The 111,818-nt window shown below is 43.1% G+C and overlaps 3 protein-coding genes across 14 annotated transcripts in view; 1 reads left to right on the top strand and 2 right to left on the bottom strand.

Annotated features, from left to right (window-relative positions):
* Window positions 1-17,501, bottom strand: part of LOC129859533 (B-cell CLL/lymphoma 9 protein-like) — a 100,961-nt gene extending 83,460 nt beyond the window's left edge. For 5 of the 6 annotated variants that reach the window (XM_055929403.1, XM_055929409.1, XM_055929405.1 and 2 more), the window contains exon 1: window positions 17,237-17,501. The gene's annotated coding sequence lies outside the window, so the exon portion shown is untranslated. Of the gene's footprint in view, window positions 1-15,133; window positions 15,533-17,236 lie in introns of all 6 variants that reach the window. The other variant, XM_055929407.1, reaches the window with a different exon arrangement.
* A 26,054-nt stretch (window positions 17,502-43,555) lies between these two features.
* Window positions 43,556-50,180, bottom strand: LOC129859532 (quinone oxidoreductase-like protein 1). 2 transcript variants are annotated; one of them, XM_055929401.1, is made up of 13 exons: window positions 49,810-50,180; window positions 49,612-49,689; window positions 49,297-49,369; window positions 49,125-49,169; window positions 48,854-48,922; window positions 48,555-48,688; window positions 48,277-48,388; window positions 47,866-47,886; window positions 47,642-47,740; window positions 47,284-47,396; window positions 45,206-45,311; window positions 44,987-45,032; window positions 43,556-44,380 (listed from the first exon to the last, which is right to left on the bottom strand). In XM_055929401.1, exons 1-13 carry the CDS (start codon window positions 49,873-49,875, stop codon window positions 44,281-44,283), a joined length of 1,062 nt encoding a protein of 353 aa, XP_055785376.1. In that variant the 5' UTR covers window positions 49,876-50,180; the 3' UTR covers window positions 43,556-44,280. The 2 variants fall into 2 exon arrangements, with proteins under 2 accessions (XP_055785376.1, XP_055785377.1); XM_055929402.1 differs by lacking the exon at window positions 47,866-47,886 and having other exon boundaries at window positions 49,810-50,179.
* Window positions 50,181-50,367: 187 nt separating this feature from the next.
* Window positions 50,368-111,004, top strand: LOC129859531 (intersectin-1-like). Of its 6 annotated transcripts, none has more exons than XM_055929399.1 (39): window positions 50,368-50,545; window positions 69,510-69,579; window positions 70,249-70,344; window positions 70,965-71,028; window positions 71,349-71,515; window positions 72,170-72,331; window positions 72,550-72,625; window positions 73,894-74,006; window positions 74,102-74,165; window positions 74,520-74,657; window positions 75,014-75,126; window positions 75,528-75,790; window positions 76,173-76,322; window positions 76,427-76,567; window positions 82,289-82,376; window positions 83,177-83,316; window positions 89,870-89,991; window positions 90,222-90,424; window positions 90,827-90,951; window positions 91,122-91,136; window positions 92,125-92,453; window positions 92,625-92,799; window positions 93,201-93,406; window positions 94,004-94,086; window positions 94,570-94,736; window positions 95,148-95,315; window positions 95,658-95,781; window positions 96,480-96,674; window positions 100,169-100,290; window positions 100,436-100,542; window positions 101,883-102,066; window positions 102,458-102,556; window positions 103,145-103,312; window positions 103,539-103,751; window positions 105,857-105,978; window positions 106,083-106,165; window positions 107,061-107,144; window positions 108,083-108,256; window positions 108,492-111,004. In XM_055929399.1, exons 2-39 carry the CDS (start codon window positions 69,552-69,554, stop codon window positions 108,638-108,640), a joined length of 5,220 nt encoding a protein of 1,739 aa, XP_055785374.1. In that variant the 5' UTR covers window positions 50,368-50,545; window positions 69,510-69,551; the 3' UTR covers window positions 108,641-111,004. The 6 variants fall into 6 exon arrangements, with proteins under 6 accessions (XP_055785374.1, XP_055785372.1, XP_055785375.1 ...); XM_055929397.1 differs by having other exon boundaries at window positions 95,658-95,856; window positions 96,483-96,674; XM_055929396.1 differs by having other exon boundaries at window positions 50,369-50,545; window positions 90,830-90,951; window positions 95,658-95,856.
* Window positions 111,005-111,818: the final 814 nt, after the last annotated feature.

Genomic DNA, 111,818 nt, shown 5'->3' with positions numbered 1-111,818 from the left:
AACATATTAGAGACACATATTTCCCTCAGATTACACAGACCCACAAATAATTTGGAAACAAATCCATTTTTGATCAACTCTATTGGGTGAAATACCAGTGCGCGATCACAGCAGCAAGATTTGTGACCTGTTGGTACAAGAAAAGGGCAACTAGTGAAGAACAAACACCGTTCTAAATACAACCTATATTTATAGTGATTTATTTTCCCTTTTGTACTTGAACTATTTGTACATCATTACAACACCGTACAGTATATAGACATAATATGACATTTGAAATGTCTTTATTCATTTGGAACTTTTGTGAGTGAAATGTTTACTGTTCATTTTTTATTGTTTATTTCACTTTTGTTTATTATCTATTCCACTTGCTTTGGCAATGTAAACATATGTTTCCCATGCCAAAAAAAGCTCCTTAAATTGAATTGAATCGAGAGAGAGAGAGTCCCATGCAGACTCCCAGCCAGTCACGTCACACTCTCTCACCTCTCCTCCCCTCCCCGTGGGCCACTTCACCAGAGCTGACCTATACCCTGAGGGGGTGGCAGGCTGACTCAGGTCCTGGGTTGAGTCCCCTATGCCTGCCTGCTGCCACCACACAGCGGCCACACAAACGGGCCCAGAGCTGTGGAGCAGCAGTGGCACGTCTGCTCGCTGCATGGGGATGAGTAGGGGGACGAGGAGGAGGGGGTTTTGTGTCTGTAACATGGACCCCATCTGGGATGGGGCCTGGCCGTCACCATGGCGACCCTCCGACACAGAGGGTCTCCGTCTGGGCGATAGACACCAGACCCTGTCTCTGTCCGCGTCCGTGTCCACACTGCCATTTATCTCTACGAAGATGAAAGCATTGCAAATGCCTCATCATCATATAGCGAACACCCTAGCAGTAGATCTGTGACTGTGCAAGTGTTATTTCCTGGGTGTTTCTGATGCAAGTTTTGACACATTTTACATAGCTGTAAAGAAAGGACAAAGAGTCTGGATATGAATTAGATGCAGAAAAAAAACACAAAGCTAACGTAGCTAACAGCTAACCCGCTAACAAAAGGGCCAAGGGTCCTCTTTACTCAATGTTCCAGTAAACCAATAAGGTTTTAGCCCATGGAAAGCCTCAGGCCAGAATGGGGCTGCATTTGAAAAACAACATTGGCGCTTTGGCTTGTAGGGAACACAGCCCAGTTAGCGTGATTAGCACATGCATGCACTCCTGTGTCAGTCAGAGTGTACAGACAAGTACTGTCTCCACTAATGATCTATTTCACAAACCTCATCGACTTATTGGGGCACAAAGAGAACAATGTTGAGGGGAGCTTGTGTCCATTCACACCAGGGCTGTGTTCATCAGGGCACGCAACAGATTTTTTTTGTTGTTGTATGTTTCTCAACAGAAAATGTAAATTAACGCTGATCACTATCACCATCAATACATATAATCATGAGCACATACATTTACATGGAACCACACTTTACAGTGCAAGGAACCCTTTTTTGTTGTTGAATACTTTGAGAAATTGTCGAGGTTGTCTACACAGACAGAAATAATTTACCCTGGCTGGTGTGGCTGCTTATTGTTTGAGCTAGAAAAAAAACAACAGAGCTGCTGGGAGGGAGGCAGAGGGAGACAAGGAGAGGGGGGCAGAGGGAGACAAGGAGAGGGGGGCAGAGGGAGACAAGGAGAGGGGGGCAGAGGGAGACATAGGGAGAGAGAGAAGAAGAGGCACATACCCAGCAGTCCTCTGTGACGCCCTGTGCTGACAGTCCAATCCTGCTGCAGCTCTGAGCGTAGTTTACCTAGAGTGGAAACACTATTGATCGTACTGCCATCCGGTGCTGAAAAGGTTTCAAAAAACGTTTTGTCTTACTTTATTTAGCTAGCTAGCTTGTGGCGTGTGTGTGTTTGTGAGTATGTGTCCTGCAGGGAGAGGAATGAAACCTTGATAGAAATTATGCAAATATTACGGACAATGGCAAGGGCTACAGGGAGGGTTTTTGGGAGGGGTAATCACACCAGGTCGAACACAATATTGGCTTCTGGCGAAATGAGCTCTCTGGGTTTTCAATGGGATTTCAGTTGTGTGTCACATCATCTCGAATTTTCAGCGTTAGGTTTCGGTAGAATTTTAACCAATTATAGATCTGGTTTAGCTTATTTAGCATAAACACAACTCTAAATTACTGATCGTCAGAACTACTAATACTCTCAACACACCTTGGCCTGCATTCTGTTTCTGTCATGCCCTGATCTGTTTCACCAGTTCCTGTGATTGTCTCCACCCCCTCCAGGTGTCGCTTATTTTCCCCAGTGTATTTATCCCTGTGTTCCCTGTCTCGCTGTACCAGTTCGTCTGTATGTTTAGTCAAGTAAACCAGCGTGTTTTCCCAGTACTCCTTTTGCTATTCTCCTTTTTCTAGTCCTCCCGGTTTTGACCTTTGCCTGTTTCTGGACTTTGTACCCGCCTGCCTGACCATTCTGCCTGCCTTGACCACGAGCTTGTCTGCCACTCTGTACCTCCTGGACTATGATCTGGTTTTGATCTTTTTGCCTGTCAACGGCCATTCTCTTGCCTACCCCTTTGGATTACTAAACATTGTAAGACTCCAAACATCTACCTCCTGTGTCTGCATCTGGGTCTCGCCTTGATGGCTTGATAGTTTCGCTGTAAAGACAGAAGTTTTACCCCAACTACTAGGCAATATGCATAAAATACCTCTTAAAAGCGTGATAAACACAGCATAACTGCCCCTATCTTCTTGAGAATAGAATAGCTCTTGTCCTTCCTTTGAAAAACCCTCAAGTGATACACTGCTATGCTACTAGCTCTGAAAACAAGAGCAGGCCACCCACACATCTAATTCGCTAATTCTCTTTCTAAAATAATCAGCCGAAATTGTTGCAACCCCTATTACTAGCCTATTCAACCTCTCTTTCGTATCGTCTGAGATCCCCAAAGATTGGAAAGCTGCCACGGTCATCCCCCTCTTCAAAGGGGAGACACTCTAGACCCAAACTGTTATAGACCTATATCCATCCTGCCCTGCCTTTCTAAAACCTTCAAAAGCCAAGTTAACAAACAGATCACCAACCATTTTGAATCCCACCGTACCTTCTCCACTATGCAATCTGGTTTCCAAGCTGTTCATGGGTGCACCTCAGCCACGCTCAAGGTCCTAAACGATATCATAACCGCCATCGATAAAAGACAGTACTGTGCAACCGTCTTCATCAACCTGGCCAAGGCTTTCTACCTCGCCTGGTTCACCAACTACTTCTCAGATAGAGTTCAATGTGTCAAATCGGAGGGCCTGTTGTCCAGCCCTCTGGCAGTCTCAATGGGGGTGCCACAGGGTTCAATTCTTGGGCCGACTCTTTTCTCTGTATACATCAATGATGTCGCACTTGCTGCTGGTGATTCTATGATCCACCTCTACGCAGACGACACCATTCTGTATACATCTGGCCCTTCTTTGGACACTGTGCTAACAAACCTCCAAACGAGCTTCAATGCCATACAACACTCCTTCCGTGGCCTCCAACTGCTTTTAAATGCTAGTAAAACTAAGTGCATGCTCTTCAACCGATTGCTGCCCGCACACTCCCTCCCAACTAGCATCACCACTCTGGATGGTTGTGACCTAGAATATGTGAACAACTATAAATACCTAGGTGTCTGGTTAGACTGTAAACTCTCTTTCCAGACTCACATTAAGCATCGCCAATCCAATGTTAAATCTAGAATCGGCTTCATATTTTGCAACAAAGCCTCTTTCACTCATGCTGTCACACATACCCTCATAAAACTGACTATCTTACTGATCCTTGACTTCAGCGATGTCATTTACACAATAGCCCCCAACACTCTACTCAGCAAACTGGATGCAGTCTATCACAGTGCCATCCGTTTTGTCACCCCATATACTACCCACCACTGCGACCTGTATGCTCTCGTTGGCTGGCCCTCACTACATATTCGTCGCCAAACCCACTGGCTCCAAGTCATCTATAAGTCTTTGCTAGGTAAAGCCCCGCCTTATCTCAGCTCACTGGTCACCATAGCAACATCCACCCGTAGCACGTGCTCCAGCAGGTATATTTCACTGGTCATCCCCAAAGCCAACACTTCCTTTGGCCACCTTTACTTCCAGTTCTCTGCTGCTAATGACTGGAACGAATTGCAAAAATCACTGAGCTGGATTCTTATATCTCCCTCACTAACTTTAAGCATCAGCTATTAGAGCAGCTTACCGATCACTGTACCTGTACACAGCCAATCTGTAAATAGCACACCCAACTACCTCATCCCCATATTATTACTTACCCTCTTGCTCCTTTGCACCTCAGTATCTCTACTTGCGCATCATCATCTGGACATCTATCACTCCAGTATTGATGCTAAATTGTAATTATTTCACCTCTATGGCCAATTTATTGCCTACCTCCCTACTCTTCTACATTTGCACACACTGTACATAGATTTTTCTGTTTTTTTTTTCTATTGTGTTATTGATTGTACATTTGTTTGTGTAACTCTGTGTTGTTGTTTTTGAGGCACTGCTTTGCCCTATCTTGGCCAGGTCACAGTTGTAAATGAGAACTTGTTCTCAACTAGCCTACCTGGTTAAATAAAGGTGAAATAAAAAATATAATAAATAAACATCTCACCACCATGAAGAGTCTGGGTCTGAACTACTAACACAGCCTTTTCTTTGGTCCAATCACCTTCTTATAGAGTAAATAAATCAGGTAAAATGGCCTCCTAACTCTGGACCGAGATTAAGACTAGTCCTGGATTGAAAATGATGTTCCATGTAGAATCTCTATTGAAATAGCTTTTTAGTCGAGAACTAGTTTTACATCATCTGTGTACGGGAAACTGGCCCTGTTCTTCAGGCTAGATTGAATTTATTTGAAGTTATTAGATTGAAGTTATTCTCCATTTGCTTTGTTCTGAATCTGAACTTTCTCATTTCATAGTCTACCTCCTCCTCAAAGTACAACAAAGTGGTGGAATACGGAGCTCATCCAAAGAGTGAATAGTTCAAGCTTATTTCACATATTAACTAAGGAGCAGCTCCAAAGGCCAGGGTCCCACAAGGCCATGGGCCAAGTAAACACAGGAAGTTGAGTCGAGAGCCCAAATCCCTTGTATGGAGGTGTGGTGAGAGCTGGCCTGTGCTAACCTATGGGACCAGTAGTATGTGGGTTTGATGGGTGAACATCTGACATATCACTCTCTGCTTTTTGATGAGGGCTACCATGGGGACACAGTCCAACAAGCCCTTGGTGGAACCACGATTGAGTTACCGAAAGTCAGGCGGAATTTACCAGAAAGAAGAGAGGTGGAGGAAGGGAGGAGGGGCAGAGGAAGGGAGGGAGAGAGAGAGACAGAAGAAAGATAGCAGACAGCGAGAGAGAGTGAGAGAGGGGAGGGAGAAAGAGAGTGACAGAGGGGAGGGAGAGAAATAGAGACACAGAGGATCGACGGGAGAGAAAAGGGGAGGAAGGGTGATAGCAAAGAGATAGAGAGAGAGAGAAGAAGAGAAAAAAAGAAAGAGAGGGATTGGAAGAGAAAGAGAGAGTTAGAAAGAGAAAGACAGCAGGAGAGAGAACGAGAGAAAGAGATGCACAGCTGTGCCCGTTCCCCGTGCTCTCGGAGGAGCCGTCACCGGCACAGCTGCGCAGATGCTAGTGTGATCTGCTACGCTGAGCAGAAGCATTACTGCTCTGCACCACAGCACGCATACACAAACAGACAGACACCCAGCACATGCACAACATACACACGCAAACACCACATTTCAACAAGACGTTCCCACTGCAAATACAAGAGATGATCATGCACACGATGCTCATGCACACGGGGACACTCGCTGACACAAGATCAGCTTGTCATCCACCCAAGCAGGTTGATATTTGTTGTCATGAATCTTGCCCCGGAGGCAAAACTGACAATACACCCCCTTATACAGTAAATCCATATTGGAGAGTTGTGTATGCCTGTATGGTTTGCATGAGTGTATAGGAGCCTTGAGATAGGAATAGGATGGAACATACCACATTGCTTATCGTTCACAGCAGCAGAGAAAAATGGCTGTGTAGAAAAAAAGGTAGGGCATTCAAGATCGGTATGATTTTAATTGCCCTGCCTTGATAGTAGTATACTCTGTACAGTATAAGGTTATATTGTATTGGTATTTGAGGTTGAGATAAGTGCTGAGAGCACGGTGAAGGGGCTGCAATGTGTGAGAGAGGTGTAAAAAACAATGCTAACTGTTCCGACAGGTACAAAGTAACAGGCAGAATGTGTGGCTCCAGTGGCTCCTCACAGAGACTACGAGGTGACCTTTGCTGTGCCTGAGCAGCACAAAAGAACTCTACCTGTGATGTTGACACACACACACTACCTGTGACACTGAGAAATGCACCTGTTGCCATGGGAGATGATGTGTTGTTTAGGAGTGTATATAACTTGCTCTATGTCTGAATGAAAAGCCCTTGTCCTTGAGGAAGGCGTGGCGATCCAGTGACTCAAAGGATTATTACATTATTATCCGTGACTGAGCTGTGTCCTAGCAGATCTGTGAGAAGAGATGGCCAATTGTCAGTGGTTTTAAAGGGCTCAGCTATAGGGTTCTGATAGCGTTTAGCTCAGCAGGCTCGCAGTTTTGAGGCACGTAGGAGACCCAGTCGAACCCAGTCGTTTACGCTTCCAAAATAATCAATAAAGTGGGCTCTGGACATGAACAGGGCCATTAATCAGCTGAATCTATCTGAATCGGCTCTAACATTGGTTATCATATGAGATTGGAAAGGGTCTCAGCAGTTTGATGATCCTGATCCTCTCCCTCTACGCTATACTCTTTTTACCGTTATGGCAAATGTCTCCATTTATTTTGGAGTTTCGTTGCACCTACAGAAGCACATGCTGTCCAGGAACACCCCCCCCCCCCCTCCTCTCTCTCCCTCTTTCTACATGTCACGGTAAGTATGTTGTTTTTTCCATATTCAGATTACCTTCCTGCCCTTTTCCACTTGTGCCTCTCTGTCTCTCTCTCTCTGTGTGTGTGTGTGTGTGTGTGTGTGTGTGTGTGTGTGTGTGTGTGTGTGTGTGTGTGTGTGTGTGTGTGTGTGTGTGTGTGTGTGTGTGTGTGTGTGTGTGTGTGTGTGTGTGTGTGTGTGTGTCTTTGACAGACAGCGAGAGATGTTGGGGAAAGTCGCTCATTGCCTCTATCTTTCTCTCTCTCTCTCTCTCAAACACACACACAGGATAAGAGTCATTAGCATACTTCCAGAAGCTTCCATGGACCAATAAACACCACAAGTCAAGCAAGACTGCTTTGAATTCATCACAGCCCCCTCCCTTCTCTCCCCCTCCTTCCCTCCCTCCCTTTCTCCAGTCCTTTTTGCTGCTTGTATATTGTGAGCGCTGGGCTCCCTGATGACTCACCCTCCTCCCTGATGCCTACTATCCCACACCACCACTACTGCCACCACCATGGACCGAAGACCAGCAGCCAATGATCTGGTTTAACCTCTGCCCAATCAGGAGGCTAGGGCACCACAAAAGCACTAAACCAGGAACCTGACCTACACACAGGAATTCAATATTATGATCCTTTGTCATTATTTTTGTAAATGAGAACTTGTTCTCAACTGGCCTACCTGGTTAAATAAAGGTGAAATAAATTCTAAAAATAAAAATAAAAACATTTCATTTTTCTTTTCAGACCCTCTTTTTTCCTATCTCCCCCCTCTCTCTTTCAATATCTCTCTCTCTCCGTCTCTCTCTGTCTCACTCTCTCTGTCTCAGATTTCCCAAATGCGAAGCGTATCAAATTCTCCTGTGGCTCTGTGCAAGTGCATTAAAGAGAGAGGAATGTAATAGAGCAGCATAAATCCTGGGGAAATGGGAACCAGATCCAACATACAGACACAGTAAATTATGAAAATAGAGTAATAATGATCCCAAAGCAAAGGGGCAGGTATTATTTCCATGTGACCGTGGCGAACCAGAGGGGTTCTAGGAACGAAGTGGCACTGACATAGAAGAAACAGCACCAACCTTTCACTGTGTAAGTCTTTGTATAGGCATGTGTGTACCCATGAGTGTGTGTGTGTGTGTGTGTGTGTGTGTGTGTGTGTGTGTGTGTGTGTGTGTGTGTGTGTGTGTGTGTGTGTGTGTGTGTGTGTGTGTGTGTGTGTGTGTGTGTGTGTGTGTGTGTGTGTGTGTGTGTGTGTGTGTGTGTGTGTACGTTTGTCTAATACGCTGGGGAAGCTGATTCCTCACCCATGCTGAGTCCATTAATTGAAGCTTAAGTGCAGGTCTTTTTTATTTAATTTTTTTATTTCACCTTTATTTAACCAGGTAGGCAAGTTGAGAACAAGTTTTCACTTACAATTGTGGTCTGTGCTGATATCATGGAGCGCTAACAGCAAACGCAAATATATCAGCATTACAGGCCAACCGCCAGAGTAGCGCCGTCATTTGTTCCAGCTATATCAGGTCAGCCTTGGAAAAGTTGTGAAACATTCCAGCCACTGAACAACAGCGCCATTTCTAGAAGTGCACAAATGTGTCTAAGAGAAGACGACCCTGTTACTGTCCTGCCTTGTCACTGCTCAAATTCAAGTTCAAATCATATCAAATGTTATTTGTCACACACACATGGTTAGCATAGTGTAGCGAAATGCTTGTGCTTCTAGTTCCAACCATGCAGTAACATCTAACAAGTAATTTACATTTACATTTAAGTCATTTAGCAGACACTCTTATCCAGAGCGACTTACAAATTGGTGCATTCACCTTATGACAAGTAATCTAACCTAACAATTTCACAACAACTACCTTATACACACAAGTGTAAAGGAATGAATAGCAGTTAGCAGCTAGCAGTTAGCTGCAGAGATCTAGCATGCTATCCTATTGTAGTGTTACATGGGAAAGCCAAGGTCAATCCATAGCCCGAGTTGTGATCTAATGTGCTGTACATACTCACAGAGGTGGTCAATGTCTCTTTCCTTGATCATCACCCATCTGGGTTGAGTTCATTAGGGCACGTAACAGAAAATGCTAATGATTGTTTCTTACTGGACCAAGTCCAGGTAGTCCCTCTTTGTTTTAGTTTCTTCTGTTCGGTGCCCAATGAACACGACCCTGATGTGTACGAAGCAGGAGGCTACAGCAAGGTTTTCTACAGCTGTGTTCCATCATGGAGAGAACTCTCTCCCAAATTAGATTTCCCTCATCTGCTGGCATCTTGGCATTGAGCAGAACCATGAGAGAACATTGACGACAACAAACAAGCTACAGGGAGAAGCAACACAAGATCAATGCCTCTCTAACGAGAACTGAGACTAGGTAATAACCATATTACCGCCACGAGTCATGAAGGCAGTCAAATTCCATGTGACCGTTGCCAGTAATTAGGCTTCTCCAAGCTCTGATGCTGCTGATGGTTGCTAGTAGCCTACCAAACTTACTAACTGCCTGGTACTCAGCACTCTGTTGTCCCTCTAATCACTCCGACATCAATGCAAATCTATTTGATAAAAGAATCAAACACTTCATAAGAGCCCATGAGCTCATTTTGTGCAACATTTCAATAGGCTATGCAATTGTGAGAGAAAACAGAGCAGTGGCCTCTACTAAAAATAGCAGGATCAGCTATCTATAGGCTAGGCCTAGTATATTTATTTCTCAACTTTCCTCATATTAGGCACATTGTTTATCTTAACAACAGGAGTATAGCCTACCTGGCTGGCATGAAAATAAACCACGGGGGAAAGCGCCCTCCATTCGCTATTTAAGTGTATAGTTGACATGTATTTTTTCCCGCTGACCCTGGTTGGAGACAGGTGCATGATAATGGTCCATTCTAAATCAAAACACATTTCACACATATATTATTAAGTATATGTAAAGGTAAGATTAAATGAAAAATAGTCTGATAGGTAACAATATTGGCCTATCACTTGTGAATTATATATTATCACTTGTGATTGATGCCCAGCATAAGAAACATCGCCATTTTTTTGTGACTTTTTCAAATCATAGTCGAACACCTCATGTAGCCTGGCCCATAGGCCTATATGTTTTAATAATGTTTGTATCATAACTGAAGTGGCCAAAGAACTTCTTAAAATTAAGCACATTAATACACTTTACAAGGGGTGTAGAGCCTAACTGGCATCAGTGGTGTAAAGTACTTTAATACTTTACTAAGTACTACTTAAGCAGTTTTTGGGGGTATCTGTACTCTACTATTTATATACTACATTCCTCAAGAAAATGATGTACTTTTTACTCCATACATTTTCCCTGACACCCAAAGGTATTCGTTACATTTTGAATGCTTAGCAGGACATGGAAATTGTCTAATTTACTCACATCTCAAGAGAGCATCCCTGGTCATCCCTACTGCATCTGATATGGCGGACTCACTAAACACATGCTTCGTTTGTAATGAATGTCTGAGTGTTGGATAAATAAAAAACTAGAAAATGTGTCCGTCTGACTTGCTTAATACTATAAGGATTTTGAAATGATTTATACTTTTACTTTTGATACTTAAGTATATTTTAGCATTTACATTTACGTTTGATACTTAAGTATATTCAAAACCAAATACTTTTAGACTTTTACTCAAGTAGTATTTTACTGGGTGACTTTCACTTTTATTTAAGTCCTTTTCTATTAAGGTATCTTTCATTTTACTCAAGTATGACATTTGGGTACTTTTTCCACCACTGACTGGCATACATAAGCAGCACGTGAGTTTCAAGTTTGGGGAAGATCATTTTCACCATAAAAATGAACCTTTCTAATAAAAGGATTACATGCATAATTGCATTTGCGGTCACTTTTGATAATGGTGTTTTCCCGCTAATGGAACATTCACGCTTATAGCCTACTACCATGTGTGCATTGCTGCGCTTATAATGTGAAGAAGTAGCCTAATAGTTTATCAACATTTTAAGCGAAACGTTCTGATCTGTTGCGTCAGCCACATTCCGTAAAAAAGTGTTTTTAATGCTAGTGGTTGTATTAATTTGGGATCTATCGCATCCCACAACTGTCCCAGACTATGTTTGGAATATTTATTTCTCGCACAGTATAGAATAGGTCGACCTTTGTACTATGGGGGATAGTAGATTGACATAGGCTAGTGCTTTTGAAGTTCTTTAGGCCTACTCATATTGTTGGCTGACGAAAAGTAAATGTGGACAGTTCTTCCAATATTTTCAATATGCTCCCCTGAATTGGATGAGGCGCAGTTGCGTCCTGGATGTGTCTGTCTTCACTTGTAGCCTGTGAGAAAGACCCGAAGGGCACTGCCCGCTAAAGGCATGGATTTTTTTAGGGTGCAAGGGGATGCCGCAGTGAAATTCCAGGCATTATCAAGTGCTTGTCAAATTGTGAATGAGGACTGATGTAGTGTGTACAGCCTGCGCAAAAAAACAAAGCAGAGCTCATGCCATTCAAGCGATTTTTCTGAAATCATCATTGGAGTCGCATCATGCAACCTTACAATGTATTAAAAATCAAAACATATAGCCCAACATTTGTAGAACAGCTAAAGTTACATTAATAACTCTAAATTAAGCATATAGGAATACCTACTTCTTTGTTAACCGCTCATCGCTGAATAGCCGCATGTGCTAAATTTTAAGCAAATCTTGTCTGCTTAATGAACTACTGTAGCCCACAACCACATGGCATAGCCAGATCAGGGCCTAACATAAGGACAACTCAGAGTATGCTCTTCTGTAAATGTGTTTATGTTAATTAACGGTCAATTACCGTGAGATCAACAGTTATTTGCTTGACAATTACTGGCTGACGAAATTTTGTGACCGCCACATCCCTAACTGAGACGACAGCACTGCTAATGCTATGCGCTAATGCTAATGCAATCGCTAACGTGTGTTCCCTCTGCATTATCTCCCATCTGCTCTGAGTACTTTTGTAGAGCCCACCCAGGTGTGAAGGGCCTCTTGAACATGCACATGCTTTGTGTGCTGTAACGTGCTTGATAGAGATGAAGTGAAGCCGGGGAGTTCAATCAAGTGTCGTGTGCTATTGTTTAGCTAGCATCGGTGATATCACGCTGAAGAGCTCTGAAAATAGGCCTACTCAACTTAATGTCGGTTTGACACTTGAGGAAGGTAGCGACTCTATAGAGTAGACACAGTCCTCAACACAGACCCAGATAGCTTATGAAGAAAACCGCCCTGGAGATTCACTCCGAATGTTAAACACTGTATCGGAGGTGCTAAATGTTGTCAAACGACACAGCAGCGCAAGCTGATTCTTTTGTGGATATCGCCATTGGATATTGATACAAAGCCTCAGCTGCCCTTAAAATCCAGCATAAACATTCTCAGTCAACATGCAGCGTGGTTTAGCCTTCATTTACAATTGGTTTAATTCTGGCTCAAGCGTCCTTAGGCATTTCTCAGTAGCAGTACTTGAGGGAAGTTTTTCCCCCAAGACAGGGGCTTAGGTAAATTTCAGGGACTTCTGGTCTTTGTAGAGAGGACTTGGGCTGTCTGGACAGCCCCTATACTCTGCACTCTGTGGAGCCATGCAGCTGAATGAGCTCAGCAGACTGACTGGCTGGAACACATGGGGAAGTCATCAAGCAGAGAGAGACTGGGAAACAATCTAACCATCGGCGTGAACTAAGCAAAATGGTCCAGACACTCATCTACCACCTATACTTCTAACCCTGTGCTGATATCTCTCTCTCTCTCTCACTCTCTCACTCTCTCACTCTCTCACTCTCTCACTCTCTCACTCTCTCACTCTCTCACTCTCTCACTCTCTCACTCTCTCACTCTCTCACTCTCTCACTCTCTCACTCTCTCACTCACTCACTCACTCACTCACTCAGAGTAGGGAGCTGAGGCCAGATTGCTGTCTGCCCAGCCAGCAGAGCTCCTCCCTCTCTCTCCTGAACGACGACCATTGATCCTTCAATTATTGGATCCTCTGCTCGTTTTTCCTTGAAATTGCTTAGCTATAGCACCGGTAAATTTGTCACCACTTTGGGCAGAAATCCATGTTGATTACAGAGCCTGTTGATGGGGGATGGGCCCCTGAGGCCAGGCTGTGCTGTGCTGCAGGACTTACACAGACTCTTTCTTACTACCCACCTCTCCAATAGCCAGCGCTAGCTTAATACACAAACCGGAATCAGGACACAAAAAGGTGGGGTGATTATGCCAAAGAGGGTGTGTAGTATGCTCAATTATAACTTTGATATGATTCACTCTGGTCTCCAGATTCAACTGTCTTTGGAGTGCTGTACCCCCCCCCCCCGCCCCCCCCCCCCCCCCCTGAATACACAGCCTGATGGACACCTCCAAATGAACCTCCTAGAATCACCATGTCCCACAAGGCAAGTCCCCAGTCCACATTCTCTTTCTAAAGTTATTTCTGGTGACCAAAAATTTGCTACGGAACCCCGGACATAATGAAACAATTACGAGCGTTCATTCTCACATCCTGGCATTAACTAAACTGTCATCTAACTAAATGCTTTTTTTATGTTTGCAGTGGATTATTAACTGTTGCTGTAATGTAGGCATAATTTATGCATTAGATATTTGACAACTGTGAAGAATAAACCCATTTATTCTGTTGCACGCTCCCCAGTGAACTATCCTTTTCAACGATAGAATTTCCTCGTTTTAAACCCTAGAACTCATTTAATCATCATGCCTTTTCTTCTTTTACCTAATTACTCAATATGATGTTTTACTGATTATACAGCAGTATAATTAAGTTTAATGCTATTTCCTGTTGTTTAGAGAAACAGACTTAAGTTGCATTCTCGAGGTCATATGCAAATTCATACGTTGCCAAGTCTGCCTTTTTCGCCTAACAAAAATGCTCACAACCTATTCACCTTTCCTAGTCTGAAAAACGTCCAGAGAAATACGCTTATGAAAGGTTTTTGTTTTGAACAGACAAAATGTGTCTGTGTCACAGCGGTACAAATATACTCTATCAGCAAATCCAAGTACCCTTTGATGCATTATTAGGTAAAGCTTACACAAATAAAACACTCATGATTGCCCACGCTCATTCATTCAGTGCTCATTTACTTACATTTAGGTGCGTTAGGTGCAGTATAAACGGCAGTTCACTCAGGAAGATAATTTCTTCTCGTTTTTTGATTCCTTTGCTTGAATCAACTGGAAGTGAACTCTGCCTTTTGTAACACTGACTCCACAGTGTGAATGTAAATCCCTGAACTACCATATCTTTGAAGCTGATGTCTGAGGACCCAGACAGGATTAATGTAGAACAGAATGAATGTCTCCTCTCCTCCCCTCTCAAGTTTTCTGTTTTAATATCAAGTACAGTGAAATGCCTTTCTTGCTAGCTCTAAACCCACTAATGTAGTAATCAATATACTAAAAATAACATAAGGTAGAAATAAATAAAAAAAGAAATAAGAAGAACACGAGAAGTAAGTAAGCAATATACAGGGTCAGTTCCAAAACTATATTTACAATGTGCAGGGATACTGGAGTGATAGAGGTAGATATTTATAGGGTAAGGTGACTAGGCATCAGGATATATGATAAACATAGTAGCAGCAGTGTACATGATGATTGTATGTGAGTGTATGTGCATGTGTGTGTAGAGTCAGTATAAATGTGTGTGCATGTTGTGCTTGTGAGAAAATAAAGTGTGTGTGTGTGTGTGTGTGTGTGTGTGTGTGTGTGTGTGTGTGTGTGTGTGTGTGTGTGTGTGTGTGTGTGTGTGTGTGTGTGTGTGTGTGTGTGTGTGTGTGTGTGTTGGAGTGTGTGTGTGCGTGTGTGTGTGCGTGCGCGCGTGCGTGCGTGCGTGCGTGCGTGTGTGTGTGTGTGTGTTGGAGTGTCAGTGTGTAGAATCCTGTGAGTGTGCATAGAGACAGTACAAAAATAAAATAAAGGGGTCAACTCAGATAGTCTGTGTAGCCATTTTGTTAGCTATTTTGCAGTCTTATGGCTTGGAGATAGAAGCTGTTCAGGTGCCTGTTGGTGTCAGAGTTGTTGCGCCGGTACCGCTTGCCATGCGGAAACGGAGAGAACAGTCTATGGCTTGGGTGGCTGGAGTCTTTACTGATTTTCAGGGCCTACCTTTCACACCACCTGATATAGAGGTCCTGGATGGCAGGGAGCTCGGTCCCAGTGATTTACTGGACTGTCCGCACCTTCCTCTGTTGCGGCATGCGATCGAGGGTGCTGCTGTTGCCATACTAAGCATACCAAGCAGTGATGCAGCAGGTCAAGATGTTCTCAATGGTGCAGCTTTTTGAGGATTTGAAGGCCCATGTCAAACCTTTTCAACCTCCTGAGGGGGAAGGGGTGCTGTCGCGCCTTCTTCGCGACTATGCACGTGTGTGTGGACCATTTTAAGTCCTTAGTGATATGGACACCGAGGAACTTGAAGCTCTCTACCCACTCCACTGCAGCCGCATCGATGTGTAGGGTTGACCAGCGATGAACTGTTTCTCCTAGTTTGTATGAGAAATATCACTGTGAAGAAAATGACAGATTGTCTGCATAATTAAATACATTCAGCTGAGACATCCATTCAAATCCCCAGGGGTCTCTCCCCAGTCCCCAATTCCAAAACAAATGAACAACAACGCACAGTTTTATACAGAGCCATGATCACATGGAACTCCCTTTCATCTCCAATCACTCACGCAAACAGCAAAATCACCTTAAAAAACACAGATAAAAACAACTCATGGAATGGCGGGACTGTGAGGGGATACAAACACACAGACATACAGACGTACTCTAACACACACATTCTTTTTGTTGTTGTATTGTTGGTCAAACGTTTCGTTGTCGTATTGTTTGTATATTGTTGAATTTTAAATGTGTGTGAATTTCCTTGTCTATCAGTGTATCGGTTTTGTTACTTTTCATGTTGTGTGTTCATTGTGGACCCCAGGAAGAGTAGATGCTGCTTCTGCAAAAACGAATGGGGATCCAAATAAAGAAACAAACACACTTCATTCTATCATGTCCACTTGACAGAGAGGACTTCCTTTAACTCAGGACCAAACTGAAGAAAAACTATCATATCAAAGACTGACAGCAATACCTCTCATATTAAATATACTGCTGAATTGGGAGAGCATGGAAATGATCAAGTAATACAAAAACAAATGCCGTGGCCCATATAATCACATTGGTGAACTAAAGTTATGGTGAACTAAAGTCACAGTGAACCATTCTTTGAAATTAATTAGAGTTGAATAGTCAAGGAATATAGCAACAAACAAACAAACAATATTTCCTCCACAAAGAAATTGTGTATACAATTCTAATGCTTATGTATCCGTTTTAATACCAGCTGAATCCCAAGTGTTGTGCACAGTTCACTCTTTGCATCGTGTGTTGAGTGTTAACCAAGTGAATATGACAGACAATCTCAGAATTATTAACTCCCCAAACTGCCATTCACTGCCAGGGCCTAACAAAGACTCTGTATATAAGATGGAGAGATCTAATTCTCAAGATACAATGCAGCTGTGGACAAGCATCATAACATGGAAAGGGAAGAGAGACAGAAAGGAGGGAATGGAGAACCAAAAATCACAGCAGGCTTTTTTTCTTCTCTAACCGCTGGTTGTGTGAAATCTGCCCGCTACCCACATGCTCACTTGGTTCGACAGACATAGCCCCCCACCCCCAAAACCCCTCAGGGGCAGATAGGTCCACCCTGCCCCCCACACACTCCCCCAACACTGTGTTCAGCCACAACCACAAGTGACAAAGCTGACACGGAGAGGGCGGTCTCATTGTCTCACCTCTGTCTCACACATGGGACTGGGGAGATCTCAGACACCCTCCTCACTCACCGCCGTTACTCTCTCTGTCTCACACACAGAGGGTCAGACTATCATAGGGGGGTTATCCCATTTACAGACTAATCAATCCCACATTCCAAACCACACTGGCAATCTCACACACACACTGCCTTTTAAGCAGGCTTTACCACACAGCTCAATGCATTGCATTTATCCTCATATAAACAATCTCCACATTAACACTGGTGTAAATAAAAATCCAGATTCACACTTTGATGGGAGGTACACCAACACCATGCAATTCACCCAGTGGCTTCCCAACTCCAGCCTCCACCCCCACTAACCCCAAAACACAACTAACCCCTGGAAATAGAAAACAACCAAAGCTGAAGAAACACACACAGAGACTACTCACCCAATCAACCTGTGCTACTGCAGCTCTCTTCTCCTCCTCACTCGCTCTCTCCTTCCCTCGCTTCCCCACTACCGCGGACACAAAACATCTAGAAGAGCGCTTTGGTTTTCATTTGTTTGGTGTTTTTTCTTCTCTTTGGGCTTCTTACTCCCCACTCTTTTGTCCTGGCTGGCGAAAAAAGTGCACACAAAGACTTCTTCTTCCTCGCAAGCCCTGGTCCCCTCTAGCATCTAGACACTAGGACAACATCAAAGCAACTCGGGGGGGGGGGGGGGGGGGGGGGACACTTCAGGGGCCTATTGTCTCTGCGTGGGTCTGTTTTTCTTGCAGTTCCCCCCTCATGACTCGCCGCCACTTGGTACAGTCCGGGCATTCACGCCAAGTAGCTTTCACACATGGTGGAGGGGAAGCTTGTCTCAAGCAATTGCTGACAAGCTGCAAACAAGACAGCCCCCACACACACACACACTCACAGACATCTACCCTTACAAACACCCCTTTCTCCCTCCGTCTCCGTCCTCTCTGCCACTCGCTCTTTATCCCCCACTATTCAGGTCGCCCCTCCTCTCCCTCTCTCTCGTTCGGCGTGTAAGCCTTCCAGTCTCTGACCTGCTCACACACACACACGCACACACACACAGCAGAGGACTGCACAGGCACCATACTGCTCCCGCTTTCACAGGTGAAAAATCACATCGAGAGGGGAGGGTAGGATAAAACATTGACGATTCAGACTGAGGGAGAATAGGAGAGGCACCTACATAGAAAGAGGGCAAGGGAGAGTGAGGGAAAGAGAGAAAGGTGGGTGGTTGGGTAGGACAGGATCTGTCCTCATGCCTGGCCTCAGAGGTAGGAGATCACAGTGTGAAAGAGGGGGGGGGGGGCCATAGTGGAGACTAGAGCAGGAGGAAGGTGTTGGTTTTGGAACAATGAACCATGAGCACCAAACGTAGGAGGTAAATAAAGTCAGCTTCAACCCACATAAACTGACCCATAAAGTGAGTGTGTGGATCTGTGGGATTTTGGTGTTTATGGTTGACAGACATAGATGGCAGCCAGACAGGTTAACAAATCAATCCTGAGGCACTTTGTGTTCATCACTAAAACCCCATTATTTTGTGGTTATATGTTTTGTGATTTGGACAACCTGCACAGTGGTATCTTTATCATACAGGTATGTAGTCAGTTTACCCTCAGCTTTCAAATCACCTCACTGGCCTTGACTATGTTGCACATGCAGCTTCATGCTGCTACCAACTTGTTTCAAGCAGACCAGCATTGTCTCTGTGCCCAAGAATTCCAAGGTAACCTGCCTAAATGACTATTGCCCCATAGCACTCACATTTTTATTTTTATTTTATTTCACCTTCATCTAACCAGGTAGGCCAGTTGAGAACAAGTTCTCATTTACAACTGCGACCTGGCCAAGATAAAGCAAAGCAGTGCGACAAAAACAACAACACAGAGTTACACATAAACAGACGTACAGTCAATAACAAATGAGAAAAATCTATGTACAGTGTGTGCAAATGTAGAAGAGTAGAGAGGTAAGGCAATAAATAGGCCATAGAAGCGAAAATAATTACAATTTAGCATTAACACTGGAGTGATAGACGTGCAGATGATGTGCAAGTACAGATACTGGTTTGCAAAAGAGCAAGAGGATAAATATCAATATATATATTTTTTTACCTCTACTTAACTAGGAAAATCAGTTAAGAACAAATTATTACTTTCAATGACAGCCTAGGAACAGTGGGTTAACTGCATTGTTCAGGGGCAGAACAACAGATTTGTACTTTGTCAGCTCGGGGAGTCAATCTTACAACCTTGCGGTTGCTAGTCCAATGCTCTAACCACTAGGCTACCTGCCGCCCCATGTGGGGATGAGGTAGTTGGGTGTGCTATTTACAGATTGGCTGTGTACAGGTACAGTGATCGGTAAGCTGCTCTGACAGCTGATGCTTAAAGTTAGAGAGGGAGATATAAGACTCCGGCTCAGTGATTTTTGCATTTGTTCCAGTCATTGGCAGCAGAGAACTAGAAGGAAAGGCGGCCAAAGGGAGTGTTGGCGTTGGGGATGACCGGTGAAATATACCTGCTGGAGCGCGTGCTACGGGTGGATGTTGCTATGGTGACCAGTGAGCTGAGATAAGGCGGGGATTTACCTAGCAAAGACTTATAGATGACCTGGAGCCAGTGGGTTTGCGACGAATATGTAGTGAGGGCCAGCCAACGAGAGCATAAAGGTCGCAATGGTGGGTAGTATATGGGGCTTTGGTGACAAAACGAATGGCACTGTGATAGACTGCATCCAGTTTGCTGAGTAGACTGTTGGAGGCTATTTTGTAAATGACATCGCCGAAGTCATGGATCGGTAGGATGGTCAGTTTTACGAAGGTATGTTTGGCAGCATGAGTGAAAGAGGCTTTGTTGCGAAATAGGAAGCCAATTCTAGATTTTATTTTGGATTGGAGATGCTATGCTTAATGTGAGTCCGGAAAGAGAGTTTACAGTCGAACCAGACACCTAGGTATTTGTAGTTGTCCACATATTCTCAGTCAGAACCATCCAGAGTGGTGATGCTAGTCGGGCGGGCGGGTGCGGGCAGTGATCGGTTGAAGAGCATGCACTCGGTTTTACTTGCATTTAAAAGAAGTTGGAGGCCATGGAAGGAGTGTTGTATGGTGTTGAAGCTCGTTTGGAGGTTTGTTAGCACAGTGTCCAAAGAAGGGCCAGATGTATACAGATTTGACACACTGAACTCTATCTGAGAAGTAGTTGGTGAACCAGGCGAAGCAGTCATTTGAGAAGCCAAGGCTATTGAGTCTGCCAATAAGAATGCGGTGATTGACAGAGTCGAAAGCCTTGGCCAGGTCGATGAAGACGGCTGCAAAGTACTGTCTTTTATCGATGGCGGTTATGATATTGTTTAGGACCTTGAGCGTGGCTGAGGTGTACCCATGACCAGCTCGGAAACCAGATTGCATAGTGGAGAAGGTACGGTGGGATTCAAAATGGTTGGTGATCTGTTTGTTAACTTGGCTTTCGAAGATTTTAGAAAGGCAAGGTAGGATAAATAAGGGTCTATAACAGTTTGGGTCTAGAGTGACTCCCCCTTTGAAGAGGGGGATGACCGCAGCAGCTTTCCAATCTTTGGGGATCTCAAACGATATGAAAGAGAGGTTGAAAAGGCTAGTAATAGGGGTTGCAACAATTTCGGTAGATCATTTTAGAAAGAGAGGGTCCAGATTGTCAAGCCCAGCTGATTTGTAGGGATCCAGATATTGCGGCTCTTTCAGAACATCAGCTGTCTGGATTTGGGTGAAGGAGAAGCGGGGGGGGGGGGGGGTGTTGGGCAAGTTGCTGCAGGGGGTGCTGAGCTGTTGGCCGGGGTAGGGGTAGCCAGGTAGAAAGCATGGCCAGCTATAGAAAAATGCTTATTGAAATTATTGATTATTGTGGATTTATCGGTGGTGACAGTGTTTCCTAGCCTCAGTGCAGTGGGCAGCTGGGAGGAGGTGCTCTTATTCTCCATGGACTTTCAGCATCCCAAACAGGATGCAAATTTCTGTTTGAATAAGCTGGCCTTAGCTTTCCTAACTGACTGAGTATATTGGTTCCTGACTTCCCTGAAAAGTTGCATATCGCGGGGGCTATTCAATGCTAATGCAGAATGCCACAGGATGTTTTTGTACTGGTCAGCCAAGTCTGGGGTGAACCAAGGGCTATATCTGTTCTTAGTTTTTTTTAAAAATTGTGAGGAAAGCACTTTTAAAGAGCAACCAGGCATCCTCTACTGACAGGTTGAGGTCAATATCCTTCCAAGATACCCTGGCCAGGTCGATTACAAAGGCCTGCACGCTGAAGTGTTTTAGGGAGCGTTTGACAGTGATGAGGGGTGGTCGTTTGACCGTGGACCCATTACGCACGTAAGCAATGAGGCAGTGATCGCTGAGATCCTGGTTGAAGACAGCAGAGGTGTATCAAATAGGGTGCCCATGGTTACGGATTTAGGGTTGTACCCGATAGGTTCCTTGATAATTTGTGTGAGATTGAGGGCATCTAGCTTAGATTGTAGGACGGCTTGTTAAGCATGTCCCAGTTTAGGTCACCTAACAGTACGAACTCTGAAGATAGATGGGGGGCAATCAATTCACATTTTTACCTTTATTTAACTAGGCAAGTCAGTTAAGAACACATTCTTATTTACAATGACGGCCTAGGAACAGTGGGTTAACTGCTGACAGAACTCTGCAGGCTATCTCTGCAGTTGATTGCAACTCCGCCCCCTTTGGCAGTTCTATCTTGTCGGGAAATGTTATAGTTAGGGATGGAAATTTCAGGCCTTCCTAAGCCAGGATTCAGACACGGCTAGGACATCCGGGTTGGCGGAGTGTGCTAAAGCAGTGAATTAAACAAACTTAGGGAGGAGGCTTCTAATGTTAACATGCATGAGACCAAGGCTTTTGCGGTTACAGAAGTCAACAAATGAGAGCGCCTGGGAAATGGGAGTGGTGGAGGGGGCTGCAGGGACTGTGTTAACCTCTACATCACCAGAGGAACAGAGGAGGAGTAGGATAAGGGTGCAGCTAATCTATAGCCATGAAATGCTTTGAAAGGCTGGTCATGGCTCACGTCAACACCATCGTCCCAGGCACCCTGGACCGCCCCAACAGATCCACCGCCCCAACAAACAGAGGGTGGTAAGGACCGCCCAGTACACCACTGGGGCCGAGCTCCCTGCCATCCAGGACCTCTACACCAGGCGGTGTCAAAGGAAGGCCCAAAAATTGTCAAAGACTCCAGCCACGCAAGCCATAGACTGTTCTACTGTTCTCTCTGCTAATGCTTCTTAATAGCTTCTTCCCCCAAGCCATAAGACTCCTGAACAGCTTATCAAATGGCTACCGGGACTATTTGCATTGTCCCCTGCACCCCCATGTTTACGCTGCTGCTACTCTCTGTTTATTATCCATGCATAGTCCCTTTTCCTCTACCTACATGTGCATATTACCTCAATTACCTCGACTAACAAGCAGTATCAGTGCACCAAGTCTGGAACCAATAGGACCCTGAACAGCTTCTACCCCCAAGCCATGACTGCTAAACAAGACTGTTAAATAGCAGATCAAATAGCTACCCGGACAACCTCTATTGATTAGCTTTTGCACTAACACTCTTGCATTGACTCTATGCACACACACTGGACCCTTCCCATACACTCACACATACTTACACTGACACCACAACACACACACACACACACACACACACACACACACACACACACACACACACACACACACACACACACACACACACACACACACACACACACATGCATACTGACGCCACACATACATTCACACACACACACTTTCACACTCACCACATATGCTGCTGCTACTGTCTATTATATATTTTTTTGCCTAGTCACTTTACCCCTACCTGTATGTCCATAGCTACCTCAATTACCTCGTACCCATGCACATCGACTCGGTACTCTTCATTGTTATTCGTTATTCACTGTGTATTAATTCCTCATGTCACTATTTCATCACTCCTTTCTGAAGGAGGGTTTTGACTAAAAACCTCAACATCAGAAGAGGAATGGGAAACTGTATGCCGTCACTAACATGCCTACATCTATGAACAAATAACAATAAATGGTATTGACAATGTCTGAGTGATGTATTCTGTACTAGATATCTCCAATACAGAATCGGAATGAGGAGCTGGGTAAGCAAAGGGTTAAATATACCAGCAACTGACCCAAAATGGGGAGGGAGGTGAGGGCGAGGCAAAGGGACAGTATTCCATTGAGAATTGGTGGTATTGCAAAGCCTGAGATTGGGCTGAACCAATGTGAGCTGTATAGTGGGGGTGCTCCTCCCTCAAGCCTCTGTGCTGCTTCTTCCTCTCCTCATTCCTGTAACTGAGAACTGCACAAAAACCTACAATTTTAATGTGTATGTTGAGGTATCGTTTTAACAAACCACTAACTCTTTTTATAACACCTGTGTGAATGCTGGGGAAATATTGTGTCCCTCTATGCAGGAAGGGGGAGGGATAGGCTCAATAAGGAAAATGGTAGAAGATCACTGTCACATTGAATGTTTGTTATTTTCAGTAAACATGTACTGTATGTGACTCAATGTTTTGCGTAGATTAAAATATGTAATGTTGTGCTACTGTTAACTAGAACATTACGCAGTGACCTGGTAATTGTATGCACGTGAGAAAATCTAATGTGTATTCATTGCACATTAGTTTGAGGTGGGAGGAGTTTTTCACCTAGGATTACACATTAATGGTCTGTACAGAGTAGTAGGACTACCCATTGGTTTCACTACTACTCCTGTGTTAATCATACCTGCTACTAGTAGGACTGTGATTTGTCTCATTGTATGTTTTTTCCTTTTGGTGAGGGCTGAAAACGGATGTAACATGAGATAGCTCCGTCCATGTCCAGTCAAACATATCCCTTAATCACAGTCATTGGCATCGTGCATATTTTTTTGAGGACACTGGAGACTAAATTTAATATATTTGAATGAATTATGTATAAAAAACTAAACAAAATATTGTTCTATTTTTGTCCTACAAATGATCAAAATTATAAGGCATGTGGTCTGAGATTAAACTGGAATGACGCAGTAGCGTAGTCAGAAATTCGTTGGTGGGTGGCCTGCAGATTGTTTTGAGGGGAGGAAGACAACGAACTTCCTGCAATTCTACACATTTTGCCATGGGGCAAAGAAAATCATGTGCAGTTTTATAGGTAATTTCATGCTATTCCACACGTTTTGCCATGAGCCGGAGAGAAAATGTTTCTGTTTTAAAGCTATTTCCCCGCAATTGTACACATTTTGCAATGGGGCAGAGAGGAAAATGTGTAGAGGAGATGGCAGAGATGGCTGCCATTTTACGGGCTCCTAACCAATTGTGCTATTGTGTGTGTTTTATCGCATTATTTGTAACTTATTTTGTACATAATATTTCTACCACCGTCTCTTATGACCGAAAAGACCTTCCGGATATCAAGACAGCGATTACTCACTTCATACTGGACAATTTATTTTCCTTAACGAGTCGGACGCGAAGGATTTACTTCAGACACCCGACAAAGCCCAAATCCCCGTCATTCGCATGAAGAAGGGACAAAGATATCGGTGACATAGGTCGGGTGCCTTGTAAGGATCCGACGGCGAGTGGGTAATCCGCCTATACCATCAGTCGTATTAGCCAACGTGCAATCATTGGATAATAAAATGGATGAGTTCCGATCAAGACTATGCTACCAACAGGACATTAAAAACATTAATATATTATGTTTCACAGAGTCGTGGCTGAACGACGACATGAATAACATACAGCTGGCTGGGTTTTCGGTGCATCGGCAAAATAGAACAGCTGCCTCCGGTAAGACAAGGGGTGGCGGTCTGTGTCTATTTGCAAATAACAGCTGGTGCACAAAATCTAATATTAAGGAAGTCTCAAGGTTTTGCTCGCCTGATCCGCAGCACGGGGGCCCTCAGGGATGCGTGCTCAGTCCCCTCCTGTACTCCCTGTTCACCCATGACTGCATGGCCAAGCACGAGTCCAACACCATCATTAAGTTTGCTGACGACACAACAGTGGTAGGTCTGATCACCAACAACATTGAGACAGCCTATAGGGAGGAGGTCAGAGACCTGGCAGTGTGGTGCCAGGATAACAACCTCTCCCTCAACCAGCTCAAGACAAAGGATATGATTGTGGACTACAGGAAAAGGAGGACCGAGCACGCCCCCATTCTCATCGACAGGGCTGTAGTGGAGCAGGTTGAGATCATGGTCCAAACACACCTAAACAGTTGTGAAGAGGGCATGACAATGCCTATTCCCCCTCAGGAGACTGAAAAGATTTGGCATGGGTCCTCAGATCCCCAAAAAGTTATACAGCTGCACCATCGAGAACATCCTGACTGGTTGCATCACCGCCTGGTATGGCGACTGCTCGGCCTCCGACCGCAAGGCACTACAGAGGGTTATGCGTACGACCCAGTACATTCCTGCCATCCAGGACCTCTATTTCAGGCAGTGAATAGGCCCTAAAAATTGCCAACGACTCCAGCCACCCTAGCTATAGACTGTACCCCTGTATATAGCCTCACTACTGTTATTTTATTGTTGCTCTTTAATTATTTATTTTATTTATTTGAGTAAATACTTTCTTAACACTTATTCTTCTTAAAACTACATTGTTGGTTAAGGGCTTGTAAGTAATCATTTCACTGTAAGATCACATTCGACGCATGTGACAGATAACATTTGATTTGATTTGAATACCTCTCATGATCTATCACGTGACCTTTATATCCATGGTATCTCGAAGGCACACTCTTATTATTGACCTGGGTCACATTCATTAGGCACAAAATGGTAAACGTTTTTTTAAACGGTTTGCACCGGAAAACTGCTAAAGTGTTTCTTATTGAATAAGTTCAGGTTGTCCTTAGCTGTATCAGTACGTTTTCTTCCGTTTTGTGCCCTGCTGGTACCAAAACACTCACATGTCATATAACTAGCATTGCATGTCATAAAATCCTTGACAGATAAAACTCAATGTGTATCTACTGATGGTGTTAAATTAGGTTTCCTGGAAATTACGAAAGGTGTCCCGCAGAGGTCGATTCTGGGTCCTGTACCTTTTACTATTTACATGATCAATATCGACATGTCTATAAAAAACTATAACCTGCACTTGTATGCCGATGATACTGTTGTGTATGCTATTGCCCCCACGGTTGACCAGGCTCTGGTTGTATTCATTGTACAGAACAACTTAATTGACCTGAAATTAGTATTGAATGCAGGTAAAACTAAGTATATGTTGTTCTCTAGAGTGCATAAAACTAACTGTGATGATTTAAGCACCATTGGAAAGTATTCAGACCCCTTGACTTTATCCCACATTTTGTTACGTTACAGTCTTATTCTAAAATGTATGAAATAAAACATTTTTCTCAGCAATCTACACACAATACCCCATAATGACAAAGTGAAAAAAGGTTTTTAGACATTTTTGCAAAGGTATTACAAATAAAAAACAAAAATACCTTATTTACATAAGTATTCAGACCCTTTGCTATGAGACTCGAAATTGAGCTCAGGTGCATCCTGTTTCCATTGATCATCCTTGAGATGCTTCTACAACTTCATTGGAGTCCACCTGTGGTAAATTCAATTGATTAGACATGATTTGGAAAGGCACACACCTGTCTATATAAGGTCCCACACTTGACAGTGCATGTTAGAGCAAAAACCAAGCCACGAGGTTGAAGGAATTGTCCTTTAGAGCTCTGAGACAGGATTGTGCCGAGGCACAGATCTGGGGAACTGTCATTCTTAAATGGAAGAAGTTTGGAACCACCAAGACTCTTCCTAGAGCTGGCCGCCCGGCCAAACTGAGCAATCAGGGGAGAAGGGCCTTGGACAGGGAGGTGACCAAGAACCCGACGTTCACTCTGACAGAGCTCTAGAGTTCCTCTGTGGAGATAGGAGAACCTCACAGAAGGACAACGTTCTCTTAGTACTCCACTAATCAGGCCTTTATGGTAGAGCCAATCCTCAGTGAAAGGCACATGACATCCCGGTTGGAGTTTGCCAAAAGGAACCTAAAGACTCTCAGATCATGAGAAACAAGATTCTCTGGTCTGATGAAACCAAGATTGAACTCTTTGGCTTGAATGGCAAGCATCACATCTGGAGGAAACCTGGCACCATCCCTACGGTGAAGCATGGTTGTAGCAGCTTCATGCCGTGGGGATGTTTTTCAGCGGCAGGGACTGAGAGACTAGTCAGGATTGAGGAAAAGATGAACGGAGCAAAGTACAGAGAGATCCTTGATGAAAACCTGCTCCCGAGCGCTCAGGACCTCAGACTGGGGCAAAGGTTTACCTTCCAACAGGACAACGACCCTAAGCACACAGACAAGACAACGCAGGAGTGGCTTCGGGAAAAGTCTCTGAATGTTCTCGAGTGGCCCAGCCAGAACCCGGACTTGAACCCGATCGATCTCTGGAGAGACCTAAAAATAGCTGTACAGCGACGCTACCCATCCAACCTGACAGAGCTTGAGAGGAATGAGAGAAACTCCCCCACAGGTGTGCCAAGCTTGTGGCGTCATATCCAAGAAGACTTGAGGCTGTAATCGCTGCCAAAGTACTGAGTAAAGTTATGTAAATGGGTTATGTCCATTATTTATTTATTTTAAATCTGAAAACCCATTTTTGCTTTGTCATTATGGTGTATTGTGTGTAAATTGATATGCAAAAACATTCTTAAATTAATTAAAATAATTTAACAAATATGGAAAAAGTCAAGGGGTCTGAATACTTTCCGAATGCACTGTATGTAGTTTGGATGTCCATATTGATCGTGTCCCTGCTTACAAATATCTGGATAGATGAAAAGCTGTCTTTTATAAAGCATATTGATGAGTTAGTAAAGAAGCTGAGAATAAAAATGGGCTTCTTCTATATAAATAGGTCATGCCTCTCGCTAAATAGTAGCAAGCAGATTATTCAGTCGACGTTCCTATCTGTCCTAGACTATGGCGACATCATCTATATGAATGCAGCTGCCACTTCATTAAAGCCGTTAGTTGAAGTTTATCATAGTTTATCATATCATAGTTTATCATGCGCTTTATTACAGGCGACAATTTTAGTACTCACCACTGTTTTCTCTACCAGAAAGTTGGGTGGCCCTCTTTGATGTCATGTTGGTTGATACATTGATATGTTTTCATTTATAAAGCCCTTTTACAAAAAGTCCCACTGTACCTAACATCTTACATCTTTACTAAACTTTAGACATACGAGTTACCACACCCGGTCTCAGGTTAACTCTGGAAATTCCTTCGGTCTCTACGGAGTTAGGTAAACCAGCTTTTAGTTTTCTTGCACCTTATTTGTGGGATTTAAAAAAAATTAGATGCTCTGGTGCCTTTAGGGCAATTCAAAAGGCTGATTGAGGACCTTATTACTGATGAATGTGTTTGTTTTTTATGACCATGTTTTTTTTCTACTTGCATTTTGTATTTATATTGATGAGTGTATTTTCAGTAAATTATGTCATTCAGGGCTCATCTGTAAAATAGACCTTGGTTTCAGTATGACTCCCTGATAAAAAAAAAAGGTTAACTAAATAAAAAAGCCTCCCGAGTGGCGCAGTGGTCTAAGGCACTGCAGTGCTAGCTGTGTAACTAGAGATCCTGGTTCGAGTCCAGGCTCTGTCGCGACCGGAAGACCCATGGGGCGGTGCACAATTGGCCAAGTGTCGTCCGGGTTAGGGGAGGGTTTGGCCGACAGGGATGTTCTTGTCCCATCGAGCTCTAGCGACTCCTGTGGTGGGCCGCGCGCAACGCATGATTGACAGGTGTACAGTGTTTTCTCCGACACATTGGTGCGGCTGGCTTCCGGGTTAAGCGGGCATTGTGTCAAGAAGCAGTGCGGCTTGGCTGGGTTGTGTTTCGGAGGATGCATGGCTCTCGACCTTTGCCTCTCCCGAGTCCGTATGGGAGTTGCAGCGATGGGACCAGACTGTAACTACCAATTGGGGAGGAAATATAAATATACAAAATATACAAATAAAGAAATCCTCCCTTGATGTTTCCAGTTTGATATCAGTATGCCTCTCAATTGGTCTCATAAGCATCTATTTAAAAAAAATCAAGTGTTGAATATTGTCTTCTACCTGCACTGGTAGTCTCATACTGTTACCCTCTCATGAACGCAGACCTGCACCACAATAAACATTTGAGGATCTGTCCTTAAAGATGGAATCTGAACATACACACCAATGCATAGGTATTCTGACTTCAATTGGACTTCCTGAATACATACATGTTAAATAAAAAGAATAGATACATTTAAAAAACACCACCATACAGTGCCAAATTTGATTTCATTGTAAAGAAAAAGAAAAAGAACTCCCACGCACACAATATTACCTATGCACATTGTTTGTTGTGTCAGCACAAGTATAATATCATGTGTGCGGGAGTTACATATCTGCCAGCCGGCTGTAGCAGAGACAGCCGGGGCGTCAATTGAAACCCTACGCACGCATTGGCGCTACGTTCAGAGGCGGGCGGTGACCCTGAGTGAATAAAAATCAGGTCAGATTGGCAGCAAATGCTGGTTATGTCATTCAACTGTCTCCAGAGCGATTTGATAATGTGCTGTCTGGAGGCAAGGGATGGAGCGTGCACGGGCAAGGTCAGTGATGTACTTGCGAGACTGAACAGGGGACATAAGAAATTATTGCGAATGAGCTTCAATCCACCATCATTGTACCTCTATGGACTGGTGAGGATTATAGAAATGCATACATACATATTCTTCTACCCTCAACCTCAGTTTCTCTTTTTTCCTGGATTCCTGTACCCCACAACATAGGGATGTCAGAATATGACATTTTCTTGGTAGCATGGTATCTATGCTCTACTGAATCTGTGAACACGCCTGCATATACTATTTCAGAAAAGCATCACCTCTGATGTGACCGGTTAATGCCTAATAGTCACTCTCAGCTCTAAAGAACAAACTCCATCTCCACCAACAGCAGGTCCTCTCATAGAATATCTATTTCGGTCTTTTTTTACGGATTCTCTCCCCAATCAGTGCAGTTGTTTGCTATGCAGTGGTCTAACATTTCAAGGTTTTCGAACTGACAGTGGATGTTATGCAATGCCTGCTCTCGGGGACTCTCTAACATAAGCAGAAGAGACAGGAATAGAGCAGAAACTGGCAGGGAGGCAGAGCAGCAGCCTGTTGTCTACCCATTACAGAGCAGGCACAGCCACTGTCCAGCCACTGGCTAGCTGATCAGCCGCCCAGCTGGCTTCTGCCCAACATGGCCCCCGACATGGCTGAGATGGACAGATAGGGGATGTCTGATTGCCGTTGAGTACATGGGAATAACCAAGGAAAACGATTTGATTTGTTAAGAGACCATGGAACTGATTGAGCACAGTTAAAGCGGATGGGAAGCTATGGGATTGACAAAGTCCAATTTGACTTAGCCTGGAAACAATGGGGAAATGGTTAGAACAGGCAAACACAAACATTTATATTTATTATTATTCACATACATTTACAATGGCAGGGGAGGTAACTGCCATAAATCATAGAACATACGTAGAAGATCAAGGGACTGGTGCCAATTTCAACATACGGCTGTCCTTATTACCCCAGCCTAGTATTTTCAGATCTAGAGAGAATATGGATCACAGATTTTCTTGTCTGAAACAGCTTGGGTTTAGGTCAGCATTTTACTATTAAACCATCATTCTGCCTCTAACAAAACATGTTCGTGTTTATACTCAGTCAGAAGACAAACCTCCGCTCCTTGCTGAAGTTACACTTTGCAAAGGAAGAAAGAAAATATCTGTTTGGAAAGTGTCAACTAAGAACAGGGATGGACTGTTTCCTCACACTGACATTTACTTGCAAGAGGCAATGTCATAAAGGCCTATTTACATTGATTTGACAAAACCTCTGCTTCACTTTTCTCCGTCGATAGAATACATCTACAGTATGTTTGTGCTTGACAGTGCACAAGCTCAATTCCTTTGACAGCAAGGTACAAATTAATCAATTGCTTTAGGCGAGGAAGCCATCATGTGGATATTTCATGTACTGATGATTTATCAACGAACACCTAAGCATCAGCATGACACAATTCCCCAAGTTGACAACTACTGCTATAGGCCTAGCTGCCCCCCCCCCCCCCCCCCCCCCCCTGAAGTGTCTATTAAAATTGTGGATCCATTGGATGAGGTGGTGTCAATGAGAATAACGAGAAGTGGGCTTATTTAGTTTCTTTGTGTTTCTATGGAACAGAAGGAGCGTGCTCTGCGCTTCAAGAAGATGTCGGATTGGAATGTGTTGTGTGTGGATCTTTGAAGCAGGGCGCCTATCAAGGGTGTTATCTCTGGGCCGCTATAAGTAAATGCAAAGGATATACACTACCGTTCAAATGTTTGGGGTCACTTAGAAATGTCCTTGTTTTTGAAAGTTTATCATTTTAAAAGGCTAATTGATCATTAGAAAACCCTTTTGCAATTATGTTAGCACAGCTGAAAACTGTTGTTCTGATTACAGAAGCAATACAATTGGTCTTCTTTAGACTAGTTGAGTATCTGGGGCATCAGCATTTGTGGGTTCGATTACAGGCTCAACATAACCAGAAACAAAGAACTTTCTTCTGAAACTCGTCAATCTATTCTTGTTCTGAGAAATTAAGGCTATTCCATTCAAGAAATTGCCAAGAAACTGAAAATCCCTCACAGAACAGCGCGCACTGGCTCTAACCAGAATAGAAAGAGGAGTGGGAGGCCCCGGTGTACAACTGAGCAAGAGGACAAGTATATTAGAGTGTCTAGTTTAAGAAACAGACGCCTCACAAGTCCTCAACTGGCAGCTTCATTAAATAGTACCCACAAAACACAAGTCTCAAAGTCAACAGTGAAGAGGCGACTACTGGATGCTGGCCTCCTAGGCAGAGTTACAAATAAAAAGCCATATCTCAGATTGGCCAATAAAAATAAAAGATTAAGATGGGCAAAATAACACAGACACTGGACAGAGGAAGATTGGAAAAAAGTGTTATGAACAGACAAATTTAAGTTTGAGGTGTTCGCGTCACAAAGAAGAACATTTGTGAGACACAGAAAAAAGGAAAAGATGCTGGAGGAGTGCTTGACGCCATCTGTCAAGCATGGTGGAGGCAATGTGATGATCTGGGGGTGCTTTGGTGGTGGTAAAGTGGGAGAAATGTACAGGGTAAAAGGGATCTCGAAAAAGGAAGGCTATCACTTCCTTTTTGCAACGCCATGCCATACCCTATGGACGGCACTTAACTGGAGCCAATTTCCTCTTACAACAGGACAATGACCCAAAGCACAGCTCCAAACTATGCAAGAACTATTTAGAGAAGAAGCAGTCAGCTGGTATTCTGTCTATAATGGAGTGGCCAGCACAGTCACCAGATCTCAACCCTATTGAGCTGTTGTGGGAGCACCTTGACCGTATGGTACATAAGGGTGGCAGGTAGCCTAGTGGTTAGCACGTTGGGCCAGTAATCAAAAGGTTGATGGATTGAATCCCTGAGCTGACAAGATAAAAAAAAATCTGTCATTCTGCCCCTGAACAAGGCAGTTAAGCCACTGTTCCCCGGTAGGCTGTCATTGTAAATAAGAATGTGTTCTTAACTGATTTGTGTAGTTAAATAAAGGTTACACAAGAAGTGCCCATCAAGCCAATCCATCTTGTTTGAGGTGCTTCAGGAAGCATGGGGTGAAATCTCTTCAGATTAATTCAACAAATTGACAACTAGAATGCCAAAGGTCTGCAAGGCTGTAATTGCTGCAAATGGAAGATTATTTGACAAAACCAAAGTTTGAAGGACACAATTATTATTTCAATTAAATCATTATTTATAACCTTGTCAATGTCTTGACTAAATTTCCTCTTCATTTTGCAAATCATTTCATGTATGTTTTCATGGAAAACAGGACATTTATAAGTGACCCCAAACTTTTGAACGGTAGTGTTTGTACACAGAAACTCACATGCACACACACACACACACACGTTTGTCAGTAGCTTAATCTGTTCAGTGAGCTGTGTTTGTGAGAGTCTTTGATACTTCTGTCTAATGTAGGACTCTGACAGTAGTCCATTTAGTGGGTTAGGTTTGAGTATCTCATGGTAGGCATGGCCTGCAGTGACACGTGGTGAGGTCAGTGGCTGGGTAAGCACTGGCTATTATCAAAGCACAAATTAACCTTCACCATACAACAGATATTGTAGCTTCAACAACCAGGGTGACATAGGCCAGGGTTTGTGAAACTCGGTCCTGGGGCCCCCCTCTGGGTGCACATGACATGCGCTATTAGTTTTTTCCAACTGCTTACGTTTTCAAAACTGTCTCCTTTTTTCCAAACTCTACACACAATTCCCAAAACTGCACACACAAAATGCAAAATGCCTCACATCTCCTTCAAAATGTAACACTGCATTCAAAATTCCATTAACATATGTCAGAATGAAGCATTTGTATCAAATGGCAAACACTGCTTTCATAATAGTACATTTTTGGATATACCATTTAAACACTGTTGTTCTAAGTCTAAAGCTCTTTGGCCTTTCATAGGCTTATATCTACATTTCAATACAATGTTCTACAGTGAAAGTAATCTGCTGAGAGGGGTAACAAGTACACTGTAAACACCAATGCAATGTAGAGACAGAAAATATTTATTATGCCAAATTTTACTCTTGTGTACAGTAGTGTAACGGATGTGAAATGGCTAGCTAGTTAGCGGGTACGCGCTAGTAGCATTTCAATCAGTTACGTCACTTGCTCTGAGACTTAAGTAGTGTTGCCCCTTGCTTTGCAAGGGCCGCGGCTTTTGTGGAGCGATGGGTAACGACGCTTCGTGGGTGTCAGTTGTTGATGTGTGCAGAGGGTCCCTGGTTCGCGCCCGTGTCGGGGCGAGGGGACGGTCTAAAGTTATACTGTTACAGTAGCATACAACAAAACCATAAACATATGTAAACCAAAAGTATATTCTTTAGAATACAGTAAAGAACACAATTGTGTGTGTGGTGTCCTGGGGGGGCAGTCCAGGAATTAGTAGGGGGGGGCAGTCAACAGTGCTAAGCTATGCTTCATCTCTTCTCCGGCCTGGGTCTGGCCACAATACTTCGTCCACATCACAGGATACATTTTCTCTTGCCAAACATCGAGGGAAGTATCTCCTAGCATGGCATATCCAACCTTGGACAGAGGCAACCTCTATGTCCCCAGATGCGTCCTCCATTGCCTGGAGAAGCGGCATGCGGGCATAAGGTTGGCGATCATACAATTTTCAGCGCCAGGCTGAGAAGAATTCCTCTATGGGATTTAGAAAAGGTGAATATGGGGGTAGGTACAAAACTACAAACTGTGGATGGGTGGCAAACCAGTTTTGGACCAGAACAGCCCAGTGAAAACTAACATTGTCCAATAAAACCACAAATCTAGCAGGCTCCTGATCTGGATCAGGGACAAGCATTGTGTAAATTGCATCCAGAAAAGTGAGCATATGGCCGGTGTTGTACGGACCCAGTGTGGCATTGTGATGGAGGACCCCGTTTTGAGTGATGGCAGCACACATAGTTATATTACCCCCACGCTGTCCAGGGACATTGGTAATTGCCCTCTGTCCTATTACATTTCTTCCGCGGCGCCTGGTTTTAAATAAATTCATGGCAAATTACATGGGCATCCAGCTCCAATACTCTCTGTAACAGACAAAAGGATATACAGATGAGTAAATATGGTATGTCTGAAGTACTGGAAGTAGTGTTGCATACATACCTCTACAAAGTCATGTCGCATATTCTTGACTCTGACAGAGTTTCTCTCAAATGGCACCTTGTAAAGTTGTTTCATCGTCACTCGGTGCCGTTGGAGGATGCGTTGTATGGTCGACAGGCTTACAGCATTGATGTTGTTAAATATGGTGTCATTATTCAAGATATGCTCTCTTATCTCTCAAATCCTAATTGCATTGTTGGCCAAAACCATATTTATAATTGCAGTCTCTTGTACATCTGTAAACAAGCGTCCTCGTCCTCCATGATGTCTTTGCCTTTCCACTCTGTACAAAATTCAAACACAGTATGTGTTCAGCATAGGAACTGTAAACAATGTACAAAAAAAGTAGTACAGCATGATAACCAACCTCATTCATTCAATGCAGTGCAGTAAATGGATGGCTTAGAGTTACAAATGTTTATGCAATACTATGCAGTCATACGTATTTTACAGTACATTACTGTAATGCTAAAATAGTCATTAGATAGTTGCATACCTGTTCTCATTTCTGAAGGTTCGAATTATGGACGCCACTGTAAATCGACTCAAGTTGGGCTGGACTCTCAGTCCAGCCTCTCTCATGGTCAAACTGTGGTTGATCACATGATCAACAAGTGTTGCCCTAATCTCATCAGAGATGGCTCTCCTACCTTCTCTTCTTTGCCCTCGTCCTCTTCCTCTCCCTCCTACTCCTCTTGCTCTCTGTCCATTGTTGGCATCCATTGTTCAAAACAGGTCATCTGACCTTTGACCTATTTATAGGCCTATACTACAGTAAAGCAGTGATCGGTTAGTGATCAGTTAAGCTATTAGTGTTTGTGTGACCTGGTGAATAAGTAGCATTTTGATTGGTTGTGTTTGGAAAAGGAAAGCAAGTCACTTCCTGTTAGATTTTTGTGTTTAAGGTAGAGAATTGTGTGTAGTGTTTTGAAAAAAGTGTTTTATGCAATTGACAACTGAGTCAAAGGCTGAGAAATAGCTTATGGTTTTGGATATTTGGTGTGTAGTTTTGCACTTTGAGTGAGAGGTTTCAAAAATCGTGTGACATGAAAAGATTTTGTGTGTAAGCAGTTGGAAAAAAACTGTAACTGAAAATGAGAAACAATTTGATGTAACCATCCACAATTTTAACCTATAGGTGGCACTAAAGACCACTATATGGACACATTTGTAAAACTAACATTGTTCTGCCTACTACTTATTGTAGGGGGACAGAGGGTGAGAGAATGACCTGTGATAAAGACTGTGATGAAGACAATGTCAGTGACCTCCTGGTGCCAGAGAACAGCTTGTGATCAATCACAATTCATGGCAATGTCTGGAGAAATGGCCATACCACAAGAACTGAGCAGTTTTTCAGGATAAAAAAAACAGAATGGAGCTCAGCACAGGCAAAATCCTAGAGGAAATCTGCACGGCTGTTGCTTACCAAGAAGACAGTGAATGCTCCTGAGTGGCCTAGTTTCAGTTTTAACTTAACTCTGCTTGAAAATCTATGGCGGGACTTGAAAATGGCAGTCTAGCAATGATCAACAACCAAACTGTCAGAGCTTGAATAATTTTGAAAAGGTTAATAGGCAAATATTGCACATTCCATGTGTGCAAAGCTCTTAGGAGCCGATCCCGATTTAGGAATGTATGCCTTTCCTACACACTTCCCGGTATTTGGTATTCAGACTTGCCTTATTCAGTCATGTAAGCTCTGCAGGTGTGGCTACCTTGCGCACTCTGAATACATTTCATTCAACCACTGAAAACCCTCCCACTTTCTGGAAAACAGATTGTCCTGTTGAGTTTTCATTCATTGGGGTTTTCAGTACATTTATCTGAATCCATCCCTTTAAATAGGTTGTGCTTTTAATGATAATTTGTCGACAGACTCAATAGAATACATTGCAAGAACCGGTTCAGAATATGGGAATCAATAGAGCCCCACAGTGTCGGTGTCATAATACCAATAAAACCTAGCGGTCAAACAGGGAAATGGCTCCAATAATTTTTCCACCATTCATTTTTCCCACTGGGGACGTTTTGATAACCATGTAAATCTCTCTCGGACAAGGTGACTTTTATCAATATATTCGGCTCTATTTACTCTCAGATTCAAAAATGCTAATTCGCGTCAAAGTAGACATCATGCAAAACTACAAATCCCTGCATGTCATCTCTAGCTGAAACCTTTGCTAACAGGTATTGTGTCAATTTAAAACGTACACAAGACAGTTCACAGAATTGTCCATTTAAAGAAATGTAACCAATTTATTAATTCCTACATTTAGCTAACATTAGATAGTTAATCCAGAGATTCTTATCTTTGCCTCGATTCAGCCATCTCGTCCAGATCATATCATTTGTATTTCTTTATGATACCCACATTAGCAGCTAATTGGCGTTTCATTTTCGGGGGTAAATACAGGTGAATATATTGATAAAAGTCACATCGAGCATGCGTGCGGCACAGTCGATATCTGCGTTTATAAACCCAGGGTCGTTATGATAATAAGTCAAAAATACAGTGGTTTGATTAATCCGGAAAATTGTTATATTAAAGTTAAATCCATGAAATATTGGAAGTTGGAAAAAAGTGTACAATAGGGGTTAATCCTAATAATCTACCTTAATTCTCACTGACCATTTTTTGCCAATCTCACTGTGTAACACAATCAAATGTGAAGAAATCCAAAGGGGGGTGAATACTTATGATATGCACTGTAGCCTATTAAATATCATGCCCAAATCATCTTATACAATTTTAAACCATAGACAATAACCCAGTGCTTGTTTGTCTACTTCCAAGCTATTCATCGACATTTCCATAACAACAATTATCAGTGGAGTCCAGTGGAGGCTGCTGAGAGGAGGACGGCTCATTATAATGGCTGGAATGGAGTGCATGGAAGGTTATCAAACACACGGAAGCCACCATACCATTCCATTCATTCAGGTCCATCCTTTACTTTGAGCCTTCCTCCCCTCAGAAGCCTCCACTGGTGGAGTCCGTCTATGTGAGATTACTAGATGAGTTGACCAGAGCACCATATGAATGAATATAGACCTACCATTGCCATCATCTTTTATATTTATAAATTATATTATTTTAGAATCAATGGGTATACACAGCATGTGGACACCTGCTCGTCGAACATCTCATTCCAAAATCACGGGGATTAGTATGGAGTTGGTCCCCCCTTTGCTGCTATAACAGCCTCCACTTTTCTGGGAAGGCTTTCCACTAGATGTTGGAACATTGCTGTGGGGACTGGCTTCCGTTCAGCCACGAGCATTAGTGAGGTCGGGCACTGATGTTGGGCGATCAGGCCTGGCTCGCAGTTAGCATTCTTAATCATCCCAAAGGTGTTCGATGGGGTTGAGTTCAGGGCTCTGTGCAAGCCAGTCAAGTTCTTCCACACCGATCTCAACAAACCATTTCTGTATGAACCTCGCTTTGTCATGCTGAAACAGAAAAGGGCCTTCACCAAAAACTGTTGAGACAAAGTTGGAATCACATAATCGTTTAGAAGGTCATTGTTAATAGTTTCCTTGACTGGAACTAAGGGGCCTAGCCCAAACCATGAAAAACAGCCCCAATTGGCACTATACATTCGGGCAGGTAGTGTTCTCCTAGCATCTGCCAAATCCAGATTTGTCCGTCGCACTGCCAGATGGTGAAGCGTGATTCATCACTCCAGACCGTGTTTCCACTGTCCAGAATCTAATGGCGGCGAGCTTCACAATACCAGTACTTACACTTGACCGGAGGCAGCTCTAAGAGGACAAAAAGAGAGGACAAAAATAAGAGGACAAAAATATGACAAACTAACTTGTTGGAAAGGTGGCATCCTATGACGGTGCCACATTGTAAGTCACTGAGCTCTTCAGTATGGGCCATTCTACTGACAATGTTTGTCTATGGTGATTGCATGGCTATGTGCTACATTTTATACGGGTGTGGCTGAAATGGCCGAATCCACTAATTTAGACATGTAGTGTATATAAATGTAAAAGTCTCAAAATGTGTGTACCAATCGCAGATCAAGAACCTACACTCGGATCCCTCCGATGTCAACAACTACAGACCAGTATCCCTTCTTTCTTTTCTCTCCAAAACTCTTGAACGTGCCGTCCTTGGCCAGCTCTCCTGCTATCTCTCTCGGAATGACCTTCTTGATCCAAATCAGTCAGGTTTCAAGACTAGTCATTCAACTGAGACTGCTCTTCTCTGTGTCACGGAGGCGCTCCGCACTGCTAAAGCTAACTCTCTCTCCTCTGCTCTCATCCTTCTAGACCTATCGGCTGCCTTTGATACTGTGAACCATCAGATCCTCCTCTCCACCCTCTCCGAGCTGGGCATCTCCGGCGCGGCCCACGCTTGGATTGCTTCCTACCTGACAGGTCGCTCCTACCAGGTGGCGTGGCGAGAATCTGTCTCCGCACCGCGTGCTCTCACCACTGGTGACCCCCAGGGCTCTGTTCTAGGCCCTCTCCTATTCTCGCTATACACCAAGTCACTTGGCTCTGTCATATCCTCACATGGTCTCTCCTATCATTGCTATGCAGACGACACACAATTCATCTTCTCCTTTCCCCCCTCTGATAACCAGGTGGTGAATCGCATCTCTGCATGTCTGGCAGACATATCAGTGTGGATGACGGATCACCACCTCAAGCTGAACCTCGGCAAGACGGAGCTGCTCTTCCTCCCGGGGAAGGACTGCCCGTTCCATGATCTCGCCATCACGGTTGACAACTCCATTGTGTCCTCCTCCCAGAGTGCTAAGAACCTTGGCGTGATCCTGGACAACACCCTGTCGTTCTCAACTAACATCAAGGCGGTGACCCGTTCCTGTAGGTTCATGCTCTACAACATTCGCAGAGTACGACCCTGCCTCACGCAGGAAGCGGCGCAGGTCCTAATCCAGGCACTTGTCATCTCCCGTCTGGATTACTGCAACTCGCTGTTGGCTGGGCTCCCTGCCTGTGCCATTAAACCCCTACAACTCATCCAGAACGCCGCAGCCCGTCTGGTGTTCAACTTTCCCAAGTTCTCTCACGTCACCCCGCTCCTCCGCTCTCTCCACTGGCTTCCAGTTGAAGCTCGCATCCGCTACAAGACCATGGTGCTTGCCTACGGAGCTGTGAGGGGAACGGCACCTCCGTACCTTCAGGCTCTGATCAGGCCCTACACCCAAACAAGGGCACTGCGTTCATCCATCTCTGGCCTGCTCGCCTCCCTACCTCTGAGGAAGTACAGTTCCCACTCAGCCCAGTCAAAACTGTTTGCTGCTCTGGCACCCCAATGGTGGAACAAACTCCCTCACGACGCCAGGTCAGCGGAGTCAATCACCACCTTCCGGAGACACCTGAAACCCCACCTCTTTAAGGAATACCTAGGATAGGATAAAGTAATCCTTCTACCCCCCCCCCCCCCTTAAAAGAGTTAGATGCACTATTGTAAAGTGGTTGTTCCACTGGATATCATAAGGTGAATGCACCAATTTGTAAGTCGCTCTGGATAAGAGCGTCTGCTAAATGACTTAAATGTAAATGTAAATGTAAGATTGTTTAAAATTGGAATGATTTTGAAGTGTGTGAATGTCTTTCAGCCCTTTCTGGAAGAGTGTCCTCTTGGGAGCGGTGGTGAGCCAGGACAGAGAGGAGTGGAGTGTTGATGCAGCCCTTCGGCTTTGCCACTACTTGATGGTTGACAACACTAGAGCTCTGGACAAGGTACCGTAGGAAAGAGACCTGAACTTTAAATCCAAAATAGAAAAAGCCAAAAGCAAACCCATAGATGCTCAAAACATGTCATGAAAAAGTATGGGGGTGTGACTTAAGCCAAGAGATGGCAGTCTCTTATGGCAGGAAAAATGGTCTCAGGGTGATAGGATTACCAAGAACTTGAGGTCATATACACTGCTCAAAAAAATAAAGGGAACACTAAATTAACACATCCTAGATCTGAATGAATGAAATATTCTTATTAAATACTTTTTTCTTTACATGCTGACAACAAAATCACACAAAGTATCAATGGAAATCAAATTTATCAACTCATGGAGGTCTGGATTTGGAGTCACACTCAAAATTAAAGTGGAAAACCACACTACAGGCTAATCCAACTTTGATGTAATGTCCTTAAAACAAGTCAAAATGAGGCTCAGTAGTGTGTGTGGCCTCCACGTGCCTGTATGACCTCCCTACAACGCCTGGGCATGCTCCTGGTGAGTTGGCGGATGGTCTCCTGAGGGATCTCCTCCCAGACCTGGACTAAAGCATCCGCCAACTCCTGGACAGTCTGTGGTGCAACGTGGCGTTGGTGGATGGAGCGAGGCATTATGTCCCAGATGTGCTCAATTGGATTCAGGTCTGGGGAACGGGCGGGCCAGTCCATAGCATCAATGCCTTCCTCTTGCAGGAACTGCTGACACACTCCAGCCACATGAGGTCTAGCATTGTCTTGCATTAGGAGGAACCCAGGGCCAACCGCACCAGCATATGGTATCACAAGGGGTCTGAGGATCTCATCTCGGTACCTAATGGCAGTCAGGCTACCTCTGGCGAGCACATGGAGGGCTGTGCGGCCCCCAAAGAAATGCCACCCCACACCATGACTGACCCACCGCCAAACCGGTCATGCTGGAGGATGTTGCAGGCAGCAGAACGTTCTCCACGGCGTCTCCAGACTCTGTCACGTCTGTCACATGTGCTCAGTGTGAACCTGCTTTCATCTGTGAAGAGCACAGGGCGCCAGTGGCGAATTTGCCAATCTTGGTGTTCTCTGGCAAATGCCAAACGTCCTGCACGGTGTTGGGCTGTAAGCACAACCCCCACCTGTGGACGTCGGGCCCTCATACCACCCTCATGGAGTCTGTTTCTGACCGTTTGAGCAGACACATGCACATTTGTGGCCTGCTGGAGGTCATTTTGCAGGGCTCTGGCAGTGCTCGTCGTTGCACAAAGGCGGAGGTAGCGGTCCTGCTGCTGGGTTGTTGCCCTCCTATGGCCTCCTCCACGTCTCCTGGTAGGTCCTCTATGCTCTGGACACTACTCTGACAGACACAGCAAACCTTCTTGCCACAGCTCGCATTGATGTGCCATCCTGGATGAGCTGCACTACCTGAGCCACTTGTGTGGGTTGTAGACTCCGTCTCATGCTACCACTAGAGTGAAAGCACCGCCAGCATTCAAAAGTGACCAAAACATCAGCCAGGAAGCAAAGGAACTGAGAAGTGGTCTGTGGTCACCACCTGCAGAACCACTCCTTTATTGGGGGTGTCTTGCTAATTGCCTATAATTTCCACCTGTTGTCTATTCCATTTGCACAACAGCATGTGAAATGTATTGTCAATCAGTGTTGCTTCCTAAGTGGACGGTTTGATTTCACAGAAGTGTGATTGACTTGAAGTTACATTGTGTTGTTTAAGTGTTCCCTTTATTTTTTTGAGCAGTGTATAATGGAAGGAATAATAGTTGGAAACTCTGTCAGCCTTAACAAAAAGGCACTATGTATAGTGCCGAACACCTAAAAGTCTGACAGAATACAAGACCAGAGAAGAACAAAAACTAATGAACAACACAGAGGTGAGATATAGCAAAGTCAGAGACAAGCAGAAAACAGAATTCAGGAGCAGAGAAGGAAAAATAAATGAATGAACACAGACAAATCAAGAGCAGGAAAGAGACAGAAAAGCACAAAGAGCGAAGCAGAAAAGCTAAGAGTTGCACTTGACATCTATGGCTATAATTGGGTTAAGTTATTCTCCATTGGCCACTTTAGCAGATGCTTGCACCTACAGATGTAGCGGAGCAAGCTTATTTAGGTTTTTGCTGATGAGCTGATTCTAGGATCTGACAATGAGCTTGTTTTGAAATTGTGAGGCTTTATCCTCCTCGTTTTTCCAGATATCACAACTAACCGAGAGAGCAGACGAGTCTCTCAAGGAACAGCTGGCTGTGCTGGAATGTCTACGACGAAAGGAGCAAGGAATTCTGGGTCTTGACCAGGAAATTCTGCAGAGTCTTCAGAAACAATTGTTGCCAAGCAGACAGAACAGCATGCACAACTTAGTATGATGTTCCAGAACCGGTCACTTTATCTATCACAGGCTATGCTTCTATGAGGAGACTACCATGTCTGTTTCATTATCAGTGCAGGGGAAGTGGCCCACCAAAAGGACACTGTCACAAGAATGTTTCCATTAACTTGTCCAGTGATTACATTTGTTCAAAGACATCAGGGGTGCGCTAAGTTCGCTTGAACATTTGCAGAAGAGTTTGTACTGAATGTTTGTACTGAACATTTTCCCAAAGCTTTTTTGTATGTTATTGAACACTTTGAAGTGGGTTTGCCATGGTGTGGATTGAAGCAACGAGTGACGTATTTAAAAGACAGCGGTGCATTTTGAACCCACACCCCTCCATGTTTTTTTTCAACTGGTCGTTCAGTACAGCACGGTTTCTGTTCCGTTCCGTACTGAACGTAGCCCTGTTAACTCTGGCCAATCACAGTGAGGGTTACCTGAGGACATTGTGTTGACTGGAAGGACAAACTATTTGGAAGTGACCTGTCTCTCAACACTTCTGATATGCCCTCAGAGAGTGGTACAGGTGGACAATGGTATCTCTCCAATCCCGGAAAGCCTCAACTAACAGGACATTGCTGTTTCCCCACCTTAGATTAATCATTTAGTGAGAATTTCTCTGGTCACAAATGACACATGAAAAGCACAGTTGCAGTTTATGTAGAATTCAAGTTGGGTCATGTTCAGTAAGACACCAAACTGAAAACATTTTTCAAACAAGGTTCTAGAGATGTCTGTTGCGAAAGGATTTGCTACTGTGTGTCCTACTAAACATGCCACTAATGTTTTTCTCTGTTGGAGGCTGTAAAAAATGACCATGCTTGAGGATTACCCAAAGGTTTTTAATAAAAAGACAAGCCGCAATGTGCTGAATGTAATTACACTAAGCAGAGCAAACATTTAGATATCCATCTCATTTGATATGTTTTGATCAACTCAAACTGACACTGAGCACATATTTACATTGTATTGGAATGACTGGCAAGTACTTTACACCACCGATTAAGTTGTACTTTAAAGTATTTTACATAAGTTGTTTTTTGGGGTATCTGTACTATTACTTCACTACATTCCTATAGAAAATATTGTACTTTTTATTCCATTCATTTTCCCTTCCAACCCCCAAAAAACTGGTTACATTTTGAACGCTGAGCAGGACAGAAAAAAAAAAAAAGTGAAATTCACACACTTATCAAGAGAACACGTGGTCATCCCTACTGCCTATGCTCTGGCGGACTCACTAAACACATGCATCTTTTGTAAATAATGTCTGAGTGTGCCCCTGGCTATCCTTAGGAATTTGAATTTATACTTTTGATAATTAAATACATTTAAAACCCAAATACTTTTAGACATACTCAAGTTGAATTTTACTGGGTGACTTAATGGAGTAACTTTCTATTAAGGTATCTTTACTATTACTCAAGTATGACAATTGGGTACATTTTCCACCACTGCTGGCCACAAATACATAGAAAATATGAGAGGCAGAATTTGGGAGCCTGTCTTTGACAAGGGGAATGCAGGACCAGAGTGTCTGTCCGCCTCAGAGTTGAATAACCAACCTCTTCCGGACTTGTTTCTTTTGCACCATCTCCATGGAAACTGTGGCATCATACAAAGGCACTGGGTCCTCTAGCTGGGGCCTGCATAAGACAAAGTGCAAAGTGAGCGCTGTCCACCAGGATAAACAAACTCAAACGTTCCAATATCAAACGTACAGTATAACCATGCTTATTCAACATTTTTTTACTTATTTTTCACCCCTCTTTCGTGATATCCAAATTGATAGTGACAGTCTTGTCCCATTGCTGCAACTCCCATACACTCGGGAGAGGCAAAGGTCGAGAGCCATGTGTCCTCCGAAACACAACCCTGCCAAGCCGCACTGCTTCTTGACACACTGCTCGCTTAACCTGGAAGCCAGCTGCATCAATGTGTCGGAGAAAACACTGTACAGCTGGCAACCGAAGTCAGCGTGCATGCGCCCAGCCCGCCACAAGGAGTCGATAGGTCAAGGACATCCCTGCCGGCCAAACCCTCCCCCAACCCGGACAACACTGGGCCAATTGTGCGCCACCTCATGGGTCTCCCGATCGCAGCCAGCTGCGACACAGCCTGGGATCGAACCCAGTCTGTAATGACGCTTCAAGCTATGCGATGCAGCGCCTTAGACTCCTGTGCCACTCGGGAGGCCCTTGCTTATTCACACTTGCACTGCACATACACTCATTATTGCAGTTCTGCTATACCTTAAGGTCCCAGTGGAAAGCTTCTCCACTATATCCTTCATGATGTCTGAAAAGGAGCATGTAAGGTTAACATGTAACACAATAGCAATTATATTATCCATGCTCAACCCCTTATCAGATTTATTTTAATATGTTTGATTTCAATGAACTATGGTTAGATTTTAAATTCCTGCCCCCTCCAGAGGCTGACCCAGAGGGGCTGGGTAGGCTAAAGGATACGGAGGTACCTCCCCTGGCGGGCACTGGATGCCCCCCACACCTCCTCGTTGAGGAAGGACAGGGAGGCGGCCTTCAGGAAGAGGCTGCGGCTATCTGGAGGGTCCAGCTGAGAAACAGAAGAGAGACGAGCTCAGATTAAACCCCAAACAAAAGACGTTGTGTACAAACTTGAGCAAATCCACTTGAAGGTCAATGGGAAGGCTGCGATAAATACAGTTGAAGTTTACATACACTTAGGTTGGAGTCATAAAACTAGTTTTTCAACCACTCCACAAATTTCTTGTTAACAAATTAAAGTTTTGGCAAGTTGGTTAGGACATCTACTTTGTGCATGACACAAGTAATTTTTCCAACAATTGTTTAGACAGATTATTTCACTTATAATTCACTTTATCACAATTCCAGTGGGTCAGAAGTTTACATACACTAAATTGACTGTGCCTTTAAACAGTTTGGAGAATTCCAGAAAATGTCATGGCTTTAGAAGCTTCTAATAGGCTAATTGACATCATTTGAGTCAATTGGAGGTGTACCTGTGGATGAATTTCAAGGCCTACCTCAAATTCAGTGCCTCTTTGCTTGACATCATGGGAAACTCAACAAAAAAAAAAACAGCCAAGACCGCAGGAAAAAAATAAAATTGTAGACCTCCACAAGTCTGGTTCGTCCTTGGGAGCAATTCCAAATGCCTGAAGGTACCACGTTCATCTGTACAAACAATAGTACGCAAGTATAAACACCATGGGACCACGCAGCCATCATACCGCTCAGGAAGGAGACGCGTTCTGTCTCCTAGAGATGAGCGTACTATGGTGCGAAAAGTGCAAATCAATCCCAGAACGACAGCAAAGGACCTTGAGAAGATGCTGGAGGAAACAGGTACAAAAGTATCTATAGCCACAGTAAACGAGTTCTATATCGACATAACCTGAAAGGCCGCTCAGCAAGGAAGAAGCCACTGCTCCAAAACCGCCATAAAAAAGCTACCCTACGGTTTGCAACTGCACATGGGGACAAAGATTGTACTTTTTGGAGAAATGTCCTCTGGTCTGATGAAACAGAAATAGAACTGTTTGGCCATAATGACCATCGTTATGTTTGCAGGGAAAAGGGGGAGGCCTGCAAGCAAAAGAACACCATCCCAACCGTGAAGCACGGGGGTGGCAGCATCATGTTGCAGCTTGGTGTTTTGCTGCAGATGGCTTCACGAGGAAGGAAAATGATGTGGATATATTGAAGCAACATCAAGACAGTCAGGAAGTTAAAGCTTGGTCGCAAACGGGTCTTCCAAATGGACAATGATCCCAAGCATATTTCCAAAATGATTTAAGGACTAGAAAGTCATGGTATTGCAGTGGCCACCAAAAAGCCCTGACATCAATCCTATAAAAGATTTGTGGGCAGAACTGAAAAAGCGTGTGCGAGCAAGGAGGCCTACAAACCTGAATCAGTTACTCCAGCTCTGTCAGGAGGAATGTGCCAAAATTCACCCAGATTATTGTGGGAAGCTTGTGGAAGGATACCCAAAACACTTGACCCAAGTTAAACAATTTAAAGGCAATGCTACCAAATACTAATTGAGTGTATGTAAACTTCTGACCCACTGGGAATGTGATGAAAGAAATAAAAGCTGAAATAATTCTCTACTATTATTCTGACATTTCACAATCTTAAAATAAAAAGTGGTGATCCTAACTGACCTAAAACAGGGATTTTTTACTAGGATTAAATGTCAGGAATTTTGAAAAATGGAGTTAAAATGTATTTGGCTAAGATGTATGTAAACTTCCAACTTCAACTGTACACATTATTACAGGAAACACCATTAACCCAGATCTCTTCACTCCTCCCAACATAACATTGGCAGTGTGCATGGTCTGTTTGTTTGCAGTATGTTTAACATCTCAGAAAGCACACATTAACAAGCTGTAACAAACAATATTTCAATCACCCATTGTATGTATGATTGTGACAAGTAGTGATGAATAAATCTTATCATATGATGACTAGTGGAACTGAACTGCCAAATGGCTGCTCTAATCCAACACGAATGGATGGAATACTTGACTGCAGTCTACCTGCAGGTTTTGCTCAGTTGTAACCCAGTGACCTCCGACCCCGAGCAGGGTGATGATGTCATGCTTGTAGGGCAGAAGACACCTGGCCTCTGGCTCCTCCTCATGCAATCTCACTGGAGGAACCACACACACAACACACACAATAACTTTGAAGGACACCTCTTAAGCTTGTGTCAGGGGTATAAAAACAGGGCACAACAGTGACTCCATTTCCCTTCCATTCCTGTTACAAACCTTTACCGTTGTTTTAAAATACAAAATCCCAGAAGCACACACACACAGCACTACGATTCATGTTAGACAAAGCTAGCTAGCATAATGGATAACAACAACCTACGGGCCTACATTGGCTTCTTACCTCCAGAGTCAATGACAATGTCCACCCCTAGACCGCCCGTCTCTTCCAAACAGGAATCCACCAGGTCCACCTTGGCATCCCACACACCTATCACTCTGGCTAGACACAGGACAGGGAAAATCCTTATGAAGGCTACACGCCAAACAGTGTTCCAACAATAAATAAGCATTTTTGGTACTCCATTTCCATTGACCTCCAAGGGGACACACACACACAAGACTTACCTACAAGAGACTCTCGCACTCCTAGAATGCGTGATTTGAGTCAAAGAGTGACAGAGGTAAGAGTGGTAAGAGCGGAGAATGAGACAGAGGAAACAGAGAGCATAGACTAGGATGAAATACTACGGGCTAGTTTCCCAGGGAATTTCCATCTAGCATGCTTTTCAGTCCAGGACTCTGCTTAACCTGTGACTGAGAAACCGGCCCTGTGCGTTGCTGTCAGAACTTTACTACTGTATTTTTCATGATGAGAGTGGTTTAGGTAACTGATAATAACGCTGTCTCTTCACATCCATTAATACCCGGCTGCATCAATTTACAATCCTCAACTTCCAACATCTTCTCTACTGTGACACCGCTACTCTATTTACACACACACACACACACACACGTTGGCCCCCTCCATGTTCTCACCGATGCTGGGCCGAAGCTGCTCCAGGAACTTCTGGTCTTCGGAGGACAGAGCTGACGCCAGGACTTTAACCCCATGGTAGTGGGCCAGCTGGATGGACAGAACTCCAAAGGGCTGAAAGGCATAAACACAGCCAAAATAGCAGTTAGTAGTCTTGTTCTCTTAAAGAGAATGTGTGCTAGTATTAAGATTCTTTTCTGCCATCTTGTGATGTCCAATTATGGATTTCTACAGTGCCATTGAAGGCTCAGATGAGGGGCCACTATGGGGAAATACCTACACTGGCTCCATCCAGCACCAGCAGTGTGTGTCCGGATGCCATACGGGCTAGGGTATGGAGGGCTGTATAGGCCCGGAGTCCATCCCGAATGGCCCCTGCCACCTCGACCCATCTCAATTTCTCTGGCTTCTGCACTGGTGAACGAACACAAATGTCACTAATTTATTGCAGAAGAAACAATTACTTAATTTGTACCATCAAATCCCTTTATTCCTTTGTTAATTTGAACCAACAAATGCTAATAGATGCGATAGATGTACTCTAGCGTAACACTTGGATTTTGGACATGTGCAACATACCAAGATGATTCTCGTTGATGACAACAGCATCGCACAAACCAGACATCGCTGTATCCAAGGGCAGAATTCCTGTCATGCGAAAGAAGGGAAAAGCAAAGCCTAGATAAATATACCATGGTCATATCCAAAAATTATAAATGGGAAGGGTCTTTCAATAGGTTATCGGGAACATTGCCGTTGACAATGTCAAAATCATCAAAATAGGGGGATGTTTTGAAGCTCTATGATTTATCCTTATGTAGCAGGTTCAGATCCCATCTGTAACATTTACCTACAACTTCATCATCAGGTTGGAAAAAGGTCACCTTAGGCCCAACTGAAGACAGAACAAAAATATTGCAAATGATTAAAGGTTTGTTCCAAAAATATAGTACATTGTGAAATAGTACATCAAAGTGATAAACAAGGTCAATTACAATCCATGAAGTGGATATCCTGTTTACCTTGGAGGACGATCCCAACAATCTCCCTCCCTACTGGCACCAGGTCCCTTTGGAACTTTAGATCCTCATGGAGCTAACCAGAGGAGAGAGGGTAAGGAAATGTGACAAGTAGCCCATACAGCCATATATGATGTGTGGTCAGGTAAGGTAGGCCTGTTTTTTTACAAATAAAACAGGTCTGATAGTTATTTTAAGCAGCATATCGAAAGTGACAACAGTAAGTCTTGTCCATTATGACTGAGACAGTAGGGCTATTGCTATGTCTATATAGTCAACACTGACAATGCAATGAGTATAACACACATTTACACTTACTTTTAAATCCAGTGGACTAAGGGCACATGCCTTCACTTGCACTTTGACCTGGTTGCTACCGAGGGCACTGGGTACATTCTGTGACATGTTGAAAAGACAATCAGTGAGTTTGTCAGACAGCCAACTATGAGCCTTCCTGCTAAAAGTGTTGGCATGCTAGACTAAGGCGATAGCTTCATTATTATGCTGGCCACTCACCGTTTCCTGGATGACAAATTTCGCCTCTGCAGCGGTTTCACCCACTTTACAGTAAAGCCCTTTCATGGTGGAAAAACTGTCAATATGCAGGTGCAATTCACGTGCAATTAGAGCAACTAACGTCAGTTGGCAATGCTTTGTTTAACTGTGCATTGAAAGTAGAAACTGTTAAATCATGTCAATGAGTATGCAGATATCTTACAAAACAAATACATGTCATATTGGACATATGATATTAGCTAACGGTCTTCGGTTAAAAGAAAATGGGCAGAAAAATAGCTAACGTCCGCTAACTACGTGCTTCAACTAATATTTGTACTGCTTCCTATAAATCCTCCGTACGCCCAAAAATGTTGATACCGCGAGATTGGTGCCTTCGACTTTTGTTGTATCGCATTCACAGAATTCATTGCCAATCAATGATTATGGTCCAATGGGGCACTTCCATCAAATTTTCCCTATTTGTGATTAGTACAATTTTACGTCGATCATATTATATCGTTCGCTGATTGGCTCGATATTGCAGACGCTCAGAAAACTCAACATCTCGCGGTAGTACCCCATTTTCCAATTTGCGTAGCCTTACGGCGGGCCCTTGGTGGAAGGGAATTTGCAATTACAGGGGAAATATCTCGCTAAATCGACCATTGCAGGGGAATTCATTCAATTTTATCTTATAAGTAACACACAGTTCCTTAGCTTATCAATTACTTAAGAATGGAAAACGAACGATGAGGTAAGAAAAATATGTTAATCAATCAGTAAAAATGTGGAAGAATTGCTTGCTAGCCTAGCTCACGCTAGCTGGTAACAGTGGCTAGTAGGGGGCAGACAAGACGGTCGGTAGGAAATCGCTGCACTGCACTTATCAGCCCATTTCGTGTTATTAGCTAGCTAACCAGTCGTATGCCATTGTATGCATTTTAGTGGATGATGTTTCCAAGGTTCCTTACTTTAGCCAACCAAGTTCATTTGTGTTGAATGTGATGTTAAGCAAGCTATTTAACGTTAGTTAGCAATTATTTACATTAACGTTAGTTAGCAACTAACGTTAGTCGGATTAATCAGACTAATGCACAATTAATTGCTAACGTTAAATTATGTACAGGCTGAAACGTTTGTATGCAAAATCGGGTAAGTGTTCCTTACAAGACAGAATGTTGAATATTTCAACTTAGTTTGTCTATCCCTTCAGCTGCTCTTAATTTGAGACAAAATATCCACAAGAAAGTATTGTTTACCCGACTAGAGAGCAGGTAGTTAGTTACATATATTACTATATTGTTGGGTTCGGCACCGAGGTAATAAAGGTAGTTTATTCGATATTATCTCGTCAATAGATATTGAACCAAGCATTCAGAATTTAACATTTTCATTGTGGCATGCATGGCTCAATAGCTATTGATGAGAGAGAACTGAATATCTAATGTAAAACTAATTTTACCTCGGTTCATTGACAGTTAGCTGGCCAGTTAGCTTGCTACCTAGGTATGCTTTAATTTTAATATTTTGCTTCGCTTCAATAGGAATGTCATGGCCATAGCTTTCTATTTGCAATAGAAAATAAGGCTTTGGACCTAGCCATATCTAACTTTTTCTTTTTTTTGTAGTCTTTATTCTTTTTTAAAATTAATATATATTTTTTTTAAATGTAATTTAAGGGGTGGATCAGCTTAATATTGCGGGAAGAATGTTGCTTCCAGCAATGTAATTGTCTGCATCATTTCCAATCCCCCATATTTTTTTGTAAATATATATATCCATACACGCATGCATACATATACACACATATACATACACATACCTATATAGACATACATACTTTTTTAAAGAATATACCTTTATTATTATTCCCCCCAAACCCTACCACCAATCCCCCAATTGGAGTAAACTAATAAACACTTCTGCTTTTACCTTCAATTTATACATCTTATACACATGTTACAGACAGTCTACTTTACAATAGTTCTCTCTTGTTTGTTCTTAGTCCTTCCTCTGTTTCTAATGTCCATCCAGTTTGATTTCTATTTGTAACTGTGCTATTTCACAAAAGTTCGGAATCTATAAACATTTTACAGATCCCGTATGTTTTACATTGTTTATCTTGTTATTAGTCCCTGCCTTCAGCTCCATTCAACCACTCCCATCTATCTCTCAACATCATCCATTTCGGATTTCTATTTGCCATATATTTTTCAACTGTGCTGTGATGCTTCACAAAATAATTGAACCTTCCTATTCTCATTGCTTCTACAGATTGTAAATTAAAAATATATTTTTTTGCTAAAATAATTATTATATTATTGATTGATTGACTATGGCTTTTCAAATCACCCAGTATTGCTATCTGCAGCGTTAGTTCTAGGCAAATGTTGCAATTCTTCAGCCGTACCTGGACCTGTGACCAAAAACGAGCTACATATGGACAATACCAAAATAAATGATCTAATGACTCCTTCTACTTGCCTCTTTAATTTTTGTGGTAATGCTGCAATTAATTGGTTGTAATTTTGGGTAGAGCAGACATTTCCATATGTCTGTGTTAGCTGCATGTGTGACATTACTCCACCAGTCCTATTTATATCATTCACTAAAATTATACCTTTTTTAAACATTTCTTCGATAAATACAGTTTTTTTTATCAATTAGTATATTTGAATTTAACCACAATATTTGTTGTACTATTTGTTCCGTCCTTTCAGCTGGATTAAACTGAAATTGCAACCAACTTTCTACGGCTTGTTTAAAAAATAAAGATATTTTGGAGATTACACCTGCTCACTTTCGGTTGTTTGAAAAGGAAATAATCTGAATAAAGGGAAAAAGGCCCTTCTTGAACATAGGATGAGACATTCGTACCAAATTACTAGAGAACCAGTTTGGATTTAAGTATAACTATTGTATGACTGATGCCTTTAGTGAGAGATCTAATGCTTTAATATTTAATAATTTCTGCCCTCTGCATTCATATTCATTATATAAATAGGCCCTTTTAATTTTATCTGGCTTGCCGTTCCAAATAAAATTGAATATTTTTTGTTCAGATCATTTAAAAAGCAGGTCACTAGGTGTAGCAAAACCATCAGCAAATAGGTAAACAGTGATATGACTAAAGAGTTAATCAGGGTGATTTTTCCACAAATAGACAGGTATTTTCCTTTCCATGGTAGCAAGATCCTATCTATTTTCGCTAACTTTCTATAAAAAAGTTACTGGCGTGAGATCATTTTCTTTTGGGATTTGTATACCGAGTATGTCCACATCTCCGTCATACCATTTAATTGGTAAACTACATGGTAATGTATAATGCGAAAAAAAAATTGTGATCCAATACGTAAAATGGTACATTTATCATAATTTGGTTTTACTCCAGAGAGGATAGCAAAAGTATCTAGATCCTCTATGAGGCCGTGGAGAGACTCTAATTGTGGTTTTAAAAGAAAACATGAATCATCAGCCTACAATGACGCCTTAGTTTTTATGCCACGGATTTCTAATCCCTTAATATTATTGTTTGATCTAATCTTAACAGCTAACATTTCGATGGCAATAATAAATAGATATGCCGATAGTGGACAACCTTGTTTTCCTCCTCTAGATAGTTTAAAACTTTCTGAGATGTAGCCATTATTTACTATTTTACACCTAGGGTTACTATACATAACTTTAACCCATTTTATAAGAGATTCCCCAAAATTGAAATATTCTCGGCATTTATATATAAACTCCAGTCGTACTTTATCAAAAGCCTTTTCAAAATCAGCTATGAAAACTAGGCCTGGTTTCCCCGATATTTCATAGTATTCTATTGTTTCCCGTACTTGTCTTATATTATCTCCAATGTATAGTCCATGTAAAACACCTGTCTGATTAGGATGAATAATATCTGACAATACTTTTTAAATTCTATGCGCCAAGCATTTTGCTAGGATTATTGCATCACAACACTGAAGTGTAAGAGGTCTCCAATTTTTTTAAATGGACTGGATCTTTATATATACCACTTGGGTCCTGTTTCAGTAATAATGATATCAGACCTTCTTGTTGCGTGTCTGATAATCTACCATTTATATAGGTGTGGTTAAAACAAGCTAATAATGGTCCTTTGAGTATATCAAAAAAAGTTTTGTATACTTCCACTGGTATGCCATCCAGCCCTGGAGTTTTTCCATCCTTAAAGGCCCCGATTGCATCAAGCAGTTCCTCCTCTGTAATTTGGCCTTCACATGAGTCTTTCTGTACAGATGTTAATTTTACATTATTATTATTATTATTAGGGGAAAAATCCATACAATTAGTTTCAGTTAGTGGAGATGGAGGAGCCTGAAACGAAAACATATTCTTAAAGTACTTTACTTCCTCTTTCAAAATATAATTTGGTGAATCATGCATGTTTTTTGGTAGCATTTCTATATTGAAGATTGATAAAGAATTTGGTGCATTTTTCCCCATATTCCATACAGTTCGCTTTATTTTTATAATATATTACACTGGATCTTTCTTGAATAAGTTCCTCCATTTCTTTTTGTTTTTCCTCTAACTTATTCTGTGCCTCTATGGTACCGTTTTTATTGTTATCTAACTGTACTGTTAGTCCTTCAATTTCCTTTGTTAATATGGACTCTTTTGATCTAAATTGCTTTTGTTTTATAGATGAGTACTGAATTGCATGGCCTCTAAAGGCACACTTAAAAGTGTCCCATACAATACGGGGATCTGCTGTACCTATGTTATGTCTGGAAAAAGTCAGTTATAAATTCTTCTGTCCTAGTTCTAAACAATTTATCATCTAGTAGGCTTTGATTAAATTTCCAATATCCTAATATATATGCCAATTATGTGATGATCCAACCGCATTCTGTCCACCATCAACACCTTTTAAAACTTTTGGTGCCAGAGAGAATGGCATAAGAAAGTAGTCAAGACGACTAGCTTGATTAAGCCTCCGCCATGTATTTCTCACAAGGTCAGGGTATTTAAGTCTCCATATATCCACTAATTCCAATATATCCATGACATTCATGATTTCCTTAAGTGCCTGAGGGTGATAGTTTGTAGTGTGATTTCCTTTCCGGTCCATAGAGGTATTTAAGACCGTATTAAAATCTCCCACCATAATAATAGATTCTAGTGTTGCTTGTAGAGTTGATAAATTCTTATATATATTTTCAAAGAAGCTTGCATCATCATTATTCGGACCGTATAGGTTAATAAGCCATATCTGTTTATTGTCCAATAATATATTTAAAATAATCCATATAACTTGAGGATCTGTTTGGACAATTTGCACATTTGGATCAAAATTATTGTTAATTAAAACCATCACCCCTTTTGAATTTCTTTGCCCATGGGAGAAATATATATATATATAATTTTTCCACAAAACTTCATCTAAAACTGTTGAATGGGTTTCCTGTAAACAATAGATATTATATTCCTTCTCTTTTAGCCAGGTAAATACTGATCGTCTTTTCTTATTATCTGCTTGGCCGTTACAATTGTAACTGGCTATACTTATTTCACCACTTACCATAATGAGACACAACTTTCAATTATTTTTATCAAAATATATGTTTGTAAATGTACCATTTAAAAAGTAACATGATGATTGAGTGTCTATATAGCTGTTCCATGATATTTGCATTTCTACTATTCCACCCGCTAAAAGTCCTCCTCATCCTGAGTTGGGTTGTCATCCCAATGCCCGGCAGACCACCCTCGACCTCCTGTCTCCCATAACCCTGAACCAACTGGGATCCATCCTTTGAAAAGAGCACACAGTGCCATTTACCGAATTGAAGTAGATCAAATGCATTTCCATCGCCCTCACCTCAATTTATATTATATATAGCTGTGGATCATCCTCTATTGTCCCTAACATATTTTACTCCTTCGCAACAGTTGTGGGATACACACATACACCCACACACACTCAACCCTTACCCCCGCACAACCATAAGCTCACTTTCAACAATTGCACCAACCCAGAGCCCAACTCAAGATAGGTCTTGATTTACAACAGTTGCAGCTGCATGAGAAGGCCTGCAAGACCGTGCAAAAAATGGGCAAAAATTGAGAGATTTTATTTACCATTGTCACATCCTAGATGATGGAGGTCAGATGTACACCTTTTCCTTGAAACACCCACAATATGGTTACCCGTATTGACCATATTCCCAAGCATCTCCATGCAGTCCGACTTTGATTTTGTGCCACCAGGGTCACAATATGGTACCCCCTCTCTGAATGTCCGAGTGTGACCCCCCTCCCCATGGTTTACTGCAGCTAGTGTTGCCAGCACTGCCACTGCCTGGGTGGGGTCACCCCACTGGCTAGGTACAAGGTCGTCAAGGTTCTCATTAGCAGCTTTGAGAATTTCCTTGTGTAGTATGCTCTCCCTTTAGGGGGCTTTGGCTTTGCAGTACCAACCCTGCCAAGCAGGCTCAGAATCTTGAGGGGGCAGTGCTGCTCTTGGTCTCTGACCTTATTTTGGCTGCAGACCGCTTACAGCAGGCACATAAAACAGTTAGGGACTTCTCCTTAGTATCTGGGTCATTCTGGTGGGTCTCTAGGGTATAGGGTCATGGACCGTACCATTAAAATAGGATCATAAATAAATAATTAGATATAATTTCTTTAAAAAATGTAATTCCCCATGATAGGACAATAATACAATAAATGTATCATTTATTTTAAAACTGTTCCACCATGATAGGACAATAAATAAATAAGATGTATGATTCATTATAAAAGTATATCCATCATCTGAACAACATTGAAAGCCCTCATACCCCGGCTCACAGCAATACATTGGCTCTGGGATATGCAACCATTTCATTACTCACTCACTCAACTTTCCAAACCTAACAAATAAAAATAAACACACACCACACCATCCACATATACTGTGCCTTCTGTTTACTTAGTTTTTATCTTCACTATGTTGAATTAGTGCTTGTGTGTTCAATTAGTTATATGTGAAGATATATAGAAAAGCTACATTTTTTATTTTATTGTTTACAATCCATAACCGGGCTAGAATTGTGTTTATTTTCCTCATCTATGAGAACTTGGTAATTTTTAAAATAATCATGGAGTAGTCTTTGTCTCTGAACAACTGGTTATCAATATATAGTTTATCAACGACGAGAGCTACTCGTTAAACTTTTAATCTATTTTCTTTGAAAATTGGATACAGAACTTTACGCCGTTCTGCAATTTCCTTTGGAAACTGATCATTCATGCCAATTTTCCTCAGAAAGGCTTCCCTCAGAACGGTGTTCTCCTTTTAATTTCATTCATTTCGGTTTCAATCTTATTGACTGTCCCTTTTAGCTTGTGTGTTTCCTTCTCCAATGTCGCAGCTTTTTCATCACTCATCTCGAGGCTTGCCTTCAACTCTTTTATATCCTTACTAACTAATTCAAGTATACCCAGTTTGTCATTTATTGATTTTAACAGATCGGTTTCGACCTTTACCATTCCCGGTGGTGAAAATATTAAATTGTCTGTCTGTAGAAGTGTCACGTTTCCGTTTTGAAATCGGTTCCCCTGTCTTACTTTCCGTCATGTTTGCGTGTTGCTTGTTTTCGTAATATTTGTCGATAAATGTCTCTAGTCTTAAGACTTGTTTTGTGTTATTATCCAGATTGAAGGTTATCACCCACCAGATTATGTAGTACTAATATTTTAGTCTATTTTGCCCATATTGAATATTACGTTTTATCTTGAGGTGCTCTACATAACTTCGTTCAGTCCGCCATTACCTTTACGTCATGTTTTTTTTGCCAGAGAGCATATCTAACTTGCTAGTTAGCTATTGACAAAAGCTGGGTTGTGCCCTTGCCCTGACATCGTTAGTCTTGCACAGGTTGGATTATTTTGCTTCTTTTGTTTAGCTAATGAAATTAATATCCCTCAAACGCGTGTCTACTCTAGGATATTTCTGTCTGACATCTCGCCATGCCACTAGCATGCATTTGTGTGTGTGTGTTTGTCAGAGGGAGACCTGCAGAGAAAGAGAGAGCGAGTGGTTTTTAACAGCCATGCTTGGCATTGCCCCCCACACACACACACACACACACACACACACACACACACACACACACACACACACACACACACACCCAATAGCCCAATAGCCCAACCTAAACCAAGGTCCACTGTCTGACTCTAGAAGCCATGCCAGCTTGGCTGTCAAGAAAGATCATATAAATTATTAATGTGCATTGAACTTTGTTGCTGTCAATGACACCCTAACCCAACTTATCTTGATTTGAGGGGCATGAAGGAAGTGACATGCTTTGATTTTGGTCACAAGGCCATAGCTTAGAGTGCCTTTTGCCACCACAGTTTCACTTTCCAGTGCTATAGCCTGCTGAGTTTTGGCTGACTTGTAGGAGACCCACTGTGCTGCTCTGGCGCCAATGATTAGTGTTAACCAAATAACTGAATTAGCATGCTTTGGCGTCTTAGCAGCAAAGGCTGGGAGGAACTGCTTTGCTGTACTTGCATCTCCCTCTCAAATGGGGCTTCGGGTTTTTCTCTATCAGCTTTATTCAATACCATAGAATACGGCTGGGCGGTATACTGTATTTGACTATATACCAGTATTGATGCATGGACCATTTGGGGTTTTTACTTTACCTTCTATAACGGTATTTGAATATTTGATTTGTTAAATGTGATATGCCTTGTGTAACATCCATTTTTATAGTTTAAACCACTACGACGGTAGGCCGTCATTGTAAATAAGAATTTGTTCTTAACTGACTTGCCTAGTTAAATAATTTTTTTTTAAAGAACTTGAGTCATCCCTCTCCACTCCGTTTTTCACACAGACCTATCCCCACCCGATGTTTTCACTTTGCTTCTTAATATAAATCCACAAGCGTTATAAAATGACACTTAGTTTCTTTTTCTTACATCTGCAAACAGCTAGTTTGTTTTTCCTTAGCATGTTTTAGCTTAATCATGTTAGCCGCTAATGCTAATCACTAGTTAGCTGGCTAGCTATTAAATGTACTGAGTCAGAGCAAACGTAGCTAGCTATACAGCCTGATACCAGTGATGGGGTATGCCTAAATCAGCGTGTTGTTTGTGCAACAGTATCTTCTAAATGAAAGAGGATTAGGAGAAGCATGAATATGTTACCAACATAAAGAAACATTTAATGTAGCCAAAAATTATAGGGTCTTCTAGGAAACACTGACCAACACTTTGGTTCCTACCCTGTCACAACAACTCCTCCCTGACATTTTCATTTGTTGTCATATCAAACAACACTGTATTTAAAGTGCCCACTAATATTTATATTCCACGGGAGGACGGCTCATAATAATGTCTGGGATGGAGTATAATGGCTGGAATGGCATCAAACATGTTTGATATCATTTCATTTACTCCATTGCAGACATTGTTATGAGTTGTCCTCCACTGTTATATTCTAAATATAGAATTAGAATAAACATTCTATTTCCATGATTCCAAATGTTCACCCAAGTTTGTTGATCTAAATCGCAAGTCAAATTACAATTGCAACAATTGGTGAAAATACGTTTTTGATTTTTTGGGTTGATATGAATAGTATAAAACATTCAGAATGGTGAGACCCATTGAAATCACTTAGAATGTATGCTGCCACCCGGGGGGCACGTACTACTCATAAAGCAAATTTCTAAACATAAAATACTGTCATACCGAGAAAGAAAAAACTGATATGATAATTTGGCCAAATCGCCGAGCCCTACAATAGAGTCATGGCAAGAAAACACAGAAAATTGCCCTGCCTGGTAAGAAATGCAATCTTGTTGACGGTAGGTAGATTCACAATACACATAGTATTGACTTGGCTTTTGAACTGGGAATTTTCCCCTAAGGACTGAACATGGTGTGGTTATTGCAGAGGGAATTCCAGACTTATCTTAGCGCAGGGAAAATGGCCCACCAAACCTCCTAATCGTTTCTGCGTTTTTACATTAACCTTCGACTGAGTTGATCTGCATCGGGGCTTATGGGCTGACTGACAGGCAGCGGGCTTGTGTTGTGTGTGTGTGTGTGTGTGCATGCATGTGAGAGAGCTTTGGCTGCACAGTTGCAGATACTGCAGCGCTCCTATCTATCGCCCCATGGTTGCTCAGCTACAGGGCAACCTTGACTTGACATTGGCTGGAGCATGGCGTTTCAGGTCCTCGACAGGAAAGTGTCACATTAAATCTACCCACCAGCAATCCACACAGTCAACTGCAGTGCATATTTAATTATACTGCCAAAGCAACATGATATAGGTTACAGCTACATATGTTTCAAAGAAGCAGGCAATGCTGTTGCTACCCCAGTGGCCCGTTCCCCACCTCAACCTTTTGACCCTTGACCAGTGAACCAGAGCTGCCCTTTGGTCACCAGACTGCCAATTGGTTGCACAGCATTCACTGCAGGATCTGTGGGCCAGAGATTGACACGCCATCTGATAGTTAGATAGTTGTCTGATGGTTTCTTAAACACCAACTCCCTTTTATCCAAGGTCATGTTAGTTTGATGAGTGATAATTCTGATGTTGGTGCTGCAGTTGGAAGTAGGATTCCCTCAAATACTGTCTGCATGCAGTTTGGATCTCTCTTGGAGATGGTGGAAATAACTGTGTGTTGCACAGTTCTCACCTCTGTTGTACAGTGCATTCGGAAAGTAATCAGACCCCTTGACTTGCCACATTTTGTTACGTTAAAGCCTTATTCTAAAATGTATACATTTTTTCCCACCCCCTCAATCTACACACAATACCCCATAATGACATTTTTGCTCATTTATATATGTTTTTTTAACTGAAAAATAACCTTTTAAATAAGCATTCAGAACCTTTACTCAGTACTTTGTTGAAGCACCTTTTATCAGCAATTACAGCCTCGAGTCTTCTTGGGTTTGACGCTACAAGCTTGGGACACCTGTATTTGGGGAGTTTCTCCCATTCTTCTCTGCAGATCCTTTCAAGCTCTGTCAGTGTTGGTTGTCGCTGCACAGCTATTTTAAGGCTCTCCAGAGATGTTTGATGGGGTTGAAGTCCGGGCACTGGCTGGGTCACTCAAAGACATTCAGATAGTGTCCCGAAGCCACTCCCGCGTTGTGTTGGCTGTGTGCTTAGGGTCGTTGTCCTGTTGGAAGGTGAACCTTCACCCCAGTCTGAGGTCCTGAGTGCTCTGGAGTAGGTTTTCATCAAGGATCTCTCTGTACTTTGCTCCGTTCATCTTTGCCTTGATCCTGACTAGTCTCACAGTCCCTGCTGCTGAAAAACATCCTCACAGCATGATGCTGGCGCCAACATGCTTCACTGTAGGGATGGTGCCAGGTCTCCTCCAGACATGACGCTTGGCATTCAGGCCAAAGAGTTCAATCTTGGAGAGATTGGAGAGTCCTTTAGGTGCCTTTTGGCAAACTCAAAGCGGGCTGTCGTACCTTTTACTGAGGAGTGGCTTCCATCTGGCCGCTCTAGCATAAAGGCCTGATTGGTGGAGTGCTGCAGAGATGGTTGTCCTTCTCAAAGGTTCTCCCATCTCCACAGAGGAACTCTAGAGCTCTGTCAGTGACCATCGGTTTCTTGGTCACCTCCCGGACCAAGGCCCTTCTCCCCCGATTGCTCAGTTTGACCGGGCGGCCAGCTCTAGGAAGAGTGACACCTCTTTTTATTCTTTTCTTCAATCGATCCAAATGGGCCTGTGTCTGTGCGACTTGAATCACTTCGTACGTCTGTGTTTTGCTAGCTTTTTCTCCTATACTTTTTTTGTTTGGATTTTTCACAATTCTTTTTTTGCTGCTATTAGTATTCTTCTGAGCAGCTCAAGGACACTATAAAAGTCACTTGATGACTTAAACAGCCTCCCCACCTGTGCAGGGATTTTTCTGACATAGGCAGCACACCCAAGGGTTTCTAAGTCCAAACTGAACATTTCCAAACTATGAAGTATTGATTTTGTTATTAAGTTTGAGCACAAGAACACAGCATTAGCCATGGCATATATTCCTGCAATTATATGCATTATCTTTAAAATGGCAAAGTTTTCTCAGCTCCATGGCTAGAATATGTAGAATCCCTGGGAATTTGCTTTAAAACTGCAACATTTTCTCTCAGTTTCATGGAAAAATTCCTAGAACTGCAAGAAATTTGCTTGAATGCTAAAATTGCTAAATAAATAAAAAAAGATGGGGGGCTTCTATCGTTTTCTCAAATTAATCCGTGCCGACAGCGCCAGTAAGTTTTTTTTTTTTGTGTGTGTGTAAAATAATCTTTATTTAAAAAAATATATATATATATATAATTTGACAAACATAATAGATTTAATTCATATGATTACATCTGTTTTCACATCAATAAATGGCTTCATTATTCAGCTACTTAACATGATTTACATAATTTAAGTGTCCATGGAAGGTTTTGTAGGTCAACTTGTTTTTTGGAGTCCAGCGTTTAGAATTATTTTTAATTCCGTTTTGATTTGTTTGAAAATTGTTTGAGTGGACAAGTTTTATAGTCAAAATACATTTTGTCTTCCAAATCTTATTGTTCACAATGCAGTCCACCATAGATTTTTAGTATTGTCATCCATTTGAGTGTCAAAAACACAGTGAAAGACAGTCTTGCAATCTATACATACATCAAAATCAATTCTTATCATCAGGTACCATATTTATTTAGTTCTGTAGCGGTTCATTAAAATGTGTTTTAAACTCCATCACTACAATTTGGCATTGCCACGTCCCCTGCCACGCCCACCACCTAAGCCTCTTTTTGATCCTGAAAAAACACTCCTGTGCCATTAGTCAGCCCCACTTGGTGCTGTTCACTTTAACTAGTAGGGTTGTGACCGCAATATTTTTTCCACAGCGAAATGAAAACACAAAGTAGGCCACCTATTTGGTCCTTTTTAAAACCTGTTTTATGTCAAATATTGTGGGCTATAGCTTGGAAAATAAATAAATGTGACTCTGAATGACAACATGATGTTTGCTTCCAACATTAGGGCTGTTTTTCTAAATAAGGTAAATCCGTTTTGTTTCCTTGCCATGATATTAATGAGGATCGCGTTACTGGAGGGGTCTCGGCCCTAATATTTAGGCCATATCAAATCAGATTTTGTCACATGCGCCAAATACAACAAGTGTAGACCTTAGAGTAAAATGCTTACTTACAAGCCCCTAACCAACAATGCAGAGTAAAGAAAAAGTTAGAAAAATGTCAAAATGGTAAAACAATTAAAACAATAACGAGGCTATATTAAAGGGGTCCCGGTACCGAGTTAATGTGCAGGGGTATGAGGTAATTGAGGTAATATGTACATGTAGGTAGGGGTTAAGTGACCATGCAGCAGCAGCGGATGTGAAGGAATGTATGTATGTGTGTAGTGTCAATATGTGTGTGTTTTGTGTGGAGTCAATATGCATGTGTGTGGGTATGTGGTTAGTCCAGTGAGTGTACATGGAGCCTGTGCAAGAGAGTCGGAGCAAAAACATATAATAAATTAGAATAAAATAAGGCGGTCAATGCAAATAGTCCAGTTAGCCATTTCATGAACTGTTCAGCAGTCTTATGGCTTTGGGGTAGAAGCTGTTAAGAAGCCTTTTGGTCCCAGGCATGCCGCTTCGGTACCTCTTACCGTTCAGGAGCAGATAGAACAGTCTATAACTTGGGTGGCTTGATTCTTTGACAATTTTTAGGGCCTAGCCCTAATAGGATGACAGTCCCTCTACTTAGCCACTTTTGTCCTCCAGTGTGGCACTGCTTTTGACGTCAACATTACAGGCAAGAATGTGATAACAGTAGCGGCACAAGACTTTCACACCAGAGTGTGTCTAGGCGAGGATGGTGAGGGTGAGGGACGTGAAGTGGGGTCTATTATTACCCCTCACACTGTCCCGTCACCCCATGCCCCACTTAAGGCGGAGAACAAAAACACATCAACTTCCAGTTCCACATAGGGTTGCAAAGGGTTGGAAACTTTACGGTACATTTCCAGAATAATTTTCTGGAAATTTTCCGTGGGAAGTTAATTTTGCTTAAATTAGCTTATAACAGTGAACCTTTTTTGTGGGATACACATAAGTAAATTCTAGGTCTTGTGGAATATTTTGGTTAAACTATCCCCAATTAAATGGAATTGCAACCCTCTGCATGCACAGTGTATTCTTCCATCACATGTGCAGTCGGTGCACTCTTACATCACATGTACAGCTGATTCTCAAGATCTTGCATACAAATTAGATGCTATTGAGCCCACACTACTACACTGTCTGAGCCAAGGACTACAAGCTTTCTCGTAAGTTTTGATTACAATAGTGGGTGGAGTGAATATATTTCATGACATGAGTTTTTTTATCTAGTAAATAGTAGCCTACAGCAAAGTGTGCTTTAAATCATTTCAAACTTGTGAACAATTTCTGATAGTTAGTTTTTGCTACCATGTGGGTTTTAGCTTGCTTGAGGAGTGTTAATTCACCTGTTTCCATACATGTTTCATTTTAAAATATTTATCCTACAAAGAAGTTGTTGAATCTATTTATCTGTACCTGGAATTGTATTTATTTATTTCTGATTTTTAAAAATCTTTACAGGAAAATGCCACGGGCATTATCTGATGTGTGGAGACATTTCACTGCAGCTGATGTAGAAGGAAAAGCTGTGTACATTTGCAAATACTGTGTCAAATCATATGTGAAGAATGCAACAAAGATGCAGAATCATCTGGCCAAGTGTATAAAGTTCCCTCAGCGCTCTCAACAAGCAACCTCTGACAAAAATCCCTCTACTTCTATTTGAGGTGAAAATGATGAATCAGACACCGTATCGATAGCAACAGCTCATGGTCCTCCTGTAATCAGACGTTTTTTTGACTCAATGGAGGAACATAGTCAGAGAAATGCTGATGAATGTCTTGCTCAAGCTGTGTATACAACTGGTTCACCTCTTGATGCTCACAGGCAATGTGTATTGGAAGAGATTTCTGAATGTTCTTTGCCCAGCATACACCCCTCCAACCAGACATGCTTTATCTACTAATTTGATGGATGCAGAGTTCAACAGAGTTCAAGTGAAGGTCAAGCAAATCATAGAGAAAGCAGACTGTATTGCAATCATCTCTGATGGGTGGTCGAATGTTCGTGGGTAAGGAATAATGAACTACATCATCTCAACCAGTATTCTAAAAGAGCAGACACAAGGGACATCAGACACACTGGTCTCTACATTGCAGATGAGCTGAAGGCAGTCAGCAATAACCTTGGACCACAGAAGGTAGTTGCACTGGTGACAGACAATGCTGCGAACATGACGGCTGCTTGGTCTAAAGTGGAGGAGTCCTACCCTCAAGTCACACACATTGGCAGTGTTGCTCATTCTTTGAGCTCCTCAAGGACATCATGGCACTGAAAACAATGGATACACTCTACAAGAGAGCCAAGGAAATGGTTAGGTATGTGAAGGGTCATCAAGTTAGAGCAGCAATCTACCTCACCAAGCAAAGTGAGAATAAGAATAAGAGCACCACATTGAAGCTGCCCAGCAACACCCGTTGGGCGATGTTGTCATCATGTTTGACAGTCTCCTGGAGGGGAAGGAGTCTCCAAGAAATGTCCATATTACAGTCTGCCGATATGGACAGCCCCATCAAGAGGATCCTCCTGGATAACTCCCCAATTGATAAGAGAATGATGTTCTCAAGTTACATAACCCAATTTAATTATATTACTCAGTCTGCAAATAAGAATTTGTAAGATCCTGGTCGAATGAAACAGACGGAGGCCCAGCTATAATAGCCAAAAAGGTTTATTCACAGGAACGTTCAGAAGTCAAGAATACAAAAAATTCATTTTATACTGATGTAGATCATTATGCATGTATATTCCTTCCTCCCATTCCTCCAGCCAAATCACAGGTAGGCCTTTGCAAATATCCAACTCCATGTGATGTCCTTCAAAAATGCAATATATAGGCCTATCTTGTCTTCTGCGGAATAGGCTACGTAGCTAGTTGACTACAGCCGCAAGTTTCCAAGAACAATTCTCCCAATCATCTGTGTGCCGTCTTTGTGTCTGCTTGCTGTCTGTCACAGGGTTTCAACTTCTGACCCTGCATTGGGCCATGCCCTCCCCCAGACTGCATACCTCTGCTATGACATCATGTGCGGCGGTGCACTTGTCAACTAGCCCCAGCCCTAGGCGTCTAGCCTGTCTGTCTTATAAGAGGCGTTCCGCCACAACAGGAGCATGCTAAGTGATCAGATTATGCGGATAAATCCACCTTCCCGTCCCAGACCAGTGACATCAGAGCCCCGGTCCTGTCTAGCTGGAACAACACCAAGCAAACTGATAATTCCATAGAATCCTTCTCTAACCTTCCCTGTCTGTCTGTGTGGCTGCATCCCAAAAGTGCCCTATTCCTAATGTAGTGCACTACCTTGACCATAGCCGTATGCGCCCTGGTCAAAAGTTGTGCACTATAAAGGGAATAGGGTGCCATTTGGGATTCCGCCTATCCTATGCCTCTCTCTGAACTGTCCTTTTCAAGACCCTGGGTCACGGAAACGCTCATCACCACCAACGACAATCCAAGTTAGATAAGTTAGAGGGAGAAACTAGGTCAGAGGGACAAAACAGCCTTTCCTACCCCCTCCCTCATTTGCTTGGTATGTGTGAGGCGTGCGTGTCTGTGAGTCAGTAAGTGTAAGGCGCGTGTGTATGATGAGCGTGTGTGATGAGGCTCTTGTGCGCCTCTCCAGGGAGATGCGATGTGAATGAAGTGTAGGATGGTGAATCGCTGTGGAACAGCATGGTAATCTGCTCTGCTCTGTCTGCTCTTTGTGTTGACTCAAGCCTTTCTGCCTGGAGGACAGAAAGAGAAGCTGGCAGCAGCGTCAGTGCACTGCTGGCCTGGCTTTCATCTTACGAAACGGAACCCTTCAAAGTTCCAGAAACAGTCACTTCTGTAATTAACGCACACGAACAAGCTTTTTTCTCTTTTTTTTTACCAAACCGAAACTGCCTAGTATGGGAATGTCATAGAAAATGACTTTTTTATGAACAGAGAGAAATTTACAGTGTTGCGTCTGTGTCGTTGAAATGTTTCAGCCTAGAGCTCCCCCTGCGCTGGGGGGGGTCTGGCTCTGATTAAAACGCCTTGTGGGGTGCTGCTCCCTTCCCCCATGTCTTTGTTTTACTGATACTCAGGCTATGGCCGTCCTCTCTCACCATGACGTTTACACAGCTGGGATATAACATTGGCCTCTCCTCCCTTCCCTCTCCCTCCCTCTGTATGTCATTCATTCACTTTATAGAAACATGAAGAGGGCCCCTCTGTTCCCCATCCTCCCCTCATGTGACACCCACCCCAGGATGTAGCTAGGCCATTTAAGGCCAGAGTTCTGTCAAATCAAATGTTATTTGTCACATGCTTCGAAAACAACAGGTGTAGACTAACAGTGAAATGCTTACACACGGGCCCTTCCCAACAAACCAGTGAAAAAAGAGAAATAATAGAAACATAAAAAAATAACACGAGTAATGATAACTTGGCTATATAGACTGACTCGGTACTGGTACCCAATGTGCAGGGGTACGAGGTAATTGAAGTGTACATATGTAGATATAGGGATAAAGTGACTAGGTAACAGGATAGATAATAAACAGTAACAGCAGCGCATGTGATGAGTCAAAATAGTTAGTGCAAAAAGGGTCAATGCAGATATTCAGTGTAGCTATTGGTTATCTATTTAGCAGTTTTATGGCTCGGGGGTAGAAGCTGTTCAGGCTCCTTAACAGCTTCTACCCCGAGCCATAAGACTGCTGAACAATTAATCAAATGGCCAACCAGCATATTTACATTGACCCAACCTTTGTTTTTACACTGCTGCTAATTGCTGTCAATTATCAATGCATAGTCAATTTACAAATGACCTCAACTAACCTGTACCCCTGCACATTGACTTGGTACCGGGACCCCCTGTATAAAGCCCCGTTATTGTTGTATATTTTTATTTTGTAAATAATTTCGTAACTCTATTTCTTGAGCTATATGGTTGGTTAAGGGCTTCTAAGTAAGCAATTCACGGTAAAATCTACACCTGTTGTTCAGAGCATGTGACGAATAAAAGTTGATTTGGTGCATCGGCACCACTTGCTGTGCGGTAGCAGAGACACCGCCTGGTATAGAGGTCTTCGATGGCAGGGAGCTCGGCCCCAGTGATGTACTGGGACTTACACACTACCCTTTGTAGTGCCTTACAGCCAGATGCCAAGCAGTTTCATACCAAGCGGTGATGCATCCTGTACACTGAAGAACTTGATGCTCTCAACCTGCTCCACTACAGCCATGGAGATGTGAATGGGGGTGTGCTCGGCACTCCGTTTTCTGTTGTCCGCGATCAATTCCTTTTGTTTTGCTTACGTTGAGGTTGTTGTCCTGGCACCACACTTCCAGGTCTCTTACCACCTCCCCATAGGCAATATATTTAATTTTAATTTTATTTATTTAGCAGAAACTTAGCCAGAGCGACTTACAGGAACAATTAGGTTTGAGCGACTTGCTCAAGGGCACATCGGCAGATTTTTCACCTAGTTGGCTCTGGGATTTGAACTGACAACCTTAAGGTTACTGGCCCAACACTCTTTACTGCTAGGCTATCTGCAGCCCTGTATCATTGTTGTCAGTGATCTGTCCTACCACTGTGTTTTCGGCAAACTTAATGATGGTGTTTGAGTCGTGTGTGTCCAGGGTCCAGTTGATGAGGGAGGTGTTTAGTCCCAGGGTCCTTAGCTTCGTGATGAGCTTGGAGGGCTTCTGTGGTGTTGAATGCTGAGCTGTAGTCAATGAACAGCATTCTCACAAAGGTGTTCCTTTTGTCCAGATGGGAAATGGCAGTGTGGAATGCAATAGCAATTGCGTCATCTGTGGATGTATTTGGGGTGGTATGCAAATTAGAGTTGGTCCACGGTGTCTGGGATGATGGCATTGATGTGAGCCATGACATGCCTTTCAAATCATTTCATGGCTACAGATGTGAGTGCTAAGGGGCGATAGTCCATTTAGACGGGTTACCTTAGCGTTCTGCATGAAACATTACAGGATGGGTCAGGTAGAGGTTGTGAATGTTGACCTGTTTAAAGGTCTTACTCACATCGGCTACGGAGAGCGTGATCACACAGTCGTCCGGAACAGCTGGGGCATGTTTCAGTGTTACTAGCCTCGATTCAGTGTTGTTAACCAGATGACAATCCACCTGTACATAATTGTTGCGTCTCAAATGGCACCCTATTCCCTTTTCTAGTGCACTACCTTTGACCAGTATCAATGCACTATAAAGGGAATAGGGTGCCTTTTTGGGATGCACCCATGACAATCATTTGTCTGTCAGTGCAACACTACTGACTGACTCACTGTACTTTACAGTCAAGTGATGCGCGTTTAGGCCTATCTACCTATTACCAAACAGGTTATTACAAGTCTCTATTGCAAAATGTTTACCTGTCTGTTAACAGCTTGCAGCCTGGCCTGCCCTCCCCTGATGAAAGGAATAGAAAAAGGCATAGAACATGAAACGGCTTTGATTTCCTTTTGAGGGGAGCTTCTGTCTTTTGGGAGTTGGAGGAGAAGCGTGAGGAGAAGAGCGAGGATATAGACACTGTAGACTAAATGTTGTTGCCCTTCCTGTCTTGTCTTTCAGGTGTTTGCAGCTTGCGGCTGCAGTTGACTGACCGACTGAACAATGGCTCAGTTTCCCACGCCCTTCGGAGGTGAGTGCCACCCAACCAGATTGACAGCCGTCTGCCTGGCACACCGTGTATGTGTGTGTGTTTGTTTGTGTCACAAGCTTGTATGTGTGAGTGAAATGTATGCCTGTGTGTGTGTGTGTGTGTCCTGATCTCCCTCTACACATGGATTAATGAGAGTTGTACTGTAACTTCGGCACAAAGGAAGGGTCACTATCAAGTTATTACTCCCAGGAGGTGGCAGCCTGCCTGCTGGACTGCGTGGGCTGCATCCCTAATGCCACATTCCTCAAAATCAACTCTGAACCGCAAAGCCATTTCCACTGCATTTTAGCAGTGGTCCCCTTTAATCATCAGGGACTGATTTAGACTGAGACACCAGGTGGGTGCAATTAATTATCAGTTAGAACAGAAGACCAGCAGGCTCCGTACCTCGTAGGGTAAGAGTCGTATACCCCTGCCCTGCATTGTGCACTATATAGAAAATGGGGTAGCATTTGGGATGCAGCCATGGTGTATGGTGTAAACCTCAGATCACCAACCACCACTTAATTTACTCTCTCTCCCCCTCCCATGACTCACCTTAATGCTGTGTTCCATGACTATACGGAGACTTAACTGAGCCCCCCCCACACACACACACACACACTCACACAGGCCAGGCGAGAGCTTCAACTGATCTTTCTCTCTCAGGGGGCCTGGACGCCTGGGTGATCTCTCTGGACGAGCGAGCCAAACATGACCAGCAGTTTGTCAGCCTGGCCCCCTCACCAGCTGGCTACATCACAGGTCAGCTTCACTCACAGCAGGGGAGGGGATGGACAAACAAAGGGAAATAGCGGTACAGTACAGCATCATGTCAGGCAGCAGTTACTTGAAGATAGCAGAAGATCACTTCATAAGGACTTTCTCTTATATTATACACACACACACACACACACACACAGTACCAGGTCAAAGGTGAAGGGGTAATGAAGCTTGGTGGACTGAGGCTAGGGCGGGCCTTTTCATTCCCTACAGCCCACACAGTAGCAAGCAACTTCATTCTCTACTCATCTCACTGTCAGAAAGGACATTTCAGTCACTCACACTCACTCATATGATCATCTGATATCATTGCATTGGTGTTTTGATTTTCAACATAACCTTGCACAACCCCGACACCCTTTTAGAGAAGTGTAAGTGCTTGTTTCACTCGGCTACTTCAGCAACAAGTCTTTCGCAAGCCGCAGTCATTTCATACTTCTCAAAAAGTATGATTTGTTCAAATTGAAATTTGCATTTGATTCCTCTTGAAAGAGGAACCAACTGGCCTCTTTCTCTCTGTGTGTTTGAATAGATATATCCATAATGGTGTACAACAGACTCAACACTATTATAATATTATTTTCCCTTCTCATTGTCCGTAGGTGACCAGGCCAGGAATTTCTTCCTGCAGTCAGGGCTGCCCCCTCCCATCCTGGCACAGATATGGTGAGTGACTCCTCTCACTCCATCTCTCCCATTCTCAACTCAATCCACTGTTAATGTCAACCACTGCTGTCTCTTTCTGTTTGCCTTTCTCTTGTTTTTGTCAATCTCCTCCCTCTGTCTTCCACTCCACTTTTACTCACTCTTTCTCTCTCTCCCCCTCTTTCTCTCATCCCCCTCTCTCTCTCTCTCGCTCTTCAATTGCTTTATTGGCATGCCATCCACACGGACATATTGGTAAAGCAGAGATTCACAACAACAATGAGAATAATCAGCATAATGTGATCGTATCTTTACTTTCTCCCTCTCTTGCTCTCTCTCAGGGCCCTGGCCGATATGAACAATGATGGGAAGATGGACATGCACGAGTTCTCCATCGCCATGAAGCTGATCAAGCTCAAGCTGCAGGGTCACCCCCTGCCCCCCTCTCTGCCCCCCTCCATGAAGCAGCCGCCCCTCACCCTGCCCCCGCCACCCACCGCACCCTTCGGTAAGGGACTAGACGGGGGCAGGATGCTTCTCAATAGTCTAAAGGGGCTTCCTTTCCTCCATCTGTAGTGATCTGTACAGCAGGATAGGTAAAAGCAGTGTGGTGGATGCAACAACAAAAAAAGTACATATTTGCTTTAACCTGTCCACTTGTTCTTTCAGATCAGTGCAGGTGATGTACAAGAGACTAGGAGATTGTGCCACTAGGCTATGAGATACACCCATGTTACAGTCCCCATTAACTAAATGGACTTTAGAGTGCTCGAAGCCAACTTTGCCATATCATCTGCCCCATCTATGTACATAGCTAAATGTTTCACTGGGGAAATGTAAAACCTTTAACTACTTGACTACCTGCTATCTCAAAGCACAACCATAATGTGCCGTTTCTGGTATTTGAACAGGCAACGCTCTGGGTCAATATACTGTTGCTCCCCCTGACAACCAGGGCATATTGCTGTGCGCTGCCAGACTGTTGTTAATATTCAAGTGAATCAGTTAGAACTCGGTGCTTGTATTCTCCTCGGCTTTGAATGAGTGGGGAAAATAATAATAATGAACACTGTGTTAAAATAATAGGCTTGTCAATAGAAAATGAATGATGGTCTGTTGTCTTACGTTTGTCTGACATACCTTAATTCATTCTATCCTGCAGGAATGCATGGTTTAGGGGTAATGCCAGGCCTCCCAGCAGTCCCTCCATTACCCATGCCCCCTATGCCAGGGGTGGGTATGTCCCCCCCTCTGGTGTCGTCGGTGCCCCCGTCTGTACCCCCCATGGCCAACGGCACGCCAATGACGGGCTTCTCCCACCAAGGTATGGCCCAATCAGAATTGTCGTTAGACACGTCACTGAATATTCAAAGTGAGGTTCTAGTGAATGACAGTGAAGCCCTCTGGCAACGTTTCAGAGCATCTCACTTTGTTGATTTAATCCTTTCTTTACCTCATTAATAAGTTCCTTTTTTTGTTGCGATTTCCCTTTTTTTATATATATGTATATATATTTTTTATCTCTCCGTCTCTGTCTCTCAGCCACCACGCTCAACAAAAGCTCTTCTTTCAACCGCCCCGGTGCCAAGCTGCAGGGCCAGTCTTTTGAGACTTCTAGGTGAGTCACATGTCACCCACTTGGAAGAATGGCCCCTGCTCGCTGGGCCCAAACTCAAAGGGACAAATGTAGCTGTGTTTGTGCTTAGACTGCTGCATCCTCTAATTTGATCAATTGTATTATTTTTGAACACACAACAGGCTAGCTCATTAAAAAGCCATCACTTAGCGATGAGATCCCTCTGTTAAAACGAGAGATGCACAGGCTACGTCCCGTGTCGTCAGTTGAAGAGCAATTATTCTGTCCAGACTGCTTTGCTTTCTAACATGACTTAAAAATAACTTAATGTTCGAGTTTCAAAGTTTATTGTACATTTTTCAGAAGTTAACCCTTTACACTTGCGGGAGTTGGCCTATAGGGATAAGTTGAAATGTTTCTTACAGAATAAATGTGAAAATCATATACATAAGCATGGTAGCAATTGAAAGGGAATCGTTTGGAGATTATGGGTAAATTATTAGACCAAAGTTGAGTACACACACACGAGACTCAGTCCAAACATTACACTGATTTTCTGTGCATTTTACATCTACTGTACCTTTCGTTGCATTTGTTGATAACGAAATCTGAAAATACTCTGGATACATTCAGTAACATGATAAGAATATTCTTGTTAAATGTGGGGTAGGTGCAACATAAGACATTTTGAAGGGTTTTTTCGTGAGAAGACTAACTGGTGTTTCCAAGTGGCCACATACACCTCTCCGAAGTGTGCACAGTTCCTAAGTTATTTCAATACACTTTTATGACTCAAAGAAGAGTCTTCAACTATAAGGTGTTTGTTTTTTTATCTCTCCTAGCTGTGCCGTTGAGGAACTAGAGCAAGCACACTTGTTTGGAACAGCCCTGCGTCCCTACAATCAAACAATTAGTTGTTTAAGCAATCCAAAAACAGACAATTTATAAATTGCAATCTGGGTCAGGAGGGCAACGCTGGAAGCTTGTTCTATTGCCGACATGACTAACTAAGTTATAAAATATGATCTTACAGTGTTAGGCTTTCACAAGGCAGTTCAGATAAACAATTTAGGTGCTTATCAGTGTCCAAATCTGCCATTTTCAACCCGTATACGGGTACGAGTGTAAAGGGTTCAAATTGAAATTTGTCTTTGTCTTAAAGGCATTTTCCAACTAGCTCATGCATAGACAGCACAGCAAAAACACACAACATGTAACACAGCAGTACTATAAAAAAAAACTAAGAATAGATACAAACAAACATACAAAAGACGCTTTTAATAAGATAAGTCTCCCCCCTCTCGTTTTAGCGCTCCTGTGCCCCCCCAGCCCCCTATTGACTGGGCTGTTCCCAGCTCTTCCAGGCTAAAGTACCGGCAGCTCTTCAACAGCCACGACAAGATGATGAGCGGCCACCTCACTGGTAAGACCTTGTCTGTCAACAATACTCATTGCGGTTTATCCAATCCACATCAGCGGTTTCTCAAAAGAGCTCATGTTTTTATCCTCGTCTTTCAGGACCCCAAGCAAGAACCATCCTGATGCAATCCAGCTTGCCCCAGACCTCGCTTGCGTCCATATGGTAAGAGATGGGAGCGGAGCCAATACTTAGGATACTTGACCACTAATTCCTATATGTTCACACATTGCTGCTCTCTGTTCTCTGACTATTGCTTCTCTCTGCTGTGTCTGGGTAGAAGTTACCTTTAGGCACAGATCTAGGATCAGCTTAACCATCAGATGGCAAAACTAATATCAGTTGGTGTTTAGGAGGGTGAAAGCAAAAACTGGTTTCGGATCAGTTGTCAGGGTGCTCCTAAACGACACTTGTTTCACCTTCCTCCACTCTGCTAGGCACAGGACAGGAAGTACATGGCTGGCAGTAACATGCCACGTCTTTCTCTTTCTCTCTCCCCCTCTCCCTGTTTTTCTATAGGAACCTGTCGGACATCGACCAGGACGGCAAGCTGACGGCTGAGGAGTTCATCCTGGCCATGCACCTGATTGACATGGCCATGTCCGGCCTGCCCCTGCCCCCTATCCTGCCCCCGGACTTCATCCCCCCCACCTTTAGGTACAATCCACTGCTCCCTCTGTGTCTGAGAATGCCCCTTAGCTCTACCTCTGTCTGCAGAGTATGCATTGATACCGGCATTTACCTTAGGAAGTCTTGTCTTTATTGATCTTATTGCCCCACACCTCGGCCAGGGGGTTTTCCGTGACCTGACCAGGAAAAACTCTGAGTCCTATTTTTATATCTGGGTCAAAGTTTTAACTATTAATCAGTCTATATTGATCCCATTAGGAGTTTTTCCTGGTCAAGTCACACGGTCAGGAAAAACTCCTGGTCCTGCCCATCCATGCCCCATATGAGGTGCTGTAGGTTAGTGAGCTGCTCTGACTGAGTGGTCTGATGTTGTCCATCTCCAGGAGGGTGCGTAGTGGTAGCGGGGTGTCTGTCACCAGCCTGCACTCCACTGACCAGCGGGTCCAAGAGGAGGCCGAAGAGGAGCAGGAGAGCGAGAAACAGAAGCTGGAGAAATGTAACCACTCTTAAATTCATAGACAGAGCTATGGATGCAATGACTAACCATCCGTGGGATCGGAATGATAGATCTGAAGCTATACGGTGTTTGTTTACAGTTACGTTGTTAACGAACAATGGAGCAAAACGAGCTCCTATTTTGGGTTCAGGTGCAGTTGAACTAAGCTCACAAGCATTTTCTTCTACAATCTATGGCTATGTATCATTAATTTTAAAGTCCAAAATATATATGTACCAATCCCTTTAAACACACAGCAAAAAGCTCCTTTATAAATATAAACGAGTATATAAAAAATGGCCCCAATTTTCCAAGAAATGCCACTGAAAATTAGGCAACCGGGCAAAATATGTCCCCCATTTCTCTCTCTGACCCCTCTATCTCTGTCTCCCTCCCCAAAGTGACTTTCGAGGACAGGAAGCGGGAGAACTTTGAGCGGGGCAACCTGGAGCTGGAGAAGCGTCGACAGGCCCTGCTTGAGCTGCAGCGCAAGGAGCAAGAGCGTCTGGCAGCGCTGGAGCGCGAGGAGCAGGAGAGGAAGGAGCGCGAGCGGCTCGAGCAGGAGAGGCGGCGGCAGCAGGAGCTAGAGAAGCAGTTAGAGAAGCAGAGGGAAATGGAGAGGCAGCGCGAGGAGGAGAGACGCAAGGAGATCGAGAGGAGAGAGGTGAGGGGAGGAGGTGGAAAAGAGGGTTAAGGAGGACAGTGATGATGTATAAAGAGAGGGAGCTGGAGAGGCAGAGGGAGGAGGTTGAGAGGGGAGATGTAAGGGGAAAGTGAAGAACACAGGAACCAATGCAGTGTATGTTTATATTAACCATTCTACTACTATGTTGTATTTTTAAGATGATAAATTCACTCTCGTTTCTTATTGTATTGCTTTATTGACAGAGGGGGAGACAAGTGTAGAGAAAAGGGTGGAAACGGCCATTGAACCCAGGTCTCCGGCAGGAACTTGAATATGTGCATAGATCTGGAAGTGTTACCACTCGACCACAGCTGGCTCTGCACTATTTCTGCGTATACAGTATAACATTCCCTCTGGCTAGGCGGCGAAGCGGGAGCTGGAGCGCCAGCGTCAGTTGGAGTGGGAGAGGAACCGCCGGCAGGAGCTGCTGACCCAGAGGAACCGAGAGCAGGAGAACATTGTCCTGCTCAAAGCCCGCAAGAAGACCCTGGAGTTTGAGCTGGAGGCACTGGTAAAGACAAGGACACACAACATCATAACTGTAGTCCCAGGATGTCTTTACTTTGTTATTTTGAAGAAAAGACAAGGTATGATAATTAGTTTCTCCCTCCCCAGAACGACAAGAGGAGCCAGCTAGAGGGCAAGCTGCAGGACATCCGCTTCCGCCTGTCTGCCCAGCGGCATGAGATCGAGAGCACCAACAAGACCCGCGAGATCCGCATCGCTGAGATCACCCACCTCCAGCAGCAGCTGCAGGTACGTACACACCCTGTGTAACACATAGTCCCCTCCATAATTATTGGGACAGCGAAGCATTGTTTCTTGGATTTGAAATCAAACAATGACTATGAGGTTAAAGTGCAGACTGTCAGCTTTAATTTGAGTGTTTTCATCCTCATCAGGCGAACCGTTTCTAAATTACAGCACCTTTTGTACATAGTCCCCTCCATTTTGGGGACAAATTCACTTGTATGTACAGTTGAAGTTGGAAGTTTGCAAACACTGAGGTCGGAGTCATTAAAACTCGTTTTTCAACCACTCCACAAATTTCTTGTTAACGAACTATAGTTTTGGCGAGTTGGTTAGGACAGCGACTTTGTGCATGACACAAGTCATTTTTCCAACAATTGTTTACAGACAGATTATTTAACTTATATTTCACTGTATCACAATTCCGGTGGGTCAGAAGTTTACATACACTAAGTTGACTGTGCCTTTTAAACAGCTTGGAAAATTCCAGAAAATTATGGAATGGCTTTAGAAGCTTCTGATAGGCTTATTGACATCATTTGAGTCAATTGGAGGTGTACCTGTGGATGTATTTCAAGGCTTACCTTCAAACTCAGTGCCTCTTTGCTTGACATCATGGGAAAATCAAAAGAAATCAGCCAAGACCTCAGAAAAATAATTGTAGAGCGCCACAAGTCTGGTTCATCCTTGGGAGCAATTCCAGACGCCTTAAGGTACCACGTGCATCTGTACAAACAATAGTACGCAAGTATAAACACCATGGGACCACGCAGCCTGTCTCCTAGAGATGAACGTACTTTGGTGCAAAAAGTGCAAATCAATCCCAGAACAACAGCAAAGGACCTTGGGAAGATGCTGGAGGAAACCGGTACAAAAGTATCTATATCCACAGTAAAACGAGTCCTATATCGATATAACCTGAAAGGCCACTCAGCAAGGAAGAAGCCACTGCTCCAAAAGCGCCATAAAAAAGCCAGACTACGGTTTGCAACTGCACATGGGGACAAAGATTGTACTTTTTGGAGAAATGTCCTCTGGTCTGATGAAACAAAAATAGAACTGTTTGGCCATAATGACCATCGTTATGTTTGGAGGAAAAAGGGGGAGGCTTGCAATCCGAAGAACACCATCCCAACCGTGAAGCACGGGGGTGGCAGCATCATGTTGTGGGGGTGCTTTGCTGCAGGAGGGACTGGTGCACTTCACAAAATAATTTTCATTCTCATGATGCCATCTATGTGGATATATTGAAGCATCATTGCAAGACATCAGTCAGGAAGTTAAAGCTTGGTCGCAAATGGGTCTTCCAAATGAACAATGAGCAGAAGCATACTCCCAAAGTTGTGGCAAAATGGCTTAAGGACAACAAAGTCAAGGTATTGGAGTGGCCATCACAAAGCCCTCACCTCAATCCTATAGAAAATGTGTGGGCAGAACTGAAAAAGTGTGTGCGAGCAAGGAGGCCTACAAACCTGACTCAGTTACACCAGCTCTGTGAGGAGGAATGGGCCAAAATTCACCCAACTTATTGTGGGAAGCTTGTGGAAGACTAACTGAAACGTTTGACCCAAGTTAAACAATTTAAAGGCAATGCTACCAAATACTAATTGAGTGTATGTAAACTTCTGACCCACTGGGAATGTGATGAAAGAAATAAAAGTTGAAATAAATAATTCTCTACTATTATTCTGACATTTCACATTCTTAAAATAAAGTGGTGATCCTTACTGACCAAAAACAGGGAATTTTTACTAGGATTAAATGTCAGGAATTGTGAAAAACTGAGTTTAAATGTAGGTGTATGTAAACTTCCAACTTCAACTGTATATTAAAGTAGTCGAAATTTAAGTATTTGGTCCCATATTCATAGCACGCAATGACTACATCAAGCTTGTGACTCAACAAATTTGTTGTATGCATTTTCTGTTTGTTTTGGTTGCGTTTCAGATTATTTTGTGCCCAATAGAAATTTATTGTAAATAATGTGTTGTGTAAATTTGGAGTCACTTTTATTGTAAATAAGAACAGGACATGTTTCTAAACACTTCTACATTTAATGTGGATGCTACCATGATTACAGATAATCATGAGTAATGATAAGCAAGAAAGTTAGACGCACAAATATCATACCCCCAAGACATGCCATTACAATAACAGGTGATGTTAGCATTTTTGGTGGGGTATGATATTTAGGCGTATAACTTTTTCATGATTCATTCAACTTATTCACGATTCATTCAGGATTATCCGTAGTCATGGTAGCATCCATATTAATGTAAAAAATGTATATAATTCCCCAAAATGACACTGTGCATTATTATTATAGAGCCAAAAGAAGAGAAAATGCTTCACTGTCCCAATAAGGGTGCAAAGCTGTCATAAAGGCTTTGAAGAATCTAAAATATTTTTTGATTTGTTAACTTTTTTTTTTTGGTTACTACACGATTTCATGTGTTATTTCATAGTTTTGATGTCTTCACTATTATTCTACAATGTAGAAAATAGTTTAAAAAACCCTTGAATGAGTAGGTGTGTCAACTTTTGACCGGTACTGTATATACAGTGCCTTCGGAAAGTATTCAGGCCCCTTGACCTTTCCCACATTTTGTTACGTTACAGCCTTATTCTAAAATGGATTAAATAAAACAAATCCTCAATCTCCACACAATACTCCATAATGACAAGGCAAAAACAGATTTTTAGAAATGTTAGCAAATTTATAAAAAATCTAAAACAGAAATACCTTATTTACATAAGTATTCAAAACCTTTCCCATGAGACTCGAAATTGAGCTCAGGTGCATCCTGTTTCAATTGATCATTCTTGATGTTTCTACAACTTGATTGGAGTCCACCGGTGGTAAATTCATTTGATTTGGACATGATTTGGAGAGCCGTGCACCTATCTATATAAGGTCCAACAGTTGACAATGAATGTCAGAGCAAAATCCAAGCCATGATGTCCAAGGAATTGTCCGTAGAGCTCCGAGACAGGATTGTGTCGAGGCACAGATCTGGGGAAGGGTAGCAAAAAAGATCCCCAAGAACACAGTGGCCTCCATTCTTAAATGGAATAAGTTTGGAACCGCCAAGACTCATCCTAGAGCAGGCCGCCCAGCCAAACTGAGCAATCAGGGGAGAAGGGCCTTGGTCAGGGAGGTGACCAAGAACCCAATGGTCACTATGTGTAGATGGGAGAAGCTTCCAGAAGGACAACCATCTCTGCAGCGCTCCACCAATCAGGCCTTTTTATGGTTGAGCAGCCAAACGGAAGCCATTCCTCAGTAAAAGGCACATGACAGCCCGCTTGGAGTTTATCAAATGGCACCTAAAGACTCTCAGACCACGAGAAACAAGATTCTCTGGCCTTATGAAACCAAAATTGAACTCTTTGGCCTGAATGCCAAGCGTCACATCTGGACGAAACCTGCCACCATTCTGTGGGGATGTTTTTCAGCGGCAGGGACTGGGAGACTAGTCAGGATTGAGGGAATGATGAACGGAGCAAAGTACAGAGAGATCCTTGATGAAAACATGCTCCAGACCGCTCAGGATGTCAGACTGGGGCGAAGGTTCACCTTCTGACAGGACAATGACCCTAAGCACACAGCCAAGACAATGCAGTAGTGGCTTTGGGACAAGTCTTTGAATGTCCTTGAGTTCCCCAGCCAGAGCCCGGAGTTGAAACCCATCAAACATCTCTGGAGAGACCTGAAAATAGCAGCGACGCTCCCCATCCAACCTGACAGAGCTTGAGAGGATCTACAGAGAAGAATGGGAGAAACTTCCCAAATACAGGTGTGCCAAGCTTGTAGCGTCATACCCAAGAAGACTCTGCTGTAATCGCTGCCAAAGGTGCTTCAACAAAGTACTGAGTGAAGGGTCTGAATACTTATGTAAATGTGGTATTTGTATTTATCTGTAATAAATTGGCAAAAATTGAAACTTTTAAAATCAATTTTAGAATACGGCTGTGACGTAACATGTTGAAAAGTCAAAGGGTCTGAATACTTTCTGAAGGCACTGTATTTGTAGCCTAGGCCTACTGATGGTATGAATTTGGGATCAATCATCCCACAACTGTCCCAGAGTCTGTTTTGGAAAGGCTTTTTCTTTCTCACACAGAACGACAAGCTGACCAATAGAAGAGGTAAACTTTTCTACTATGGGGGATATTGGATTTGCCAAGGCTAGTGATTTGCTGTTCGTATCTCGTCTTGTTGGCTCAGGAAAAGTAAATGTGACAGTTATTCTAAGTTTGCATCATTTTTACAGACAAGTCCAATGCGCACTGTTGCATGTTCTCTTAATAGGAGTTACCATAATCTAAATGTGATTTCTGTCATATTGAGCACCGTAGGTGGATGCCCTAATGATGTTACACACCCAATGCATATGGCTGGTAAATTTCTCAAATGTCTGTTGAATTTAAAATGCTGCCAGTCAAATGTCCGGTCCCACATTTTCCTAATGGAAACCCTGACACACACACACACACACACACACACACACACACACACACACAGTGAAGCCTCAGGTGCATATCTTCCACCCAAACCCTATACAGATTTGGTGTGACAAATTGACAATTTTTCTTAACGTTTAAATGACCATGCTTTTATCGGTTTTCTGTTAAAACGATAACAAAAAAAATCAGAAGATTCCACGTCAGTTTACAATGCAGAATAATGGTCCTGTTACGCATGTATGACCGCTAGGGCGGGGCAATGAAGTTTTATCTACCACAACCCTTTACAGACAGAACGCAGCTACAGTAACATATCGATAGCGGACAATAAAATAAAAAAATCAAATTCTGCTTCGGCGTAAAATGTTCTGCATTTTCCCCCCCCCTAGCAATGATAAACGTTGCTGATTGATGTGCTGCTGTGTTGTTTTTTTATGGTATGGTAGCTAGATGTTAAATTTCTACTAAATGTCTTGTTAGGTCACTTTTTTAGGATAGGTTAATCAAATCATCTTGAGCTGCAGATCAACAGTTCTGGTTGCCTAGTGATGGACGTTAGTCCTGCTTCAGAAGCCTCATTCATTTACACACAACTAAAAATACCGGTTAATATCTCCAGAGAAGGTTTAGCGTCTGCATTTAAAAATCCGTAGTGTAGCCTACCCAGACAGACATGCCGTAGCCGAGGCGCTTTCAAGGGGCCACATTCCATTATGTCTGAAAAGGGTAATCGATAAAGGCTACCGGTAGCCTACTGTAATTTCATATTATGAGGCAATCTGTATCCCGGCAAATTTGGTGCCATGAATAGGCTAGGATATTCTATATGCAACAGACCAAAGACTGAACCCACACTTGCATCATTAGCAAAGAGACAGAGCTGGCAGGCCAGCACGAGGTAGAGCGAGACAGAGGGAGAGGTGGGGTAGGCAGAAACCTGCTCATATGTTTTTGTCATCTGCATCTTGCAATGTCTTACCTTGCAAATTCACCGAAGTAGCCTAAAGTTTGCCTCTGCCTCTCTAGTTTTATTTGAATTACACAACTTTCCCATGCCTTTATAGCCTATTGGCTATAACACACAAAATAGTACGTTTTGTGATAATGGCACTGAGATTTTAATTAAGTGGGCGGGGACAAAAAAACATTTAGTTTTTCGGTTAGGGATTTTTCTTAACGTTAAGGATCCCAAATTCGTTTTAATGTTTAAACATTTGCAGTTTACCTAAGACTTGCCGTTGCTTTGTGTGTCGTCCCCAGGACTCTCAGCAGTGGCTTGGCAGGCTAATCCCTGACAAACAGTGTCTAAACGAACAACTCAAACAGGTTCAACAGAACAGCCTGCACAGTAAGTACTGCTTCATTACCTCAGCTCCGCACATCTTTAGGGAATAGGGTGCCATTTGGGACTCAGACTGTGTACTATATATTTTGCTATTATAGATGACTTGTGAATTCTCTGCTAAGTCCGTACAATAATTCCCCCGTAAATGCATTGTTTTATTCCCCCACGTACTTGTCATAAATGAGTAGTTAGCTTGAGCTTGATTGCTAGTTAGTCCTAGCTATGCTATCATACTGTACATGAGTAGGCCACATTGGACTGACTTATAACTTGTATTACAGTGTTTCCCCTGCTGTAGTACACGTGTGGAACTGCTCCCCACCTAGCGCCATATAAAATAATCTGGCCTATTAGTTTTAATTGACAATCTGGGGGCCTTTGTACCCCACCTGCAAACAAAACTAAGGGTAAGACTGACTGCCATACTATACTTAAGCAATAAGGCCCGAGGAGGTGTGGTATATGGGCAATATAACACAGCTAAGTCCATATGCAAAACACAGCGCGGAGTGCCTGGAGACAGCCATTTAGCCGTGGTAAATAGGCCACATATCACATACTCCCTATGTGCCTTATTGCTGTTATAAACTGGTTACCGATGTAATTAGAACGGTCTGATATACCACAGCTTTCAGCCAGTCAGCATTCAGGGCTCGAACCACGCAGGTTATGATAACCGATACGGCGCTTGCTCTTTGGGTCATATTCGCTTGGTTCCAATAATGAATGCTTGTTTTAGTTTTCTGCAGCAAAAAAATATTGCTTGGCTGGGCACTAATACATACAACCCCGTCCTTGTCCAGGAGACTCCCTGTCGTCGCTGCAGAAGGCGGTGGAGATCAAGGAGTCTAGTCGGCAGCAGCTGAGAGAACAGCTAGACACCGTGGAGAGAGAGACCCGCTCCAAGCTGCTGGAGATAGACGCCTTCAACACCCAGCTCACGGTACTACTACTCCCTAACCAACTCATCTTACTAGGTTAAAGACGAGGGCCCGTTTTTTTTAAGGCTAAGATCAATCGTTAGAACCTTTGTAGGAGCATCGTTAAATCTCTGAGCTGTTTCTCAAAACCGCTGTTAGTAAAGTTTCACTTGAAAATGCTCGTTATTTACCGACTGCCCCAGACCACTCATAGAACAGCACAGTGCGTCATTAGATGTTTGATTTACCCTTTGTCACTTTATACACACAATATCTCCAGTACACATGGAATCAAGATTTTGATCTGTGTCTCTGTAGCCGCAGCTAACTTCAGAGGGAAGTTTACTACCAATAGAAAGTTGTCAATATTTTTGCTATTGTTACAAACAAGGGAAGGATAAAAATGCTTTGAATGCACACTGAGATGACTGCATTAAAAGAAGATACAGTTATAGGCGTATAGCCTGTAGTTTAATCATAAGCTGTTGAAATCAATTTCATGTTCAATCAACGAGTTCTATTTTTGCAATGCTACCGTCTAATTTTTGTCTCAATATATTTCATACTGTGTAACAACACGTGCGCAATGATGTTCCAAATCTGTGATTAATGTGTTATAGGGTTGGCATTAGAATAAACCGCCTCAATATTTGCAGCCATATACAGTGGGGAGAACAAGTATTTGATACACTGCCAATTTTGCAGGTTTTCCTACTGACAAAGCATGTAGAGGTCTGTAATTTTTATCATAGGTACACTTCAACTGTGAGAGATGGAATCTAAAACAAAAATCCAGAAAATCACACTATGATTTTTAAGTAATTAATTTGCATTTTATTGCATGACATAAGTATTTGATACATCAGAAAAGCAGAACTTAATATTTGGTACAGAAACCTTTGTTTGCAATTACAGAGATCATACGTTTCCTGTAGTTCTTGACCAGGTTTGCATACACTGCAGCAGGGATTTTGGCCCACTCCTCCATACAGACCTTCTCCAGATACTTCAGGTTTAGGGGCTGTCGCTAGGCAATACAGACTTTCAGCTCCCTCCAAAGATTTTCTATTGGGTTCAGGTCTGGAGACTGGCTAGGCCACTCCAGGACCTTGAGATGCTTCTTACGGAGCCACTCCTTAGTTGCCCTGGCTGTGTGTTTCGGGTCGTTGTCATGCTGGAAGACCCAGCCACGACCCATCTTCAATGCTCTTACTGAGGGAAGGAGGTTGTTGGCCAAGATCTCGCGATACATGGCCCCATCCATCCTCCCCTCAATACGGTGCAGTCGTCCTGTCCCCTTTGCAGAAAAGCATCCCTAAAGAATGATGTTTCCACCTCCATGCTTCACGGTTGGGATGGTGTTCTTGGGGTTGTACTCATCCTTCTTCTTCCTCCAAACACGGCGAGTGGAGTTTAGACCAAAAAGCTATATATTTGTCTCATCAGACCACATGACCTTCTCCCATTCCTCCTCTGGATCATCCAGATGGTCATTGGCATGGGCCTGGACATGCGCTGGCTTGAGCAGGGGAACCTTGCGTGCGCTGCAGGATTTTAATCCATGACGGCGTTGTGTGTTACTAATGGTTTTCTTTGAGACTGTGGTCCCAGCTCTCTTCAGGTCATTGGCCAGGTTCTGCCGTGTAGTTCTGGGCTGATCCCTCACCTTCCTCATGATCATTGATGCCCCACGGGGGGAGATCTTGCATGGAGCCCCAGACCGAGGGTGATTGACCGTCATCTTGACCATCTTCCATTTTCTAATAATTGCTCCAACAGTTGCCTTCTCACCAAGCCTATTGTCCTGTAGCCCATCCCAGCCTTGTGCAGGTCTACAATTTTATCCTTGATGTCCTTACACAGCTCTCTGGTCTTGGCAATTGTGGAGAGGTTGGAGTCTATTCGATTGAGTGTGTGGACAGGTGTCTTTTATACAGGTAACGAGTTCAAACAGGTGCAGTTAATACAGGTAATGACTGGAGAGGACTGTGAGAGAAAGAATTCTTACTGGTTGGTAGGTGATCAAATACTTATGTCATGCAAAAAAATGCTAATGAATTACTTAAAAATCATACAATATGATTTTCTGGATTTTTGTTTTAGATTCCGTCTCTCACAGTTGAAGTGTACCTATGATATAAAATTACAGACCTCTACATGCTTTGTAAGTAGGAAAACCTGCAAAATCGGCAGTGTATCAAATACTTGGTCTCCCCACTGTAGGTGATGATATCTCTCTAGGTGCAGATCTGTTGTCAGTATTGTGGAATAATTCTAATGCTAAAATAAGATTTGAAAGGCTAAAGCTGATCCGAGAACAGTATCAGTACCAACGACATACTTGTGAACATTCTCTTCGTGGTGTTTTGGGAAAATCATGTGACATCTTAGGCCGTTATAGGAACGATGCCTTGTTAAAACACTTGGAAGCTTAAGTTCAAAATCTATCGGGAAACCCGGCCCTGGGCTCTCCAACCCTGTTCCTGGAGAGCTATCCTCCTGTAGGTTTTCACTCTAACCCCAGTTGTGACTAGCCTGATTCAGCTTATCAACCAGCTAATTATTAGAATCTGGTGCTCAAGATTAGGGTTGGAGTTAACCTACGGGACGGTAGCTCTCCAGGAACAGGGTTGGTGTGCCCTGTCCCTATCTCCTGTTCCCAGTGGACAGACCTATCCCACAGAGCACAGACAGGTGACCAACAACAGATTAGTACAGTTCTTCTCATAGGGGTGAATCCTAACTACGACATAAGTCGAATTTTCACCATGCACTGATTTCAATAAGAGACTAAATGAAAATCTGATTTAATAAATGGAAGTTAGGATTTGCCCCAAATTCTCAGTTTAACAGTTGACAGTGGACCATTTTAAAACACTGACTTCCAGTACTTTCTTTCTGCCTAACGATACCTTTGCATCTCTTCGTGTTGTGTTTGTGTGTTGGGGCGCCAAGACTGTCAGAGGGCTTGATGATTTGTGGGTCTGATGATCCCCCTTTTAATTTCAATGTGATCTCAATACTTCAGTCCTTTCTTTTCAACGAAAACCTTTTTAATTGCTCCACATACCACATCAGGGCCCCAGAATTTCAGATATACAGTACAGTGCATTCCGCTTATAGTGAATGCGGTCATAGAAATGTTATAGTGATCAAATTGCCATGTGTTAATTTGATCACTACATGCAGAGTACACTGTAGTGGAGTAGGGTGAAATTGTCTGTAGACATTGATCTTGGGTCAGTTTTGGATTGGGGGAAGGGGAGCTGATCCTAGGTCTGTATCTAGGGGAAAATGTGGGGGTTTACACTTGTTCTCTCACTGTATCTGACTGTTGCTCACTCTGTCGCCCCGCCCGCCTTCCACCCTGCCACCCCCGTCTGGTCTGTATGGCTGACCTTTGCCCCGTGCTCTTTGAACTCTGCCCACGCCCTCGCCTCCCCATCCAGTCTCTGGCTGCGTTCTATCAGGGCCACACTGCCCGGATAGAGGGCCTCCGTCTGGAGCTGCTGCTGGAGGAGCAGAGGGGGCGACAGGTAGTCCACTCGCCAGCACTGCTGCCCCCCGCAGGACATTCTATGGTAGTGCACCCTTCTGGAGAATAATAACCAACCAGAATAACTCCATGTGCTGCTGCTGTTGTTGTTACTAAGCATATTTGAAACCCAATGCTAAAGAAGGAAGTTGCCTTACTAACTGATGAAGAAAGTTTGACCCATGTCACACTACAGGGCCAACCGGAACTGTGCAAGACTGGCTCAATTTTACATTGTCCTTTCAAAGCACGGTTCCAGCAACTGTGGTGGATGCGGGTCGGCTCCGCTGGGCTCAGTAGTGTGATGGGTATATTAGGCTCACCACGTGTCTGTCTGTGGTAGGCTGTGCTGCTTCCGGGCAGTGTGGCCCTCTTCCCCACAACATCCTGGGGGCTCAACCTGGGGAATCAATATATGGTTAAGCTGTATGTGGGTTGCTATGGTTTGACGTCGGACACAGCCACATGGGGCTGTTGGGCCACCTAACTCAAGGCGCCAGGTCAGGGCTAGGGGTTGAGTCTGATCTGGATGTGTACCTGGGTCGTGTTCATTAAGCACAACGCAATGGAAACAAAAATGTGCTTTTCTTATTGGGCAAGTAGTCTCTCCCTTTTTCAGTCTGTTTCTTTCTGTTTGGTGCCTAATGAACACGACCTTGTTGTTGACCTTGGTGGCACTGCTGCTGTTCTATCTGACCCTTGACCTTGGGGTCCCTATGTGTCTCTTTTCAGTCCGAGGGGGACTCGGTGGACCAGACGCTGCTGGACTGTCTGTCGGCCGTCCTGGCCTGTTTGCAGCGTATAGATGTCTACCTGCAGGTGTCCCTACTGCCTCCCCCTCTTCCTCCACGCCCTTCTCCCCGCGCTCCCCCGCCCCAACCCCTTTACCACTCCTCCGCTTCCTTATGAAGGGCTGGTCAAAGCAACCCATGCTGCCCTTCCGCTTGAGCGTCTTTAGCTTTAGCCTCGGTAGCCCTGCAGCGAGTTAATAAAAGCCAGCCGCTTCCCTCCTTTATCTGTCCTCTGGGTGGTGCTGGAATATATCTCTCTCATTGCCTCCTAAACCCTCTAGACTAGGGCCCAATAAAAACAGTCGCATACTATTTAGTATGCATTGCCAAGACCAAAGTCACCTGGGTCACACTAGGTAGTATGCAAGTGTATACTGGGACACAGCTCTGGTCAATGTTGTTAGCCACCATGTGCATGAACCTGGTTGTTTGGCTATTTAATTTTATTAAATTGAATCAATGACAATGTTATATTTTTCAGCTCCGTGAGCACTTGAGCTTTATGTTGTCAGGCTTTGTAGTTTGGTTACGGTGAGAGGACAACATTTACCTCTTTGGTATCCCCAAAAACTTTTAAGACCAACTTTTGTTGCATTGGTAAACATCTGTAGAAAGCACAAAAACATCCCAAAAGACTCCTAAGGCTCTGTCTTATTGGAAAGAAATTAAATGCCTTTGTTTAATTACATGGCAGGAGGACAAGATTAATAACAGCACACTCGACCGACGCTTTGCGGCTGTACAGTCCTTCTACTGGGTGAGTGGCCACTAGCGTTAGTGATGTATTTATTTAATAGTGAACTGAGGTGTAGGGCCTACTATTTTGGGAGATCAAATCCATACAGACATAGGCTAATTTGAATACTTGGTACGGTAAAGAAGTATAGAACAAGGTAATGTTCAGGGTTATGTCATTTATCAATAGATTGAGGCAATATGAAAATTATCCTCAAGTTATTGTGAGACTATTTAAAGAAATCTTCACAGGTTCTCAGTCAATCGTGCATCTCACCATTTTAACCGAGTACTAAACGAATCTAGCTTTCTTGAATGTACATCACTCTCTCCAGCCCCATGTGTTGATGACACGCCAACTAAACATATGGGGGTGAAGCCCTTGGTTGCATAGTGTTTCACAATGCATGGTTCATCACAATCTTAACCTATGAGCCTGGTTAACTGAGGGCTGTGGTGTGTGTGTGCAGTGTGCTCTCTAACACCGGACTACATTACCCAGCAGTCACTCTGTCCAAATGGGCCATAGTAGTGGTCAGGACAAAAAGTTCTCAAGCTCGTTTGGCCTTAATGTGTGATCTGAATACATGTCGGATATCTATTCCTCGTATCAGATATGGACATTAAATTATTCCTCTGCTCAATGAAGATAGAATTTAAATTGGATTTTCATCTAATCTAAGACTGATTGATATTGATAGTAATTCCTTCAGGAAAATCAAGTCCTCAGAACTTAATTCCCTGCTCAGACTGTATATTAAGACTTTCTAAACCCTTTAGAGAAGATGGGTTTGAATTACGTCTACCTACGATCTTTGTGAATTTCCCATTCAACTCTTTTGACCAAACCCCATATTAGTCTGTGCTTTTGAGAATCATAGTTTGGCTCAGATTTCTCCCAGAACCATGAATGATCTCTGTGATTGGTTGGTACCACTTGGCTTTAACCAGTAGTGTTTCCATTTGGTGCTCAAACCGGAGCAGAGCAAAGTTGCCACTAGACGGTGATCTTAGGTCAGTTTTAACCCTACTAGGGTAAGATTAGGATTGGGGGAGATTAAGCTGATCCTAGATCTGTACCCAAGGGAAACTTTACCCCGGAGCACTGAAACACTACAATCTTCCAGTTCCAGTGGTGTCCGTGTTTCCATAGTAACCCAGGGCTCGTTTAACCCTCCCTCAGTGGTTCATGTGCAGCGCTCCCCAGACTCCGAGAGCTGTCCAATGAACGCACTGGCGGTGGCCATATTTTGTGCAAGTGTGTCCTCCCCAAAAATCCAACCAAACCTACATTTCAGTAGTAGTAGCCCAGCATTTAATTGGAGAAAACACAGAGATGCAATTAAATGGAGGGAAGCAGTAGACTAAACACAGACTTTCCATCAGGTAATAATGGCGCTTACAGGGCACAAAATGGGCGACGCTTCACTGTGATGTGAGTGTTGTGTTGAGTCCCGGCGATCCCGCCCACACTTCCCCCTCACCGGTCCTCCTCTATCCCATGCTGCCTTGCAGGAGCTCCGAGAGATCCACAGCAAGCAGCAGAGGCAGAAGCAGAAGGATCACCTGGAGGGAGAAATCAACATCCACGCCATCGCCCAGGAGAGGGCCAAGTCCGCCGAGCTCACAGACGGAAGGTGTGTGTGTGTGTGTGTGTGTGTGTGTGTGTGTGTGTGTGTGTGTGTGTGTGTGTGTGTGTGTGTGTGTGTGTGTGTGTGTGTGTGTGATTGTCTGTGTGGACACCATATGTGTGAGTGAGCTGCTCCTATGTGCTCTCACTCTGCATGGGCTACGTGGATGCAGCCCCATCACTGTGATCCAGTCAGTTTACAGAGGTTACCTCTAACACCCCCTTTCCTCTCCCCAGGTTGTCTGCCACTGACGAGGGACTGGCGTGGCGGGATGAGGGCATGGTGGAGGCGCCCCCCCCCCCCCCCCAGCCTTGGATGAAGCGCGTGAGCGAGGAGGAGGGGCGCACTAAGAAGGACATGCAGGACAAACTCAACCAGCTCTTCATGCAGCAGCCTGAACCAGGGAAACTCATGAACCAGAGCCAATGGCCCACGGGCGGTACGTGTCAAAAATAAAATGTATTACAAAAAAGCCTTGAAAGAGCATGCATACAGTAGAACATTTACAAAACCTCTGATTTCTGAACTGACCAGCAATATCGATCTGGGACAATTAAATCATACAACAAAAATGTGTACTGTAGGTATCTGAATAAATGATTAGAACATGCATGTAGATTCAATTCACACAACTGAATATTTTCTGTCAAGTTTGATGCAGTTTTTAAGTAGTCACGAGTATTTCAGTGTTTCCGAATGACATCCATTCCAAACATCTTCAAATCTCAGAGGTCCTACTGTAGGAGTTCTAAGAACGCTTGGATGTGCCTGGTTCCGTGTGTGAGAGAGAAAGATGTGACCCTGTCCTGTGTTCCTCTCCCCCTTCCTCGTCTCCTCCCAGCAGACAAGATCCCGGTGACTGGGTTCAACCAGGACAAGGTCAAGGTGGTCTTCTACCGGGCGCTGTACCCCTTTGATGCCCGCAGTCACGATGAGATCACCATCACCCCCGGAGACATTGTGATGGTGAGAGGAAAGCTGTCAATTACTTCTGCCAAGCACCGTTTGTGTGTGTATGGATGTTTATGTAAAGTGATTCATCTATATGAACGAAGGAGTGTATGCATGCGTGTGTGCGTGTGTGTATTAACTTTTGCCTCCTGACTCTCTCCCAACTTTGCTCACTCTACCTGAAGGTGAAAGGGGAGTGGGTAAGTGCAGGTCCACTGTCCAATCAGCTGCTCACCTGTGATCCCAACACCTGCTCTCATTGGTCCATCTCATGTGTCCATTTCATCTGCTGTCATCTCTTCATAAGCACTTAAAGAATTGAACTGTTTGTTGCATGTTTGTGGTTGTATATCCATTATATGGTCAGTATACTCGGAGGATACACACTTGTTCTCAAATGGCATATGATTATACATCTATACAAGCGTGCCTCTACGTTATATACTGGATAAAGCATCTTGTAAACTGTAGAGAGTGAGACGTTTATACAGACACGTTTGATCCCATTTCACCGAGTGAGCACTCCTTCAACAAAGCAGTCCCAAAGACATCCACTGTCATTTTTATCCTCTGAGCTTATCTTCATGACCATCCGCATGCTTGGAAAGGAAGCGGTGATGTTCGACTTGTCTTTTGAATCGCGAACATCCATTCCAAAAGTGGTCCAACCACTCTGTCGTATGTTTTAAATAAGGAATAACCACACATGGCTGGGCAACCCCAGTCCACAGGATTTATTGTAACCGCTCTTAATTTATTTTTCCCACGATTTATCAATATAATCCTGTATTGGCTCGACGGTATCTTGGTCCAGACTACTCGCCTTGTCTGTCAGTCAGTTGGGATCCATTCAATTGCAACTCAGTCAATTCAGGAATCTCCTCATTGCTTCTCAGCAAAGCTTTTCAGTACATGTTCCTAATTTGAAATAGAATTGATCCTAACCCTGCTGTCAGCTATGAGCCTGTATCTGGTTAAAGGAAAAGGTCCAACGGATAGTGTGATCCCTGAGGACTGGGGTTGTTATTGGCATAGAAATATAATTACTAGAAGGTACACTCTATCGCCCACCCGGTCCACTCATCACAGCATGACTTGAATGAGAATATCCGTTCTAGTCATTTCTATAGTCTTCGGTGGCTCTGTAGTGCTATGATGGTGAGCTGACCTTTGACCTTCAACCCCCAGGTGGACGAGTCCCAGACAGGTGAGCCAGGCTGGCTGGGTGGTGAGCTGAAGGGGAAGACAGGCTGGTTCCCTGCCAACTACGCCGAGAAGATCCCAGAATCCGAGGTTCCCATGAGCCTGCGGGCCAGTGCCGCCACCACGGGCGCCGCGCCCAAACTGGCCTCACGGCTCACACCCACCTCCGCCTCAAACACACCCACGCCACCCAGCCAGCCATTGGCAACCCCTCCCCCAGCAACCGCTCCCCCTGCCCCCGGTCCCTGCCCTGGCCCTGGTCCCGCCTCTTCCTCCTCCTCGGCATCAAGTAACTGGGCAGATTTCAGCACCACGTGAGTGACAGCTCCAACCCTTCCTCTCACACAGCACTCAATACAATATAATGCAATATAATACAATGCAATACAAGTGTTTTTCAGTCATAGTCTTACATACACCAAGTTATTAATTGAAGAGAAACCCGAGTTTGAGTTGGTAAACTGTGTGTTCCTCTCTCTGCTCAGATGGCCGTCCACCAGCACTGTGGAGAAGACTGAGACTGGGGAGGGCTGGGACGCTTGGCCCACCCAGCCGTCTCTCTCTGTTCCCAGTGCCGGGCCCGGGGGCCAGCTGCGCCAGCGCTCTGCCTTCACCCCCGCCACCCTCACTGGCTCCTCTCCATCTCCCGTCCTGGGACAGGTACAGCCGTTTTTAGAATATTTATTTATTTATTTAAACAGGGAGTCACAATGAGACCCAGGTCTCTTTTACAAATGAGCCCTGCAACATACAAAAATGCACATTTAAATACAAAGTACACATATCAGTCAAATAATAGTAAAATAATCAAATAATACATTTGATTGTAACACTCAGTTTAGACCACACTGAGGAGCACAGGAACATGTCACCTAGGCCTCGCAGGAGAAGATATTGACTCTACCTGAAGCAGTGTGGTTGTACTGTCAGGTGAATGAAGAGCAGGACTTATAAACAGCACATAGAGATTCTATAATACATCTCTTCCTTCTCTTTCTCACACTCTTCCTCTCCCACTCCCCATTTCTTTCTCTCTGTCTCTGTTTCCCCCCTTCTCTCAGGGGGAGAAGGTGGAGGGTTTGCAGGCCCAGGCTCTGTACCCGTGGCGGGCCAAGAAGGACAACCACCTCAACTTCAACAAGAGCGACGTGATCACAGTGCTGGAGCAGCAGGACATGTGGTGGTTCGGCGAGGTGCAGGGCCAGCGGGGCTGGTTCCCCAAGTCCTACGTCAAGCTCATCTCTGGCCCCGTACGCAAGTCCATGAGGTGAGGAGAATGAGGACTGTCCCTCCCCATAGTCACATTTATCAAGAATATATTTTTATTTAACTATTATTGGAGTATTATTATTAACCCAAATAATTATTTATAGTCATGTGTTTTAATTCGACCCTTATCAACCAGGAAAGATGCTTTTGCGAGGGTGACCTGTTGAGCAGGATAAATGCAGCAGGGCTGCTCAATAGTCTTCCTCGACATCTAGCGTCCTGTAGGTTTTCAATCCAACCCTAAACTAGCATGCCTAATTCCGCTAGTTACGGTCTTGTTGAGCAACTAATAAGTAGAATCAGGTATGTTAAATTAGGGTTGGACTACAAGACGGTAGATCTTCAGGAAGAGGGTTGGGCAGCCCTGGACCACAGGCTTCAGCCAACTTTAGAGTAAATCCCAACTTGATATTGTCTAGGAGGGAGCAACATGGCTGCCATGGAATCATGTGACATCATTATGCTTTTTTATTTAAACTTCAATGGCTAAGTTCTCTGTTGTGTATGGCTTTAGTCCCTCCCCATCTAGAGTGTGTTGTTATATTAGCCAGCGGCTTGGCTCTCTGAGTGAATGTTTGCCCTCTCTCTGGTGCAGCATTGAGTCTGGCTCGTCCGACAGCCCCCCCACCATGAAGAGACCCACCCCGTCCCCGACCAAGACCATGGACCCAGGAGAAGGTGGGTGATGGACCTAGACACACACACACAGCCCAGTATAGAGTTGGAATCCCTTGCGGTGAAACTGCCACGTCCGTTTGCAATATTACAAAAACAAATAAATTACTTCAAACAATGAGCACTGTTGTTGTTTTCTCTGACGTCATTGCACGTGCGATAGAACAGCAGAGTATGTACTTCGATTGTTTTTTTTTTACCATGACGCTGGATGCTCATGTCCTTTTTGATAAGCAAAACAATAACAAATGCGCTTGGGGCAACCAGTGGCACCGTTTCACCTATCGTGGATCTCGGCTTTAAAATACTCTTTCTCTCAGACTATGTTCCACACCATACATACAAAATAAAACGGAACACTTACACCAGAGATTATCATGGAACACAGCATGTTCCTGTTACTCTACCCATTTAGATTAAATCCTGTGGGAAAACAAAAAAAGTGTATGAACAGACACTGTAGCTCAGACATGTTGTGTTTCCCAGAATACATAGCCATGTACACCTACGAGAGCAACGAGCAGGGCGACCTGACCTTCCAGCAGGGCGACGTCATAGTGGTCACCAAGAAGGAGGGCGACTGGTGGACGGGCGTGGTCTCGGGCAAGACGGGGGTATTCCCTTCCAACTACGTCAAACCCAAGGACTCTGAGGTAACTCCTAGAAAACACTCCTCGCTCACACGCTTTGTCAAATCGTTGTGTGGCGATTCATAAACTCTGCGATGCAGTCCTGTTTGTCTGATCAGCTCTCCCAGTAAAACCAAAGCTCTCTCCTTTAAAAATAAATTCAAATATTTGAGTTTTCTTTTTTAGTTTTCAGACAGATAAAACAACAGTAGGACAATAAATGATTTTGCTGCATGTGTTAATACATACACATAGAAAAATATACTTTACGCGTTCCAAAGCGCTCTCCTAACATTAGCGAACATTTACACTGAACATAAAACAAATAAGAGTATGCTAGTTGGCCAACATTAGCTAACGTTTCACGAACTGTATGCCTTGTTTAACACACCTCTGTGCTCCCAGTAAAACCAGAGCTCTCTGTCTTCCCTCTAGGGACTGGGACCCGCAGGGAAGACGGGAAGCCTGGGGAAGAAGCCCGAGATAGCCCAGGTCATCGCCCCATACACGGCCACGGGGGCCGAGCAGCTCACCCTGGCGCCCGGCCAGCTTATCCTCATCAGGAAGAAGAACCCGGGGGGCTGGTGGGAAGGGGAGCTGCAGGTTGGAGGACTATCTCTCTCAACACTACTCCCCACAAACAAACCCCACACAACACTTACTTGAAATGTCATAGCAGATGTTTTAAATGCTAAGTTGTTCATATGTAGACATAGATGTGCCAACAATTGTCGTAATATATAATATAATACTAATATACAAGGTGATATGGTAATTTATACATAGACAGTGATGTAGAAATTACAATACAGTAATGTAGATTCATTGTCATCCATTCATTTGCTTTAAACACCAGTGAAAGGGACTATGTTTCTTACTGTTAAAATGATCTTGCGCTGCCCCTGTGGCCTCTCCCATACTAAACAAGTCCTCTCATTGGTCCAGGCCCGGGGAAAGAAGCGGCAGATTGGCTGGTTCCCGGCCAACTACGTGAAGCTCCTGAGCCCCAGCACCAGTAAGACCACGCCCACAGAACCCACACCCCCCAAGCTGCCAATGCCCAGTGCAGGTAGGAGCCAGGAGCAGGGACCTGACGGGGGCCCGCCGGGGCCTTGGGGCCCCTCCTTGACTCAACATATGACGGGTACTAACACTGTGTTTGTGCAGACATTCTCTGTGTACTTTCATGTTATATTAGCATCCTTGATAATACCATTATTTCCTGTCATAATATTCTTTCATGTTATAGTAACATTCTTTACAATAACATTCTTTAAAATAACATTATTTTCTGTTGAAATAATAACATCTTTGTAATTACATTATTTTCTGTTATAACTTTCTTTACAATAACATTTACAATAACATTCTGTCATTATTAGTAACAGAGGACTGTGTTGTGAATTAGGCCTATTAGTACCTTTTTTAAGGTCCTGTCCAGGAGTAAGCCCTAGCCCCTACACCCCTAGTCTCCTGTGTAGATCTGAGGGGATTGGATAGGTATAATTCATTTGGTAGTAGCGCGACCTTGCCCTCTGATAAGCTATATGTAGAATTGTCTCCATAGTAGCCTATATAATACCCGTCACCTTGTTTGCATCATTAATGTTAAATATTTATTAGATCAATCAGTCAGTAACAATTTACCCACAATGCATCACAGATTTGATCAAACACTGCCTTTAGTCCCTTTTTTTGTGGACGGGGCCTAAGTCTATTTATTGTATGGCCGTCTGACTAACCCATCACTTGTATGTGTGTCTCCAGCAGTGTGTCAGGTGATTGGCATGTACGACTACATGGCGCAGAATGATGACGAGTTGCCCTTTGGGAAGGGCCAGATCATCAACGTGCTGAGCAGGGAGGACCCCGATTGGTGGAAAGGCGAGCTGAACGGTTCCGTGGGCCTCTTCCCCTCCAACTACGTCAAACTGACCACCGACACAGACCCCAGCCAACAATGTGAGTGCACACACTACTACTAAAGTCTCCCTCTCACAGTCACACCCAGCAGTTTGAGTACATACTGCGCCATTCTCTCTCACACACACACACACACAGTCACATACTCACACACCAACATGGGTCATAACGAGTACTGTGATTACATTCCTTCCTCTCTCTTCCACACACACACCGATGTGGACTCCTGCTTTGTATAGACGTGATCTTCTTGTATCCTCTCACGCTTCGATACATAATTCATTTCAACTAAAACCCTCGGAAACCTCTGGAATCTAATCAAATGAGACAGTGTTTGACAAGGGTATAATCTGTAGGCAACTGATCATACTGATACCTATGGGCCCCCTCTTTGAAGACCTTTCAGATCATGTATCATCCTCGGTTGAATAGAGGTGTGTGTGTGTGTGTACAGTCCCTCCTCCCTCCTCACTAACATCTCCCTCAATGTCCTGTAGTCGCCCCCTCCACATCCCTCATGCATACCATGGTTAGACTCCACTTCATCTGTTATGCTGCACGCTGTGTGTCGTCTCGTGAACTCGTCCGCCACTGACATCCATTTAGTTCTGCACGCTCGTGTATTTGCATATTTTTCTTTCTTTTTGTTGTTGTCTTGTTGGTTTGTTTCCTTTTTTGGTTTGCGTTTTTTGCTTATGTGCTGTGTTCTCCTCCTCTTTCTAGGACTCATATGTTGCCCATTCCCACTCAGCCTTGAAAGTCCTCAAAGAGACCCACTATCCCCTAAACACTGCCCCCGCGGGATGATGGGAGATGCAGCCACCCCGATCATGTGACTGCCACATGATTACCACCTGGCCTTGTGGGCTAGAAGAGTCAAGCTGCAGAGAGCAGGCCGTTACCTCCTTATATTCGAACTGTTAGACGCACTCGCCAAAATTGCCAAGCAGCTTCCTTATCCTACACCGCTTCTTTTTTTAAACAATTTACTTAAACAAATTAAATATTAATTATTAATTATAAACATTTCAATGTTTTTTTTTTTTAGGAAATTGGAAAAAAATAACTACTTGAAGTGATCATATGAGTGGGAGACTGGATAGTGGGTCCTTTTGTGGCTTTCTGTGAACTCAGATCTTTTTGTAGATTTAGTCATTCTGCTTTTTTTTTATCACAGCACCACGGATTTGGTCGGACAGTTTTTTTCAAAAGTTTATATTTTTTATATTTACTAATGAGTCAGTCAAATGGCTTCCATTTGACGTTAAGCTTCTCCCTCCCTTCCCTTACTAACCCCTCCCCCATCCGACCCACAGCTCCACAGAAAGACCCACTATTCATGACACACCGCATCAGACGGGCTGCCAAAACAACCGGGGCCTGGCCCGAAAGACAACCCCAAGCCCCTTCCCCGTACCCCTTCAGTTTGCATATCTGAAGGAAACGGGATAGGTGTAACCATATTGCTTACATCTTACAGATCTGGACAAACCGGAGGGTTAGGGGATTGGGTGGCTGGTTGGTTGTCCGACTGGGCCTGGGATTGGTTCATCATGAGAAACCTGTCTAATGGACTAGTCTAGGGGTTCAAAGGTCACGTTATTGGATGGAGGGAGAGATTATTACATTTACTATAGTGTACATCCAGACCACCCCTGCCCCAAAGCCAGCTCATACAGTGGACAGAGAAGCTGTCTGTCAAACCTATGGGTGGGACTGAAACTCTCCATTTATCCACTCACATCTAGCTGTGTTTTTTATATTCATACCAAACATTCTTTGGATGAATCTTGTTGTTTGGAGGTGCTGGGGTGTTTACTTTGTGCTGTAGCATTTTGTGAAACAAGGTTATGATCGATGCAAACCAAATATTGCACAGCCGCCACAAATGGAGAGAGGAAGGTACACACAGTATGCAGAGACTTGGAATTGTGTGATTTGAATGAACAAACAAAGTAAGTAAGGATGTTATATCCTCAACAAGTAAATTCTTGTCTCCTCAGAACTATGTATTAGTCACAGAGTAGATGGGGGTGTTTTGTATTCATGAGTTTCCTCAGTTTGTTTACATGTTTTCTCCTAGATGTATGTCAATTGAAGTTTATGTCCCCAGTCACTATACCACGACAGTCTATTTTTTATAAATGAATGCAATTATAATGCATAGTGTTTTAAATATATATGGTTATGTAGTATTGTAATTTCTTCCCCTTCCCTCCTGAAGTTGTATTTGACCAGTTTATGCAGTTGCCATTTGTAAAACTCTGAAGCAACATGTCCATTTAGTTTGACCTTTTACTCTGTTATTTTGTCAAGAAAATCCCATTGAAAAGAACTGTGATTCAGCTGACTATGAACATACTAAATATGAACATAATACCCTCCTGATAATACCTTTTTAACAATGTTTACATATGAAAACTAAGAAAAACTAAGACTATGGTATTTTTTTGTAGTCAATGTTACAGTGGGATATGAAGTTCTAGGGCTATGTAGCTATGGCCTTTAACCTATTATTCTTCAACGAAAGAGAAAGCATGGCATCATCCATTCAAAGCAATATACACACACAGTAGTATTGTACTGGTACCATATCAATCTTGTTTGCATTTGTCACACAACAGTATTGTAATTTTATTGTTATTCTAAAACACAAAGATGGAATTCATGTATGCAGCCTTTTTTTATATAACCTTTTGGTTCCTATTGGTTCCACTATGTGACAGTATTGGTGTTTGCTGCTTTATGATTGGTTTGTTGGACTTTACAATATGTCTTTTGAGACCCATCAGTTTCAAGGAGGTTTGTACTCCGTTACTGACTCGGGTTTGAGAAGCACCACAAAAATTCTAACTACTCATACAGTATATTCAATACTCTATGACTATAAACTGAATTGCTTCTGGTCTGTTATGAATCAACAAAAAATCCAAAATGTAATCATTGCACTTGGTTCCTGAAGCATTTTATCAGAAATGAATGTATAAATTGAAAAATGTATACAAACAAGTCAGCTTTAATAAAAAGTGTCATGCCGTCTTTAATATAGAAAATGACGTGTATAATGATTAAAAAGCTCAATGGCAACATGAACTTGTGTGTTTTTATTTACTGATTTAAAAACCAAAAGGTTTGTTTACTTGAGCAAGAGACTTACCACCATTTTTTTTTTCAAAGCATGTTTGCTTTATTTTTAATCCTTTAGTAGACAACTGGAAAAATGTCAATTACAAGGGTCTAAATAATTATGCTTTCAACTTGTTTTATTTTTATGTATGATGTTTGACTGGCTTTTTAGGGGAAGACCCTTTTACCCTACAGTATTTTGTAGTGTATATTGTGTTAATTTCAATGACTTGTTCAGGTGTCAGTCTACGTGCCTAGAACTCAAGACGGAAAGTCCAAAGGGCCAGCCATTGGCTTTCTGTGGAAGTTTGTTTTGAGAGATGGGACATTGAGGTTGTGTTCTGATTGGCTGTTTAGTATTTGAGTGACAGAAGGGAGCTGATCAAAGCTGTTGTCCTGTTCCACAGGGTGCGCTGACCTGCACCTGCTGGACATGCTGACCCCCGTTGAGAGGAAGAGACAGGGCTATACGCACGAGCTCATCGTCACCGAGGAGAACTATGTCAATGACCTGCAGCTCGTCACCGAGGTAGCCACACTACATACATACATTCACTCCATGGTAACATGATCACACATGCAGTCCAAGCATACACTTTCTCTGCCATATCTGCAATACATGCAAACGTTTCCTGAACGTTTGTGTTAACATTGCATCAATGCTTCCTCGCCAGGTCTTTCAGAAGCCTCTGCTGGAGTCGGAGCTACTGACAGAGAAAGAGGTGGCCATGATCTTCGTCAACTGGAAGGAGCTTATCATGTGTAACATCAAGCTGCTCAAGTACGCCCCTAGCCACCTCTGGTCCTGTTGTCATAAACTATAGTTAATCTACCCATCGTGTCCGATTTAAGAACATGTTTTACAGCGAAAACACAACATATGATTGTTAGATCACCGCCAAGTCCAAAAAACAGCCATTTTCCCAGCCAAAGATAGGAGTCACAAAAAGCAGAAATAGAGAACATTAATCACTAACCTTTGATGATCTTCATCAGATGACACTCATAGGACATCATGTTACACAATACATGTATGTTTTGTTCGATAATGTGCATATTTATATTAAAAAAATCTGTTTGCATTGGCGCCATGTTCAGAAATGCCTCCAAAATATCCGGAGAAATTGCAGAGAGCCACATCAAATAACAGAAATACTCATCATAAACTTGATGATGAAAGATACATGTCTTCTTGCAACCGCTGTGTCAGATTTCAAAAAAAAAATTTGGAAAAAGCACACCATACAATAATCTGAGACGGCGCTCAGATAGTTTAGTACACATATCCAAACGCTCGCGCAGGTCCAGGCGAACGTCAGACAAAAAGTTATATTACAGGTCGAATACACTTGTCAAACTAAGTAGAGAATCAATCTTTAGGATGTTGTTATCATAAATATTTAATAACGTTCCAACCGGAGAATTCCTTTGTCTATAGAAGTAATGGAACGCAAGTCGATATCATGTAGAATGCGCGTGACCAGGACCTGGCACTCTGCCAGACCACTGACTCAAACAGCTTCCATCCAGCTCAACATCACAGTAGAAGCTTCATTCAATGTTCTACAGACTGTTGACATCTAGTGGAAGGCGTAGGAAGTGCAAACAGATCCATATCCCACTGGGATTTCAATAGGCGATGAGTTGAAAATCGACCAGCCTCAGAATTCTCACTTCCTGTTTAGATTTTTTTCAGGTTTTTGCCTGCCATATGAGTTATGTTATACTCACAGACATCATTCAAACAGTTTTAGACACTTCAGAGTGTTTTATATCCAATAGTAGTAATAATATGCATATATTAGCATCTGGAACAGAGTAGGAGGCAGTTCACTCTGGGCACGCTGTTCATTCAAAGTGAAAATGCTGCTCCCTATCCCTAAAAAGTTAACTGGCTGTATGGTGGATAGCAGCTGATCTTTTCTGGGGGGTCTTCATGACTCGTGGCTTGAAGGGGCAATTTGGGATTGGTACATCCATTTGTACACGTTTAAAGTAATGATATATTGACATTGATTCTTGTAAACAAACACTGTACAGCTTCAGAACATGGTTAAAACTATAACAAGACTCAATTGTCCCATTCTCTTCTGCCCCCTTCCTCCTGTCCCCCATCACCAGAGCGCTGAGGGTTAGGAAGAAGATGTCGGGCGAGCGGATGCCGGTGAAGATGATTGGAGACATCCTGACAGCCCAGCTGCCCCACATGCAGCCCTACATCCGCTTCTGCAGCTGCCAGCTCAACGGGGCCACGCTCATCCAGCAGAAAACCGACGAGGTGCCCGAGTTCAAAGACTTTGTCAAGGTAATGGAGAATGGCCGCAAAGAACGTGTTGCATGCGTCACCATCTCAAATGGCACCATATTCCCTTAATAGTACACAACTTTTGACCAGAGCCCTATGTTTGACTATTTTGTATTGAACTCATATTGGCCTCGAGTGGCTGAATGTCTCGTGCTCATTCAGTTTGTTCATGCACCTTGTTTGGTTGGCTGTGAATAGCCTTGATCCCAGCCGTCCTTGGTTTCTTCGTGTGATGTCTGACACAGCAAGACTGAGATACTAGCGTCAGTGTACTTTCTTATTTGAGGGTAGCCGAGCCACAGCACTAGGTTGGGACTGATCCAATGTGATTCATATATATATATTAGGTTCTATGCTGATATCTGATAGTGATATTTCCTCTCCCCTACAGAGACTGGCCATGGATCCAGGATGTAAGGGAATGCCCCTCTCCAGCTTCCTCCTCAAACCCATGCAAAGAGTGACGCGCTACCCCCTCATCATCAAAAATGTATGTACACACACATTCTCTCACACACACTCTCTCACACACACTCTTCCCACCATCCGAATAAAGTGTATGCGATTGAGAAGCCAGACCACAGCCCCTGAAGCTAAACAGGGTTGGTCCTGGTCGGTCCCTGTGTTAGACCAGATGCTGCTGGAAATGGTGTTGGACGGCCAGTAGGAGGCACTCTTTCCTCTGGTCTAAAAAATATATATCCCAATGCCCCAGGGCAGTGATTGACATTGCCCTGTGAAGGTTGCTGTCTTTTGGATAGGATGTTAAACGCCTGTCCTGACTCTCTGTGGTCACTAAAGATCCCATGGCATTTATCGTAATCCCGTGTTAATCCTGGTGTCCTGGCTAAATTCCCAATCTGTCCCTCATACCGTTATGGCCACCTAATCATACCCAGCTTCCAATTGGCTCATTCATCCCCCCTCTTCTCCCCTGTAACTATTCCCCAGGTTGTTGCTGTAAATGAGAATGTGTTCTCAGTAAACCTACCTGGTAAATAAGGGATAAATAAAATATTTAACTGATACATACACACATGCTGGAATTGACTATCTGTAACTGTGCGATGCGGCGCAGATCCTAGAGAATACTCCGGAGGCTCACCCGGACCATAGCCATCTGAAGCAGGCTCTGGAGAAGGCTGAGGAGCTGTGTTCCCAGGTCAACGAGGGCGTCAGGGAGAAGGAGAACTCTGACCGGCTGGAGTGGATCCAGGCCCACGTCCAGTGTGAGGGGCTGTCTGAGGTAATACACACAGAGACAGACACACACAAACAAACACAACACAAATCATTGTAAAATAAGATTTTTTTCTTAACTGACTTGCCTGGTAAAATAAAGGTGAAATAAAACACAATGAAAAGCATAGGAACATGTACTTGATTCCATAAAATTACACACAATTGACACAGTTTCACACCGTGAACAGACTCACTCACTTGGCCCTTTTTCTTTAACGACTTTCTTTAAGCAACTCGTGTTCAACTCGGTGACCAACTGCCTGGGCCCGCGCAAGTTCCTGCACAGCGGCAAACTCTACAAGGCCAAGAGCAACAAGGAGCTGTACGGCTTCCTATTCAACGACTTCCTCCTCCTGACTCAGATCATCAAGCCCCTGGGCTTCTCGGGCTGCGACAAGGTGTTCAGTGCTAAGTCCCACCTGCAGTACCGCATGTACAAGACCGTAAGTACTCTCGTCTCACCAACCTACACATTGTACGCATCCCAAATGGCACCCTATAGGGGAGCAATTCTCAACTTGTGGGTCGTGACCCAAATTTGGATCGTGTGAGGTTTTGAGTGGGTCATGGGTGTCTGAGTAAAATAAATATATATATAAATACTCCAGTCTGAACTTAAACAACTCAAACCAGGTAGGAAATGTGTAGAAATTATATACCGTAATTGCTGGACTATTAAGCGCACCTGAATATAAGCCGTACCCACTGAATTTAAAAAATATATGTATTTTGTACATAAATAAACTGCACATGTCTATAAGCCGCAAGTGCCTACCGGTACATTGAAACAAATGAACTTTACACAGCCTTTAAACGAAACACGGCTTGTAACAAAAATAAATAGGCTTTTAAACGAAACACGGCTTGTAACAAAAATAAATAGGCTTTAACGAAACACGGCTTGTAACAAAAATTTAAAAAATAGCAGTAAACAGTAGCCTACCAAGAAAGTCAAGCTTCATTGCGGTGGCGATTGTTTTTGGCTTTCAGTCGGATCTGCACAGTTGAAACACCTCGTCCGTCTGCTCTCTGTGTGTTGACCCAGTCTTCAAGCTCATTTTCTAGTTCGGGCCATCTGCTTTTCTTCTCTGAAAGCTTTTGTTGTCTTTTTGCACTGAGTCAGTTCCTCACGCTGCTGTTTCCAACGTCTTATCATCAACTCATTAAGGCCAAGCTCCCGTGCAGCAGCTCTATTTCCTTTTCCAACAGCCAGATCGACCGCCTTCAACTTGAAAGCTGCATCATATGCATTTCTCCGTGTCTTTGCCATGATGAGGGTGACAAAATGCCTACCGTAATCAGAATGATGGGAAGTTTGAGCGTGCTCGATTTACGTCACATTATGTGACAGTGCTCAGTTTTTTGGCGGCGTGAATCTTGTGGGGGGGGGGGAAATCATAAATTAGCCGCGTCATTGTATAAACCGCGAGGTTCGTAGCGTGGTAAAAAAGTAGCGGCTTATAGTCCGGAAATTACGGTATATAAAAATACTCCAGTCTGAATTTAAACAACTCAAACCAGGTAGGAAGTGTGTAGAAATTATAATTTAAATTGTTCAGAGATTAAATGTAAAAATGTTTCTTCAATCACGGTATTTTCAATATAGAATTATTAGCAACGCTATTTTGGAGGATTTTGTGGTCTCAAGCCAGTGAGTTTATTAACATTCTTCATCCAGAATATGGGCAAGATTGTATTATTGACAATGAAAGAGGTGGGAATGTTGTTCACTTTATAGAAAAGTTTGTGGTCATACGCACATCCTTAAAAACATAGGCGCTGGGCTAATAAAGAACACTAGTATAGAACAAGAAGGCGCGCACACTGTTAAAGCTCCCAATTCACCGACAACGTTTCCATCTGAAACGGATCTTCGTCAGGTTGTTCCCTTGTCATGTATTTGCTATATTTACTATCAATAAAGCGCATGACTCGAACGTCGCCTCTCCCGAGCCCGTTGGGGAGTTGCAGCGATGAGACAAGATCATAATTGGATATGATGAAATTGGGGAGAAAAAGGGGCTAAAATTACCAAATAATTACTCAAATAATTTTTTGAAATGTTTTCCATACTGTATTTTGGCGACTAATTTTTACGATGGATTATTGGGTCACGACTGAGAGAACCTGGTTCAATTTGGGTTCCAAGGCAAAATCACTTGAGAACCACTGCTATAGGGAATACAGTGCACTACTTTTGACCTGGGCCCATAGGACCACTTTGGGAGGAAGGAGAGAGAATTTGGATGTAGCCTTGGTCTTGGACATGCCATACAAATCCCCACGTACAGTAATGTGGCATGTTCAAGACCAGGGCTACATCCCAATTATTTCTCCTTCCTGTACATTTGTTCACTGATTTGAAAGGAAATGACCTGTATAAGAAATATTGTGGAAATTCCCTCTACCCCAAACCTGCACCAATCCCATGCTTTTAGATTTGTGTGATATAGTAAACGAGTGCACACTTCAGGAACGAGACAAGATATTATTGCGATGCAGGAGTTCTGACCTTGTTGTGACCTCGGACCTTTAACCCCCACTACAGCCCATCTTCCTGAACGAGGTGTTGGTGAAGCTGCCAACAGATCCCTCGGGAGACGAGCCCATCTTCCACATCTCCCACATCGACAGGGTCTACACCATACGGGCAGAGAGCATCAACGAGAGGTACACACACAGACGAATGCATGCAGTCACACACACACACTCTCTCTCTCTTACACACACATAGCCAAGGCTTTCTTTTGACCTTATTGTGATGACTCATGCAGGACTGCTTGGGTGCAGAAGATCAAGGCAGCTTCGGAGCTCTTCATCGAGACAGAGAAGAAGAAGAGGGAGAAGGCCTACCTGGGTATAACAGTCTGTCTCTCTGCTCCTCTATAGGTCCACTGTCTGGGAGGGACAGCTTTGTCACCTACCCTCCCGGACCAGGGTCTTAAAAGCACTGTTGGTAACACTTTATGGCTGTCTTTTTTAAGCATCTTTGGGTTTCAGAAAAGCCCTATGTAAGTACTTTGTATTATTACTTGAAGTTACCCCCTTATCGTTGTAGCCTTGTATTTATGCTAGTAACATTTTTATGAAAATGTTGCTACATAGTAGTGTAGGAATTGTGGAGTTGAGCGATTTCTGTATTATACATGAGGAATAGTGACTATTCCACTTTTAACAAAAATGGCCTAATTTCACTAAGAAGCAAGGAACTGGCTAACAATGATTTGGTTTCTAATGTCTGTACAGTGTTAGTACACAGGTATAAGAGCAACTTCATGTAAAGTGTTACCAAACTATTTCATGACAACTGAGTGTTTTCATGCTTGCTTTGTCTCTGACTTTTCTGTGTGTTTGTCTCTGACCATTACGTTTAGGTCTGCCTCTGATCACTTACGTTTAGGTCTGCCTCTGATCACGTACGTTTAGGTCTGCCTCTGATCACTTACGTTTAGGTCTGCCTCTGATCACTTACGTTTAGGTCTGCCTCTGATCACTTACGTTTAGGTCTGCCTCTGATCACTTACGTTTAGGTCTGCCTCTGATCACTTACGTTTAGGTCTGCCTCTGATCACTTACGTTTAGGTCTGCCTCTGATCACTTACGTCTCGGTCTGCCTCTGATCACTTACGTCTCGGTCTGCCTCTGACCACTTACGTCTCGGTCTGCCTCTGACCACTTACGTTTCGGTCTTCCTCTGACCATTACGTTTCGGTCTTCCTCTGACCATTACGTTTGTGTCTGTCTCGATGCAGTTCGCTCACAGAGGGCCACGGGCATCGGCCGGCTGATGGTAAACATTGTGGAGGGCATCGAGCTGAAGCCCTGCCGCTCCCACGGTAAGTCCCTAGAGATGACCCCCTGCCACACCGACCTTAAGTTGATCTCAACACTGATTTCTGACACGAGAGAGTGACACACAACCACCCTTTAATACATGTGTCGATTGCTGTTGAGTACTGTTAGGTTCTTATTTTTCAGGGTAAATAACTCACGGACACTAGAGAAGCTTTAACCAAGTTGAATCATTCCCAAAGGTTCTGTACAGCTGTAATCATACAGCAAAACATTTCAGACATCACAGTTTATGTAAGACTCTCCTCCTTAGAGTTTATGGCTCCACAGGAAAGAAGGTAACCAGAATACTAACCCTGATTACTCCCTTAAGGGGAACTGACTTCATCCCTCACCTATTGATCCACAGATATCCATCTGTCTTCCCTATATCAACACATCGCTCTCCTCTCCTTGAAACACATTCCAAAGCCTTCTGTCTTTCTTCAGAGAACCATTAACTTCTAACATAGTCTCTTTCATTTACTGTCATTAATTTACTACCTCAAGGATCAAAGTTTAGCTGATTCCAACAGTACACAGGAGAAGAATGATAGTGTTAACAGTACATGCATGGGTTTAAATAGTATTTTGAGCCTGCCTGCAGTGCCAGATGGGTGGGTTTGCCCTTTTGGGACTATTCCATTGGTTCTAATTCACCAGGCCAGCTTAATCGAGCATAAGTATGTGGAAGATTTAAAATACTCTTTTGTGGAGGAAAACCCATATTGGCATTCTAAATGTCTGTACAACTGCCAGTCTGTTATTCGGTTGTAAAATTCTGGTAACTTGACAAAGTTTGTTCCAGAAATCTCAGTTTGAGGATTTAGGAATCAGGAGGGAATAAGCATGGAGGGAATCCTTCAACCGGAATTTCTTTCAAACCAGGGGTTTGGGGAAAGTGAGCGGAATTTTGCAACCCTAATTTGTGATCTCTTCTCAGGAAAGAGCAACCCGTACTGCGAGGTGACGATGGGTTCCCAGTGCCACATCACCAAGACCCTGCAGGACACTCTCAACCCCAAGTGGAACTCCAACTGTCAGTTCTTCATCAAGGACCTGGAGCAGGACGTGCTGTGCGTCACTGTGTTTGAGAGGGACCAATTCTCTCCTGACGGTGAGGCTGCGGGCGCACACACACACACCCACACACCAGAATAACACTCTGTTTAAAAAGGCTACGGTGAGACTATGCGAACACGCAAGCTCATACACACACAAACAGCCTTTTACTGACTAGAGGCCTTTTTGATTCAGTGTGCCGTCATACGATATATTCTATCACAGTATAGGGTGTGACACCTCTTTTACTTGTATACTCATCATCCCTCCCTCTGTCTGTCTGTGTGTAGATTTCCTAGGCAGGACAGAGATCCGTCTGGCGGACATTAAGAAGGACCAGGGCTCCAAAGGGCCCATCACCAAGAGGCTGCTGCTCCACGAGGTGCCCACAGGAGAGATAGTCGTACGACTGGACCTGCAGCTCTTCGAGGAGCCCTAGCCCATCCCAGTTCAACCCAGCCCTGCTCAGCCTAACCCAGCCTAACACCCATACTGTACACTCCTCCGTTACCCCTGCCCGAAGTCTCACCAAGCTCTAGTGACAATCCCCAACGGCCCAGCCCCACACTCCAGTGTGCGTGCGCACGTGTGACTGTGTGAAGGACTTTTCTGCAAAATGGTCTTAATAAGTGATGTATTTTTTTCCTCTTTATGATTTGTATCATTATGGTGTATGTATGATATCATGATTCCACTATTATTTGGTTGAACAAAATTATGAAACATTCCACAGCTAATCTCAAAGGCCGTCTTATAACGCAATGATCCTTTGAGACATGATATACTGTATGTAGAGAAATGTTTGAACAACACATATGATCATTGCTTATGCACTGTATGTCTTAAAGAGCCCACCCTGTGGCATTAACACCTGGGGCGTGTTCATTAGTTAACAAGCGGAAGCAAGCAGACTGAAACCGGGCGAGACTACCTTGTCCAGTAAGAAATGTTCATTTTCTGTTGCAAAATGTTTTAAAACGCATTCCGTTGTGTGGCCTAATGAACACCACCCAGATGACCACACATATTCGGCCAAACAGACTGTAACCTCCCATATAATCTTTGACGCTGTGTTCATGTTTATAAACAAACCGCTATACGGCTATTATGTCATTGCAGGTCGGACAATTTCAAAACCCCTGGTTGTATCAGCTGGAACATCTTAGCTTGTATTTCTTTAATTCAAGCGTTTTAAGTTATTTATTGGTTTGTGTACGTCAGTTTGAGACAAAGGTACAAAAGCAGGTACAGTGCGTACGTGATTGCGAGGAGAGAGCTACTTTGAGATATACCCTTCAAAGGTTTGGTGAGACACTGGAGAAATGTGTTATTGAAAGAGAACTGTTGTTAATATTAGTATACTACAGTATGGTGATAATGAAGCTCAGTCATCTTTATACGTTCCACATGTTGTGTTTTCGATTGAAAATTTAAAATGAAAGAAATGTTTGGGTCTATTTGAAACATTACAGAAGTACTGTACGAATGTACACACTAATATATTGTCTATCAAATTGGCTTAGCCCAAAATATATCATTGAACGGTTTGAGGGAAATTGAAGAGCAGATTTCCTGTTTTCTAAATGATGTATAAATGGGTGACGATTTATAGTTACATTTGCAGCGTAGGCCAAGATAATGAGAACCAATGTACTGTAAATCATTTGTTTTCCGATGGTTAGAAGAATCATACGGTGATGTCAGGAATGTTTTTTGTACTTTTTCCGAAAAATTCTGTTATTTTCAACGCATTCATATCTTCACGTTTTGAATGTATTTTAGTTGTTTTTAATTTTATTTTTTCGTATGCCAAAAAAAACACCATTTAATATAGAGTGCTATATTTGTGTTGGAAAGCCATTTGTAGGTGTTTTGTTTTAGAGACTGAGGTCAGGCTTTGTTGTGATGGACATATTTGGCCAATGCTGTAACTGAAACTGTTTGTGAAGAGGAGGTATTTCAGGTTCATTCAATTTGGGTCTCAAATTAATTTATTTCCTTTGTAAGAGAACAGGAATTATTATTTTGAGTGTTGTGTGGCACTGTGTTACATATTTATAGAAGCTCAGAAAGACAATTTCGATGAAAGGGAAATATCAGCCTCCAAGTGGTATGAGACCATTTGAATCTTTCATATTGCCTTTTATCTGTTATTTCATTCTTTATGATGACCCTCCCATTATCTTGGGTTCTGTCGAAATGAGATGTACAAGGATATTCAAAGGCAGCGGAGACGACTGACTTCAGAGTCTGTTAATGTTAGCATAACACAGTGGAGGGGTAACTAACATTTGTGTAATGTTAGTTTAATGTATGTTGTAGTTACCAGCTATGTGTCCGTGTAGATAATGTACAAATACTAGTGAAATTCCACTGCCGTGTTAGTGAGAGTGGTCAAGGAGAACAGCTTTTGCAGAGCCTGTGTTCCTTATCATGTGTATGTCTAGGAGTGAGTGTGTAAACATTACCTTACTATTCTCGAGCGCTTTGGTTTGTGCTGGGTCTCTTCAAGTTGGAGGACTTAGATTATGACTAGTAATTTCCTTATAGCGTGCAACCTCTCTACCCCTACTCCTTCCCGGTTACCCCACAGTAGTGCTCTTTTAATGTTCACTCTAAAACCAGTGATGGTCTCTATTCTTTTTAATGAGCAAAGTCTTAACTGATAAAGTACCGTATGTGAATATGTTGAAATATTTGAAAGGAGTATAAGTAATATATTACAACTACTGTAGAAGAATGTTGATGACAATGTATGAGAAGTGTTGTCTTAAATGTTGAAAATAAAATTTGATTGGACCAATGAGTTTGTATGTTTGGTTTGTAGCCTTAATTTACAAACATTGTAAATACTTATTAAAATATATTTGAATATATTTGGAATTTACCTCCATGTTACTTTTCCATGATATGCGTCTCATGGATAGTGTGCACCTCAGTCAGTGCCTGAAACGTTTGTACATTGAAAGTATCGTTCGTGTTAAAGAAGGAGACGAAGTTTCAATATTGAAACAATGTTGCAAATGTCAGAGACGGACAGTAAGGTTAATAAAAGTCTCCGCTATTGAAAACCCAAATGCTAGTCTAAAATAAATGGGATATAATGTCGAGATGGATTTCAAGTTTATAAATTGTCTAACGAGGCTGATGAGAGAGTGGATTGGCAGTGAGCTGAAACACCAGTCCCTTCAAATCATTAAGGTTACTGTCTCCAACGCCCATGCCAATATATCCTCCAAATACCGTCTTCTTGGGCATTATCACTTAATTCAGAATCGTGCAGCACCAACATTGCTGTTGATATTGGCTATCTACACTGAACAAAAAATATAAAAGCAACATGTACCTTGATTTTTTTTTAACTTTAATTTACTTAGTAAATATTTTTTAACTAATTGTTTTTGTCACAACACAACTGATTGGCTCAAACGCATTAATAAGAAGGAAAGAAATTCCACAAATTAACTTTTAACAAGGCACACCTGTTAATTGAAATGCATTCCAGGTGAATACTTCATGAAGCTGGTTGAGAGAATGCCAAGAGTGTGCAAAGCTGTCTTCAAGACAAATGGTGGCTACCATGAAGAATCTCAAATATAAAATATATTTTGATTTGT

Source organism: Salvelinus fontinalis, chromosome 7 (genome assembly GCF_029448725.1).
Source record: "Salvelinus fontinalis isolate EN_2023a chromosome 7, ASM2944872v1, whole genome shotgun sequence".
Classification (NCBI taxonomy): Eukaryota; Metazoa; Chordata; class Actinopteri; order Salmoniformes; family Salmonidae; genus Salvelinus; species Salvelinus fontinalis.
Note: the sequence above shows the minus strand (reverse complement) of the source record. Positions and strands in the feature narration are given on the sequence as shown.

Coding starts and splice junctions, on each gene's coding strand:
- LOC129859532 (XM_055929401.1), bottom strand. CDS start 49,875: ATGAAAGGGCTTTACTGTAAAGTGGGTGAAACCGCTGCAGAGGCGAAA. Junction 49,370..49,611: donor TTAGTCCACTGGATTTAAAA/GTAAGTGTAAAT, acceptor TCCTCTGGTTAG/CTCCATGAGGATCTAAAGTT. Junction 48,923..49,124: donor ACCTGATGATGAAGTTGTAG/GTAAATGTTACA, acceptor TTCGCATGACAG/GAATTCTGCCCTTGGATACA.
- LOC129859531 (XM_055929395.1), top strand. CDS start 69,552: ATGGCTCAGTTTCCCACGCCCTTCGGAG. Junction 95,857..96,479: donor CTTGACTCAACATATGACGG/GTACTAACACTG, acceptor GTGTGTCTCCAG/CAGTGTGTCAGGTGATTGGC. Junction 105,979..106,082: donor GCAGAGAGCATCAACGAGAG/GTACACACACAG, acceptor TGACTCATGCAG/GACTGCTTGGGTGCAGAAGA.